The 139947-nt window shown below is 42.9% G+C and overlaps 2 protein-coding genes across 2 annotated transcripts; one reads left to right on the top strand and one right to left on the bottom strand.

Moving 5' to 3' along the window:
* Positions 1-34338: 34338 nt before the first annotated feature.
* On the top strand, positions 34339-58431 carry Got1 (glutamic-oxaloacetic transaminase 1). The gene is made up of 9 exons (XM_042689484.1): positions 34339-34539; positions 43063-43244; positions 49270-49393; positions 49717-49829; positions 50103-50207; positions 52218-52368; positions 52452-52617; positions 53543-53685; positions 57620-58431. The coding sequence occupies exons 1-9, from the start codon at positions 34422-34424 to the stop codon at positions 57757-57759; spliced, it is 1242 nt and encodes a 413-aa protein (XP_042545418.1). The 5' UTR covers positions 34339-34421; the 3' UTR covers positions 57760-58431.
* A 5236-nt stretch (positions 58432-63667) lies between these two features.
* Positions 63668-109734, bottom strand: Cnnm1 (cyclin and CBS domain divalent metal cation transport mediator 1). The gene is made up of 12 exons (XM_042689422.1): positions 108162-109734; positions 87563-87706; positions 85841-85981; positions 83981-84150; positions 82107-82206; positions 81656-81703; positions 78201-78263; positions 70663-70826; positions 66649-66832; positions 66350-66499; positions 64915-65016; positions 63668-63943 (listed from the first exon to the last, which is right to left on the bottom strand). The coding sequence occupies exons 1-12, from the start codon at positions 109732-109734 to the stop codon at positions 63864-63866; spliced, it is 2919 nt and encodes a 972-aa protein (XP_042545356.1). The 3' UTR covers positions 63668-63863.
* Positions 109735-139947: the final 30213 nt, after the last annotated feature.

Below are 139947 nucleotides of genomic sequence, written 5' to 3' on the forward strand. Positions count from 1 at the left end.
ACTTCTTTGAGAAGGTAGAATCGTAGTTGATCTTTGAAGCATAGAAAAAGAAATCTCAAAATGATGAAAATCCTTGGGCATTATGGGTATAAGAAATAGAATGAAACAAGTCCAAAGAAAAAAGTTTGAGGTATGCATTGCATAAAAAAGTAGGTTGTGCCCGACACCGGTGGCTCATGCCTATAATCTTAGCTTCCCAGGAGGCTGAGATCTGAGGATCAAGGTTCAAAGCCAGTCTGGGCAACAAAGTCCATGAGACTCTTATCTCCAATTAGCCACGACAAAACCAGAAGTGGTGTTGTGGCTCAAGCAGTAGAGCGCTTGCCTTGAGTTGAAGAGCCCAGAGCACCCAGGCCGAGTTCAAGGCCCATGACTGACCAAAAAAACCCCAAAAAACTAGGTCATCTAACTGGAGTATATTATGTTACTGAGAAATAGAAAGTGCTAAGACTAGAAGAGAAAACTTTACAGTATTAGGCAATCTTTTTTGTATGTGTCCCAGTACTGGGGCTTGAACTCAGGATATGAGCACTGTCCCTTAGTTTCTTCACTCAAGGCTGGTGCTCTACTACTTGAGCCACAGCTCCACTTCCAACTTTTTGGTGGTTAATTGGAGAAAAGAGTCTCATGGACTTCTCTACCTTTTCTGGCTTCAAACTGCGATCTTCAGATCTCAGTCTCCTGAGTAGTTAGGATTACAAGTGTGAGTCACCAGCATCCAGCTCAGAGTTAGACGATATTTTGATATAGCAAATGAGGAAATAGGAGGTTATTGTACAGAATCTAAATACCCACATATAAGCTGGCCAAACACATGGCTCAGTTCCAATGATGAACTACAAAAATAGTCTAACAAGTGAAAGTATTTTTGATCTAGTTCAAAATGTTACTTTCCATTCTTCAAGAAAATTAAAGAACATATGATTCATAAGCATTAGAAACAATTCTTCTTTTTTTCCCTCTGTGTATGTGGTGCTGAGGAATTGAACCCAGGGCCTCATGCATGCGAGGCAAGCACTCTACCACTGAGCCACCTTCCCAGCCTGAAACAATTCTTCTTTAGCCTCACTTTCCTCTCCTCAGCAGCTCTTAGCTTTCATCAGCTCTGGAGCTTGTCACTCTCCTAACCTTTCACTTCCACTTCTATGCTGAAACTCAGAAGCTTGGGTTCCCAAGGCCTTTTGTTTTCTGTCCTCCTTTTCTTCTGCCTCCTCCTCAGTCTCCTCTTTTCTAATGCAGTTTCCTGATTTTAAGGTCTGAAGCCTAGGGACTCTCCTGAAACAGAAACTTTCCTAAGAGGGAAGTCTCAGCCAGTGGGTCAAAGGCAATATTCTTTTTATGGATGGAGACTTAGGGAGGTTGGGAACATTGTCATATTAATAATCATCCCAAAAGAACACAAAGGCTTTGAGTACTGGCAAAAAAGATAATGAAAAGCATATCCTTTATTGTAGAAAAGCCAAGAAATAGAAGAGGTTTAGGGGCAAGGTGTTGAATTTGGGATCAAACATGAATTGGAACTAGAACATCATTCTAGGTATTGATGGACAAATGGAAGATGGCCACATGAGTCATTATCTCCAATGAGGCGATAGTGATGCAGGCATGTGTGATAAGATAAGAAAACATGGGCATTATAGACAGAACTTTAGAAAACCCTGGATCCATAAAAGGAAAGAGCAATCTTGGTGGGCAGGCCTCCTTCAGACCCATTCCACCAATCTCTGGTGGGTGAGACTCATGCACCGATATTGTTTAGACATCCATAAGTGACTCCATGAGCATCCCAGATTGAATACCATTGTTTCAGAGGTTTATGTGGTGTTTAATGGTTTTTTAGGTTGTCTGACAAAGAAGTTGTCAGAGAATAAAGTCCTAGTTTATTGAATTTAAAGCCCAGAAACTCCTTTACTCTCATTTTGCTGAATAACTTGACAGAGTGGTTCATTAATTTTGGACCTTAGACAAGACATTGAGTGAATTTCCCATCTTTTTTTAACTCTTCTGTCTTAGTCTGGTTTCTATTGGTCTTGATATAATGCCATAGAGTGGATGAGTTATAATAAAGAAAAGAGATCAAGTTTGGTTTACCATTCCGGTTCAGGATGGAAGGGTCACCTCTGATGGTGGTCTTGCTGACAGAATCCGAAGGCCAGGCAGGACATCCCATGACAAGTGGGCAGGGAGTATGTGCATGTGTGTACTGTACCATCTGATCGCTCTTCCTGTTAGTATAAACACACAATATTCAATATGGAGGCTCCACCCTGATAGCCTTCTCTAACCCTAATTACCCCCCAAAGGCCTACTTGTAAATACCAAAATCAGTGGACATTTTCAACCGTTTAATACTTCACAGTGGGGATTAAACTCCAATGGAAGTTTCAGAGAACCATGTTCAAACCATAGCCCTTTCTCCTCTCTTCTCTCTTCAGTCTTCTTTACACTCACTATTTGAGGCGAAGTGTAGCAGCAGCAGACAGACAGACACACAGACAGACATATCTTGGCCAGGCAAGAAGAAAGGATGGCCTCTAGAAGCAAAAGGGAGGGGGGGTATTCTGTATTTTGAGGCTGGAGGTGGCCATGTCTGCCTTCTAGCACAGCACCCCCACCCCATCCCCCCTATGCTGTTTACAAAGTGGCGTCGAAGTCTGGGCTGTGGTGGTGAGTCCTGCCAGAGCTGAGGAAGACATAGCATTTGTGGGAATTCTGTGACTCAAGAGGCGAAAGGTCAGTTTCTTTTCATTGACAGTGTTCTTGCTGCCTGAGGGTTTATCTCTGGGAATCTTGACCGGTTTCCAGGGCTAGCCTTTACCTCCATTGTTATCTGGGAGCACAGGAACAGAGCTTTTGTCGTGCCAGACGGGTTAGATATTGGACCCCACTGCTCCACACCCTTCCCCCACAAGGAAAGTTCTACACTCTTCCAAAGAAGCTGAGAAAGGATTTTAAACACACGGATCTGCTTGGGTTTGTCCGGTGAGTATGCATTTGTGCCTGATTTATTCTTTCTTCTGCATTTCAGTTTCTTTTGGATGCCACAAAATTACCCGTGAATGGGATCTAACATAAAAAAGCACCCTTGAAGTGGGCGCTGGTGGCTCATGCCTGTAATCCTAGCTACACAGGAGGCTGAGATCTGAGAATTGCGGTTTGAAGCCAGCCTAGGCAGGAAAGTCTGTGAATATCCTATCTCTAATTAAGCAACAACAACAAAAAGCAGAAAGTAAACCTGTGGCTGAAGTGGTGGAGCGCTAGCCTTGAACAACAAAACTCAGGAACAGTGCTCAAGCCCAGATTTCAAGCCCCAGGACCTACACACACACACACACACACACACACACACACAGAAATGCACCTTGGAACTTAATGCACCTTGGAGTATAGAGACACACATGGAATCCCCTGAAAAGCTTTGTCTTCTATCCACTGTCATAAAGAACATACACATGTAAGCAGTTCACCCACACATCACCCCACCAACCCTCAATGACACTTCATGATCTATCTGAAGGTTTATGTGCACAGGACAGGGCCTGTTCACCCCCAACTGAACCAGCTCCTGTATTCACAATCCATCTTTCGAGTCCTAAAAATCAAATGGCAATGGTGAAGGTAACCAGGGAAGCTGAGAGGAGGAATTTGTTTCTTCCCTCTCTTCTAAAGCAAAGCAACCAAGATCTTCTGAGCTAACTCAGTGTGCTGAGTTCTAGTGTATTCTTGAAACAGACTCTAATTTGACTCCATGGCCAAGAGCGGCAATCTTTTCTTCAGCAATGTCTGCTGGGTTTCTCCAGCTGTCTCCAGGGTACTTCTCCCTAAATGCAAACTATTAGCATTTCCTGTTAAAACATTCCTAATAAATAAATGAATACATCATCTTCCCAACTCCAAGCAGGTCTGCAAACAGCCTAGGAGCTACTCGGAGCTAAGGACGGACATGGACCACCCACACCAGCCCACTGGCCCAGGGCCAAAGCTGCTTTTGTTTGAATTCCTGAATGACTAACTGCTCGAGCTGACGCCAGCCACTCAGTGAAATATTATTTTTAATATTAAATAAATAGATGGTGCGGTGGGTTGATCTCCTCCTCCACCCAACTCAATAATGTTCTCAGCCCTTCCTCGTGGAGCTTGTAGCCCTGAAGAGACAGAGAAGTCCCAGTTGGTGTCGACAGGGCCCTATTTGGAGTAAACTGGGACTTCAAATGGTAACAAAGCTTTTAAAGGATCATCTGCCATTTTTAAAATTTTTCTAACTGCTTCCTTTCAATATACAAAAAACACATGCTCTTTATGTAAAAATCAGAAGGCACAGATAAACAAGAAGTTGAATTACCCAGCCAGAGATAGTTACTGCCAAATTTTGGTGAATAGTCTTTCCAGATTTCACATTTTGCAGGGATATTTCATATTTGGCGTAAGGTGATTTGATAAAAATGGACTCACATTGCACAAATGCGTATTTTTATAAAGACTTAATTTGGGAGAGCTATGTTATGCCAGTAAATGCTCTTCTAAAAGTCCAGTCTTAGGGGCCATATAATACTATGTCATATGAATGTGTCATAGTGTGCTCCATCAATCTCCCTTGGTTAGATATTAAGGTTATTTTCAAGTTTTTGCTATTATAATCAGGAGTCAAGTTTTTTAAAAATCTGGGTAGCTAAATCGTGCTTACCTCCTTAAGTTTTCTCTGGAAAAAGTGTCAAGGCAGACTGTTAAGGCTTTGGTTAAACTGTCTTCTGGAATGGTTTAAATCAACTTAAACCAGCACTGACAGGAATTTTTTAAAAAAATTCCCATGTTCTACCTCTACCACACTGCATATTATTCTTCAAAACCATCTTTGGGGCTAAGAATGTGGCTTAGTGGTAGAGTGCTTGCCTAGCATGCATGAAGCCCTGGGTTTGATTCCTCAGTACCACATATACAGAAAAAGCTGAAAGTGATGCTTTGGCTCAAGTGGTAGAGCACTAGCCTTAAGCAAAAGAGGTTCAGGGACAGTGCCCAGGCCCTGAGCTCAAGCCCCAGGACTGGCAAAAACAAACAAACATCTTTGGTAAAGTGTTGGGGGGAAGAAACAAAAGAGCTCCCAGCCTCAGATATTTTACCAGAGAGATGAGCAATATAGATTGTGCAAATGACAGGCAGGGAAGGGAACAGCATCAAAGGAAGATGGTGGTGCTCTGACTTCAGAAAGCCTCAGGAGGTTATAAGACTCTTGGACATCAGGCTTCGGTGGATGAAATAAATGTGCAGAAACTCCCAAATGAGATGAGACTTCCTCAAGATCTGACTTCCCCAAAATGTGACCTCAATGACATCAATTTAGGTGTGGAAGAAGACATGGAGGTGAAGGAGGTTTGGGAACACTGGACCATGTTCTTCACAGCAGAATCTCTCAACACCTGTGGCATGCAGATGGGCATGCTCAGCCTTCCAGAGAGGAATGGGCTCTTCAATGTTCCCTGAGTTTATTTAACCATAAGTCTAACTCCTCTTCCTCAATGTTTTTTTTTTTTTTTTTAATTTTCCATAGAACACTTCATGGATTTGGAGCTTGATGGAACCCTTTGGGGTGTCATGGGAGACATTTTTTTCTGCATTGAAGAACAAAAGAAAATGAAAGATTGGACAGGAAAGAAGAGAGAGAAATGAAGGGAGGAGAGAGAAGCAGAGGAATGGAAGGGAAATTAGAAAAATGCACGGGAGAAAAACACAGAAGTACAAAGAGAGGGAGGAAAAGGAAAGGAAAGGAAATGAAAGGGGGAACAAATAAGAAGACACCCCTTTTAGATAGACCTATGATTTCTCCATGCTTATCTTGCCCCAAAGGCTGCAAGCATCCTCAAATTTTGAATGACTAGGTGTTTCATTATTGTGCATAGCTTTATGTTGAGGCACCATGGGACACCATGAAAATGAAGCAGACTCTCCTCTCAGCCTGGAAGTTCCATTGCCTGCAGACGGGGTCTCTGCAGCTTTTAATGCCAGCTGTGCCATTCACCCCAGGGCTGGCATTCTGACTAACAGAATGCTCTAAACCGGCAAAATAAACTCCTAAAAGCTTAAATGCAGAGAGTGTACGCTTTAGAATTGCACAACAATGCAGAAAGCCTTTAGAATTTCACAGCAACAAACAAACAAAAACACATAAAACATTTGATTATTCAATAGAAACGATTGGTTATATTTTTAAAGTCTCAAGTCACTCGTGCTGAAATAGAAATAGGCATTTTTGAAATGAACTCTTGGCAGCTTCATCCAGACCTGAAACCTTTAGAATGTTCAGAAATGTGGGCTAGGATTTGAGGCAGTTAGTTCCATTAAGATTGACACAGTATTTTAGTAAAGCAGTGATTTCCAACCGAAAAGATTCTTTGTTGGTTTTTTTTTTTAGTGTTGCTGCCTGAAACCAGTCACTTTAATATTAGGTCACCACTATGCTTTCATGCCCACACATGCTCATGGATGCAGCTGGTATGCTAGACTGGCAGGTCAACCAATAACATTCCAGAAATTTCTGTGAATTTCAACAAATGTAAATCATAGTGACTAGCATGATACACCCAGGGTCAGTGAATGGAGATGACATTCTATCGAAAAAAAAAAGAAGGAGGCCTGACATTTAGTTAACCTCGTCAACCCCATCACCCATAAGGAGTTGGGGCTTCATATTCTCAAGAAGTAAGATAACTGGCCTGACTTTGTAAATGTTCCAGGGCTCCCAGTCCCCAAAGATGGAAATTCCTTTATTTTGCGATTTCTCTGGAAATCTTCCCGCTTTCAATTTGCTGCATTAAAAAAAAAATAGTTGATTTGTCTTGGGCATCTAAAGTAGACTAGCCATTGGTAGCACAAGTGCTTCTGTTCTTATTTCTGTGCCTCAAGAAGACATCACTAGTAGATCACTATACTCTTTCCATTGAACTTTTTTTTTTGCTGGACCTGGGCTTGAACTTAGCCTGGGTGCTGTTCCTGAGCCTCTCTGTGCTCAAGGCTAGCACTCTACTACTTGAGCCACAGCATCATTTCTGTTTATATGGTGTTGAGGAATCGAACCCAGGGCCTCATGCATGCGAGGCAAGCACTCTACCACTAAGCCACCTTCCCAGCCCCCATTAAGCATTTTTTTTTTTAGCTCTTAAAACAGTGTTTACTGCAATCAGCAAATTAGATGCTGAAGATGAAATTAACTTCCCTTTCATGATCTGTCCTAATCTTACATGAGTTGTTGATAAGGTAAGCAGGCTTGTCTTCCTCTGAGTAGATAAGCCTGAGATCCCTTAATGAAGACAGTATATGGAGAAATGAGAGCAACCAAGAAACACCTTGAGAATCTGACTTGTCTCCCATTCCCCCACTGACAACAGATTGTCTGTGTAAATCTCCATTCTTTTTGCCTCCTGGGAGGCACTATGAGCAGTCTGCTGCCTGCCTGTGTGTTAGGAGCTACAGTGAGCATTGTGGGAAGGAGTGGCACTGGGATGGGGCCTATAGAAAACATACATGGATATGCTTTCATCCCAAGGTCAGCTGAACTCCTCTGAACTCTTGTTGTGGCAACACAAAGGAACTCAAGAGCAAGGAAGAAATAACCCAACTCCAAAAGCTGCATTTGGGTTTTTGTTGGGGATACAATCCATCTGGTACCTACCACTCCTCTTCCAAATCTGGGGAAAAGCACTTTCCTAGGACATGGGGGCGTGCCATCCTGGTAGTCTCTGAATTATGACTCTAAACATTTCTTATGACTTTGAAAATGACTTTAGAGTATAAAATGAACAAAATAAAAAGCTGGGAGCTCACTATGCTGAGTGAGATAAGCCTGCTACAAAAAAACCAAATATGACCAATTATATGGAGTACCTGGAGTGGTGAAATTCATAGAGAAAGAGAATGGCATGGTGGATGGCAGGGGCTGAAGGAAGGGGAAAATGGGAAATTGGTGTTTAATGAGCACAGAGTTTTGATTTTGCCAAATGAGAAGAGGTCTGGAGGTGGACAGTGGTGATGGTCATGACAATGTGAATGTATTCAGTGCTACTGAACTGTGCTCTTAAAATGGTATAAGCAAGGTGGTAAGTTTTAGCTGGGCACTGGTGACTGATGCCTATAATCCTAGCTACTCAGAGTACTGAGGTTCAAAACCAGCCCACTCAGACAAGGCCATGAGACTCTTATCACCAATTAACCAGCAAAAAGGCAGGAGTAGAGGTATGGCTCAAGTGGTAGAACACTAGTCTTGAATAAAGAAGCTAAAGAACAGCACCCAGGCCCAGAGTTCAAGCCCCAGTGCTGGCACAAAAAAATGACAAATTTTATATTATGTGTATTTTTACCATAGTTATAAAAGAACAAGAGTCATATACGTAGGGTATCATTTGTTAAAACCTAATTTTACCATTGTGTGTTAAAAGCTATTTCTATCCCCATTCATTTTCTTTTACTTGTTTATTTTTTTTGTCGTAATGGGGCTTGAACTCTGGGCTTGTGCACTGTCCCTGCACTTTTCAGCTCAAGGTGAGCGCTCTACCACTTGACCCACTTTCCTAGTGAGTTATTGGAGATAAGAGTGTCACGGACTTTGCTGTCCGGGCTGGCTTTGAACTATGGTCCTCAGATCTCAGCCTCCTGAGTAGGATTACAGGTGTGAGCCACCAGTGCCCAGCAAGCATTTTATTTTGGATAGCAAATTACATGAGTTTTTTTTCCTGCCCCAGACAATAGGGGCGGAGTACAGGAAAATCCAACCTCTCTCATTAAATGGGGCTGCAGCCTGAGTAGCATCCTTCCCCAGGTGCTCAAGTCACTTACACTGGCTTGCTCTAGGAACCTGACTTCATTGGAGGACAGGCCTCGGGTCTCTGTGGTTTGTTTAGCATCACTATCACACATGGGTCCAGGTTAAGTCATGTGCTTAGATCTAAGTGTTGGCATCCTTGGCTCCAAACTTGGGAATATCTCCTACATGATCCTATCTCCATTCAGTCTTTGCCCTGAGAGTATCCCACCGCTGACCTCCTGGGGCATCGACTGCTTTCATGGGAGACGGATGAAGTCTGCTGGAAGAAGTTGCTGGGGGCTCCGTTGTGGTAAGGGCTGAATCCCAGCCTGTGAACCTGCCTCCACCATCTCCCCTCTGCACCTGCTGGTCTTTCTGGTTCTTCTGTGGCCCCCAGTTCTCTAGCTAGTATCAGCGTGCCCAACTTTGACATTTTGATGCATGTTTTGAACCAACCTGGGTAGAGACAAATCCCTCCTTTTTTCCCTTTGTTCAGCAGAAATAAGAACGACACTTTTCCAAAGTAAAGGAATTTTTTTTTCTTTTTTCCAGTCGTAGGGCTGGAACTCAGGGCCTGGGCACTGTCCCTGAGCTTCATTTGCTCAAGGCTAGCATTCTACCACTTGAGCCACAGTTACACTTCTGGCTTTTTCTGTGTATGTGGTACTGAGGAATCAAACCCAGAGCTTCATGCATGCTAGGCAAGCACTCTACCACTAGCCACATACCCAGCCCCAAGTAAAGGAATATTTATAAGAACAGCAAGATGAAATTAAGCCAAACCAAACCAACTTGCAACCTCAAAAAAACAAAAAGCCAGAAGGAGGACTCTCTTCTCCATTAACTGCAGCCCCTCTAGGGTGGTTAAGGATCTGGCTTCACTCTGGTTTTACTCCACATCTGCTGTCCCAAGTCCCTTCCTGGGGTGGAAGAAAGCAGAATATCTCCATTCCTTCATCCTTTCTGGGGCCTTAGTAGGTCTGAGGGGTCAGATTGACCATTGCTTTCAGGGGGCACTAATTCTCCAGGATGACATATAACATGACCTATTCCCATACCTGTCCCGGTCTCCTGTGGAGAGGTCAGAGTAAATGCATACAGAGCACTTAGCGTGGGAGAAATCTGACAGACCCTCAAGGCCACTCCCACAGACAAGCCATTGGAAAGAAGAGTGGTGAGTGCGTTCACATTCCAGCTATAGGACCTCAGGCAGAACCAACTGCTGTGCCCCATGCTATGTAGGGGAGTAAGGAGGATTGGGGAAGTCAGTGTGCACAGTACTCTACCAGCTCCTCATGTGTCCAGTGATTGATGTCTCTCTGAGTTAGGTGCAATACGCCCATTTTAAGAGCGAGGCAGCCTTTGGATCCAGGTCTGCAAAGGTTGAGAACCCTGTGTTTTCCATTCCCCTCTTGCTACAGCCCTCACTGAAGGAAGCACTTGTTCTCTTGCAGTCTTGCACCCGTTACTAGGCTATGCATTTGTGGAGGCCCAATCAACCTTAAGCAAACAACTGTTTGAAGTGAACGCATGAATGCCTGTGTCAGTAAAGGGAAAGGAAATTATCTTTATTTGAGAGACAGCAAAAGCACTATACTAGAGGCTATGAGATTAATTCATCTAAACAGTCAGTTAATATTTACTGAGTATTCACAAAGTATTTGGCTCTATTCATATAGATGCTACCATTTTGAATGCCTGGAGGGAGTGGGGAAGGCAGGAAGGGGCCACTGGAGGAATGGGTAAGTTCTAAAAAGAAGTCTGAATTGTAATTCTTACTATTCGTTTATTATGTTCTTTTTTTTCAGAGTTTGGATTTTTATTGAAATCTTGTTAGGTATCAAAAGTTTATTATGTTCTTATACGTACAATCTTTTTTTTTTTTTTTTTTTGGTCTGTCATGGGCTTGAAGTCTGGCCTGGGTGCTGTCCCTCAGCTCTTCAGCTCAAGGCTAACACTCTACCACTTGAGTCATAGCACCATTTCTGGCTTTTTCCTGCTTATGTGGTGCTGAGGAATCAAGCGCCGGGCATCATGCATGCAAGGCAAGCATTCTACCATTGAGCCACCTTCCCGGCCCCTACACGTACAATCTTTAGGCTAAAAAGTATTGCTAGATTAAGTAAAAATGATAACACAATGCAATTTTAAATAAGAATATCAATTATTACCAGAAAAGATTTCTATCCTGGTTACATGAATATTTTGCATTATCTCACAAAGCTAATGCTTTTCGATTCTAAGTTAGTGAGGAGTTGAAGTGAAGGTTTATATTGCATTGTTGCTAAGGGCAAAAGAAGAAATGTAGTTGAGAAGATGCCAAGCCTGGGATTGGAGGACTTCCTGTCCCAAGGCGGGACTTCCTGTCCCAAGCATGGTTTATGCCCTTGGAGTCATTCATTTGACTCAACAGGACAGGCAGCATAGGTAGGAATCCCAAAGGTCAGGTGATACCACCATTGCTAGGAAAGCCTGGTGCAGCAGAGCTGTAGATAGATTGGTGGAGAGGGAGATGAGAGGGAGGATCCCAGGGCAAGAATTCCTGGGGGGAGGGGGATGGCATCTGCCAGTTGGGACAGGTAACAGAACAGACAGGTTAATGCAGGTTGGATCCCAGATGACATGGTGAGGAATGGCTCACTGGAGCAGCTCCTCAGCAAGATCCTGGAAACTAGTATTAAAACAGGAGTGAGACGAATCTGGAGACCTCAGTCCTCTTGCAGTCGATCTTGAGTCATTAATGATCCTGCTGGAGGCAGAGCAGGGAGTTTGCAAAGGCAGGTGTAAAGGGGCCTCGGAGTGTGGTTGAATCCCAGTCTGTCACAGGCTGACTGATTTTGAGAAAGCAGTTAATCTTGACTTCCACTACCTTATCTGTTAAGTGAGGATGGCAACGGGACCTGCCTAATTGCAAGGTGAAAAGGATTAAATAACTTGACGAATATCCAAGTCTCACATTCTATCTAGCACCTGGAAGGTGCTCAGGATCAGTCAGTGACTATTATTATTATTGCCACATCTGGTATGTGAACTCAAGGACAGGTTCCGGGGTTTTAAGTACTCATCAAATTACTTAGTCTATCATCACTGTTGTTCTTAGTGAAATCACGCAGCTCTTCTGAAATCTAGCTTCTGCTCCCAGTGGTAGTGACTAATACTTGATTTCATGCAGCCTCTCTCTGATCTACGAGGAACATTTCTAGACTTTATTCACCAGCAAGGAGATACTTGTCCCTACACTGACTACATAGGAACACGATTCCCTGAACCTCTCCCAGTAATGGGACAGCCTAGAAAGGGTGAGAAAAAGAAACATGAAAGCACAAGTAGAGTATTATCAATTTGCTCAGGGTCTTGGAAGGGTCTTCCTGACCAATCATCTCACATAACCAAGGACAGTGATGTCAAGGACACAGAGCTGGGCATGGTGATACAAGCCTGTAATACCAGTACTCAGGAGGCAGAGGCAGGAATATTGAGAGTTTTAGGGCTTCCTTCCCTACAAAGTAAGGCCTAATCCAAAGCGGGGTGGGAGGGAGGGGGGCCCACATGGAAAGGAATGAAAGCAACTGGAAGGAGCTGGTCAAAGGCAACGAGGCCATCTGTAAAGGTCCCATCATATTTCAACAGAAGCTTTGCTTCTGATTCCAGTGTTGTTGTCTATTTTCCTTTCATTTGGATGGAGAGCCCAGGGGAATAGAGGGAGTCTCTTCCCAAGATACTGAGGTCTCTGGCTAAGAATCTTTTTTAGCAAAGATTCAAACAACTCTCATGAATGTGATCTCATGAGATGACTTTGGTTAACTTACAATAGACTTTCCTTCCCACAGATTTCTCTTTTCCTTGTATCTTTCTCAGCACTTGATGAATATTACCAACCTTACTTTTTTGTAATCCCTTCCTTTTGTTTAATATCAAGTCCCTCTCTATCTCTATTGTTTTCAGCATGTTAAACAATCCTTCGACAGGCACTGGTGGCTTAAGCCTATAATCCTAGCTATTCAGGAGGCCAAGGTCTGAAGATCAGTGTTCAAAGCCAGAAGAACAGAAAAGCCTGAGAGACTCATCTCCAATTAACCACCAGAAGTAGAGCTGTGGCTCAAGTGGTAAAGCGTTAGCCTTGAGCAAAAATAAAGTTCAGGGACAGCTTCCAGGCCCTGAGTTCAAGCTCCAGGACACACACACACACACACACACACACACACACACACACACACACACACACACACACACACACTTCCTTTTTCTCCTATCACTTCTATCTTCTGCCCCATCAAATCTCAGTTTCTTCTGCTCCTCTTCTTTTCCTCCCCCTCCCCCCCCTTCCCCCCCCCCCCTTCTTTGCTCAAGGCTAGCTCTCTACCACTTGAGCCACAGCACTGCTTGTGGCTTTTTTTGAGTAGTTTATTAGAGACAAGAGTCTCATGAGAAATTTTCTGCCTTGAACCATGACCCTCAGATCTTACTTGGTTACTTACTTTTCTGTCTTGCTCACTGCTCATCCTACACTGCATATGAGTTTCTGGTCACATTCAGGCCTCCATCTTCAGACCAATGTAACTCCATCACTTTATAGGGAGGAAAAGTCAGAGATTCAGACTTGGACTAGAAACTAGAGTTCCTGGATTTTGGTCCTCCTCATCTTTGTGTGGCTCTTACTGCCTTCATGTTTTCAATTTTTAGGTTTCAGAATTGAAGAGGAACTATCACTCAGCAATGCATTGCATGAATACCTTTTAGCTGAAGACGTAGAACACATAGCTTCACCATTTATGTTACAAGATGTTACCGATCAAAAGGATGCCGCTGATATTACAGCAGGTCGATACAATTCTCTCACAGGTGTGTGTGTTCTGGCTGTGTCCTTCTCTCCAAGCCCCTCTAGCCATCCGATGCTCAAAGCTCCAAATCTAGGAAAGAGAAACGGCACTATTTGCTGAAGCAGTTCAATCTATTCCATGACCAAACAATAAGTTGGATTTTCAAAGGAATATGTTTGATCATGGAGATAGTCTGTCTAGTTAACTTCTTCCATGAGTGATCATTATTCTTATCAGTAGCCACAGCTCATTCTCTTTCTACTGGGGCCTTTAAGAGGAAAGGTCTTCAAATTCTCTGAATACTAGATTCATTCTTGCTTAAAATTCCAGATGCGGTAGAAGTGTTCCTGTAGAGCAGGGTTCTAGTGGGTTCCTCATCACGATGATAATAATAGCTTGTATTTCTCTATGTGGTAGGCATTATTCGGAACAATCTGCAGATGTTAAATCAAGAAAATGTCATATTTCTAAACAGCTTTCTCTCATCTCATCATTATAGAGTCACAGAATATGATGGCATATCATAAAAGAAGAGTCCAGATGTCACCTAGGCCAACGTCCTGGTGTCCAGGGAAGATATTTGCCTGACTGAGAGCCACATGGCTATTAGTCAAATGTACTAGCTCCTGCCCCCCACCCCAAACACCCTGAATACTTCAAACATTGTAACAAGAGCAAGCTAGGATTAAGCCAGATATTTTAGGAACCCTAAATTCACTTTGCTCTAAGTATGTGTAATAGTCTACCCCCAAATACCAAAATATATCCTATTTCTATATTTTCTACTTTCTTATCTGAAAAAAATCGAATAAAAGCCCCTTTTGAATCACCTTTGGGGTACTTATAGCATCTCCCTTTTCACTTCAATTTTTCTTTGTGGTATTGGGGATTGAATTCAGATCATCTACTTAAGCCACATCTCTAGCCTGTTTTGGTTTTCGTTTGCTGTTGATGGGGTCTCTCCATTTTGCCCAGGGCTGTGGGAGATCTGGCTTCAGTCCTCCATCTCTGCCTCCCAAGTATCTGGAGTCACAGCTAACTACCACACCTGCCTCCCAGACTCTAAATGTCTTTTTAATGCGTTGGAGTGAACTGGGACAGAGTTTCTGGATTGGTAACAAGATAGTCATTAGAACTTATCTGCTGTTAATTTTTTTTTTAAGTACTTAGGTTTGAACTGAGGGATTTGTACTTGTTGGCTGCCCTACTGCTTGGACCATGCCTTTTGCCTTTTTTTTTTGTTCTAATTATTGTTGAGACAGGGTTTTGCTTTTCTTGTTTGGGCTGGCCTAGGACAATGATCATCCAGATCTCCTGAGTAGCTGGGATGGCAGGTGCCACCAGGCTCAAGTACTGCTTGACTCTCTCTCCCCTGCACCCCCCTCCCCACAAAGTCCTGGAACCATGATCTTCCTAATTGCCCTCCCAAATAGACAGGATTACAGGCATGGGCCACTAGCTTCTGAACCACCGACTTTCTTATTAGAACAATGGGTAAATAGGGTTCCATTAATCTATTTGAGATCTGCCTGCTCTTGCTCCTGTGTGACTTGGGTAAGGCAGGTAAGAAGCAAAAGGGGGACAGCTGGAAAGAACAGGGATAGCTCCTTGGCTAGCTATTGGCTAAAGAGAACATCTCTTGCCCCAAGAAGAGCTAGCTTTGTGGTCATTGGCTTCCACGAAAATCCTTCTGAATTCTCCTTCCAGGAGAGTTCAGGAGCATCATATGGAAATGCTTTGTCACGTTATGGTTCTGAACTTCTCTTTTCAAGGAACTTTGTGCCTTACCCACATTTGGAATTCAGTCTGTCAACATGAGTAGAGAGAAAAGATCTTCTCAGAACACGTGAACATCCCTTTTCTGTCCCTTCCCTCCCCTCTCCCCTTTTCTCCCCTCCCCTTGGTCAGCAGCAACTTTTCAACAAGGGTTTGCTGAGTCCACGTATGAACTCCATAGACTCTGAAAAATCTTATTTGCCTTCTAGCAACGATGGATTTATGAACAGCATAAGCATGAGCAAATGAGTCAAATTCTATTAGAACACACTGCTAACACAACATCATTTTAACACATTATTTTTATTGCCTAAATTATTGTTCAAAATTTGTTTATTGGGTTTGAACTTCTAAATTTTTTTTTTTTTGTCAGTCATGGGCCTGAACTCTGGGCCTGAGCTCTTCAGCTCAAGGTAAGTCTATACCACTTAAGCCACAGCACCACTTCTGGTTTTCTGGTTGTTAATTAGAGATAAGAGTCTCATAGACTTTCCTGCCTGGGCTGGCTTTGAACTGCGATCCTCAAATCTCAGCCTCCTGAGTAGCTGGGATTACAGGTGTGAGCCACCGGTGCCCAGCTAAACCTTTAAAACTTTTTGCCAAGACATTATTATAGTTGCTATTTGCTTAGGAAAAATACTAAAAAGAGATATGGTACTCAAGAATTGGTCTTGCCTCGCTACTCATTCGTACAGGTGACATCGATTGATTTGTAAGTAAAATTAAAATGCCGAGGCCTCAGTACTGTTTTGGTTGGGAGGACCAAGCAGTATGGATGGATTGTGTCTTTGGAGACAAGACAGGAATGCAGAGGTGCTGTAGTAGGAGCTGAGACCAACAAAACATCTGGAAGTAGAAAGAGCCCTCCCTCCATCTGAGCCTGATGACCAAGGTTTGTTAACGTCCACACAGGGTAGACTGCTGCAGGCTTTGTTTAGAACAGCCTTGGTGAAAAATCACCTTCACATTCTCAGAAACCACAGAAAATCCCCAGAAAAACTAAATGGGGCTGAGTAGCCTCAGGGGGCAGCTGCCTGGGGAGAGGGGTGGGCACCAGGGTTGAAGTGGAGCTGTGCATATTCCCAGTGTCCTTGGGCCTGAAAGCTAACAATAAATATCCTTGTGGAGTTACTTACCTAGATCTATCATATAGCTCTCTCTCTCTCTCTCTCCCCTCAGTAGATCCTGAGAGAGATGACCTTTCCACCTCCTCTTTCTGTTGACTGCCCATCGGTCCCAGCATCGGCCTCCATTGGATAGCTGGATTTACTTAGGAGACTATATTAAGCAGGCCTCTAAAGGGTGGCAGAAAGAATGGTAGCCAAATGAAGAGACATGACAGCTCCTCCCAGAGGTATTCTCATGACAAAGCCGGTGGCCATCCCACACAGGGTTAATATCACCACCACCCCCCATGCTGTTCCCCAACTTGCTGCCAGAGATCAGCTAATCTGATAATTACGGCAACAAACACAGTTTAGACAAACAAGACCTGACCCCGAGGGTTTGGAATGAAAACATTTACTCTCTCCTTCCCCAGAGAGCTGGTGCCTGGAGCCTACACACAGAGACACTGGGAAAATAACGCTTATGCTGGAGCAACAGGGCGCAAACATCTGTGTCCCTGCACTGTGCAGCAAGATGAAGTTAATGGGAGAAGGCATGGTGGGGGAGGGCGCGGGGATGGCGCAGGCCCAGTGTGTGCAGGCTTGGAGCAGATGGAGATATAAGCAGATTGTAATTGATTTGAGCCAGAGACAGAGTAAGAGGAATGGACCACAGGAGATGGATGCAGTAGTTGAGTAAAAAGACAGGCCAAAGGATGAGCGTAAAGAACCTGCGTTGGGCCTGTTCTGATATAAAAGGAATCCATGGTTGGATAAGAATTGACTATCTGCCTGCATGGAAGAGACCAGGGTTTTTTTGTTGTTGTTTTGGAGGGGGGAGAGGCTTTGAACTCAGGACCTCATTCTCTCTTTTGATGTTTTTTGCTAAAGGGTGATGATGCTATTCCATATGAACCACAGCTCCACTTCTAGCTTATTTTTCCCCTGGTTGTGGGGCTTGAACTCAGGGCCTGAGCGCTGTCCCTGGAGTCTCTTTGTGCTCAGGGCTCAGTGCTCTACCACTTGAGCCACAGCACATTTCCCGTTTTTGAGTGGTTCATTGGAGATAAGATTCTCAGGGGGACTTTTCTGCCTGGGTTGGCTTCAAACTGGGATCCTCGACCTTAGCCTCCTGAGTAGCTAGGATTACAGGCATGAGCCATGGGTGCCAGGCTTGAGACTCAAGTTGATGTTAGTTGCACATCCTTTTTCCACTCCCTGCTTTACTTATAAACTGAGCAGCATACCCTGTCCCTCAAAAGTTGCTGAGCTGTTTTCTTTAACCCTTTTTTACTTTTCTTTCTTTCTTTTTTGTTTTTTTGGCCAGTGCTGGGGCTTGAACTCAGGGTCTGGGCACTGTACCTGAGTTTCTTTTGCTCAAAGGTAGCATTCAATCACTTGAGCCACAGCACCACTTCTGGCCTTTTCTGTTTATGTGGTACTGAGGAATCGAACCCAGGGCTTCATGCATGCTAGGCAAGCACTCTACCACTAAGCCACATTCCCAGCCCCTACCCCCTTTTACTTTTAAAATGTAGCTTCCTAGATACATCCTTTGGTTACTTACATGGGTAGTTCTGACTTTGGCCTGCATCAAGCTGGAATCTCCAGTTATTCCATCCCCAACAAGACCCTCAAGTTTTGCCCCATAGATCAGTGATCTGGTGTCTTTTTCACATGTGGCTGATGGTATAAGCTGGTAAACACTCCATGTCCCTTAGAATGCACACCATTTCCTGCAGGCATCTGAATCCCTGGGGGCTTTGCAGATCATCTGCGTGGATGGCACCAGGTGGAGCAGAGTAACTGCTCCTATGGATGACAGGAGTGAGCTTTAAAATGAACTCCACAAGCTGAAATCAATAGGAGAGGATGCAGCGTGCATTAATGTAAAGTACTGCATTAGGGTCTGCTAATCAATTCCAGGAGTGTAGGATGGAGAAATTTGCAAAACGAAACAGTTCAGGGCTCACAACGGCTTCAAGATGAGACAGCAGTAAATCTATCCGCTTACGGAGAAAGACATCAGTATTTCAAAAAAAAAAAAAAAGTATCATGGTGTTAATTTCCCTTTTCTTTCTTTCTTTCTTGAGTTTGAACTCAGGACTTTGTGCTTGTTACCACCGGAGCCATGCCTCCAACCCCCTTTTAAACTCGGCTTATTTTTTTAGATAGGGTGTCTCTTTTCTTCCCAGGACAGTTTGAACTATCATTCTCCTATTTACACTTGCCATCTTATCTGGGATGACAGGTATGTGCCTCTGTACCCAGCCATTTTTCTGTTTTAGAAGGGGGTTATAGGAACTTTATGCCTAAGTTGACCTGGAACCTTGATTTTTCTGATCCTTGCCTCAGGGAGCTAGGATTACAGGTGTGAGCCATCCCCATCCAGTGCAAGTCTCCTGTTGGATTTATACACAGCCACCCTGACAAGGGGCAGCTCCTGTATCCTGCTCAGCTGGCTCCCCCCTCCCACCATGTTTTTAATCTCATTTGGTCTCCTTAGCTATACCTTCTTTGGTATGTGGAAGATTCCCCCCACTAACAAAAAAGACACCTCTTTCCAAACAGGCCAGTCTTCTCACTACTCACACACATTGGTCATTCATTCAGCTATCAAAATACACTGTGAGACAAGCATTCAATAGTCAACCAGATACTATCTTTTCCCTTATCATGCTTATTTTTTCCATGGTGGCAGGCAGACACTAACCAAAAACTTTTAATAAGAAGGCATGAGGCTCATAATTTAGTACCGGGTGCCTGTAAAAACTCCTACCTTTTGCCTATTCTCAGAACATTGTGACCTCCTGCTTCTTTACCCTGTTCAAGTTCCACTTTCCCCTTGGAGGCAGAGAGCTAGGTCCTAGCTCACTGCTGCCCAGAGGCTAGTAGCACATAAATGAGCACTCAACCACTCTCTAATTGCTTCCCTAATGCTAATTTCACCTCCCTAACAGACTCCTGGAGACTGTTAGCCCTTTGAGGCTATAGGATATGCTTTCAGTTTAAATATGTTCCGCATGCCCTAACCAGGACACTCTTTAAAGGGAAACAAAGCACAATTCCAATCTGACTTGAGGTTTTTTAAGCTGATTCCTAGATAACAAGAGAACTTCTTCCAGTTCCTCCCAAATCCTCTGGAATAAGAATGTGAAGCTAGGACAATAGTTTGTTTATTTGTTGAACCTACATCCTCCAGAGTCCCAGACTCTGTAAGAAGATCTTTAAAACAACAAATACCCCTTAAACTGAGAAGTAGAAAGACTAGAGAGTGAAGCAGGCGGCAAACACCCCACAGGCAGAGAGTGGGAGGAAAGGTAAGGACAAATACTGGCATAGGCAGGAAAATGCTTAGTCCAAACAGCTTAGTCTAAAAAATCACATTCTTCTGAGCCCATCACACTTAGCAGAATAAAAGCAGGCCACCCCCTCTCCCCCAACTATAATGGTTTCTCCATACTGTGGTTTGGTATGCAGCACCAGTAGAGTACATACATGAACAGAAAAAGATGGACCACCTGAGTAGTTTAAGAGGCAAGTCTTAGGCTAGAGATGTAGTCTAGCGGTAGTGTTCTAAATTTCAGAACAATATGGATAATGTGATCCTTTTCGTTTAAAAGTTGTATAGGATATTTATATGTGTGTACAACACATATGCATATAAATGTACATTCCAAATTGTTAACAATGATAGTCTGGGAATGAGGTTATAGGTAATGAATTGGATGGAGGAGACAGATTTAGGGGAGTAGTTTGGTAAGTTATTGCTAATAATACAATTCTACATACACTTATGTACATATATGTATATAATTTTTTTTTCAGAGCTGAGGATCAAACTTAGGGCATTGCATTTGCCAGGCAAGTGCTCTTCCACTGATCTAAATCCCCAACCCCACAGAATAGCATTTATCTATCTATTTATTTATTTAGCCAGTGCTGAGGCTTGAACTCAGGATCTTGAGTTCTTTTTTTTTTTGGGGGGGGGGCCGGTCGTGGGGCCTGAACTCTGGGCCTCAGCTATTCAGCTCAAGGCTAGCGCTCTACCACTTGAGCCACAGCACCACTTCTGGCTTTTTTTCTTTTTGCTTATGTGGTGCTGAGGAATTGAACCCAGGGCCTCATGCATGCAAGGCAAGCGCTTTACCACTGAGCCACCTTCCCAGCCCCAGGCCTTGAGTTATTAACTTGGCTTTTTCACTCAAGATTAGCACTTCAGGGCTGGGAAAGTGGCTCAGTGGTAGAGTGCTTACCTTGCATGCATGAGGCCCTGGGTTCAATTCCTCAGCACCACATAAACAGAAAAAGCAGAAGTGGCGCTGTGGCTCAAGTGGTAGAGCACTTGCCTTGAGCTGAAGAGCTGAGGGACAGTGCCCATGTCCAGAGTTTAAACTTCACGACCTGATTCCCCTCTTCCCCCCTCCCCCCCAAAAAAGACTAGCACTTCAGCTACACTTCCATTTCTGGGTTTTTCCTGGTTAGTTGGAGATAAGATTTCCATAGACTTCCCTGTTCAGTCTGGCTTGGAATCGTGCTCCTCAGATCTCTACCTCCTGAGTAGGTATAATTACACTTGTGAGCCACAGGTACCTCACTTGCATTTATTATTTTAATAAAGTAATGCATATTAATAGAAGCATCGAAGTATTTATTAGTCTGTCTCTTGGAGATAGCACATATGTAGGGAAGAAGATAATTTCTATGTTTTTTTTTTTCCTTTGCAGAATTATGAATACACAGTGTGGCTCTTGGATTTGCATAGGTGCCCTTCAGCTGCACAGGAGGACTTAAGCATCTGTCAATGGACTATATATTTTCTTGAGGGCTCTCTTAGGCTCAAAAGAAGCAGGGCAGCCAAGGAGAGAGACAAAAAGGCTCCCATATGCATCGTCTATGAATTTGCTTCTTTAATGCAACTCAGAGGATGCATTGAAGATATTCCTAGACCGATTTTTTTGGTTGTTGTATAAATGTACTTTTGGAAATATACGTAGAAGTGTATTTTTATAAGCTATAAATTTAGATACTATGGGAAAATAGTTTAAGAGATACGAAGGTCATGAGTCTGACTTTGGAATACGAGAGACAGTTTGAATTCTGTTTGTCACTTACCAGCTATGTGATCTTAGGGAGCTTTTGTCACATGTCATTGCTTCCCTGCTGTCTCCTCTGGTCTCTTTGGGGGGGGGGAGGGGACAGGTGTTCCTGCTTCTCTAGGCTGCTGACTCAGGCTTTCTTCTCTTGTGTCTGGGGGATGAGGTCCTCCAGCGGCCTCCTCACCATGCCATGCCCATGATCCCCAGTCAGTTCTTTTCTCAGCTACTTGCTTTGCCTAATACCTCAGAGGCTTCCCACTGCCTTCCCCCTAAAGCCCTTTAGTATGCTTCCTAGGGCCCTTCAAAAGCTGCTTCCAGTGTGCCTGGCCAATCTCACCTCTTGGTCCTCACCCTTTCCTCTGCCCTCCAGTCATACCGAAGGCTTGTTCCATTCTTTCCACTCTGGGCTTTTGCAACTACTATACCTTCCTCCCATCCCCTCCTCCTCCTGCTCTCAGCGTAGCTTTCACTTTGCTGAGATGCCGCCCTTGGTCCTCCTTGTCTAGGTGAATGTATTAACTCACAGCCCAGCAATGTCCCGGGACCACTCTTGGTGTTGCCAGTCCCGTGAAGGCAGGGACACTATTGTCTTGTCTTGCATATTTAGAGTACAATCCCAATGCAGACATAAAGTCTCATCACAGATATTTGTTGAGTAAAGTCCTGTTTTATTACTAGTGTGAGGTAATGTAATAGGATTTGGGCTCTGAGTTCAACTGTTAACTCTGCTGTTTAACAGCAAGTGCTCCACCACTTAGGCCATTTCCTCAATTCCATTTCTCTTAAGTCACCCCCCTCTTCCCTCCATAGGATCTCCTATTAATTTTTACCAGGGCTGGACTGGAGCTATGATCATCCTCTCTCTGCCTCTGGATGGCTGGGATTACAGGCATGTAACACCATGCCCAGATAGAATCTGTATCTTAAACTGGTTTTCCCATTCTGACCCCCCCCCCCACACACACAGGTATATTAAAATCAGAGAACAAGAAAAGCTGAGTGGAGAGGATTTTGAGATACAGGTGTATGCTTCTTTCTGTTCCTGTCTGTGGACAGGTGTGTGTATTTGACTATACTGTCAGGTCACCTGGCAGATTCTGAGCCCCAGACCCTCTTCGGTGAACCACAGTGTGACTTCTCAGGTTTTAAATGGTCGCCAACCTTTGAAGACCAGCTTGACGGTAGAACCCCCAAAAAGATTTCCCCAAATCAGAGTCTCACTCTGAGTTATTTGCCGTGGTAGGCACTTTTCTGAGGCCTGGCCTGGGCCCTGGGTTTTGGGGCACTGTCTGATTAGAATGATTTTCTCCTGTGAGGAATTTCAATTGTGATGGACGCCGTGGTGTGGCTTCTTCCTGTTGGGTCCTTGATTGGTGACAGGGCGGGCCTGGCACCCGTGGCTCAGAGATCTCACTCTCCTCATCTTTCAAACAAAGACAGATGAGCTGGGAGTGCACTGCCTTGGGGGGCAGCACTGCCTTCATTTTCTGTCAGACTGTTGTCAGGTGCTCTAACTTGAAAGGTGAGCTAGAGAGGGAGAAGGACAGGTTCTAATGAGCTGAGTGGTTGGTGGGGGGCCCCACCAGGGGCTGGATGCCTCCCTCTTTGCCCTCCTGCCTCACCTCCAACTTTGTTCCAGTGTTATTCAGGTAAAACTCTCGAATTTCTCTCTGAATAACCAGTGGCCTGAGGTGCGCAGGCGCAGACTCATGAGAGCCATTTCTCTCATCCTACACTTCCAGGGCTTCATCACAGGCCCACAGAGGAAAAGCCAGGTAGCAGAGGACTCAAATTTTGCCCCAGACAAGATTAAGAGCCTTCACACTGCAGCTTAATCCTCGCCTGCCTGAGTGGGAGAGCTGACTCTGTCAGGCTGAATGGTAGAAGGCTTTCTATCCCTGGAGAATTTCCAAAGTACTAATGCTGAGATCCTTCTAGAAGTAGTGTCTGCTTGCATGGGTGAGTTTTCTGGGGGAACCAGAGAGGTTGTCAGAGGCAATGCCAAGCCCACAAGCCAGAGCAACACAATTTCTCCATCTTAGTTTGAGAAGTTACAGGTTTAATAACAAAAGCCCTGGGAACTCTGGCAGCTTTTGTTTTGAGATAGTATAGGCTTATCTTAAAAAAAAAAAAAATCAGCCTTCTATACTATTCACTGTACTGTTATGCATTCAAGATTATCATAATATTAAAATAACAATTAGTTTAGATAGTCTATTCCCCATGGCATGACAGCCAAAAGTCCTGGAGTGTGTTCTAAATAGTTATATGACTAGCACATGAATACTTCTTGTAAGATATTTAGAAATGTACACAGCAAAATGTCCCCTTTCTTCCCATTCCTATTCCCAGAGATAACCACTGTCAACAGTTGCTCCGGATCGTTCAGTGATCTTTCTAAACATTTACATATCCATGCATGCGTGTATACACACGTCTTTTCCATAAATCAGAGCATAGATCACATATTGTTATGTAACTGCATTTTGTTTTGCCTACTAGGATATATCTCAGAGCAATTTCCCTGGCAGTACATAGAGTTCTGCCTCAATCATTCTAACAGTAGCACCATGTGGAATTATATGGACGGGGTTTGCTTGTGTCATCACTCACTAATGGGTTGAGATGACAGTTGTTTTCAGTGTTTGCCATTACAAATGTTGTTACGATGAGCCTTCATGCCCATATATTTCTGGATTGAATATTTTGGCAGGATAAACAACTAGAAATAGAATGCAGGGCCAATGGTGGCACTCAAAGCATCTCTTGGTTCATTGTTGTTTCTACCTTTATTTTACAAGGTGTTGAACTCTGCTCATTTCCTAATTCATCTCTGCCAGTGGTTCTCAATCCTGGCAGTATGTTCGAGTCACCTGAGGAACCTAAATATTACATATGTCCAAAATACACCCAGACTTGCTGAATAAGAATAGAGTATGGGGTTGGGGATATGGTTCAAAGGATGAGTGCCTGGCTAATAAGTGTGCACAGCACACAACCCACAGCTGCCCCTCACATCTTTAAATAACTTTGCCACTCATCATTCTCGGTAAGCCTTTATGCTCCTTCAATTTTAGAGCAAGTTCTGTTCGGAATTTGGGGCTGTTGTTGCAGAAGTTAATATGATGTCAGAAAGAGAAAAGTGACCTCATCATATGAACAGAACCTACACTTTCTTTTAAAACACAGTCGCTTAATAATATACTAAAGAAACTCAAATATACTCTGTCTCAAAGGGAGATTGTGGAAATGATTTTCAGGCATGGCTTAAATATAAAATATCCTAAGCTTACTGGGACAAAGACACTACAATTTCAAAAAACCAGTAAAATCTTATATCTTCTTTTACTCATAACCTGTTAGCACATGGCACATGGTGTCTGTCTTTATATTCCTGTCATTTTCTAGCTGGGTCTTCTTAAGCACATTGTTAATTGTCTTTTTTTTTTTTTCAATTGTCTTATCTGTCAAATGGGATAAAAAGCCACCTGTTTCAGTTGTTATACAATTCAAAGATAGTGTTTATAAAGTATTTAGTACAGTATCTGGAAAACAGTAAGCACAATGTAAATGTTTTGAAATAAACAAAGAGTGTAATGTATGAAGTAGTTATTAAGCCCCAATAGGGTCCTGGAAATTAGTAAACTATTAGCTACCCTTGTTATACATACGGCAGGAACTAGGCTTGAGGCAGTTTTGCATCAACTCTCAAAACAGCTCTGATGAGGCATCATCCTTGTTCCTTCAGCCAATATTTCTTGAGTGGCTACTAGATGTCAGGAGCTACACCAGACCCAAGAGTCTCTTGTGATCTATACTTTTAAAATTCACTGTTATTGGGCTGGGAAGGTGGCTCAGTGGTAGAGTGCTTACCTTGCATGCATGAGGCCCTGGGTTTGATTCCTCAGCACCATGTAAGCAGAAAAAGCCAGAAGTGACACTGTAGCTCAAATGGTAAAGCGTTAGCCTTGAGCTGAGGAGCTGAGGGACAGCGCCCAGGCCCAGAGTTCAGGCCCCACGACTGACCAAAAAAAAAAAAAAAAATCACTGTTATTAACATGTGGGTTTAGGACTTCCCAGATTTCCATATAACTTCTAAACTGCAGCAGACACTATTCTTTATTTTAAAAGTTTCTTGGTTGGAGTGTGGCTCAAGTGATAAAGACCAAATCCTAAATTCAAATTCCAGGTCCTGAGTTCAAACCCCAATACAGCAAAAATAAGAAATAGGTTACTTTAGCTGGGCATGCTAGGACATACCTGAAATCCCAACTACTTGGGAGGTAGAAGAAAGAGGACTGGTAAGGTGAGCCCAGCCAGGGCAAATGTAACCAGATCTGATCTCAAAAACAGAATACAAACCACAGGACTGGGATTTGCTTCAAGGGGTAGAGTCCTTGTTCGTGAGGCTCTGGTTATAACCCCCCAAAAGTGACTCATGATTTCTGAAATTTCAAATGACTATACGTATATTACTCTGCAGAACTAGTTTCCTTTCTCCATTGTCAGTTTTCCCTTGTCACTTTTATTAGAAGTGATCTTAATTTTGCATTCTTACCAGGTCTTTTTCCAATCTGTTACTTTTTCTATTTTTCCGATTCTAATATGCTATAGGTTAATTCAAGTTTAATATTATTACTATTCTAATAATTTAATATTACTATTAATTTAATCTTTATACTATTGTGTACTATTCATAATTGGAAGCCTCTGTTCCTACCCATTTTTGAAAACTTGAACAAATTTTCTTTAGGATTAGGTCCTTAGAGTACCAAATCTTTGGTTAAGTGGTATGAGCATTTAAAAAAAATTTTGATCAATATTGACAAAATACACTATATGTAAAGGCTTTATAAATTGACTCTCTCCCCAAAAGGGGATATCAATGCTTTGTCCTCCAAACACTATTGTATCAACTTTGTAAACTCCTATCAATGTGGTGGGTAAAAATGGACAAATTGGTATAGTTTCAATATGATAATGAGGATGATTTTTGATAGTTTATTTGTCATTTTTATGATTGATTTTTTTATATCCTAAATTCTCTCAATACAATGAACCCTGAGTAGACAATAAGTGTGATTGATAGATGTTGCAAATAATATTTTTTCTAAGTCATCATACTTTTTATTTATAATGTCTACCCTCATGCAAATTCAACTATTTTCTTTACAGTTCCTGCAGCTGAATCAGAATTAGGCATTTGTAATTTGTAATTTGTTTCCAAAATCTCCCATTCTGTTCTGTATTTTGTTTGCCATCTGAAATGTAAATTTTATATTCATCTTGAGTTTATTTTTGTGCTTGGTGCCAAGGGGAAAATCACTTTTTAAATGCCAAATGAATTTGACATAATCACTGACAGGTACAATATTAGATAAAGATCTGTGCTTGAAAAGGGGCCATGTTTCCAAAAACACATGTTGAGAGTCTAATAGTCATGTCATGCTGAGAGAGTTCTAGACACACATCCATCTACAGCCAGTGCACGGTTCTTTTCTGGAACAGTTTCTTTTTGTCATCCAGCCCTCACACATACCAGCTAAATACAAATTCTGCTGTGATAGCAATGACTTTTTAAAAAAAACTTATTTTTATTTTTATTTTTGTCAGTTGTAGGGCTTGAACTCTGGGTCTGGGCGCTGTCCCTCAGTTCTTCAGCTCAAGGTGAGCGCTCTACCACTTGAGCCACAGCACCACTTCTGGCTTTTCTTGTTTATGTAGTGCTGAAGAATCAAACCCAGGGCCTCATGCATGTGAGGCAAGCACTCTACCACTAAGCCACCTTCCCAGCCCCAGCAATAACTTTTTTTTAAAGCATAGCTTTCAGTCATTAATAAAAGTCATATAACTTCAAGATCAAATAATTGGCAGGCGAATTTACTATGTTTAACCTGATAGTTCCCTTCTCTTTAATTATATACTAGGCAAATGATTCATGAAAACACTTTACTAAGGCACCTCTTTGGCATCACTTTCCAGATTTATAGGAAATGGCTAATTTGCAGATTAGATGTTCTAAAACATCCCTCAGCACACAGTAAAAGTCCTATAGTCCTTTCTTGTCTTGCTCAATCAGTAAGGAAGCTCTTTGGAAACTAGGTACTAGTGATGTGGAAGACAGTTATTAAGAGGGTGGCTGAGTGCCAATGACTCATGCCTGTAATCTTCTAGCTACTCAGGAGGTGGAGATCTGAGGATCATGGTTAGAAACCAGCCCAGGCAGAAAAGTCCATGAGACTTTTATCTCCAATTAACCACAAAAAAGCCAGTAGTGGAGGTGTGGCTCAAGTGGTACAGCACCAGACTTTCCCCAGTACTGGCACAGAAAAAAGTAATTCTGTGTGAAAAACAATGAGCATATCATTGACACTACTATTCTTACAAATTGTTAAGATGGCAAACATTGTTATATGCTTTCCAGCACAATTCTAAAAAGCTAATTTTGTACAGTTTATTTTTAATCAATCAATAAATGTTTGAGTTTTTATTATGTAACAAATGCCTTGTTGCTGTGAAAGATTCAAAGAACTATGTCTGATGGTTTTGGGTCTTAAGAAACCAGCAATCAAGTTGAGGAAAAAGTTTAGTACACACCACAACTGACTAACAACCTTAGGCAACATAATGATGCCAAATGAGAAGAGATAGAATGTCTTATAGGACATTAGAGGAGGTGGGAATTTCTTTGGGATTCAGGGATAGAAATATTTGTTAGGAACTTAGTTTTCAGAGAGTGTGTGTGTGTGTGTGTGTGTGTGTGTGTGTGTGTGTGTGTGTGTGTGTGTGTGTGTGTGTGTGTGTGTGTGTGTGTGTGTGTGTGTGTATGCTGGCAGTAGGGCTTTAACTCAGGGCCTGGGTGCTATCCCTTAGCTTTTTCACTCTAGGCTGGTACTCTCATTTGAGCCATAGCTCCACTTCGGGCTTTTTATGACTTAACTGAAGTCTCATGGACATTCCTGCCTGGGCTGGTTTCAACCCCCAATCCTCAGATCTCAGCCTCCTAAATAGCTCAGTAGGATTACAGGTGTGAGCCACTGCAACCTTCAGAGCATTTTAATGTATGTTTTCTCAATGTACTCTTTGAATAAATTGAGGAGGGAATCTCCATTTAACAACAGAAGGAACTAAGGCTCAGAGGTTATAATTTGCCCAGATTCACACGCTAGAGCCAGCAAAAAATGCTGAAGATATGGTTCAGCATTTTTTTCCTGATATTTGTTTAAATTGGTATTGAAGATTTGCTGCCAATTTTTTTTCAGGGTTAGAGTATAGGCCAAATGTGTTAGGAATATTGTGGTTATGCTATTTGCTAACATAAGAATTATTCCTTCCTCTCTTGTCCTTTTGTCAAAGAGTACCAGGTAACTTTTGGTACAAAATTGGACTTTTTTTTCTTGCTAATTACTGGTAAGGAAACTCAAATGATACTGCTATTGACATATAGCCATTCAGCCAACTGCAGCACCATGGAAAACATTCCCTACCCATCATGTCTACCATCATTCTTTAAAGTCATACACATGCTATGTTTGAGACTGTCCCCATGTGACCCAGGTAGAACAGGAAGGAACACTAATGCAGCAGAAGAAAGGCAGTGAATAAGGATTTTGAAGCAGTCATCAGGGCTAAGACCACATGACTCATACACACTTAAAAAACTACATTGTTATTTTATAGATTGACTTCTACCCAGAAAGTACAGGGGCATTAGGTCTGTTCATCAGATAATGCTCTTTGATTACTCAGGGACAAGCTACTGTTTACCTTTTCCACACACAACTTGAAATTCTGGGGTGGTGGGGAGGAGGAGGAGGAGGAGGAAGAGGAGGAGGAAGAAGAGGAAGAAGAGGAAGATGAAGAAGAGGAAGAGGAAGAAGAAGAAGAAGAAGAAGAAGAAGAAGAAGAAGAAGAAGAAGAAGAAGAAGAAGAAGAAGAAGAAGAAGAGGAAGAAGAGGAAGAAGAGGAAGAAGAGGAAGAAGAGGAAGAAGAGGAAGAAGAAGAAGAAGAAGAAGAAGAAGAAGAAGAAGAAGAAGAAGAAGAAGAAGAAGAAGAAGAAGAAGAAGAAGAAGAAGAAGAAGAAGAGAAAGAAAAAAGAAAAAGAAAAAAAGAATGTATATTGTAAAGTGATTGTCAGAAGCTTTGCTTTTACTTTCCTTCACGAGTTTCCAAAAAGAAGTGGAGTGCTGCCCTCTAGTGCTGGATATTGAAATGGCCCAACTATAACCGTGCTGGCTTTGGGCAATAGATAAGGACAATGTTACACTGTTTTAAACTATTCTTTTTGGAACTGTTCAAATGACACTGTTCCTGGAAACCACATTAAGCCTACTTCCTTAGTTATCTTTTCATTTACAAGCATTTTATACCAAATCACAGAATTTTAGGACAGATGACCCCCTAAAAAACACATCATAATGTGGTCAGATAAAGCTCCAGACATTGCTTTAGAATCAAGACACTGTATTTGCGGTGCATTTAGGGAGAAACAGGGCTAGGAGAGGAACATGTCTTCTGATTTTAAGGTCTCTACCTTTCCCATTGTTTTTGGTCATTTAGAGTGTCTTCATCTGTTTCCTTTGAAGCTAAATCCACTTCTGAGTTTTTTGGAGTGGGGATAATACATGCGCCTAGATGTTGAGAGAATAGTAGAATTGTCTTCCTAAGATACCTTAAAAAAAGACAACACAGACATAGAAAGGCCTCTTAACATTTACATTTCAACAAGTACGTATTTTATCTTGCTTCCTTTTAAATTGCTTTGAAAATCTGCAGATTATCATAGAGAGCTCTAGGTACTTTTAAAAATCATGTTTTCTGCTTTCTTTTCCATTTTAAAAACACTTCAGAGTACAAGCTTGCAAGAAGCCAAGTGGACAGACTTCAAAGAGACTTAGCTTACAGCAGGACCAAATCTTCCACAGTTCTCAGTTGTGCTGACATTTTGTTAGACAAAAGTCTCATCAGCTTTAAGTAAGGTCCATACACATGGGTGCCCAAGGGCCAAGATTAACTTCAGAGGCAGTCTGCTCCAGGCCTCACCTTGCATGCCCTTTTATGAGACAGGAAGTGGCAAGATCCCTTTGGTCCAATCCGTGTGTGTGTGTGTGTGTGTGTGTGTGTGTGTGTGTGTGTGTAGTGGGGAGGGCTGAGAGAGGAGTCACACATCATAAAGGAGGTAAACACAGAGGGAAGACCAGTAGGAAGATGGGACTCCACCAAAGTTGACTCAGGACACAAGTTAATTTAGGATTTAGGGTGAAAAGTTGGTGAATGTAAGAGAATCACCATTAGAGAGGAAGAACAGCATCAGCCTCTCCTACTTCCCCCACTCCTTACTGCCTCCTTTGGGGAATCTGTGCTTATTTTATTATTCAACTTTCAACCCCATCTTTAATTTTCTTTGTGTGTGCTGGTACTGGGACTACAGTTCAGGCCGAGGCTATGCCCTTAGCTTTCTGGCTCAAGGCTGGCACTCTTACCACTTGAGCCATAGTTCCACTTCAGGGCTTTCTGGTGGTTTACTGGAGATAAGAGTCTTGTGGACTTTCCTGCCTGGGCTGGCTTTGAAGCATGATCCTCAGATCTCAGCCTCTGAGTGGCTAGGATTACAGGCATGAGGGGCTGGCACCTGGCAACAGCTTTGTTGGTTTGTTTTTAAACATATGTGCAACACACAACACAGCTTATAATTAGTACCCTACCCTTAGTGACAGCATTTTCTTAAACAGAACCACCCTAAAGCATTTTGTGTTTGAGTGCATTGGGGGATACTCTTCCCTTTCCTGACTTGTTCCTAAGTTTAGACTTGGGTACTCAGAGGGCAAGACTGAGTAAAATAAGCTTAGAAGTCCCAGCAATCCTCACTTTGGCACTGGGCATTACTGCCTAGCCTTGGATGTTCCAGCATTTCAAGAGAGCATATTTTAAATTTATTCCAGATAGAGCTGTTGCTGTAGGAACTTCCTGTTCCTGTTTTCAAGTTCTTCTGAATAAAAAAGAGGGGAAAGATTCAGGAGGAAGATGCATGCATGGTCACAATGCAGTCAGGAGTGAGAGAATTCCAGCCCATTTCTCTTCTGACCCTGCCTGCCCTTTCCTGACTCTTTACCTGGCAGCCTCCTCGTCTTCAGTGTTCTGCTCCTAAGAATCTTTTGCTGGAATTATCTCCTCAGCAAGGAGCCAGCATTGAGTCAATTCAAAGTGTTAAAATTAGCAATGACCTGGAAGGCATTTTGTTTATTTCAAGACTGGTATTTCGCTGAGGAGGGGGGCAGCCTACAGGCTCAAGCAGAATGTACTGAACTAACGTAATCTTCAAGAACCTCACATCCTCCCCCCAAAAAAAGGAAGAAAGAAAAAATGAAATAAAAGAAAAAATGGAAATGATAGGTTTCCTTCCCTATCCTCAGTAACTGCTTTTCCTATATTCAAAGCAGATATTATGGCACTATGAAGGAAAACTGCTTATGACATTTTCTTTGTCCCTATCAGCCTTTGGCTTGATTATGGAACTGCTTAGGTTGGTCCATAAATATTTATTTGTTCTTAGACAAGTTGATAGTGTTTAGGTAACCTAGGCTTGTTTTTCTCCCTGGGAATGACGCAGGAAGTGACCATGATTTTGTTGGCCAACACTGTGAATCAAATATTGGGAAGGCTGGGCTGTGGAACACCCATCTCAACAGTGGCCCCTGCCACTGCTTTGCGAAGCACTGAGAGTTCCTTGTGATTTGACCTTCAGTGTTAACTTGCAATTTTTGGAGAAGACTGTTGTCAGTGAAACATTTTTTAAGCAGTATGTCTGAACAGAAGTAGATGATACAGAAGGTCCACAGGTGTTACACCAAATTCCTTGGGTTTTTATTACTTTGGACTGAAAATGACTTTTAAGCTTTGTTGTATAACCCAAAGGAGGCCATGATACTGTTTTCTTAGGAGACAACTGAAGAAGGAAGTGCCTCTTTTCTGCATATCTTGAGTATTTAGTAAGTGCAAGACACTGAGGAAGGAATATAAAGGGGTGGATCTCTGCGGTCAAGAAGCCAGGCCCTGGTGGCTCACACCTGTAATCCCAGCTTCTCAGGAGACTGAGATCAGAGGATTGAGATTCAATGCCAGGAGAGGCAGAAAAGTCCAAGGGACTCTTGACTTAACCAGCAAATAGCCAGGAGTGGAGTTATGGCTGAAATGAGTACCAGCTGTGAGTGAAGAAGCCAAGTGGGATTGAGAAACCCTGATTTCAAGTCCAGTACTGGTGGTATACATGTGTGAGCACACACAGACACAGACACACACACAAGCATGGCATCTACCAGGGGTGTGGTGGCATGGAGGAGGGGAGACAATAGCCAACCTATAGGGAACATTTAATATAGGCAACTACACAGTTACATAACCCCACAACAACCCTGAGGAAAATACTATTTCTTCACGGTAGAGCAGGATCAGACCTGCCCTTCATAGTGAGTGGCAGCCAGAATCTAAACCTAGGTAGTGTGGCTCCGAAGCCAGGCTCCTCCACACAAAGACACTTTCTAAAACTGTAATAGGACCAACAGGTACAGAAGCAACAGGAGAGTGATTTCAACTAGAGTGAGGGTTAAGGGAAAGCCTTAAAGAGGATTGTCGTTTGCTTGCTTTAGATCTTCAAGGTCAACAGATGGAGGGAAGTCAGGGGGAGGGAGGGTAGACAGATGAAGAGAGGAGGGGGGTGGAGCATGTAGTCATAATATTCTATGTGTGTGTGGAAAATGAAACTAAGGAAAATTGAGGGGTTGGAATGAGGGAGAACGATGGAAGGGGTGACACTGATCAAGATGCATTGCGCTAAAAAACTGAGGTTGGATTGTAAACCCTTTGTACAGCTACTGAAAGACTACAATTATTATTATTATTATTAAATCAACAGGTGGAGACGGGGTCTGGGGAGGAAGGAGTATCAGGGGAAGGAACGGCCTGACAAAAAGAAGAGGCAGTTTGGATTGCAGCCAAGGTATGACAGACAAGCCTACGGTCTCGGTCTCGCCGGGTACATGCGTGGGAGGAAGCTGCGGCAGCCGTAGGCCGGGCCCAGGATCTGCAGGTCCAGGAGGGTGCGGTCTCCTCCCTGCAGGAGCCTGGGGTGCAAGATCTTCGGACCCGAAGCAGGCTGGAGTTCGCGGTGCAGCTCTCACATTTACGTAGGATCTCCCCGGCCTGGGACCCAGGCAGGCATCGCCCCCACATCTCCTGGGGAAACGCTCGGCCTAAGGGGCCCGAGGGGCCCGCACAGCCCGCGCACGAACGCCGGGAGTTCGGCGGCCGGCCTCCGGTTCGCAGCGTGCGCGCGTGCCGGGCCTTGGCAGCGGGAACACCGGCGTGGCTGGCACGGCAACGCTCAGCTCCCAAATTCACGAGATCCACGTCCCTGGAGCCCCGCGACCTTTCCCAGAGGTCAAGGAGGCTGCCCTCTAGAGAGGGCGGCTGCTTGGATCTCCCTCTCAGCCCCCAAGGAATAAAAGTCTCGGCGATTGGGGCACGCTCTGCCCATCAATCTTAGTTCCCGCCCACATCACGGCCGGCGCAAATCCTATTGGTTCCATCATTACCAGCTCGGATAAGATTCTGTTCTTTGATTGGCTCATAGGACCTCATCGTTTAGGTCCCTTCTTGTCAGAAGCTGGTGATTGGCGGGCCGCGTTGCCAAGCTCTGGACGCGGGCCGACCATTGGAGGCCGCGGGCCTGCCTCCGCCCGCTAGGTGAAGGTGAGCGTCTCCTCCGGATAGGCGAGCCCAGATCCCACTGCACCGGCAGCCTCAGGTTTCGGCAGGTTTCTGCTCTGTCGTAATGGCTCCTCCATCAGTCTTTGCTGAGGTTCCTCAGGCCCAGCCAGTCTTGGTTTTTAAACTCACTGCCGACTTCCGGGAGGATCCAGACCCCCGCAAGGTCAACTTGGGAGTGGGAGGTAAGGATGCCCAGCGCTGGAATGCGAGCGCGCGGGGCAGACCTAGTCCTGGCTTGGGGGGGGGGGGGGAGGTGGGCTCTGGGCTGCCTGGCTCGGGGGGGCGGGGGGACAGGACCCCCTCATTCACAGCCTGGCATATGGACCCCATGAGGAGGAAGATGCGTCCAAGGTCACGAGGAAAGGGGTAGCAGACACAGGACTCGCAGCCCTCCTTTATGCCACATCCTCCTGAGCCATGCGGAGGCCTGGGATTAGATGGAGGGAAACTGGAAACCTGGGAGGCTTGGAGTCGTATTAGGTGGGAAGCGGGAAAGGAGACCAGTTAGCCCTCGGGAGGGCGCTCTGGTGTGGGTCGGTCAGTATTTGAATGACCACTAGCTATCAACGCTCTGGGGAAGACTGAAGCTTGGTTTTGTCCTCAAGGATTTAAATATCAGCAGGTACAGCGATTAGAAATGCTTCCGTGTCCCCCCCCCCCCCCCCTCAAATCTGGGAAGATGCTTCTGGCAGGAACGGGCAGGTATCGTAGAATGGAGGTCACTGCCCACACATCTTTTGTCTTCATTTCTTATTTGTATTTCTTCAGCCTTGGGACAAGCTCAGAGCATGGGCTGCCCAGTTTACTTCTCTGCCAAGAGGAACATTTGAATTAAGAAGTCTTCGAAATTCCTTTTCATTCTAACTTCCTCTGGTGGATTTGTTATTTCTATTACAGCAACCACGAGGAGGTTTGAAGTCCCACAGACACTTTCTTGCCACATACACAGGCCGCCTTGGGAGATGAAAATGAATAGATGATGTCCTGTGCTAAGGGAACAGGATTAGAATAAAAAGACTAGAAATTTTAGAAAGAAGAAATGGAATTATTTTGTAGCACAGATGACATGCAGAGGATTCAGAATCAGCATTCCTGTAGAAAATGTTTGTCTCTGTCTATAGTGCTTGACACACACACACACACACACACACACACACACACACACACACACACACACACACATACAGACAGACAAAAATCTTTACCATTTGACATCTAGGGTAAGGGAAAGAACAGAAAAATGATTAAAAAGTGGTAGTTTATAAGAGCTTGGTAATGCTTGGACATAAATGATAATATTTACCCAACTTTTGTGATTGTTTGAAATTCTTAATAATGAAGTATTTTAAAAACAAAAAAAAACAAGTCATTGCTGTATTGTGTTGCCCCTGGAAGGAATATGATGTTTTGGCAGGCAGCAGAGTGGGAGAAATATTGAAAGATTGTCTTGAATTGGGATGGACACCATTTAGGGTCTGAATTTAAGGTCAATCCATAATCTCCAAGAATTTAATTATGGCCAGTTTATACTGAAGAACTAATATCAATCTGAATATATATCTTTATAAGACCTCTGATTTTAGCCAGGTACTGGTGGCTCATGCCTAATGCTAGCTACGAAGGAGGGGAGGGTGAGATCTGAGGATTGCGGTTCAAAGCCAGCCTTGGAAGGAAAGTCCATGACACTTACCTCCAACAAACCACCAGAAAATGGGAAGTGGTGCTGTGACTCAAGCTGTAGAATGGAGTGCTCACCTTGAGCTAAAGTGCTGAGGGACAGCGCCCAGGCCCAGAGTTCAAGCCCCATGACCAGCAAAAAACAAAAAACAAAACAAAACAAAAAACCTCTGATTTTATTGGCTCCCCCACCTTCCAGTCATCTGCTATGGTTTTGATGAGGATTCAGAGGCATTTACAGTAGTCTGGCACATAAGTAGTGTTAACTTTCTGTGGCTATGTTGACATTTCTTTGAGTGGTTGATTCTGAGAGATCGTGAATAAAAATTTTCAGCTCAAGAACTGAGAAATGACACTGGCTCAGAAGTAGACTGTTCACGCAGAGGAAAAGTTCCCTGCCAGACCAGAAGTGACTGATCCAGAATCATACTGTTTAAAGTTCAGATGGCATCTCAACTGTGAGGTGCCTTTATCATGCCTTCCTAGAACCCAAGAACACAAGAAAATGAATAGTGCATGTAATCTTGTGATTTTTCTCACAGCAACTCTGGAAGGTTCTTAACTGTTTCCATGTAGAAATAAGGAAGCTGAAGCCTAGACAGAAGGATACAGTTTGCCCCAGAACATAAGACCAGTATGTGGGAGAGCTGAGATCCTAGATAGGTCTCTTAGGCCACTCTATTTTAGTTACTTTTCGAGGGTCTGGGGCAGCCAGTGCATCGCAGTGGGGCAGAGAGGAGACCTTAGTATAGGCCCAGCACAGTAGTTATTTAACATCTTTGAGACTTAAGTCTGTAAAATGAGCTAGGACTGAAGGATGACCTTCAGAATCTTGCAAGATTCTATGCTACCAAAAGTAGTCTCTGAGATTTGCTAGCACCTTCCATGACTAGTCTAGGATAATAATTTCATTGGCCCTATTAGTTGAATAAGAAATAAAGTTATATGTGATATGTAAATCAAAAGTGTTATATGTATTAGTTGTTGTGATACTGGAAATGTTTTTTAAAAAACGTTTTATTTTGGTTGTGAAGGTCATGTACAGAGGGGTTATAGTTACATAGAGCAGATATTGAGTACATTTCTTTTTGAACAGTGTTCACCGTTTGTCCCACCATTTCTGTGCTTCCCCTCACCATCCCCCAAACAGATAAACTTACATACAGGACAAAAAGGACAGAAGTCAAAAAGGGGAAAAACAAAACAGAAAAAAACCCACAAAAGGAAAATCAAAAAACCTCTTTCCATTTCTTGGCATTCATTTTGATAAACATTTTATATGATGATAAGCACATGGCTAGTGAGCCTTTATAAGCCTCGCCTAAGAATAGCCTCTTTTGAAGCCAGGGCTGTGAACAGGATGCTAGTCAAGTGCTCTACCATTTGAGCCACACCACAGCTCTTTTTTTTCTTTCTGTTTTGAGAGAGAATCAACTTTGTTCTGCTAGTCTAGAACTGGCAATCTTCCTGCTTCCACAGTAGTTGGAATTACAAGTATGCACCACCACACTGGGTGTTTTGGGTTGTTTTTTTGTGCTAGAACTGGGGCTTGAACTCAGTTTTTGTGCTCACGGTTGGTGCTGTTTTGTTTGAATCAGCCTCCAGACTGACTGGCATTTTACTGATTAATTAGAGATAAAGTGTTGAGAAATTTCCCCAGGTTTGGCCTCGCATGGAGATTCTCAGATCTCAGCCTTCTGATAGTTTGGATTAGAGACATGAGGTAACCTGTACCCAGTTTGTGTAAATGTTTTTGCTCATTATAGTGACCCACCGTTTTGTGGATGGTAGGTGCTTAAATAAGATCTAGTTAATGTACAGTAGAATAAAAGGTCTCTTCCCTGCTTTTGAATGTCCCAGCCTTAGTTATACACAATCCAAAGTATAATGTTTGTGAAGGAAATGTCATTGATTACTAACTTTGGGTAGAATGCTTTCCTCCTCCTCTCTAATTCCAAGTTAAGCTCACACTTAATGGAGATTTTTCCAGCTCAGTTTATAGTGATGTTGGACATTTTAGAATGAACTACATCTGTAATCTCATTAGCCAGTTCCTTTTTATAGACAGTTTTCCTAGAGACTTTGTTCCTGTGGTGAGTTTACGAGTTTCGCTATAGTTAGATAGAGCAAGCTGTCACTCTGTACAAGCATGACCCTTTCCTAGCTGATGGTTTTCGTGTTTTTCAAAGCATCAGACTGAAAGAAGATCTAAGAGGAATGAGTCCAATCTGATGCAGGCTGCCACAGAAATTTCTTTTCTTTTCTTTTTTTTTTTTGGGTCCGGTCGTGGGCCTGAACTCTGGGCCTGGGCGCTGTCCCTCAGCTCTTCAGCTCAAGACTAGTGCTCTACCACTTGAGCCACAGTGCCACTTCCGGCTTTTTTTTTCTGCTTATATGGTGCTGAGGAATCGAACCCAGGGCCTCAGGCATGCAAGGCAAACGCTCTACCACTGAGCCACCTTCCCAGCCCCTAGAAATTTCTTCAATACTACAGTCCATTTTTCCCCCCATGTTCATCCAGCCTTTTGGTCTAGATAACTGTACTTGCATTAATTGTTGCTTTCAATGTAATTTGTTAGCATCTTCAAATGAAGTCATTGGGAAGGTATACTATATTAGGTGTTTTTGAGACCCTGACTTTCCCCGTCTTAGCTGAAGGATCTTAGAGGCATACCCTCAGTGGGATTGGGTAAGAGAAGTGTAAATTTTAGGAGGAAGATGAGGGAGGTTGGTGGATCATTGAGTCTCTGTGTGTTTTTTCTTTCCTTCTATAAAACAAGACTGTAGGACCTACCTGTAACCTATGTGATTCCTTAAAAAGGACTCCTCTAGAAAGGGCGGTGGCCCATGGAACTGGGGAGCATGCTGCTAAGAAGGCCCTTGTTATAGCCCCTTAGGGCTTGCTTCAGGTTTTCCCTCTCTAACCATTTCTTGCTTTAGTGCTTTTTGTGGTTCCCTATTACTATGGGAGATTATTAGAAGAGACTCCAAGGGCTGGGTATGTGGCTTAGTTGTAGAGTGCTTGCCAAGCATGCATGAAGCCTTGAGTTCGATTCCTCAGTACTACATACACAGAAAAAGCCAGAAGTAGCACTGGGGCTCAAGTGGTAGAATGCTAGCCTTGAGCAAAAGAAGCTCAGGTACAGTGCCCAGGCCCTGAGTTCAAGCCCCAGGACTGGCAAAAAAAAAGAGAGAGAGAGAAGGAGAGAGAGAGTGAGGGAGAGAGAAAGAGAGAGAGAGAGAGACTCCAAGACTCTGAGCCACTATGAGAAATAGATACTCAGACTTGTAATACTAGCTACTCAGAGGCTAAGAGCTGAGAATCATAGTTTAAAGCCAGCCCGGACAAGAAAGCCCATGAGACTCTGATCTCCAATTTACCATCAGAAGACCAGAAGTAGAGCTGTGGCTCAAAGTGGTAGTAAAGCACAAGCCTTGAGCAGAAAAAGCTCAGAGACAGTGCCCAGGTCTTGAGTTCAAGCCCCAACCAGCAAAAACAAACAAACAAAAAGAAATGGATCCTCAAAACCCTTGTCCTTCCAGCCTGGGGAACTTGTGCAGGTGTTCTTTTGTTTTGAATACATTCTTCCCCTGTCTCCTGTTTTGGTTTGAATCCAAGGTGTTCCCTCATAGTCCTGGTTGGGGCCCAGTTACCAGCTAATGGGCCTTTGGGAAGTAATTGGATCCTGAAGGCTGTGAGCCAAGCAATCCATTCATGGAGTTATATGACAGCGTTATTGAGAGGTGGTGGAAAGAGGTGTGGAGCCTAGTTGGACAGATTGGTCATTGTGATGTACGCTGGAAAGACATTTTCCCCTGCTCCTCTCTCTGCTTCTTGGTCAGCATGAGGTGAGCAGCTTCCTCTATGATGCTTTGATTACTGTATTCTTACTTCTGGCCCCAAGCAATGGAGCCACACAGGTGACCATTCTTTTGTAATCATTCTTCATGAATATCATCCAATTTTTTTACCCACTGTCACCACTGAAGATGATACAAGTACCATTTTCCAAAATTAAATTGATTTTTTTTTTCCCCCCCGGTTGTGGGGCTTGAACTCTGGGCTTGGTCCCTCAGCTCTTCAGCTCAAGGCTAGCACTCTACCACTTGAGCCACAGCGCCACTTCCTGCTTTTTCTGCTCGTGTGGTGCTGAGGAATCAAACCCAGGGTCTCATGCATGCAAAGCAAACACTCTATCACTGAGTCACCCTCCCAGCCCCTAAATTGACTTTTAAAGGGCAAAGATTTGGTGTTATTGGGGATTTAGAGATGTTTTCTCTAAAAAACAATCTTTCCACCCTACAAGAGTTCCCAAGAATACACTTAGCAATGTTAGTTAGCATTTTGATCAGTTAGGGTGATGTCCCTGAGGGATAGCTCTTGTTTTGAAATTGTTATTTTGGTATGTGATAAAGAAAGATCAAATCCTACCACCTTTGAGTTGGAGTTAATTTGGTGGGACAGGGTGGGGGTGGGGGCGCCAGTAAAATGGGACTGGGAATGAAAGATTCTTGAGGTAGATTCACCAGCTCAGAGTCTGGGTGGGTTAGTGGCTGTGTCAGTCTGGAGCTTTGCCTATGTTTTTATTATTAGCTTGATACATTTCTCAGATTTGCAGAGGTCACATTCTTGGAGTGTAAAGTTGGCTGATAGAATAGAAGACAGATAGGAAATTTAAAATAGTCCTAAAGTCTTCAATTTGCTGCATACCTTTTGGCGTAGTCATTTCACATTTAGGTGTATTTTCTATGTGAATAACTCATGTAGAGATGTAAAAGCAGTTGTCACAGTATTTACAATTGCAAGTAATTCAAAACAACATTATTAATAAACTATACATACAAAAAGATATTATATGGCTAGTCAAGTGCAGTTGGAAATAGATCTATCTATCTATCTATCTATATGAAAATGCTAATTTCATTAATACAAAGAGAAGCAAATCAAAACTAGCTTGAGATACCATTTTGACCTTCATACTAGTAAACACACCTTCAGTGGGCAGGGCGAGGAGAAGTAGGCACCCTTTATGGTGTTAATCAGAAATATAATCCCTATGGTAAATTATGATCTATCCAAACTACAGTTGACATCTTAGCCAGTTCTTAGCCTGTGTCTTTGCTGTGTTTGCATCCATGGGAGATATACCAAGTGGCTCACTGAGGTATTGCTTTAATAGCCAACAATCATAAGCCACACAGATGTCCAGTAAGTGATTGACAAAATAAAATATGCTTCATACTTTAAGCAACTGTGAAAAAGAACAGAGACTATCTATGCACGATATGAAAAGATCTTCAAATGGAAAAAAGCAAGGAACAAGACAGGTGCCAGTGGCCCATCCCATGCTGTAACCTTATCTACTCAGGAGGTTTGAGATCTGAGGATTGTGGTTCGAAGCCAGCCTAGGCAAGGAAAGTCTATGAGACTCTTACCTCCAGTTAACCACTAAAAAGCTGGAAGTAGCTCAAGTGGTAGAGTACCAGCTTTGAATGAAAAAGCTAAGGGACTGTGCCCAGGCCCTACATTCAAGCACTGTACATACACACACACACACACACACACACACGCACACATGCACGCACACACGCACGCACACACGCACGCACACACACACACATGCAAGCAAGGAACAAAACATCACAATGTGTTATGCACTATCAAATATCAGAAGCTGTATTTGCTTATGTATGCACACAGAAACTCTGGTAAGATATATTAGAAACTAGCAACAGTTGTTATTTGTGAAGTGAAGGACTTGAAAAGTAGTAAGAAAAGGATGTCAGGAATATAGTATTCATAATAAATCTGTAAGTGGAAAAAGGATGTTGAAAACCCTATGTACAGCATGATCCATATTTTATAAATAAATGTCTATATAAAGCTTGGCAGGTTATACATTTACATTTTTATATCCCTTGTATCAGAGTGCTGATTGTATGTTAATTATAATGTTTGTTATTTCCTTTTGGGGCTTTTCTAAACTTTCTATGATTAATATGTATTGCTTATGCAGCAATAAATACTACCCTAAAACATGATTTTCTTTGTAAATTAGGGATATAGGTTGGGTAGAGATGAGTAAAGTTGAAAGTGACTATAAAATCTTGTGTCTGTTTCAGAGTCACCTGCATAGGTATAGGATTGTTGGCGGCTTACACATTTGAGCCTCCGGGCAACATGACCAGTCAGGAATCCTACTAGAGAGATTATTGACCTGGGTGCAAGGCCAGAGCAGCTGTTTTTCGAATGTTACCAATGAGTAGTATAGGGGGCAAAAAAAATCTGTGCCAGGTTAAGGTAGAGTAGTCTAAAAATACATTTAATGTGGAAGAGATGCTTAAACTATTTTTTTCTATAAAGCAAGATTAAGTATTATGAAATGGAAATTTTGATCCATGAAAGGGTGAGGTGGAGGAAGTGAGTGAACCATTTCACAGGTAAACACTGGCCTGTGTCAAAATCCAAAGGAAGGACAAAGATGTGTTTGAAGTGGGCCATATGTGACAGCAACCAGGGACTGGACTCCAGCCCCAGGACATCAGCACACTGTCCTGTTCTGCTTTTTGTAGGACAGGAGGTAGAGGTGGATCTTCTCCCACTCCCCTTTCTCCATGTTTATATTTGAAGGTACAGTGTTCTTGTGAAGTAGAACCTAGGCCTTTCTGGAACTCTCTTGGAGACAAAAGGGGGAAGATGACTAGCATTCATTCACAGATGCTTTCCCTTCCACTCTCCCACTTGATCAGGCTCTGGGATATCTCAGTTGTACTTTTGCATTGCTATTTGGAGGTCACACAGTTAAGAGCAGTAAGTCCCATAAGGAGAGAAACCGTGTCCGTCCAGTTTGCTCAGCACCTAGCCCTGACCTGTACCCAGACCTCTACTGAAAGGTACTCAGCTCTCCTTTGATTTCCATCACTGTTCTGTTTTGACCGGAACATGCTGGGATTCTCCCTGTTCCCAGTTCTAGACTTTTGACTTGGAAGAAGCCTGAGACTCTTCTGTCTCTCTTTTCTGTGCTCAGCGTATCGCACAGATGATTGCCAGCCCTGGGTTTTGCCGGTAGTGAGGAAGGTGGAACAGAAGATTGCTAATGACAATACCCTCAACCACGAGTATCTGCCCATCCTGGGCTTGGCAGAGTTCCGGACCTGTGCCTCTCGTCTTGCCCTTGGAGATGACAGCCCAGCTCTTAAGGAGAAGCGGGTGAGTTTGGGATGAGATGTTTTCTTTTCAGAAACTGTAAAAGTATTGGAAGGTTGAGGTAGCAGGATCACAAATTTGAAGCAAGCTTCAACAGACAAACCAAACCAAACAACAATTGAATAAACAGAAACAACAGCATTAAGGAATCAAGAAAGTAAAAAAAAAAGGTTGAAATTGTTTTGATATGTAGTAGAAAGACCACTGCCATATTCAAAGCATAACTTTTTCACTGGGTAAGTTCTGTCCAAATCTGAGATCATCAGATTTCAGCTGCAGAGTTTAAAATGTCAAGCGAAGAGAAGTGAATGCAATCATAAGTGAGTAGGGCCTACACCTGTCTCTGGTCTTTTGACCATAGGCAGGTGATTTGTCCAGCTCCCCCACTCCCTTTATCTATATGTTAGAAAAAGACTCATTTGTGGGCTGGGAAGGTGGCTCAGTGGTAGAGTGCTTGCCTTGCATGCTCGAGGCCCTGGGTTCGATTCCTCAGCACCACATAAGCAAAAAGAAAAAAGCCGGAAGTGGCGCTGTGGCTTAAGTGGTAGAGCGCTAGCCTTGAGCTGAAGAGCTGAGGGACAGCGCCCAGGCCCAGAGTTCAGGCCCCACGACCGGGCCCAAAAATAAATAAATAAATAAAATAAGACTCATTTGTACTCCTGGTTCTATAAGAAGTGCTTGCATAGGTGACCATTTAGGGAATCTTTCCTGAAATTACATGAAGAATTTTATGTGTACCTATTTCTGGGGAAAAGTTTTCATAGGTCTTACTAGATTTTCAAAAGGTGTTTGTGGTTCCCAGAGTTAAAAGAGTCCCTAGTCTGGATGCTCTCTGAAATCCCAGCCACGTCTAATATTCTGTAATACTTCTGGCCTTGATCTCAGCACCTTTCATTGACATGCTTGTGTGGTAACTAGAGACACATGGGAGAACATGTTTGAAAGTAGACAGTGGCCAGGCGCCGGTGGCTTATGCCTGTAACCTAGCTACTCAGAAGGCTGAGATCTGAGGATTGAGGTTCAGAGCCAGCCCACACAGGAAAGACTGTGAGACTCTTATCTCCAATAAACCACCAGAAAACCGGAAGTGGCGCTGTGGCTCAAGTGATAGAGTGATAGCCTTGAGCGGAAAAGCTGAGGGACAGCGCCCAGGCCCAGAGTTCAAGCCCCATAACCGACCAAAAAAAAAAGAGAGAAAGTAGACAGCTAGGAGACTGTATGTGGCAGGAAGTGGTATGGACAGATAAATCCTTGGTGTGGTGGGAATTCAGAGGCTGGGGAAACCCACCAAGGCCACAGGTGAAACTTGAGCTGAACCCTAAAGAATGCAATGGACACAGGACACTGGATCTCAATTCCGGTTGTACATGAGGGCCACCTGGGGAGTTGGTTAAGTGGACCACATGGTGTCCCATGCAAACCCAGTGTAATTAGAATCTTGGAAATAGAACTGGCCCTATTCCCTTTCCACTTCTGTTCTCCCCTCCACCCTATGGGATTTTTTTTTTTTTTTGCCAGTCCTGGGGCTTGAACTCAGCGCCCAGTCACTGTCCCTGAGCTTTTGCTCAAGGCTAGCACTCTACCACTTGAGCCACAGTGCCACTTCTGGCTTTTTCTGTGTGTGTGGCACTGAGGAATCGAACCCAGGGCTTCATGCATGTTAGGCAAGCACTGTACCATTAAGGCACTTTCCCAGCCTGATGGGCATATTTTTTAAAAATGTTCCCCAGGTGATTCCAAACTAGAGCCAGTTTTGTGAACCACGAACGTGATGAAGGCAGAGGGGTGTTTCTCTTGAGTCAGGGGAGTCTAGGCACAGAGGCAGACATTAAGCACGTCTAGGTTATAAGGAGACCTAGAATGGAGTTGGGCATCTATTGCATAGGCTGCTTTTGGGAGCTCAGGCAAGAGAAGCTCACTGAGAGTTTGAGCCAGGGAATTACCCAACTGAAGTGTTGTTTCAGGAAGATAAACCTGGCTGGATGGGTAGGAAAGGGAAGAGCAGTAGTCCAGTAAGGTGTTGTATAATTGAAACCAGCTGCCCTCTTTGCAGTGAGCCTGTGGCTCCTGAGTTGAGGACCTCGAGTCATCTGAGGTGCCCTTCACATTCTGCTTACAACAGGTTTTCCTCTTGTGTATTATGTTACCCAGATGCCCTGATAAGCAGAGTGGGCAGGGTAAGGTAAAGGTTGGGATCCTGTGATCAGAAGCAGGTCTTGGCACTCAAGTCAATGGTTATATAATTGATTAATCAGTGTGTGAGTTGGTTTGCTAATACAAGACTGTGGCTTGCCTCTAGGAACAGAAGGCATGTGAAAGAATTGTTAGAGAGGGGGGATCAGATGGGAAAGTTGCTGCAAAAAATCAGTGCTGAGAGAAGTGGGAGGCAGGGGCAGAAAGGGAGGGAGAGAGGAAAGAGAAAGGGAAGGAGTGAAGGAGAGAAAGAGAGGTGGAGAGGAGAAGTGAGGGGAGAAGGAGAAAGAGAGGAAGACAATCTTAATGAATTTTTAAAGTGGAGAACTTTGTTGGATGCTGGTAGCTCATGCCTGTAATCTTAGCTACTCAGGAGGCTGTGGTCTGAGGATGGAGGTTTGAAGCCAGCCTGGGCAGAAAAGTCCATGAGACTCTTTATTTCTAATTAACCATCAAAAAAAAGCCAGAAGTGGACAGATGGCCCAAGTGGTAGAGAGCTAGCCTTGAGTAAAAAAGCCAAATAGGAGGGAAAAAAAAAAGCCCTGAGTTCAAACCCTAGTACTGTCACACACACACACAAAGGAAAAACAAAAAGGCAAAGGCAAAGGGAGAACTTTGGCAACTGCCTATCTTCCCATTCTGTTGACAAGTGAAGACAGATTCTATGTTGGACTGCTGCTTCCTCAAGACTATTTCTTACACAGTTACAATGTTGACAGACGCTATCCCTCTAACCCAGGGATCCCTGTTTTGACCTCTTCACACTGTAAGGCTGTTTCTTTTGGCCTTGACCTGGTAACACAACCATCTCTCTTAAACTACCTTTCATTCATTAGAAAGGGGAGGATTTCCTTGTTACATTTTCACACTTGTACATTTCAGTCTCATCCCCTCAATTGCCCATGCTTTCATACTTTTCCCTTTCCCAAAACAATTTCAACAGGTTTCAGTGTTCTGTCTGTGATGCATTTTTCGGTCACAGAAGAAACTTACCATCTTTGGGTGGTTATGCAAAGGGATTTCAATTCAGCATGTCAGTTTATAAGTACAATGCCTCTCAATCCATGTCACCCCTGTCATCATTGTTCCCATCTCTCCCAGCCTCAGCCATCCCCTCAATTTTCCTCAGTTCATTTTCAGTTATGTACATTCAATATGAAGACTGTATTCTCCCACCCTTCCTCTCTTCCCTCACCTGTCCCCCTCCTCTTGACCTAATCTGACACCCTAAGTTCTAGCTTCCTGGTATTAATTTTGTTAGATTGTAAGTTAGCTGTCCAGAGGAGTTATACCATAGGAACAGTACTTTAGCTTATGTGTTTGTGTGTATATGTATATGACCCTGGATATGTTTACATATATATTTATAAACTAGCTTCCACATATGAGAGAAAACATATGTCCTTTGTGTCTCTGGGCCTGCACAGAAAAAATTTAAATGTAGTCTTCGTGGCAGCAAATTATTTGAAGATCTTTTTTTGGGCTGGTTGGGGATACTCTTGGTATTTGCATCATCCTAGGTACCAGCTCCTCCTGAGCTCTGAGTCCTGTTCCCACAAATGTCCTCACCAGCCTCAGGCTACCGGCTTGGTTCAGCCCCTATTATCTTATGTAAATTCTTATAACATCTTCTTTGACCTTCTTACCTCGAGTCTCCTCCTCCTAGTACATTCTGTACTCTGCAGCTAGAAAGATCTTCCCTTAGGAAAAAAGCTAATTATGTCATCCCCACCTTACCTCTACAAGTAGCTCTCCCATGGCCTACAGGACAAACTCAGCCTTTGTGCTTAGTGTGGAGCTGCTGATCCCCACTCAGGGGTCCTGCCATTCTATGTGCCTTGTTTTCCAGGCTTACTAGATCCTAACTTAGGCCAGGTCACAGCCTTTGCCCAGCTCCTCCCTTTGCTTGGAATGTCCTCCCTTCCTCTGTAACTCCCCAGTCCATGGGTCCTTCTACACCTGATCAAAGGTCACTGCGGTTTAGATTCCTTAGTGCTGGCAGTGCTGGCCCTGGGCCTCTGAGTTATCACAGGACTTTGATCACAGCTTGGGAACAGCACTTACTGTGCTTACTCTGATCTCTAATTTTATAAGACTTTCTCTCCCACAAGTCTGTCATTCCCTTCAGCCTCCCCAGGGCAGGGGTCATGGCTTATTTACCTTGTAGTTGTTTAGCATTTAGCTCCTAACTTGGAACTTCCCAGATTCCTGGATGTTTGAGTTCATCATTCATTTACTTAGCAGATTTTGCCTGGAGAGTCAGATAACCAGCTAGATGCCAGAGCTCAGCACTTGTAGAAATCCTTACTCTATATCTTATGGAGACAGGTCAAACATAATCAATGGAAAAATGATATATATTTAATAATAAGTGGCAGATAAGGCAGGAAGGAGGCTATGTTAGAAGTGCTGGGAGTGGGAGTAATTTTACTTTTGCTTAAATTTTTTTTTTCACTTAACATTTTTATTTTGGGCCCATATTTGAACTTGAACTCAGAGCCTAGGCTCTGTCCCTTCACTCTTTTGTTGAAAGCTGGTGCTCACTTGAGCCACACCTCGCTCTGGCTTTTTGGAAGTTAATTGGAGATGAGTCTCATGGACTTTCCCATCTGGGCTGGCTTCAAGCAGTGATCCTCAGAGCTCAGCTCCTGAGTAGCTAGGATTACAGGCATGGGCCACTGGCATCTACCTTTGTGTTAAATGTTAAGTATAGTAGTCAGGACAGAAATAGAAATGGTAATTGAGCCAAAACTTGTAAATGAGGCATGCATAAAAGAATCAACGAACCAGAAAACAAACAGTAATTGTTTTTCCTTAGATTGTCTTGGTAAGATTTAACAGTACCAGATCCATTAAGCCATCTGGAGGAAACCTATTTTCTAGGCTCATTACTGCTTCTTATTTTCCATCCTCAGACTTTAGGATCTAGACAAAATGTTCACTCTTCATCTCCCAGATGGTAATGTTTCAGATTCTGAAATTACTGAGCCATTGTTGGGTATCCTGGCCATAGCTCCTCATCAGTAATGGCGTCCCAGTCTCTTGTTTTGGTCATTACTCCAGAAGACTGGAGCTTTTACCATGGGCTTCAGGTCTTTGTCACACCATGTTCTTTCTTCAGCCAGTTTAGCACGTTTGTGTGGGACTGAATGACAGATACTGTGAGAGTTGCTATGATACCCAGGCGAATGCAGTGTGGCCTTGACCCTGAGCAGTTCCTGGTCACCTCTCCTGCTCCTCCATGAAGTCGTGACACTGATGAATTCTGATCCCAGCTAAGGTTTTAGAGTCCATGTTAGCAATTCCACATTAACATGTAGTACTTAAAGAGATGCCCTGACCAGCTTTATACCAATGCTGACTGGTTCTCCCTTTTTTAGCCATCCAAGGTCCAGTTGACTGGCTGGGACTGAACTAGGGATTGAATTCAGGCTTGTGCTTGCTAGGTAGGGCCTCTTCCATTTGAGCCATACCTTCAAACCAAACATAGATCTTTTATTTATTTTTTATTATTAAAGTGAACAAAGATGAGAAGCAGCTAAGGAAAGTAGTATCTTTATATATTTATCATCTTATATATGAGGTATATATATATATAAAACACATTTCTGAAGATTCATAAACTGATTACCATGGACTGATGTCCAAGCATGCTAGAAACACTTGTATTCCAGGCCTCTGATGAGGGAAGTGTCCTGATCTTGAGATGAGTGGAAGGGTTTACCTTCCACATCATGCATTGACATGGCCTAGGTTAGAAGGAGGATGTGTGATGTTTGTTAATTTTATCTGATCTCACCATTTTCAGCCTGAGATTCTCCTTCTTCTCTTTCAGGTAGGAGGTGTGCAGTGTTTGGGGGGAACAGGTGCACTTCGAATTGGAGCGGAATTCTTAGCACGATGGTACAATGGATTGGATAACAAAGACACACCAGTCTACGTATCCTCTCCAACTTGGGGTGAGTCTTTTAGTTATGCAGAGAAGTGAGAAGGCAGACAGGATATCCTCATGGCACTCACTGCTTACCTAAAAAAACGTAATCCAGACCTGGGAGGACCGGCTTTGGGAGGGCCTTGAGAAGTGGTGGTAGGATATGTTTGGCATGAATGTAATTGGTTGAACTTGTTCTTGGTACCATTGTTCATTCATATCTTACCTATAGCCTCCATAACACCCTGTGGACGTGGAGCCTCAGGGTCCTGAAAGCTGGCTGTGTTCCTTTTAATTATTCCTACAAGTGTCTAAAAACACTTACTAGCATTTTGCCCCTTTTGCTTTCAGAGAACCATAACGCTGTATTTGCTGCTGCTGGTTTTCAAGACATTCGGACCTACCACTACTGGGACGCAGAGAAGCGAGGACTTGACCTTCAGGGTTTTCTTAATGATCTGGAGGTAGGTGAGTTAGAAGAAGTTGTAAAGAAAATTGTGCTGTCGGGAACAGCAGGGAATGTGTTTGGATCTCTGGAAAGTGAGCGTCTGAGACATCTTCCCCAAACCACATAATAGATTCTGAAATAGCTTGTGAGAGAGCGGCTGTACGAAAGAGATGTGAAAAGGTTAAGAACATGGTTTTCCTTTGCCCTTCATTGCTGATCTATGTGCTGCTCACTGTGTCTCTTGCTGTCACCCACGGGGACAGAGTTGACGTAGCCTCATTCTTTGTAGAGTGCTCCCGAGTTCTCCATCTTTGTCCTCCATGCCTGTGCACACAACCCAACTGGGACTGACCCCACCAAGGAGCAGTGGAAGCAGATTGCCTCCGTCATGAAGGTAACTCCACTTCTAGAGCATCTCTCGCACATAGCATGAAGTTGTTTCTTCATTTGTTTGTTTTTTTGGTGCCAGTCCTGGGGCTTGAAGTCAGGGCCTGGGCGCTGTCTCTGAGCTTTTGTGCTCAAGGCTAGTGATCTGCCATTTGAGCCATAATTTCATTTCTGGCTTTCCTGCTCGGGCTATCTTTGAACCTTGATCCTTAGATCTCAGCCTCCTTGAGTAGCTAGGTTATAGGCATGAGTCACTGGTAGCTGCATTCAAAAGCAAAACCTGCTTATTGAAGGATTTGGAAAATGGAGAAAAGCCTGAAGAAGAAAATAAATATGGATGTAAATCCTACCATCCAAACAAAGACATTGTTAGTGCTTTGGTGGATCGTGTTCAGCTGATGAGTGTGTACATATGTTTGTATGTGCAAATTTTTAAATACATATTTATGTATTTTGCAAAGATGAGATGAATTTGTTCATATTGTTTTGAACATCTTAGTTTTTTGTTTGAATGTCTTTATATATTTGCTGTCTGACGCTTTACAGTATTGCTTTTCATATTCTTTTCATGGATATGTCATCTTATGGATTGGGTAAGTCAGTTGATGGACATTTCAATTGATTTTGTATTTCTTGATCTTATAAATAACTATATAATACAACTTTTTATTTCTTCAGGAAACCTTCCAAATTGAAATTTCCACTGAATATATTTGCCATTAACATGTTCATGTAATACCTATTAAAGAATAGTTATGTATTGGGTATGGTGGGCATGCCATAGTGAATTAAGCAGGATATGGTCCCTGCACCAGTGCCCAAGCAAAGACATTGCCATGTTTGGTGGATCAGCTGTCCAGCTTAGGGTGTTCACATGTGTGCATGTGTGTAGATGTGTGTACAGCTAAAGACCGGGACAGTTATGATACTGGGGTGGGATGATACTGTGAAATGCTGTGTTGGTGGGTTATAAGGCTCCAGAGCCCAGACTCGGTGCAGGGTGTGTGAGTTATAGGTGGTAACAGAAGAAGAAATTTCCATGGTGAGTCTTGCAGGAAGGGGAGGAGTTCAGAAGACCTAGGAAGGTAGAGGCTGGCAGGGCCAGCATGATCAGAAGCTTTCAGCAGCGATCACGGTCCATTTAATGAAATTCTTTCTTGTCATGGCCTAGAGTTCTGGAGTTGAGGGGTGTGAGTGGAGTGAGCTGTGTTGAAGCATTGGACTTCATTCGCAGGGTAGCTATCAGCAATGTCTGATGTCAGTGAGTATTATGAGTAGCTATGCATTGTTTGAAGGTCACCTTGACTGCAGCAGAGAATAGACAGAGGGAGGTGAGAGTAGACAAGCTGGGAGAGCAGCTGGTATCCCAGGAGCTGGTGGTGACTTGAATGAGGTAGGTGGTAGTGGGGAAGGTGAGACAGGGGTGTATCCTGGAGCTCTCAGGAGATGGGACCTGGGCTGTGATGGGCTGTGAGGGATAAGGCAGGAGTCAAAGTACTACCTGGATCTCTGGGCCTAGAGAGAACCAAGGGAGAAAGTGCTGTCTACTCAGAAAGAGCACACCTACCATCCAGAACAGGCTTGCACTGGGGAACTCGTAAGGATGTGAGCATGATGAGAATAGCGCTCTCTGCCGGGTTCATCCTGAATGCCCAGTAGGGTAGCTCTGAGGTGGAATGCTAAGCCTCATTATCACACCAGTAATCCACCGGAAAGACTGCTAACACAGTCCCTCGAGGCCTCAAAAGTAAGCTCCAGTGATAAAATTACCTCTTAACACTTTAGGGCAAAATACAGTTAAAGTAAAGTACTGAAATTGTTCTGCTTGTTGGTTGGTATTTAGCTGAACAAAAAATCAGATATGTAATTGGTAGGTGGTTTGAGTGTACCTAGATAAGAAATAGGAGAAAGGTACAGGGATGAGATTCCTCCCAAGTGCCAACTGAGGAAGAAGAGCCTGTTGGTGAGGTTGCTTCTACAAGGATTTCCTGCCCTGACACTCTTTCCTTCCTTACAGCGCCGCTTTCTGTTCCCCTTCTTTGACTCAGCCTATCAGGGCTTTGCATCTGGAGACCTAGAGAAAGATGCCTGGGCCATCCGCTATTTTGTGTCCGAAGGCTTCGAGCTCTTCTGTGCCCAGTCCTTCTCCAAGAACTTCGGGCTCTACAGTGAGTGCCCTTAGGTATTGCAGCCCTGGCTCCCCCAAACTCTGCCATCAGCAGCTAAGACCAGTTTCTTATCATCTCTTTAGATGAGCGTGTAGGGAATCTGACTGTGGTTGGAAAAGAATCTGAGGGCATCCTGCGGGTCCTTTCCCAAATGGAGAAGATTGTGCGAGTTACTTGGTCCAATCCCCCTGCCCAGGGAGCACGAATTGTCGCCACCACCCTCTCTAACCCTGAGCTCTTTGAGGAGTGGTAAGGAGCTCAAAGCCTGATTGATGGGTGATGGGTAATGGATGAGGAGGCGGGTGGGGGGGGCAGGGGGACCCCCAGTGCGGGTGGTGGAGTGGAAATGCACTCTTCCCCTAAAGTTGGAAAACACAGGATACAGTAGACTGATAGAGTAGACTATCTAACTTCAAATCAGTGTGACAAAATTTGGGCTCTTCTTATTTCTAGTTTGCATATACATGTACAAGGGGTATACCCACCCTGCCACCCCGCATTGTCAGGGGGTTCCTAAAACCACAGATTGCACCAAACCCTAACCATTACTGTGTCTTCCTTTTTATAACACTTACAATAAAGGTTAATTTATAAATTAGGTATAGTAAGAGATTAACAATACTAATATCAATAATAAATCAAAATATTAATAATGGAATAATCTATCAGTATACTGTAATGGCAGTTACTTAAGACATATGAATTGTTTACTTCTGGGATTTTCCATTTAATTTTTTCCAACTGGGGTTGAAGCCATAGGAAGTGAAACCATAGATTAGGAGGGAGGAGACAATTATATTTTAGCTGATTTGGGGACAGAGCCATTTTCATGTGGTAGCTAAATCTCTAATTTCTACTTAAGTAGTCCTGATAGACTATGTTACCCGTGTATATCAGCCCCTCAGTGAACCGTGAGTGGAACCTTTAGTGGTATTCCAGCCAGCATATAATAAGACAAGCACTAGACTCTGGCAGTATGCACAGCCTTCCCTTTCTCCCCACTAAGTCTGTCTCTGCTCTGCTCATTCACTTATCCACGTATCCATGTACTGTATTAGCCAGGTTGTGATCCCATGTTCAGCTTGCAGTTTAAATTAGTGTTTTTCAACCTACATGTTTTCATGAACCATCTTTCCTGTCCAGACTAGAATTGATACCACTGTCTATGCTTCAGGACAGGTAATGTGAAGACAATGGCTGACCGAATTCTGACTATGCGGTCTGAACTCAGGGCACGATTAGAAGCCCTCAAGACCCCTGGAACCTGGTCTCACATCACTGAGCAGATTGGCATGTTCAGCTTCACTGGGTTGAACCGTAAGTGGCCCCCACTTCCTCAAGCCTGTGGGCAAGTAGACACAATGCCTCTCCAGCACTGGTCAGGAGCTCACCTTTATAGCTGCTGCCTAATTAGTTTAGTGTTACTTTTTGGGCCCAGACAAATTAGGTTTTTCTGTACCATTGTCTTGTGAACCCCTTGGGTCTCAAGAGCATTGTGGTCTGTCCTATAGCCCTACTGATTTTTGTGGATTTGAAGTTGCTCAGAGCTAGCTGAGCAGTAAAAGGATCTGTAACTTGTTCCAAGCTCCTTGTAAGTTGTCATATGCCTTTTGGCATTACCTTAGTATTAAGGATATAGATTATATATGATTATGATTATTACTCAGGTGCTGAGGGTGTGTGTGTGTGTGTGTGTGTGTGTGTGTGTGTGTGTGTGTGTGTGTGTGTGTGTGTGTGTGTGTGTGTGTGTTCTCGTCCTGGGGGCTTGAATTCAGGACCTGGGTCCTGTCTTTGAGCTTTTGTGCTCAAAGCTATAGCCACACTTCTGGGATTTTGTTGGTTAATTGGAGATGAGTCTTAGAACTTTCTTGCTAAGGTTTGGTTTTGAACTGTGATCCTCAGATCTCAACCTGCTGAGTAGCTAGGATTATAGGTGTGAGTCTCTGGCACCCAGTGGGTACTGATTTCTTAACAGGTTTTTCCTAGTCTCCAACTATTGCCTATAGAAAGATGTTATAAAGTTATCTCTCCATTTGATTTATTTGTTTATGTCTTTTGGAAGTACTGGAGATTGAACTCAGGGCCTTGTTCTTGGTCAGGCACTCTGCCACTTGAGTCATGTTTCTAGCCCCATTTTGCATTGATGAGTTTTGAAGCAGTCTTGTTTTATGCTAGGGCTGGCTGGGCTGTGATCCTTCTACTTGTGCTTGCCCGAGTCTCTGGGTGACTGGTACCTGCCCCTGCACCCAGCAGTGTGCTTTCTGTAAATGAGCATCAGTGACTACCATTGGTCAGAATAGAATCTCTTCAACTTGGCCGGGTACTGGTAGCTCAGGCTGTAATCCTAGCTGCTCAGGAGGCTGAGATATGAGGATCATGGTTCAAAGCCAGTCCAGGCAAGAAAGTCCTTGAGACTCTTTTTTTTTTTTTTGGTTGGTTGTGGGGCTTGAACTCTGGGCTTGGGCGCTGTCCCTGTGCTCTTCAGCTCAAGGCGAGTGCTCTACCACTTCAGCCACAGCACCACTTCTGGTTTTCTAGTGGTTTATTGGAGATAAGAGTCTTATGGACTTTCCTACCCTGGCTGGCTTTGAACTGTGATCCTCAGATCTCAGCCTCCTGGGTAACTAGGATTACAGGCGTGAGCCACCGGCACCTGGCTCCTTGAGACTCTTATCTCCAATTAACCACCAGAAAACCGGAAATGGCACCTTGAGCTGAAGAGCTCAGGGACAGCGAGTAGGCCTAGAGTTCAAGACCCATGATCTACCAATAAAAAAAAGAATCTCTCTAACTTTTAGTCTGAGCTGACCTGGAGCCTTGAACCTTAATCCTCTAATCTTTACCTCCCACATGGCTAGAATTACAGACTTGAGCCACAATAACTGATTGCCTCTCCATTTTGTAAATAAGAATTCAGATAGGTAATTAGAATTAAAAGCTGTTTGAACTGGGCGCTGGTGGCTCATGCTTATAATCCTAGCTACTCAGGAGGCTGAGATCTGAGGATCACCACTCAAAGCCAGCCCTAGTCAGGAAAGTTGGTGAGACTCTTCTCTCCAATTAACTACCAGAAAACTCGAAGTGGTGCTGAGGCTCAAAGTGGTAGAGTGTTAGCCTTGAGTGTAAAAGCTCAGGGACACTCTCAGGCCCTGAGTTCAAGCCCCATGACTGACAAAAAGAGGGGGGTAAAAGCTGTTTGAAAATCTAGTGGGCAGAAGTAGGGTTTTGGTTAGTTGTCAGTGATGAGAAAAATCCCTTCTAATGATAAATGGTCTTTTATTTAATCATTCCTGAGGATAACTGATCATACCACTGTTAGCATGGTGCAGATTAGAACTCATCTACTTGCCTCAATACTGGCTCTAGAGCTGATGAACAGTAGTTTGGGTTGGACGTAGAACTTTGGAGGCTCAAGGAGGGATGTATTATGCCTGGGGCTGTCAAACGGCTAGTTTTAAATAGGCTCAGGAAACACTCAAGGAAGTAAAGAGATGGTAAGATGTTGTAGACTCCTCAAAATACCTTGGGTGTATTTTGTGAGGCCACTCAAGAAAAGGAAGTAAAGAAGGTCTGGAAGCGTGGCTCGAGTGGAAGGCTTGGAGGTCAACCCCAGTACCAAAAACAAAAAACAAAAAGAAAAAAGGGAAGAGGAGCTTAGTTAACTATAGTGTCCTCATTACTATGGAATGGAGAATTAGTTCACTTGAATAAGCAAAGTCATCCTTATACAATTAGGAAAATAATACGTATAGTGGAAATTGATCTTCAGTAATCACACTCTGAAAATAGCTGAAGAGGTAGGAGTGTCTCCCCACTAACTAGCTTTATCTTCCTATGATCCACAGTAGGAAATCACTTTTATTATGAATTGAAAAATGATGAAAATAGATCTGTACTTATAATATTAAACATCATGTGATGTTCTTTATCTTCTAAAAAAATAGTAGTTTTTTTGTTTTTGTTAGTCATGGGGCTTGAACTCAAGGCTTGGATGCTTCCCTGAGCTCTTTTTGCTCAAGACTAGTGCTCTCCCACTTTGAGCCACAGCCTCCATTTCTAGTTTTCTGGTGGTTAATTGGAGATAAGAATAGTATGTACTTTCCTGCCCAGGCTGGGCATTGAACCGTGATCCTCAGATCTCAGCCTCCCGAGTGGCTAGGATTATAGGTGTGAGCCATTAGCGCCTGTCTAAAAATAGAATTTAAAAACTATCATTTTGTTAGGAAAACATACAGATAGAAAAGCTGTATATAACTTGTCTAATTCCAAAGAGTTGTGTAGTGAACCCCCATATTCTTACCACTAATTTCTCTAATTCTTATAATTCTTTTATTACTGTTTACTCATGAGAAAGGGGGTTTTTAACCTCGAGACCTGTGAAGCTGCAGCTACAGTACAAACATTGCTTATGTGGATATTGGTCTTTCTTGGGGAAGAGTCCATGACCTTTACTAGTGGCTCCTCCAAAGTAGAGAAGTCTTCTTTTTATTAAATCCCCAAGCCAGAGATTGAGGTCTGGAACTACAGTGGCTGCCTGTGAGGCCTAGTGGGCCTTTAGAGACAGTGGTATATTGTGCTTATGTTGACCAGGAGTTTGGCTCTATCTCCTGGGGTGACGGTCACTCACACAGCTAAGCCTGGGCAAGTTGGGGCTTTGCAAACTGTGTTTAGTAGGGCACATGGCAGGTAGTGCGGGACCCTAAGCCAAGTTTGCCACCTTATGGATATGCTATAGGCACAGGAGGTTGTAGGCAGGCTCTACCTAGCTTCATCTATAGTTCATTTCTGCAGACGTGGGACCCCTCCTGCACTTGGGGGGGTGCTGAAAGGCAATCGAGGATTGGATGGATATGTGTATTCAATATCACGTGCACAAGGCCTTGTCCAAAGTACTATCAAGACCAAATGTTAAAGGGAGAGTGCCACGAGGTCCACAGGGACAAGGAAGCAGGGTAATGTTCCCTATTAGTGGAATATTCTTGAGTCTAATGGTTATTTTTAGTTGATGGAGCATCTTATTTGGTTGGGAGGTAGTCTCAGGTTAAAATGAACTTCATGTGAATTAGAAAGTGAATTAGTATAAGATCTTTCCAGAATCTATAGGTAACCATGGTGACAAATCAGTTCCCTTTGCTTTATTTCTCTGGGTGAAGGGGAAAGAAAGAGAATTTAATAATTGTCCTTTAGGCACTGAACCACTATAGAAAGGATTCCTGCTCCTCTAATACTGTCTTCTTTGGGTTTTCAACAGCTAAACAGGTGGAGTATCTGATCAACGAAAAGCATATCTATCTGCTGCCAAGTGGTCGCATCAATATGTGTGGCTTAACTACCAAAAACCTCGATTATGTGGCTACCTCCATCAACGAAGCCATCACCAGAATCCAGTGAAGATGCGCTGTCCTGTCCACACCACCAAAGCAGTTCTCTGTCATGTGTGTGCACGAGTGTTCCCTGCCTACACGAACCTACTTGTATAAACTATGCATTAGAGACAGCTGAAGGACTAGATACTGCTTTGCTGAGACCTCTCTTGAAGCTGGCCTCTGGTGAAGTGACATCCCTTGAAATGAATTGGGGGCCTAGGTGTTGAGCATTTTGGAGGCCAGAATAAATTAAGAGTTCTTATTTAAGAGTAAGAAAATATTTTGATCATGAGATATAGATACCTTGTATATCCCCCCCACCCCCAACTAGGCACAAGAGTGCTGCCCTTGTTGCTCATGTTTTTTGTGTATTGTTTGACTCTACAGTGTCTAATCCCAAAGACCAAGGAGCTGAGTGTGGCTGTGGGTGTTAGCTGTGGCATTAAACTCATCCTCCGCACCCAGTGTCTTGTCTTCCTGCTCTGTCTGCATGGTTGTGTCCTCTGAAACTTTGGTTCTTCCAGGTGACTGCAATAGGAAATAGTTGTATCATGATACCTACACACACACAATATTTAACTGAAACAAAAGTCTCCAAACAGTATCTACCCTTGTGATGTGTAATGAGTTCTGCTATTTTTCTAGTCTAATATACTATGTATCATTTCACGTAGAAAATAAAAATGCTGATTGTGAAGCTTGGAATTGATTTTGTGATCCATTAAAATGGGGCTGTGAACTTAAGTTTAACAGAAAGATTTCAAAGGAATTTAATAATAGTTAAAAGAAAGACTAAAATGTATTATCCAAACACAGCTTTCTAGTGAAATTACTGTATGTTACATCTGTATAGGTTTTATGTGCTTATTAGTCTTTTTTTTTTGTTATGGGACTTGAACTCTGGGCCTGGGTGCTGTCCTTGAGCTCTTCAGCTCAAGACAAGCACTCTACCTCTTGAGCCACAGCTCTACTTCCATTCTTCTGAGTGGATACTTGGAGATAAGAGTCTCATGGACTTTCCTGCCTGGGCTGGCTTTGAACTGTGATCCTCAGATCTCAGCCTCCTGAGTAGCTAGGATTACAGGTATAAGCCATGGGGCTTGTCTTACATTTCTTAAAAAAATGACTTCATGAACTCATGAAGTTATGAGTTGGAGGGCCTCCTAGTCTGTTGGAGCAATCATAGCCATTTAAACATAGATCACAATTTCCAAACATCCCAGAGATTCTCCAAGTGGTAGGTTTTAGTGGGGTTGCTTAAAACAAAAGGGTGATTACTTGGGAGTTGCACAATATTTACAAGTTTATTCTTGGTATCTTAACAGCATCTTCCCTTCTAAAGGACTCTTTTGAGTTATTAAATCCTCTAGTCTTATAAGATGAATGAATCTTAGACATCACCAAGGCCAGCCTCTCCCCTACTGAGATAGTTTCTCCAGATTGTCTCCAACTCCTCCTTCTCAACTGGGGTGGTTGTGACAAATGCTTTCTATCCTTGGTGAGGTATTCCATTCTATTGGTAGGGTTCCTTCATTAAAAAAGATCTTTTACCTTGAGCTACAATGCGATCTACATGTGTCTGATTCCCCTTACTCTTCCCATTTCACTTCTAACCAGACAGGAAATACAGGGACTAAATGCAGATGACCTGTGTACTATATGAAAGTATGTGCTGCAATCTTTGTTTATGCTTGCTCATGTGAACCCGCTCCACTGTCTTCAGTTACCACATATCCTTTACCTCTCTGGCCTTCCCTGTGCAGGTGTGTGGCTGGGCTGGTGGGTGGGGGTGGAGTCCTGCCATCTCATTTCCTCCATATTGTTACTCTCCTTCTGACTTAAAGATGCTTGTCAGTAAAGATGGCAGTCAACAGAGAAGCCATGGGAGTCCCGCTTCTGTCATTTCCCAAATATATCTTTAAACTATTGTTCTCCACAGGGACAAGGGTACCTCTGCTGGGCAAAGCTTGGTTCTTAGGGGAAAAACCAATCTTGATACAGTAAATCACCTGTAGCCTGGTAAGGTCTAATCTTACCTGACAAAATCTTAGTTTTTAAATTTCTCGTTAGAATTTCATTTTTCTCTAGGAAAAAAAACCCCATTAAACATTAGGAAAGAATGGGTTTTGTTGTTTTTTGTTTTCCAGTACTGGGGATTGAACTCTGGGCCTTGGTGCTTTTTAGGCAGGTACTGTACCACTTGATCTAGGACATAAGCACCTTTCTACATTGGCTAATTTCAAGATAAGAGGCTCATTTTATGCCCAGGCTAGCCTAGACTGCGGTCCTCCTCCTTGTGCTGCTCTGACACTGGGGATGACAGGAGTCCACCACTGTGTCCAGCTATTGGTTGAGATGAAGACTTGAGAACTTTCCTGTCTGGGCTGGTCTTGAACTGTGATTCCCTGATCTTTACTTCCCAAGTAGCTAGGATTAGACTTGAGCTACTGCATTGGGTTGAAATGAATGATTTTAGCATTAAAGCAGTGGACTAGGTTTTTTGCTTTCTTGTGTCCTTAGCTAATTTTGGTCAGTGTGTCTCTGCTTATGTCTGTGACTCTGGAAGTCTGAGGAGGGCTGGACTTTTAGGGCTTGTCATGTGCCATTGCATGTGGATTTCTGAGGCAGGACACTCAAAGCTCCAGGTTCTGGCAGTTCCTGGTTGGGAAACTGAGCAAGTTGGCCATCCTCTCAAGTAACACCTTCATGGTGGTTTTCAGAAAGAAATGACCTAATAGAGTTTTAGCATAATAGTTGCTGCAATTACCTATAATGAAAAGAATACTTCCGCTGAGCCTCCTGGGAAGAATGTGAAGTTGTTCTGGCCTTGGCCACTCATCATCCTGTTTGCTGGTTTTATTCTTTTTTTTTTTTTTAATTTTTTTGGGGGTCTGGTCGTGGGGCCTGAACTCTGGGCCTGGGCGCTGTCCCTCAGCTCTTTTAGCTCAAGGCTAGCGCTCTACCACTTGAGCCACAGCGCCACTTGCGGCTTTTTTCTTTTTGCTTATGTGGTGCTGGGGAATCGAACCCAGGGCCTCATGCATGCAAGGCAAGCACTCTACCACTGAGCCACCTCCCCAGCCTGTTTGCTGGTTTTAAAAGTGAATAGTATCAGATTCCAACTTTCCTTCCACAAAGACATTCAGTGCCCCACATACCTTGCCACCTCCTGCATTGCTTTACAGCTCATCATCCTTAGGCCTGGCCCCCTCTCCTCCTGGTTTTCCCCAAGACTTTGGTTTAAACTGCTAGAGTCCTGCTACCCCGATTTCCTTCCAAAGAGTCTCCAGAAGGGAGCCATGTGACCAGCTCATAGACTCTGGGTTTGTCTGGGTCTGGTCCTCAAGATCTTGAACTTGGAAGGCTCCCAACATAGTCCTGCACCTGTCACATGACCTCCGCGAATGCCAACCTTCTCACTATCCTCAGTACCCTCTCTCCTTGTCTCTTATTTGCCCTTGGGTTCTTCCTTCCTCTGCTGGCATTCACTCTTACAAAAGCAGAACCTTCTGGGCCCCAAAGTCACCTGTCACCTGACTTCAGTCTCACACCTGGAGAGGCAGGCCCTCTAGGCAGGTGCACTCCAGGTAAAGTATTTACAAAGGTGTGTAGTCCAACTTGCTTCTCAAATACTAACACTTTGGAACCCCAACATTTCCAAGGAAAACAGCCACATTCCAGGAAAGGAATTTTTCATTTTATTTCAAAAGTACTTATAATTTATTGAGCTTTTCATAAATGCTTTATTTTAAAATTAGTTTTAAACATTTTTTTTTTAACCTGAAGAAAATCAGAGTCAGGGACAGGGCAAGGGAGGTGTGGTGACAGGCTCATTGGGGTTTTGCAGGGGGATGGATGGAATGGGACAGCAGTGGCCTGAACCTGGCAGCCTAAGGGGGAAATGACAAGGAGCTTAGCCAGGCAAGCTGTCTTGGGCCAGTGACTAGCTGGCAAGAAGCCTGCAGGATGGCAGTTCTTGCTCAGAACTCACCACCTACTGGTCTGAGTCTGAGGCACCTAGCACTGAGGTGGTAACTATTTCTACCAGGCAAGAGCAGGGTGTGTGTGTGTGTGTGTGTGTGTGTGTGTGTGTGTGTGTGTGGAGGGGAGGATGGTGGCTGAGGAGGTAGCTAGGAGAACACATGCATGACAGCTGAGCCTCAGATTGGCCAGGCCAGGGGGTTGTGGGAGCCAGTGACACATTGCTGGCAGAGGTCTCTCTAGCTCCAGTCCTTCCTCCCACGGTGTGCCAGGGTTCTCCTGACCACAACACCTGCTCTGGGTTGGTGGGGATGAGGCCAACATTGCATGGGGTATAGGTTGTAGAATACTCTAGGTGTGCCAAGAATTTGAGGACTCACTTCTTGGTACCAGCCTTCCCCATTCAAGAGGGGCATTTGGCCACTTAAGACTAACTTACTTCATAATGCTCAGAATTCACTCTGCATTGCAGAAACACTGGGCTAAAAGTTCCACTATTTTAAATAGTGTTTTGCTTCTTTTTTTTTTTAAACCCTTTGTGGGTCTGAGGATTTTGAGAATCGTAGGAAAGTTTAACTCTGGAAAATATACAAGAACACATATACTAAATTGTGACACTTTTAAGGGTTTCACAGACTCATAGACCCGCTGAAGTCTGACTATGACCTCCTGGGGTACTGGACCCCAGGTTCATAACCCCTGAGTTAAAAGTTCCAGTGGGCAAGCATTTTTCTTTGTAGTGCAAATAACCCAGAGGAAAGATCAATCACCTACCTACCTTGTGGTTGACTGGGTGTAGAAGGACAGTGATGGTTTTGGAAGAAATGGAGGGAAGCCTACATGATATTTGCCTCAGGGAGAAATTTGGAAGTAGTTTGCAGATTCAGCAGGCACCACTGGATCACTGGGTATGGGATAGGGGGAGGAATATCTAAGGGGTAAGAAAAAAAAAACAAACCCAAAGACCAACTTAGTTTTACATTTTCCTTTAGACTGGCTGCAATCTGAACATTTCATTCTTGGAAGTCAGCATGTGCAGCCATTTTGCCATCTTGTGGTTGTGCCTGGGATTGCACCTGCCCTAACCTCCAGGAGAGGGCTAGTAGATTCTTAGCTGACCCCCTGGGGGGCGGTGGTGGTAGTAAGTGGTGGAGGTGGGGAAGGGGCGTGGTCAATGAAAAGAGTGATTCTTCAATGTTCCTGTAGAACACACAATGACGTTCCTTGAGAATACATGTCTTTCCTGACTGCGCTGGGCACTCTTTGGTTTGTCATGGCTAAATCCACTTTAACAGCTTAAGACTTTTCCTTATATTTTTTTTTTTTGTCTTTTCAGAAACTTTTGCTTTGCTTTGCTTTTCACTTAAAACTTGACGTTCCACTTCTGGCTCCTGACTAGGTTCTCTGACTCCTACTCCTCTTCTTGCAGAACAGATTTATTGATTACTTCATGACTGCTAGCTGGGAGCCAAAACCAATACATCCCTGGGGAAAAAGAACACCAGTGACTTGAGGCTCCATCCCACATTCTTTCCAGTGCCGAATCTCACTTCCCCAGGCTCCCAAAGCCCTTAGTAACAGGGAACCAGTCACCAATGGCTTCTGTGCTGTGATGCCAATCACGGGCCAGCTCAACTGCACCCGACACTGTAAAGTTCTGGACGAGTTCTTGGTCCATCTCTCAGAACCCATCTTCATACCTACTATACCAGCCTCTCCTGTGCCTGTCTACCATGCTATCTTCGGAGCCAGGCTAAGCATGAACTATGACAGAAAGGTTATCACATTGTTCTCGAGGGCAGAATGATGAGTTCCAGGACATGAGTCTCTAGGGCGCTGGGGACCCTAAAGAACAAAAATGAGTCTCATGTGTCCCAGAGTGGCAATGTCAGCTTGGGCTTCTCTCTTTTCCAGCCCCAGATTGTGCTGTGGACATGACCAGGAGATGGCCACGGCAAGACTCTGAGTTGAACTGGAGGCGACGAGGGGGAAAACAATCTGCCAAACTGACAGCTAGGGATGAAGAGGTGGAAAGGAAGGCAGAGTGCTCTGTCACCTGTGGGAGGCCTTGGGGAGGAAAGCAGATGATGAGAGGGTGGGACCTCCCCCAAAGCCCTGGACTCTCACACACCCAGCCAGTTCGCCCGGTCATGTGATCAGAGGCCTTAAATTGGAGTTTTCCTCCGAGGTTCTCTCTCCATCTGCTGACCTTTTCCGTTTTCGACCACCTGCAAAACATGAGTTTGTATCAGCCCGTAGGACTGAGAGGACATGGACACCCTCTCAGCAAGCTGATTTCTCTTCAAAACAGCAGCAGAAATGGAGGCAAAGACCTGGGCTGCTGGGCTCAGCGGCCGTCTGCTGTTCATGTAGTAGATTTACATCCTGAAGCATGAGGTAGAATCTTCCACAGAAGATGACACCTTGAGAAGCCACAAACTCAGGCTAATGCCTACATAGAAACTTCTTTGAGGGAATTGAGTAAAACCTGTGGAATGCCTTAGCAATAGGCTGTCTCCTTAGGGCCCCAGGCCCACCGGCTTCCTGATACCCCAAGTAATGACCAGATTTGTAGTCATTAGCATGCCAGGGTAGGTGGGCAGAGCTGGGTGCCATTCCTGGGGATTCTGAAATAACCTCCCTTCTCCACTGGGACAGATGACAGTAGTTACATCATTTTTCTAAGGAAATGGAGCCATCTGTTTCCCTCTCTCCTGTTTCTAGGAAGGAATATTTTCACCTTTGCTTTCTGCCGTACTACACCTAAGGAGGATTTTGTTTTCCCTTTTATGGAGTCCCTTGGATACAATTTTTTTTCAAAAGGTCAAATGGTAAAGATTATAAAAGGTTTTGTAGGCTACAAGGTCTCTCTGTCAAACTGCTCATCAATATCTTTGAGGTCACAAATCACAAATGGATCTACAGCCTGTTAAATCTTTACTTATAGTAATAGGTAGAGGAGGGAGGTCAAAATCTGACCCTAGGGCCAGGACAAATTTGCAGACTCCTTCCCTAGAGGATCACCCACTGAGCGACACAAATCCAAGGGTGCAGTACTGGCTGAATCCCTACTGTGCAACTGAACCTCATTAAGTTTCCCCAAAGGAACCAGCAGCTCTTTTCCTGGAGAAAGATCCCGGTGTGTTGCCATTCCTAGTAACTGGGGGAGGGACTGAGGACTGGGGGAGGAGCTACTCACTCAAGGTTCTCAGCAGCTTCTTGCCCATGGTTTCCTCAAAGTCACTACTGCAAGGGCTGGTCTCTGGATCCAGGCTGATAGGACAACACTCAGGGTCTGATGCTGAGAGAAAGGGGAAGGAGAGCAAACACAGGCTTTTCAACCCACACACCCAGGGATCCAGGCAGGGAGCTGGATTCTGCGTGAGGTCTCTCAGCTAGTGAAAGTCAAGTAGAGAACTGAGTCAGGACAGGAAAGATAAAGGAGAAATCCCCAGGAAGGGGTCATTTTGATCCTATGAGTAAGTAAGAAACATTGTTTTGTGTGTGTTCCAAAGAACAGGAGTAGGAATCCAACAGTCCATGCAAAGGCAGAAACAATTTCCTTTTAGATTTTTTTTTAGGATGAAAGAACTATGCTCTCCATTCATATCTCTGCCTGGAACTGGCGGGGATGTCTCCTTGCTCTGCATTGAAAACCACAGGGCTCAGTAACAATTGGGCAGATTCCAGGAGGAATATACCAAGCCTCAATATACCAATGCCTTAAGAATTTTACATGGGGAGGCTGAGTGTTCATAACAGTGTTTGGCTAGGGGTGCTATGTGAGGCGGGTGGACTGGACGCTCTGTAAGCTACCTTTGTCCTTTACTGCATTTTCCTAGCCACATACTTTAGTTACTACATGGGCTTTTTGAGGGAGAAAAAGAGCATATCAGTTCTAAGTGTAAGCCCTAGACTGGTGACTATGTATGTCCCAGATTTTCTGGGCTAGCTAACACATCCAAACCTCTCTCCTTGACTTTACAAACCTACAAGCCTTTCTAGTTCTTTACCGGGGAGGCACACCTCAATGAGGCAAGGCTCTGGAAGGCCTCAGCACTGCGGGGACACCAGGAACTTGGAGCAGCCCCATTGCCAATGCAGAAGTACTCAGACTGCCTTGTTTTGCCAGCACCCACAGGAATGGAAGAGCCCAGCCAGAAGGGTAATGGCTGACACCATTAAACCTTCCTTATCTGCAGGGTAGGTTTAATGTCTGCACAGCACAGTGTCCAACTCTGTGCTGTGCCCTTTATATAAATTACCTTGTTCATACTTGAAAGCCAATTTTATGAGACACATCATTTTTTACAAGCAAATGTAAGGAAACTTATCTATTAAGATAAGAAAATGGAGTTTTAGGTTAAATAACTTGCTTAAAATGGCAGAGCTGCTAAATGAAGGAGCCAGAGTCAACTCCAGGCAGAAACGTAGCCAATCCTGCATTACACAGACGTCTGGGGGAATGAAGTAGACTGGGACTGATGCATGGTAGGTGCTCAGTAAAGGCTGGAGGTCCTTGCCTAGTTGTGTAAGCAAGTAAGACTCAGAACCCAGGCCTCCCCACACCCAGCTTGTTCGGGTTATCCCATCACCTGATGGTAGTGCCTTGCACCTCTGGGCCCCTCCCTAACCTGCTGTTGTGGGAACAGCTGCAGGGGACAGCGAGAGTGGCTGAGCCTTGTGCTCCTGGAAGTCTGTCATCTCTTCCTGGGTGAAGGCCAGCTCCTCCATTCTCAGGTACACCACCTCGCCTGGGCTTCTCAGCCCATCCGAGCGGCTGCCTGGGGAGGACAGTGAATGCGTCACCCTTCTGCCTTAGAGAAGACCTGGGGTTCCATGAAGCACAAGATGGTAGCCCCAGACAGGGCTAGGAGAAGGCCGAGCTGTTCTCACCTCACCACAGCCCCACCCATCTGCCCAACTGACTCACCCGGCAGGCTGGTCCTGTTGCTCAGGAGCGTGAGGGCAGGGTCATCCTTGGGGGTCTGGGGTGTGCCCCGGGTTGTGGGGGCCTTGGTAGAGTCTCCATCAGTGAAGGCCTCCATGTCTGGAGACTGGGGTGAGCTGTCCATGTGGCAGGCGGTGAGTGCGTTCTGGTATTGCTGTCGGGTGATCTAGAAAGAAGCGGGAAAAGCTCAAGAGAGCTGTGTGGAATCCTCTCAAGATGGAGACACTTTTTCTAAGTTCACAAGCGGCCCTACCATGTTGCTGTGGGACCCCCTGGTCACAGAGGCCTGAGATCTGTAAACCTTAACCTATCTAAGCTGGACCAGCCCAGAAACTAAGGGGCCAGGAGGGGGCCTTATTCATCAGCCACCAGTTTCTTCTATTCCTTTTTATTGCTGTTTGACATCATAGTACACAGGAGGAGCCTATCTGAATCCATTTTGTTTTGCTATGACAAATGTACCTAAGACTGGGGACTTGAAAAAGAAAGGAGGTTTATTTGGTTCACATCTGGTGGTTGAAAAGTCCAACAACCATGGCACCAGTACCAAGTGGACAGCCTCTGCCTTCCCCTCTCCCCAGGCTATATCACAACATAGTAGAGAAGCAGAAAGGGAAATGACTGGGTGTAGAAGGGGCTGAGAACTTGGGGCTGGCAGCTTTTCTTTCTAACAATCTGCTTTCCCCAGAATTAACCCAACCCTGGAAGAACTACACAAATTCTTTCAAGGGTGGTGATCTCAGAACCTAACCACTCCTCAATATCATTATTTTGAAGATATTGGCTGTAGCATGGAAATCTGTGGGGAGCACACTAATACCATAGCTAAATCACAGGACAGGGGTTATAAACTGTCCTAGATCAGCAATTCTCAAACCCCAGCACTAGAATTACCCAAAGGGCTTACTTAAGGGCTTGTTTGAAGTAAGATATCTGGGTTCAGCTTTCAAAGTTACACTTTTTCTTCTTTTTTTTATGGCACTGGAGTTTGAACTAGAGCCTTGCACTCTACCACCTGAACCTTGTCCCCAGCCCTTTTTGGCTTTAGTTATTTTTCCAATAGCATTTTGTGCACGAACTGGACAGAAATCTTCCTACTGATGTTTCCTTAATAGTTGGTATGACCGGTATGGAACTACCATGTCCAGCTTTTTATTGGTTGAGAGGGTCTCATGAACTTTTTTTTTTTTTTGCTTGGGCTGGCCTTAAACTGAGATCTTCCCAATCTCTGCTTCCCAAGTAGATAGGATTACAGACAAAAATCACTTGAGCCTGGTTTAAAGTTTCTAATTCACTATGTAATTTGCATTTCTAGCAATTTGCTGCTGGTCTGGATGTTGCACTTTGAGAACCACTGACCTGAGACCTAGTTAAAATCAGACACAGGTCCCACTCAGATTCTTGTTCTTTCCTTATAAAAGATTTAAAAAAATTAATAAAACAGCAGCATGTGGGCAACTGGCTTTGATATTTTCGAGGTCAAAACCATATGTCTGTGCTTCAACACATAGAACCATGCGTCTCAACCATCTTTTGTCCAGTCTTCAATAGGTTGAATGTTTGTGTTGAGAGCATCTGAATTTTCAGCCCTTGTCTGTTACTGAGTGAGAAGTCAGTATCGAGCATTTCCCCCAAAGATAGGAAAGTGTGGCCCTAATACTAAGGGACAGAAAAATTTCCTACACAACAGTTGGTAAGCTCAACAAAGCAGCTGGTTTTATTGTAGTTGTGTTCGTTAAAGCATTAGTTTAGATTTCTCTTCTAGCTTAGTCAAAGAAGGCAATGGGACACTCTACCTAGAAAATACAACAGGAAACACATTGCCTGCTTGAACAGCACCCAGGTCCTAGTTAGTACTGGGTTTGCCACTTTCTGGCTGGTGACCTGGGCCAAATCACTAACCTCTCTAATCTTGTCAGAGGGGCCCAGCGAAATGAGTTAAAGTGAATGCACGTGTTACCCTCTATTAGGAATGATTACTAATTGTGTGTCCACACAGTAGACTTAGAATCTTACTTTACAGCAGACATCCATTTTCAAGACAGAGGCCAAACTTTGCACTCATGAAGTGTGTAAGTTGTTCCTGGCTTTCTGTGGGTTGGGGGTGGGAAGGAGCAGTGTCCCTCCGTCCCCAGAGACAATGTGACAGGTGGTGCTGTGAAGGCAAGACTAGATCTTGGAAAGGTCAATCTTTAACCAAGAAAACAGGAAAAGAGAACACAGGGGAAAGAAATAGAGTCCAACAGGGACAGTGGGCCAGGGAAGAGGGAGAGAAAAGCCGCCAGAGTGAGGAAGAGAGAAGGAAAGGGGTATGTGTCAGTTTGACTTTGAAACGGATCTGCTGGCTTAAAGCTCCCATTAGTTGCTAGATTGGCTGTGTCCCCCAAGATAGATGGCTCTTGGTTGTGGCAGCCACAGCAGAAGTTCCATCTTAATGAACAAAGTGATTGGAAAGGTTCTATCCAGGCTGGACCTGCAGTAACCTATGCCACTCAGAAAAAAAGTGCTGTGTCTCCTCCAGGTGCCTGGGACCAGAGGAACTCAAACCCTCCGTTTATGCCTTGTTATGGAGGGAAGAATGAGCTGGGAATGAAGAATTCTGGTAACACTATTGAACCAATAGGACAGGATTTCTAATGAGGTACCGAGTTCCCTGGCATTGGGGGAGTTAGCATAGTTGTTAAACCAGACAGCTGCAGTCAGGATATAACATCAGGGGAAAGAGCACAGGTGGGCTGGGGAGGTTGAGTGGCAGGTGGCTGGCCAAGGACAGGTAGGACAGAGGTTGGGAGAAGGTCTGAACTGGTGGATGGTTTTAGAAAAGCAAAGGCACTCCCTATTTTCTTTATCGTCTCTATGTCTTACAGCTTTGTTTTCACACACTGCTTTAAACACTACTGTTGATAGGGCACCATTCTGGAAAATGTGTTCAGAAAAGCAATCTCTGTCCTGATTCTCCAAGTTGTTTTTCTAGATTCAAGCACCACACCACTTGTCCTTAGTTCCCTTCTCTTGTCTAGCAACTGTGACATTTTTGGGGGGTGGTGGTGGTGCTGGAGGTTGCCTCAAGGCCTTGTGAATGCTGGGCAAGGACTGTACCAACAAGTTACATCCCCCGTCCCCTCACAACTTCTTTTTATCTAGCATGATACTACAGTGAAATAGCACCAAGAAATATGAGTTATACTGGCAATCAAAAAAATTTTTCATAATAGCTAGAAAAAAGAAACAGGTAAAATAATTTTAATGATATTTTTTTCTTTTACCCAATAAATACATTCAACATACTTATGAAAACTCTAACATGAAAACAATATAAAGTTGGAATATGACATTAATTTTTGTATGAAGTCTTTGGAATCCATATGTGGCCACTGGGTTACTGTATTAGGACAACCAAGGTCCAACAGGTCTTGTGCTAAACTACTCTGCCTAGTTTTAAGTTTCAAGGTCAGCTTGAGCTACCTACAGAGACCTTTATCTCAAAACAAAATGAAGGCTTGGGGATGTAGCTCCGGGGAAGAGGACCAAACTTAGATTAATACCCAGCACTGCCTTTTCACCATAAAGCTGGCTTTGAACCTCGATTCTCAGATCTCAGTCTCCCTAGTAGCTAGGATTATAGGCACAAGCCACCGGCACCTGGCAAAGGTTGTCCTGTTTATCTTGAAACTTAACATGACTTAGCAGATTGCCATTTTGACTTAGCAGACCAGGTACCTGGAAGATAACCTTTACGTTAGGATGTCTTTTGTCATTCTGCTTGGATACTCTCAATTTTCCTATGGTTTATAACACCTCTCAAAATGCACCCCTACAACTTAGACTCTATGCCGCTGACAAGCTTTCTGAAACCAGGCCTTTATAAAGCCGGCAGCAATTGCTGCCTAGTATTGGAGCACCTGAATGGGATGCTTGTGGTGTGCAGGGAGTGTAGACTCCTTATCTGGGAGATGGGGGTGGGGTGGGGAGGAGGTCGCCCTCCTGGAGAGTTACCTTCACGAACTGCACATCGCTGAGGATGTGGACTGAGTAGTCGGGTGTGTAGAGGTTGTTGCTGCTACTGTAGAGCTGGGTGTTGCTCCCACCAAAGTCACTGCGCTCTCGGTTTGGAGACTCAGAGCGGTTCAACCCGCTGCAGCGAGAAGGGGACCGGTTTACTGCAGATGGTGAGGAAGGGGGAGAGGAAGGAAAGACAAGGAGTGATGGGTGGGGAGAAAAGAGAAGGGATGGAAGGATGAGAGAGAGAGAGAGAGAGAGAGAGAAGAGAGAGGGAGGGAGGGAGAGGGAGAGAGAGAGAGAGAGAGATACTTTTGACTGAGGTGTTCCAGGAGCAGCCACACCAGCACTGGGGGATGGAGGGGAGCCTGCCCTTTCCCACCAGAGGCTAGGAATATGCTGAGTGCTGGTGTTGAGTCCTGCAAGGAGCAAATACTAAACCCTGTGACTTCTCCAAGGGAGGAGTTGGGGTGCTTGTTCCCAGACCCCCCAGACAGTGGGCAGAGGTAGTGGGATGCATTTCTTGGTCCTCATCTTCCGGTTACAAGCAGGGGGCTCCCGAATACATGAGGCCAGTGCCATTTGCATGGCAAACCACTCAGACAGTGAGACTCCACTGCAGTGGGCTATTGAACACAATCTCACATCAAACCTTATTTTAGAGGTTTGCCCTCAAGACCACCCACCCGTCCCAGTCAGCACAGAAAGGGTCTGAGACCCACCAGTCATAATCACATTATAAATCACAGGAATAAATTGTTAACAATGTGACTGGTTGTAGCAACGTGGAAGTTCAGGTTCAATTCCCTGGTGTTTTGTGTGCCAGACAATAGGCTATGGACCTGGACCTAGGACCAGGACTCTGCACCATTATCTTCAGAGCTGTTTGGGTGGGAAATCCCAAGATTTTGGGGATCTGAAATGTGGTCCAGAAGGAAGAACAAGGGCTCTGGGTACACACAGCCCTCTGGTCCTGTAAACTGCCTGTCTCGCCGCTAGGGGAAGGACTCAGGGCCCCATTGGGTCCTTCAAATGTGGGGAAAGATGGAGTTTGCTCTTACATAGGCCTATGGAGGGACCAGAGTAATAGACACGTTTTCTGTCCAAGACCCAAATATCCAGTCTCATTCTTTTTACATTTTAATTTGGGAGCGGGGAGAAAGAACATTCTGGAAGGCCTGTTATTTGATTTCAAAATGGACTCTGTGAACTATCTTCCCCAGGATCAATAGAAGAGAGGGCACTGAAGGTGATCCTACTGTTATTTCAACATGGAACCACACTAATGACAATGCAAATGCAAAGTCCCATCCCCCCCTGCCCCGTCCCATCCCCAGTGCTTTTATTTCCCAACTGTCACCACTAAGCAGTTCTTCCAGAAAAGGGGGCCAGAAGGATGCCAGCTTCTCAGAACCCAGATTTAGTTGAGGGGGCTCAAATGAAGAATAAAACTCTTCATAGATTCTGGTCCTTGCTCTCTGAGGATAGGATGATTTAATTTTGTCTCTTGAGATAGTGGTGCTGTCAATCAAAATATTATATTAGCCCCTCTTTGGAGTGAGTCATGCCAGTTGCTGATCTGTTGTTTCCATGCCAAGATCTTACTGTCTTCCACACCAGTGAGCAGAAAGACTGTGATATTTTCTCATTAGAACAGTAATAATCATGGCTTTGGTATGATTATAGAATTAAGGGTTCTAATTCCATCTTCCCATTCTCAGTAAGTGTCATTATTTACATGTTGTTACATTACTTCAGAAATCAGAGAGTCCCTCCACCGAGAGACTCCTGCCACACTCTCAACACCACATTAGTCCTTTGTCTCCACCTTCAGCACAATGAGCTCCTCTATCTTATCTCCTTCTAACAAAGATCAGTAACCATCACATTACCTGGGCCACATCTGGTCTCCCCACAATAATCTTATGCAGCAATTCTCTCACCTCCCCCTCTCTCTGTCTCTCTCTCTGTATACACATTTCCAGACTTAGACTAGAGGCCTGAAATTACCAACAGTACCAAACCCTATTCATGTTACATTTTTCCCCTATGATAATTTAATTTATAAATTGCATACACTAAGTGATTAGCATTTATTCCTATTTACTAACCAATTCCATAGAATAACTACAGCAAAACACCATAATAAAAATTATTTAAGGGGCTGGGAAGGTGGCTCAATGGTAGAGCGCTTGCCTTGCATGCCTGAGGCCCTGGGTTCGATTCCTCAGCACCACATAAGCAAAAAGAAAAAAGCCGGAAATGGTGCTATGGCTCAAGTGGTAGAGCACTAGCCTTGAGCTGAAGAGCTGAGGGACAGTGCCCAGGCCCAGAGTTCAGGCCCCACAACTGGACCCAAAGTACTGATGGCCTCCATTATAAAAAAAATTATTTAAAACTTATGAATTGCTTAGTTCTGGTGTTCTTCATCACTAATTTATGGACCTCAGTTGATAATGGGTAACTAGACCCTGGAAGGGGAAAATGTGCATAGAGAGGACCACTGTAGTCTATTTTCATCCAGCTGCCAGAATCAAAAACTTAAAAACGCAAATTAGTTTTCTATAGTACTGGAGTAAACCCAAGATAACAGTATTAAAAAGAAAACGTTACATTTCAATGCTGGTCTTGCTCCCTTGAATAATTGATGAGTTCTGGCTTGGTTAGACTCATTTGTGGCTAGGCAAGGTGGTAGGCAGCTGGGAAGGTCAGCACTCTTTCTTCCAGGCTAATTGTTGGGGAAATAAGCAGGCAGTCTTGCAGGAAAGCAGCTCCTCTGGCATACAAACAGGCCTGGAAAATCACACCTTGTCCCAGTGGGTGTTGGCCTCTATTCGGTTTGCACATTACCCAGGGACAGGATGTGAGCAAGGCCTGTGGCTTCAGTTGCCTGGAGAAGGCACTGCCATATCTTGACCGTCCTCCAGTCTGCCTGGCTGGACATAGGCGTCATCTACTCCACACCCACGATTCCACATTCATCTCTGAGGTCCCAATCCAAGAGGTATGTGCGAAGAGGACAGGGAAACAGAGCTAGATCACATTACTAAATTCCTCCCATGCACATAGCAAATCACCTCCATGACTTGTTGGAAACAGAGGCAATAACTACACCCCAGTTGCTCATACAGCTCTCCACAGGCACCAGAAACAGTCACCCTGCTGCTACTCAGAGATTCACAGGTCAACCACAAGCTATACTACAGTTGGGTTGGAAGGAGAAAAACAGGTTTTTTGTTTTTGTTTTGTTTTTAAAGTAGATACACTGTTGAAGATTTTTTTCAAAATCCCAAAGGATTTTCAGCACCAAAAGATCCATTTGTCTTATGAAGGTCAGGACTAGAAAAGCAATTTTTCAAAGAAAAAGGAAACCTTATTTTGTGACAGGCTCATCTGAGTGTTGGTTAAGATGAATCTTGTGCCCCAGAGCCTGACATTTCTCAATAGGTAGGATGCTGATGAATCGGCATTTTGATAATTGTGCACATGCATTCAGAGTTTCTGAGCAAGGGGACTGGAAATGGAAATGCTTTTAATAAAAAAAATAAAGAAGAAGAAGAAATCAGTAACAGACGAGTGTCCTAACAGCAGGCAAAGTAGTTCAAGTTGTATAAATCCCTCTGCAATTTCCTAAGCGTACAGAGGCACTGCTTGCGGGGGAGTGAAGCATCAAGGAATGTCCTAAGTACAATGCAAGGAAAAGAGACAGATTAAAGAGTGATGCATAAAACTGACCACAGGACTGTTAACGGGAGGTAAGCCAAGGGGTCCACACATCCTTGGCCCACTCCTGCTCTTGCCTTCTACCTTTAAGTTGGCTCTGGTTGTGACTGAGTGTTAGGAAGGAGGATTTCCTTCTCTGGACCCAAGTAATATGGAAAAGCATTCCTATGGCCATGGTGTGGTCAGTCTCTCAGAGATGTGTCCTGGCAGCTTGGTTATTAAGCTTAGATGAAGAAGACACTGTGGTGAAATTTGGAGGAGAAAGAGTGTGTGGGAAAGGACTTCACACTGCAATGGTGACTGAAAGGAATTCTTCTCTCTGTACTAATAGGCAGCAACCCCCACATTTTCATACAGATATGGACTCTTGCTTTACTTGTGACACTTTCATCAAGGGAGCCTTTACACCCCATCCAGGAACCATTACCCAAGATATCCAAGATGAATAATGCCATGCTACTCTTTGGGAGCTGGGGATGTGTGGAAAAGGAAGGCCCAATGGCTTGTCTGTCTACATCTTTTTGAGCATCAGTTAAGAATGAGGGATATGGCTACATTTTTCCAAATTAGATGGAGAGTTCAATTACACAGGCCTGTAGGAGTACAAAGTAGAATTATTAAAATTCATCTGTCTTTGATAGTATTCATCCTCACATAACCAAATACCAAAGGGCAGCCCTGTGTCAAAATTCAATGTGAACTCTGCAAGCTAGCCATCCGTTAGGATCCCAGATGAACTCGCTCCAAGTTTTAATGGGTCCCAAATTTTTATCATACAAGAGACAACCCAAAGGAATATTTCTATTTTCCACATTTCATAGACATTAGCAGTAGAAAGGTTATTTTTAGGGACTCCTAGTATGTTCTTTGAGAAAATACCATCTTTCTTTTCTTTTTAAAAAAATCTCAACGCATATTTTGGTTGGACAACTGAGTACTGAAAAAGAGCCCTTGGTTCTCCTGCCTCCGTGTTTTTGTGGATATGGAAGGATCATCCTGGAGAACACAACATTATCTCTGGTATTTGGAGAAGAAAACAGGAATGCATGCAGAAGAGAGAATACTAATGGCAGGGGGGGCTAATCAGTGGGGCTAAGTTTTCTCCCTTCCTTCCTCCTCCCCTCCTTCCCTCCCTTTTTTTCTGTACTGATACTAGGAACTCAAGGCCTGGACACTTTCCTTTAGCTTTTTTGCTCAAGGCTAGTGCTCTATTACTTGAGCCACAGATACACTTCCAGCTTTTGTTGATTGGTTTTTTGGAGATAAGAATCTCCTGGACTTTCTTGCTTGGTCTGGCTTTGAACTGCAACTCTCAGATCTCAGCCTTCGGAGTAGCCAAGATTATAGAGGTGTGAGCTAAAAGAAGTTTCATTTGTAAATTAAAGCAGCCCCAAAGCTGGCTAATTTTACCACCCTTCGAGGTAATCCACAAACCACTTAGCAACCTTGACTTCAAGCAAATGCTCCAATGGAAAGAAATGCCTATTAGGTAATGATTTGTAATCAGATGCTCAATATTTTTGCAATATTTGATGCATGGACCTCTGGTTTTTGCAGTCTTAATCCAGTATGAGCAACATATTCATTAGTATTCATTAGCAACATATTAGCAACATTAGCACCCCCTCAAGGTGGTGCAAAATGCATACATGTAGAGGAACAGCAAGGTCCCCAGCAATAGAAGGAAGTCAGGACCTAACAGACTTGGATTCCAGTCCTCATTCTTCTACCTACTTATTACATACCCAACACTGACCCCTTACTTGTTATTTCCCAACAGGATTTCTGCCCATTTCCGAAAGTGGCTGTAAGGATCAAATAAAATTAACATCAGATTAAAAAAAAAAACTTAAAACTCTTATTACTTTCTATGGCTTTTCTTTTTCCCCTTTGTTAAGATGAAGTCAAGATTTTATATGTTCATAAGCTTATGGATCAGAAATTAAACAGGGGTCCAGAGGTGCCTATAGTTTTCTGCTGCAGAATTCCAGGCCTCTAATACTTTTTCTATGGTAAAATGGGACAGAGAGGGAGGAACAATACCATAATGTAGGTCCTATGGATGTCACCTACCCACTAGGATCAGCATCCTAGTGGGTGTTTGTCTGTAAATAGAGGCCAGACAAATAGAAGAGGAGGAAAGAGGCAAAGGAGAAGAAAGGCTCTCTACCTCCCATTTCCCCTGCTGTACCCATCTCTGCTACACCCTGCAGGGCAGGAAAAGGCTGGCTTTGTTCTTGCTTCTTTATTGTTGGGCTTGCTATTGGGCTGAACACCCACAGTCATGGAAAATGGGGGGAAGGTTGAAAGAGCTCTCAGGGGCACTGGTAACAGCCAGAGACGGAATAGAAATCTCAGCCTCTCTTGGGTTGAGGGATTACACAGCAAGAATGAGTCACTTCAATCTCTGTCTGACACTGAGCTGCCATGAAGTTTCCCATAATTACTAGTGAACTAAAATTAACTTTCTTTAAGTGGGAAAGTGACAATTAACTGGGTTATCTGGTTAATTCAACTTTGATCCTTTTGGTTGAAAAAAAATTAAAAAAGGTATATTTCCTTCCTATGGAACATTCAGAGCACACTTTGGGCCTTCTCCAAGACTTCTTCAGGATTTACTGAAAGGTCCATGCTGTTATTTCTAAATTTTTGCTGGCATGCAGGAACAGACCATTGAGCTGGTGAGGGTACCCACCTGTCACTTTACATGCTTTGCCTGTTCTGTAGCCAGCAGGAGCTCTTACAAGGCAAGGGAAGCTTTGTTTGTTGGTGGAAAATGACCATCAAGTTGAGAGAGAAAACTGGTGAAATTTGAGAAGGTGGCTAACTTGTCTTATGCAAATAAACATGGGAGTGAGACTGTTTTTTTAGTGAAAAAAATGTGATTGGGAGGAGACAAGTCAACATAAATACTTGTGAAGCTGCAGATCTGAGTGCTTCCAGGTCTCTAGACAGAGCCTTTCTAATACTGAGGGTCTGCTCTCCAGACAGTGAGACCGAATTTGATTCTTGGTGTCTGAGGGTATAGTGGGACTCGCAGGAATAAGGGACACTGTGTAGGTGTTTTAGAAAATTGAAGCATGTTCTAACTGTAGGGCAATTGCACAAACACATTCCTGCATTGGTCATTACTTGCTCAACATACCTAAGAGACCTACCTCTAGAGATGAAAATAATATAAACGGCTATTTAATTACTCAGTTGCAATGCATGGGTGCAGTTGCTGTGTAGCCCTATGATGTTACTTGATTAAAAAGAAAATTAGCAATTTTTCTTTAACTAACGTGAGAGGTTAAACCTAATGAAAAGTTGCTCTGATATTTTTACCTAGTGTCCTTTGTATGACCAGTGACAAGGGAATATGACCATCACACAGTATATTACCGAGAAAAGACGGTACTTAGCTAAAGGCAGAGATCAGAGAGGGAAAGGGAGAAGAGAAAGGTAGGAATAAAATACAGTGTTCCATTATTCTTCCTAGTCCTTATCCCTCCACTCTTCAGTCAAATAGTGAGAAAAGACATACAATCTCTGACCACCCCCTCCCCACCACACCATGTGTCCATTCACAACCCAGATCCATCCTAACAACAAAGTCATAATGGGGCTGAAGCAGCCAGCAATGCCAACTGCAACCAGCTGGCAATTGCAGTGTGTGCAAACGAGTGTCATTTGTGCAATGCACTCTGTCTAAGTGATGATGTAAGTGGCTGTTGGGAGAGACTAGTTCTTATACAGGACCGTGAAAGGCCAGAGACTTCTAGAAAACCCCAGTGGATCTATAGAGACCTGAGACAGCCATGCATGTTTACCTGGGGAGCCTGCCAGAGAGTCCCCTCTGCTGAAGGCGAAGGTACGAGACACAGAGATGGGCACTAGAGAGTCAAGGACCAAAGGTATATGAGTAGTGAAGGAAGATACACACCAAAGGGGAAAGAGAGAGAGAGAGAGAGAGAGAGAGAGAGCAAAGTAGCGAGACAGTCTGTTCCTGGATCTTCACACACAGCTTCACATTTTTCTGCAAAAAAAAAAAAAAAAAAAAGAACCTTGCCTTTGAAAATGTGAGAGTCATATCTGCTTATAATGTCACTCTCTGGAAAGACAAAAAAAAAAACAAGCAAATGGATCTTGCTGAAGGTATTCTACAATAATCAGTGAGTAGCAGAGGCAGCACCCCAGTGGAGAGCAGGGAAGCAGCCTTCTCTGACATGCTCCACCTTGAGCTAGCAAACCTGTTCTAGCACGGCACCGGCACCGTGTTCACACCGGGCTCTCCCAGCTGCCTGTGACTCCTACTTAATGGCAGGTCCTCAGAGGCTCAACAGCCAAGTGCATGCTCCTGCCAGGCCTATCCTCAAGGAAGCTGGATCCTGCTCAGGACTCCTAAGTGCTCTTCCTGTGGTCCCAGTGCTGGTGAGAAAGTGCGTTGCCAGAGGATGCGAACAAAGCTACAGCAGCAAGCCCATAGCTTTAATGTGAATTAATTGGATGAGTTAAATCACAGTCACTTTGTAGGAAGTAGAAATACTTGGAGGCATCTCTCCTTATTCCCTTTGCTCTCTTTTCCTTTCCCTACAGAGTTGAATATGGTGCTGGTTATCACTTGGGAATGGTGTGTGTGTGTGTGTGTGTGTGTGTGTGTGTGTGTGTGTGTGTGTGTGTAGGAGTGTCTTGCAACTACACAGGCCTCTTCCTGTCTTGATCTTGACCAGTGGGAATCTGTATCCACCCAATCTGGTTATTCCCAGCTCTCCCACGGAGCTGAACGGAGGTAAAGGCATGCTAAATTAGGAGCTCCTGTGTGTTTCTCTTCTGTACTACAGGACTTGTCTCTGAAATTACCTGTCTATGCTGGGAAGCGCAAGAGGGGAGCTTTAGAAGCATTGATTCTGACATGAAAAGTTAATGAATATTTGAGTAGGCCTATCTTATTAGATACCCCACAGTGTCGAGAAGAATCTAGTTGTTCTTCAACTAAATGTGTGCATCATCAAACAGGGGAGATTTGTTCTCTCCTCACTGCATAACCCTTAGGCACCTGCTCCTCCTGGACATTTGTTAATGCTCAGAACTGTGGAGAAGGAAAGACAGTTGAATGTTTACCTTTAGTTAACCAGTTTTAAAGGAGAGATGAGTATTGAAAGTTCACTCCTGTCTTTTTGATAAAACTGAAGGCGTGTGTGTGTGTGTGTGTGTGTGTGTGTGTGTGGTCAAAACAGACTTTGAAGTTATGGCTTCATTTGCTGGGCTAGAGCTGTACCACTGAGCTGTGCCTCTAGCCCTTTTTTGCCCTGGTTATTTTTGAGATAGAGTTTTGTCTGTCATGGACTACTTATTTATGGATCCCATGAAGCTAGGATAATAGGCTTTTATGACTTTATCCAGCTTTCAGTTGGGAAGGGATTTACAATCATTTTTGCCTATGTTGGCCTCCTCCCAAGGAACTAGGCTTATAGGTGTGAACTACTGGCTTCAGCTTTAAGTGAAGGAGTGTGTCAGAAAGAACTAGAAGTAGCAAGAAAGGAAAAGAGGAATCTATAAAACATTTTCCTCCTCCTCCTTCTCCTCCTCTTCCTCGTTATTATTATTATTTTAAAGAAAGAAGGACCTCTAACATGGGTGGGCTAGGGAGCCTGATAAAGCCCTTTCTTTCTCAGAGTTCCACCTCTTTTTTCCTTCTCCAAGAGCTAAGTTGGGACCAGCACATCCAAGAGCAGATCCTAACATGATGGGTGGTAGAAATCTCTTTTTGGAAGTAAGGTTTACTCTGCCCTGGAGCCTGGCCCTCACTCATCCAGTGTTCTCATACAGAAAATCGGTGCTTTGCGCAGCAACCTTGCTAAGCGTTGTTGGCCTATATATGTGTCCCTGAGTACCATGGTTGTTTGTTTGTTTGTTTAATTTTACAAGATCTCGGGCTGGGAAGGTGGCTCAGTGGTAGAGTGCTTGCCTTGCATGCATGAGGCCCTGGGTTCGATTCCTCAGCACCACATAAGCAAAAAGAAAAAAGCCAGAAGTGGCGCTGTGGCTCAAGTGGTAGAGCGCTAGCCTTGAGCTGAAGAGCTGAGGGATAGTGCCCAGTCCCAGAGTTCAGGCCCCACGACTGGACCCAAAAAAAAAAAAGAAAGAAAAAAAAAAAGATCTCCTTCAACTTAAGTTCTATAATCCTGTGGATGTGGCAGGTACTTAGCCTTCATCTCAGTCACCTACTGGGTTAGGAAGGGAATTCACGCAGTAACTGTTTCACTATTTCCAAATAACAATTGCATTCCATCTAAAATATATATTCCCTGCGTTGTGTGCACACAGGGATGTCCCTAGGTAAGTCCTTGGCTTGCTGGATGGCTTGGTGCAAATAATGTACTTGTTCTCATTCTAAAATGGCATCTAGGTTGTTATATCCTAGGAACTCTGACATCCTGTTCTGGAATCCACTGACAAATCCCAATCTAAAGCCTTGTGTAAGAGCACTTTATGAGGAGAGGAAATACCTAGCCTGCATGGTATTAAAGTGGCTACTTGTCAACACTAACTGCTGCAAGCAATGCAAAATTCAGGCCAGTGAATCAAAAAGAAGATGTAGAGAAATAATTCTCTGTGTATCACACTTAGATCACCATGAATGTCATGCCCTCTAAAAAACAAGCACAATAACTGTACACAGAGAACAGCAAGAAGGAATAGCACAGAGGGCCAGAGCAAGCCAGCCATTATCCCTGCGCCAGTCCGCACCAGCAGCATGCATGGGCAGCTGACACACATCCCATCCCCAGCTGAGAGGTAGCAAGCAAGGGCCGTGCCACAGATTGCAGCAACCTCCCACTTCATCCCCAACCTCCTCATCATCACGGCTACCTGAGGACACCACCACAGGTACAGTAATGGCACAGCAGAGTTTTTAGGTAAAGGCCAATGATGAATTACTACTGCTGAGAAGGAAAGAGCGCACACATCGCTTGCCTGCATTCCCTGGAAGGTGGCAATTAATGGCGCCGCACTCACACCTCGATGCCCTCCCTCCCTCCACATTCATCACCTGTGCAGAAGCAAAGCAGACACAGCAAACATTCCAGACGCACAGAACCTAAGCCCCCAAGGTCTGTGGGTACCTGGGAGGAGGCAGTGTTCCTGGCAGGGCATTACAGAGAGGCTGCCAGTATTTGAGTTAGCCCAGCCCAGGTTCAAAGTGCGTGGGTTCAGACCCCCAGACAGGGCTGAGGCAGGACCATGGTGGGGAGGACGAGGAAGGGGTTTGAAAGATACATACGAAAGACGGAGGATCCAGCCAGACTTCCGACCTTCCGTACATCATTATCTAAAGACAGAGGGATGCAGTGGGTTGGTTTCAGAGACAGTTCAAAAATCTCTCTACTTCCACTCTACACTCCCTCCCGCCCCCCCTTCCCACTAGCACCAGTGATCCCTATAAAATGCAGGAAGTCAAAGGGGAAAGCTAAGTAACTTGTCCCTTCAGACTGGAAAATACATTCATTACCCCTAACAATGGACAATGTGATTTGCTTTTCCCAACTTACACTTTCCTCATCTAAAGCCACTGTTATAGACATTTAACAGAGGCAGAAACTAAAGCCAAGGAAGTTTAATGGCTTGTCCAGGGTCCGTAACAGAGGTTAAAAGAAGAGTTACGATTTGAGCCCATATGCTTTTCCTGAGATCCTCTGCTCCCCCGATAAGCGATGGCTTGGGAACAGGAATACCTGAGCAAGCGGTGGTCATGATGGCTGGTACTCCATAGTAGGTAAAGGCTCCATTCTCAAAGCGAAGGCCTTCCTTACCGACCTCTACCTCCACTTTACCCTGCAGATAGACGCAGCATACCAGGGCTACGTGAGCACTTCCAGGTCTATTATTAACTAGTACCAAGCACTTTTACTTGTGTAACACATAGATTCACATTTTGATCACAGAGCAAACAATGTGAGTCCTGTTTTAGATATGTATTTCACAAGGAGTATTTTCAACTTTATTTTTTGAGACAGGATCTTGTTATGTAGCCCAAGCTGGGCTACAACTTTTCATCCTCTTACCTCGGCTTCCTGAGTGCTGGGGTTATATGCATGCACTATTACACTTGGCTAAGAAGTAAGACTTTTTTGTTTTTGTTTTGTACTGAGATTGAATTCAGAGCCTAACAGATATTAGTAGAGTGCTCTATCATTTCAACTAAATCCCCAGCCCTGTAGCAAATTCATTTTTTCATTTTCCTAAAGCACCATTTAGTTATAAACAAGCAACCTTTCCTTGAACACAGTAATGATTCTTCTAGAACATACAGGGCTTCATACACTACTCCACCATCACAGTCGGAGATTAGTCCATTTCCAAATGTTGTTGAGACAGAATCCAATCTCTGATGGAGCTTGCTGAATTCCTATAGTAACAGCTAATGTGAGCACATTAGCTGCATGTAATGTACAGTGTGAGCAGATGGCTCTGACACTATCAGATGCACTGTGTTGACTTGCATTCGGTCAGCCCTAGGAGCCCATGGGATCTGTAATGTTTACCACCAGTTTACCAGTTTACAGATGTATCAACTTTGAGGCTCAGAAGAATCATTTGGTCAAGGTGAGTTGGGAAATAGCAACATTGGGATTTTTAAAGACAAATCTTTACAATTTCTGAGACTATGCATTTCAACTATACTTTATTCCTTTCAGATTTTATTTGAAAACTAAGGTATTTCCCCCCCAAATTTTATTAAGCATAAGATAAAGGATTGCATGGGTTCATTACATTATATCGAGAGTAGAACAGGACCCATCTCAATTTCTAGCAGTGAGGAAGGTGACTTCGTTTTTGGAGAGGCTGAGCATTTCACTGAGGCTATTTGGAAGGAGGTATGTGGTGTCGGACAGGAGAGGCTGGGGTGGAATTCAACAAAGAGGCATTTCTAAGTTAATATGAGCCTTATCAAGTTCTCAGAAACATCAGTGCATTTAGGCGCTAGAAGATTCTGCTGAGAAGAGACAAGGAGTCAGGGATGGATCTTATTCATGATGGTATGCCAGTGTGCATCTGACACTTAGGGTCTTGAGGAAGTCCTTACAGGGAACTCTTTCTTGCAACCACTGTCTCTCTTCCTAGTCTCTGGAAGCAGGGAGATATAGTGAAACAGATAATGAATATACTTCACCTGTCTCCAAGGACCAGTGAAGATGACTGAGAAGGTGAGAGTTCAGCTCCACAGAGGAGGCCTTGAGCAAGAAGGATCTAAAGTTTAGGTGGTGGTGGACAGGCCTACTTCAGGGAATAAACAGCTGAGCTATCAGGTATCCACAGGACAGTGCTTTTGGGAGTTCAGAAAAAGAATTGCTTTGCTAGGGAGTTAGTCTCTCACCCTAACCCAAATGGCTGAATGGTCAGACTCTCAGCCATCAGAGAGGCTCTCAGGACACCAGCCTTCCATGCCCAGGCTCTTCCTGTGAGCCACACAACTGGCCTTGTTCCCTTCTCCCCCCACTGCCAAGGAAGCCAGAATCTTGGCACCAGGCACCGAGGGAAGCAACCACTTCCCCTTTATGTGGGAGATGCCCTCTTGGTGCCCAGGTTCTCTGACTCCACCACTCACCTGCAGAAGCAGCACAAAGTAGTCCACAGGGCGGTTGCGCTGGTAGAGGTAGTGTTCCGGGGCCTTCTTGTTCCTCTCATCAAACTTCAGCTCCTGGATCACATTGGGATGTTTCAGAAGCCGGAGCAGGATCTTCTCCGAAAGGTACAGGGATTTAAAGGGCTCCACTTCTAGAGGACAGAGGGAGGCAGCAGGAATCAGCACCTCTCAGACCTGTTCATCCCACAGCGGCAGCTGGGAAGGGTGAGAGGGGGAGCAGCTGAGGACATCTAGAATGTACCTTTGCATGCTCCTTGGCACCAGGCTGGGAGGGGCTTCTGCCTCCCCCTGGGATGAGGGAATTTTAAACCCAAATAGGCATCTCAGGGCTTTTCCCTGCCCTCTGAGGATGTGTCCACTTTCATTCATGTCTCAGGAGAACTGGCCACCATTTTGGAACTCTCCCTTTTTATACTAATTTTCTCTCTGATTATATTTAAAGTTGGGCATAGATAACTAAGCCATGTAGACAGCAAAGATTTTAACAGTACAACAGACTGAAATACAGAGAATTGGATCCAGCTTATTTGCACGGGATATGTCTAAAATCCAAGGTTAGTGGAGGCAGTTAATTAGCGAAATGGTAAGTTTCAATAATGTGAAGTCTCACTGTATCAACATTTATGAATTAATAGGTATTCATATAATAATGCTTACATAATTATATTAAACAGATATAGGTGCTTTGCTCTGGAAATTAGCCATTGGTTCGCAGAAACCTGAGCCTGGCATGGTGGCTTTAATTCCAGTATATGGGAGGCTGAGGCAGACTAGCCTGGGCTACTAAATGAGATCCTAGCTCCACAAAACGAAAACATCAATTGAAAATAAAAAAGAAATCTACATTCATAATTAAATCACATGTTGACAACTCTAAGGAGGTCCTACCTTCAAATGTCTTACATTTTTATTAGCTCCTGGAAAAGAACTAATTAGTACCCATTACACACTCAATAAATATGTTGCATTTTATTAACTATTGGACATGTGATAAATAAGATCACTCTGGGTCAACATATTAATTGGGCATGGACAAGTGGGTCAGAGAGTTGAAAGACAAACTCTACTTTTTTCTTAAAGAATGTAAGGTCTCTCATCTTTTCTAAGTCCTTAAGACTTACAATCTCTCTCTCTCTCTTTTTTTTTTTTTTTGCTGCCAGTTCCAGGGCTTGAACTCAGGGCCTGGGTGCTGTCCCTGAGCTTTTTTGCTTAAGGCTAAGGCTCTACCACTTAAGCCAAAGCTTCATCTCTGTCTTTTTTTTGGTAATTTATTAGAGACAGGAGTCTCATGAACTTTCCTGCCAGGGCTAAGCTTTCAATCATGATCCTCAGATCTCAGCCTCCTGAGTATCTATGATTATAGGCATGAGCCACTGGTGCCACACTTTCATAGACCACTTTTTTATTTGAAGAACATGTGGTTCACAGGCCTCTACCTCAGGGTCTTGTCAGTGCATAGGACGATGCTTTGGGACCTGAACTTGAACTGTAGGTCCAGAGAATGATCTTGGACTCCAGCAGGGAAGCAGGTAGGGGTAAATTACAGCAGTGGTTTCTTTAGCTTTTTCCTCAAGCAGTAGAAAGAGTGGAGTTGTACTCACTTCTAGTGAAGACAATAAACCTGAGGCTCATTATGGTAGTATGTGGTATGCTGTCATCCTGTTACCCAATAGAAGGTTCTGCTTGGAACAGTGATTCTCAGTGCCAGCCAGATGTTAGAATGGGGTTGGAAGATATAATATGTATGGGGCCTGGTGCCACCCTAGATCCTGCTAGAATCCCTCTAGGGTGGAGACTGGAGGGGGGTGAGGGAGACCTTACCTGTGGCCATGAAGCGGTGTGTGGCCAACAGAAGCTGCGGGGAGATCTTTACTCTCATCTCCGAGTCGGAAAGCTTGAACAGGGAGAAGTCATGCCGCTTCCTCTCCCGGTGTGGGACCCTCTGTTTCTTCCGATTGTCAGCTGCAGTGTCACAGGAGACAGATTGCAAGCCATCTCAGAATCATTTTTGCTGGGCTTGGATGTTTTCCCATGGAAAATGGCTCACTTCAGTACATGTGTAACAAAGAGAGGGCTAGGAACCATGTCTTCTACTCTCACCAGTGAGTAATCTTTTGACTTGTATGACGTTTGCCTACATGTCCCCTTCCTTTCCCCCATAAGACTGTCACTTAACATCTTTATCATTCCAGAGGCATTCCTTCCACTTCCTCCCTTCATTCCACTGATGTGTGTGTGTGTGTGTGTGTGTGTGTGTCTGTCTGTCTGTCTGTGTATGTGTGCACGCGTGCGCGCCAGTCCTGGAGCTCAAAGCATGAGTGCTGTCCCTGAGCATTTTTGCTCAAAGCTAGTGCTCTACCACTTGAGCCAGAGCTCCACTTCTGGCTTGATGGTGCTTAATTGGAGATAAGAGTCTCACAGACTTTCCTTTCCTGTGAACTGAGATTTTTTTTCAGCCTTCTAAGCAGCTAGGATTACATGCATGAGCTACCATTGCCTGGCATTCCTTTGATTTTAACAGTGGATGTTTGGAACATTAAGGTTGTTCAAAGGCCTGCTAGTTTTTGTCAAGGCCTCGCCTACCTTTAAGTTTGGTTCCTTCTTGGTGCAAAGGGAAGGTGGAGTTTTTTCTGTTTATTTTTTCTGCCTTAGGATATCAAAGCTTTTGGCTACCAGGAGCCAATTTCTGAAAGGTTGCTTCTAGTAAACTAGTAAACTAAGGACTTTTAACTGAAAGGAATGGCTGTGCCAGAAGATGAAATTCAGATGAAATACTTCCTGGTCTTGGAATCTCCTTCCAGGCAGACAACATGCATTTGTAAATTTGGAAAACAATGCTTTGAAAAGGCTCAGTAGCCCAAGCACCCCTGTCTGCAGAGAGAAGTTCAGGTTGCTCCTGAGAGGCAATGGAGATGAGGGGAAAGAGCAGGAAACAATGATAGGAGCCAGGCAAGGGCTTGGCCCAGGGATTTGGGTTGAAATTTGAAATTTGAAAATTTGAGAAACTCGGAGGGTTTGCTGAAAGGCGGGAGGGAAAAGAGCTATATGCAGGATGGCACATTGATGGTTTTGGCTTGGGTGGGGTGAGGGCAATGTCCGGCCATCTCCCTTGTTCAAGGACCCCTCAGTGTGAGTAGTTTTAAGGGGAGCTGAAGTCTGTATCCAGCGGAGATGACACAGGAGAAACATGGGGCAGAAATAAGGGTAGAAAAGCCTCTGCTCCCTGCCCCGCCCCCCACTTGGGGAACCCAGTGTTTTATTTAGTCCCCTTTCCATCCAAAAGCCAGTAGATCTCCTTTTCCTGGTCTTGGCTCTGTTTCTGGAAGATTCCTTCTGAGAACACTTGGCTAGTATGTTCCCAGTGACTCAGGGTGATTTGATGTAGGACATCATGCTGTGGCATCACAGGGCAGAGGTGGCTGGTACACATCAGCATGTGGGGCTTTCTCTGGCAGCCTTTCACACTGTGTGCCAAACCAAGTCATGCTGAGACTCTAAGGGGGAAGTCAGATGGCTGTGGAACAGCCAAGGCCTCGCACTTACTGTAGAGGTCAGTTTCATCCAGGATCTCCGACTTGATGATCTCCTCTATGATGTCTTCCAGTGTGACAATGCCCATCACCTCATAGAAGGGGTCCCCTTCTCCTTCATTATTCACACGCTGCACAATGGCCAGGTGAGATTTTCCTGGAAAAGCAAATGAAACCATTGTGATCCATCTGGGATCATTAAAAGGTTTTCCCTTGTGACAAGATGATAAAAGCTTCTGTTTGGCTGGTACAACGACTAAACTCATTCTAGGACCACCTAAAACTCTGAAATTCATATGCAAGCCTGAATAAATGCAAACCTTACACTTTATATGATTGTGTATTGCTTAATGATACAGCAGGTTCTCAGACATTGTTGTTCACAAGGCTATTTGAACACCCTAGACTGTAACTATGTAAACTAAGATGGCTGCCACAACCCTAGGCAGAATAATCATATGGTATTATTATGATATATGCAGTCTACTGTTGACTGCAGCATCATGATGTGGTGCTTGTATTTCATAACATTAATGGACACCTAAAGTGTGCTATTTACATAGTACAGTGTGAGATTTCAGTCCATTTGAAACAGGTGGCAGGAAATCTACCTATACTGGGCCACCCGGGGCATTGCTCAGGTTAATGATAAGCTTTTATTGGAAGCACCTGTTGGAAGTTTATTTTTTCCTTCATGCTGACATGTTGGGGGCTGTGGAGAGTTCATTCTCTAAATGCCAACTGCTTGGCTCTTTCCTAGGCCCTGCCCACTTTGAGTGAAGGACTGACAGTCCCAGTAGGCAGGTGAACAGTCCTCAGCTGGACTGCCAGCATCTAAAAACACTCTGAACCCAAAGCATGACTCTGGCTCCAGAAGGCACTGCCCTGACAAACAGGGCTTTTGCCACCATGAGCCTGGATGAACTCTAAAAGACTGCAGCCCCTTCTGCCCAAGCCAGTAGGGGAGCACTTCCTTCCCTTGGTGGCCTAGTAGTAGGCCTGAAACTGGTCAAACACAAGCCTTCATTTACATAAGGGACTGCTATGAGTGGTTTTAAGGACTCTGCAGTGATTGGTGCCAACACAATCCTTCATTTGCATGAGGGGCCGGACTTGATTGACGCAGACAGCTTATGACACCTGCTTTCTGGGGACTGCGTGGCTTACTTTGTGAACAGCCAGAAGACCCTTTCCTGTGCTGCCTCCTAGTGTACAACACTAGGTCCAAATGAAGACTTTTCTTGAGTGGTCTTTCTTGCAGCACTGGGAAGAGAGGACATTGTACTGCCTAACAACCTAATAATAACAGTTCACATTGACCGAGCTCTATGTACCAGGCACTATCTGGAGCACTTTACATGTGTTGACTTATTTACTTCTTATGCAGCAACTCTATTTACAGATTGAAAGAACCGAGGCATGGCTTGGTGAAGATACACACCCAAAGTTGCACAGCCTACAACAGACATAGCTGGATGGTGGGTGAAACCTGGTGACTGTTGTTAGTCCTAACCTATGACCTGAAGGCTAATATAATGGCCTTACTTCATGTCAGTGTGTTTTCTCTGCAGTATAGATAAATTTCCCAGCCCTATCTCTGAAATGCAAATCTTTTTCTTGGTTATGAGGCATTTCAGGAGAAATCTGGAGTACTGACTCAGATGCTTTTCTTGCCAAAAGAAGAAAACAAAGGAAGTCCATGCTTCATCAGCTTTTCTTGGCCATTGTTAAAAGTAGCCCACACAAGGGACAGTCAATCTGCCAGATGCATAATTAACTATTAAAAATTCACCATGTAGCTACCCTTTGGGAGTTTGAACTGAACTTGGAAAGATGACTTAAAAAAAATCACATAGCATTTCTTCACACTTTCAGCTGTGTCTTTGTCCTGTTTCTATACTCATCCGGTCATGTCATGGCCTTGTCCCCAAACCCTCTACCCCAGCTCCCTAATGCCTGCAGAACTGAGTCCCAACTCAATCATTCGTTAGACTCAAGGTTGCACAACATCTCTCTTCCTTGTCTGTATAACTGCATGCCCTGCTACATCCCCTCAGAGGTCTATACTCTACGTTCCTGCCACTGCCTCAGTTTTCCCCAAATGCCATTCTGAGTCTTAGCTTGCACTGTGGCCCACCTTCAGTATTAGTTCAGGTATCAGTTCCTCCAAAAAAACTCTCCTTAGATTGGCCCCATTCAGAACTGGAATCAACTCCCACCCCCTTTGCCTGGTGGTCCTAAGCCTTTGATAACTCCCTAAGAGCATTTATCACAATTTACCACCTACTCCTTATAGGTACTCTATACTGGACAGGTTGGTTTCTTCCTTAGATCATGAGATCCCAAGGACAAAGGATTACATACTAAAATGGGCTCCTTCATATAGCAGACAGCTAATTAGGACCTGATAAACTAAACTTAGCAGAAAATAAAAACTCATAGTTGGTATGATTGATGATATTAAAAGGGGTATTAGAAGTGTTTTTTTTAAATTATAAGTGTGTGGAGGTACACACCTGTAAGTCCAGCTACATAGAAGATAAAGGTAGGAGGATTGTAGTCTGAGGCACACCCAGGCAAAAACATAAAAATATGAAAAAAAAACCTTATTAAAATCTAAAAGGGCTAGGGGCACGACTCAAATGACATCATAGCAAGCATGAGGTCCTGACTTCAACTCCTCCCTCCCCCAAACCTTGTATTTTGGTTGAATACTATTGTTTTAAATTAAATTTTAAGCCCTGCACCAGTGGTTCTAAAATTATCCTTAAAAAATGATCACATCCTCCCCAATTGGACTGAAGTCCTAGCTTAAATTAGATTATGTTAATTGTTACAATGTGTACAATTTAACGGTTTTTTTGGTTTTGTTTTAAATTTCCAACACATTTTTCTTAAGCTTATGCCACCTGTTCTCAGTTTTCTGGTAACATGTGCTAGCAGATGATAAAACAAATGACTAATACAACGGAAGAACTTGGGAAAGGGGAGTTCTTCAATAAGAACTTGGGAAAAGGAGTTCTTCAATGTTTTGTATTCAATAGTTGGATGTTTCTTTTTGTAATATGGAGTCCAGAAAACACATACCATAGTCACATTCTCCCTCCATTAATGATTAGTACATACGATAAGACTAAAGTAACAGGTTTTGCTGTTATGCAGAGTACTGTAACTTCCACATGAAAAAGCACAACTATTTAATACTTTATATAGTCAGTCTGAGGCTATATGAAGCAACAGCTTTAAGGTCTTCATATAATATTCAATATAAGACAATGTTCTGTGTAATTCATCTAGAAATATTCCATAATCAGTGCACTTTTGTGTGTGTGTGTGTGTGTGTGTGTGTGTGTGTGTGCCAGTACTAGGGCTTGAACTCAGAGCTTTGCACTCTTACTTTTTACAATTGAAGTTAGCAGGCTACTTGACCCACACCTACACTTGTGGCTTTTTGCTGGTTAATTGGAGACAAGAATCTTCAGATTTGTCTGCCTGTGACAGCTTCCAATCTCAATCACAGAATGGTAAAATCAAGGCACTGGTGACTCACGCCTATAATACCCTAGCTACTCAGAAGGCTGAGATCTGAGGATTGTGGTTCAAAGCCAGTGTGGGCTGACAAATTCAAGAGACTCTTCTTATCTCTGACCAGGAAAAATCTGAAAGGAGAGATGTAGCTGAAGTGGTAGAGTGCCCACCTTTAGTGAAAAAGCTAAGGGACAGCTCCTAGGCCTTGAATTCAATCCCCAGTGTTAGCGCGTATGCACACACGCACGTGCACGCGCATACACGTAATATACAACTCATTCAATGTACATATAAAATTCTTAACTTTATGAACTCAATAACTCCTGGGTGCTAGAGAGACAGCTAGATGCAGAAGGATGAAGTTGGATTACATCATATAAAAAAAGATTTAAAAATGGACCTAAAAATCTAAATGCAAGCATAGAGTGATTAAAAAAAAACTTGTAGAAGAAAACACAGAAATAAAATTTTTGACCTTAGAATAGGCAACGGTTTTTTAGCTAAGACAGCATAGATACAACCAATCAAAGAAAAAACCCCAGATAAATTGAATGTCATGAAAATTAGAAACATCTATACATCAAAGGATGTCATCAACAAAGTGAAGACAACTCACAGAAAGAAAGAAAATTGTTGAAAATCACCAGATAAAGGACTTGTATCCAGAATATATAAAGAAATATTACAACTCATGAAAAAAACACTCAAAGGTAGACAAAGGATTTAAGGAGATATTTCTCTAAGAGAGACACATAATTGGTCAACAAACACATGAAACACCTTTTAATCTCAAGCATCCTCATCATTAGGGAAATTCATATAAAATGTGACTGAGAAACCACATTGGGGTGGCTATAATAAAAATGAAAACAATAAAAGTTGGGGATTATGTGGAAAAAATTAGGATCCTCAGTCACTGTTGGTAATTTCTGGATATCTTTTAAAATGTTAAACATAAAATGATCATATGATCCAACAATTCCACTCCTAGAGAAATTAAAACACATGGCCAGCATTATTCATGATAGCAAAAATGTAGAAATAACCCACATTTCCAAACAAATAAAATGTGGTATATTTGTACAATGGAATATTAGATGGTCATAAAATTAGACAAATGTTGAAACCATTATTATGAAGTGAAATAAGGCAGACACAAAAGGCCACATGTTGTACGATTCCATTTATGTGAGATTTCCAGAACAGACAAATCTACAGAGGAATAAAGGAGACTGGTGCTTGTGGAGAACTGAGAAAGAGAATGGGAGTGATAGCTGCATACCTCCATGAATATAGTAAATGCATTTTAAGCATTTTTGATTTGTGAATTATACTTCTATGAAGTTACTACTGGTACTGGATTTGGACTTAGGTGTGTTGCATTTTCACTTGGCTTTTTCAGCCAAGGCGGGTGCTTTACCACTTGAGCCATACCTCTACTTAATCGGAGATAAGAGTCTCATGGACTTCTCTGCTTGGGCTGGCTTTGAATTACGATCCTCAAATCTCAGCCTCCCTAGCAGCTAGGATTACAGGTATCCCACCAATGCCTGGCAAAGTAATTAATTTATTTTTTTAAAAAAAGCCACCTGAGCTGAATGCTGGTGGCTCATGTCTGTAATCTTTAGCTACTCAGGAGGCTGAGACCTGAGGACTGCAGTTCTAAATCAAGCCCAGCAGGAAAGACTGTGAGATTCTTTATCTCCAATTAACCACCAGAAAACTGGAAGTGGCACTGTTGTTCAAAGTGGTAGAGAATTAACCTTGAGCTAAAACAACGGAGCTCAGGGACAGTGCCCAGGCCCAGAGTTCAAGGGGAAAAAAAAGCCAACCAAGAAAAAAAAAACAAAACAAATGCCTGAATAGGAAATTGGCAAGGTTCAATGTCACAAGCCACAAGCTACAAGCCACAGATGTAAAGGGTACCTTATCCGCATAATAGGTTGAAATCAAAATGGACATGGGTGATGGTGCTAATAACTGTTAGATGAGATCATATATTGTCATTTTGTGCTCTAGGATGGAGGGTCCAAAAGTAGACCCAAGTGAGGCCATTGGGGGACCAAGAGACAGGGAACCATTTGCGGTGGAAATGGTAAATGGCAGAAGGGGTGAGGAGGTCTGGGTCACAGACGGGAAGGGAAGAATTTGGGAGCGAACACCACTGAGAGGCTGGGCAAAGTGATTTCATCCAATTGGAGGGATGGCTTAGGAATATTTAAAACTCACAACTAGGGCGAACGTGGAGCAGTGGGAGCTCTAACTTCCCAAGTCACTATATATGTTTCTGGGAAAGTGTCGGCTCATGACCTTTACTATATCTCTTCCCATGGCCAAGTGCTGTGTTTGCTTCCTAATGGCCTCCTGGAAGGAGTGACTTTAGAGTTTGGTTATTTCCTTCTTCTACCTCCTAGTAAATGAGAACTGTGGCCTCTTCTGTTGCATCATCCCTCCACAGACTAGCTGACATTTTCAAATGCCTTCACAAAGTCTATTAATTTCAGTTTTCTTCCAACTTTCTAGAAAAGTGAAATGCCTGTAAAAATAACGTAGGCTAATAATGATGATTATCTTATTTACAGATAATTTCCCAGTGCGTCAAGAGGCCTAATATAGAGTACAGAAGGGCCTGGCCTTTGGTGAGATATTTGTAGAACTTCCCAACTCCTTTACTGTTTGAATCCCAAGTGATTCAGTTGGGCCCCAGCTTGCTACAGAGGCACACGTGTCTTAAGCATAGTCCTAAACAAGCCAATTTCTTTTTGACATTCATTGAATAATCCTCACTCATGTGGCGGCCATATTCCTTGTGAGTGGGGGTAGTATTCTTTTTGGATCATCAATGCAACCAAGATGACACGTGCAGACCAGCAAAGCCATGCTGTGCTGCAGATGTGGAGGGGTTGACTAAGCTAAGTGACTTGCAATGTGCACCCTTAGTCACGTCCAAAGCAATGGGGCCTGGCAGAATCACCCTCCCAGTTTCTAAAAAGAGTCAATGGGACAAATTTTAGGGCTGGCAAGACTAAGAACAAACTGCATAGCATTAAGACATAGCAGAGGCAAGAGATAATTCTTTTTTTTTTTTTTTTGGCCAGTCCTGGGGCTTGAACTCAGGGCCTGGGCACCATCCCCGAGCTTCTTTTTGCTCAAAGCTAGCACTCTACCACTTGAGCCACAAAGCCACTTCTAGCTTTTTTCTGTGTATGTGGTACTGAGGAATCGAACCCAGGGCTTCATGCATGCTAGGCAAGGACTCTACCAACTAAACCACAGTCCCAGCCCCAAGAGATAAGTCTTTAGATAGGAAAAGTCTCAAGCATTCCTACTTCATGAGGCATTCTCAAGTATCTCTTGACCTACTTCTGTGGCATTGAGCACCAACAGATGGAAAAAACTCAGGGTTGATATAAAAAGTAAAGAAACAGCCAGATTCATGGCCATACACTTCCTGAAAGTGAAGGCTACATTTGCCTCTGAGTTGTGGAAAGCATGTTTTATTCTGGACTAAACTGGTCCATGGTTTGAATCTCTGACGTATTCCTGTGTCTAGCCTCTACAGCAGCCCTGTCCTGTCCTGGTGGCGTGGTGGCTGCACTTGGCTTTTCTTAACTTCTTGTAGCTGGGGCTCCTTAACTTTCCTTGATGTTTGCTTCCCTCAAGTCTCCTCCCATTCTTGGAGCTCCCATTTCTAGCTTCAATACTACCCATACCCCAATGAGACACAAAGTAGAGACTATGCCTCTGTGGCTTGAACCTTGTTTGGAAGACACTATTAAGATAGTTTAGTTGAATCTGGATCAGGACTTCTCAGTGATGCTTTGGGAGTTTGAGTCACATCTCTCTAGGATTAAGTGATACTAATGGCGATCCATCTTTCCTCGATGGTACAGTTCCAACAGTAAGAGCCTTCACGGTTGTTGTTGTAATGCATTGTACCCAGTTCAATGCTGGCTATACATTAGTATCACTCAAGAAGGTCTTTAATAATAGCTTCACCTGCTCTATATGGTTTAGGCTTATCCTACAGAGAGTGCACTCTCAAAAACCTTGTTAGTGTATTTCCTATGCTTTGGGGGAGAAAAAGAAAGCAAATCATTGATTCCTCTCTCTTCTAAAAATAGCTATGACACTTTAGTAAGGTAATTGTAAGGTTAAAAAAAAATAGAAGCTAAGTGGAAGGACTATTGCTTGGAAATGGAGACCTAAGGAAAGCAGAAATCATTTTATGGTTTCTATCTCATGTGTGACCTTCACCTTGTTAAATGCAGTGGCTTTTGCTCTGGTCTTTCTGGTGCTCCTGTAGCATCTTCATATTCATTTTGTGGACAGTAAAGACGGTCTCTTCTTACTTCTTTCTTACCTTTGATTTTGTGACTTGCTACCACTCTGTGTTCCTTGGAGCAGCAGCATGAGCGTTATCAGGGCACATGCTCTGAGACCCTTCTTCTGACCTTTGTAATTAGGATCTTGGGGTGGGATGGAGACCAGGCAACGTACAATAGTGAGTTCTCCAGGGGATTCTTCTACACAGTCAACTTTGAGAGGCACAGCCCTTGACACCTGCTATTCAAAGTGTGGTTCTTGGGTCAGACAATGGGTGTTATTTGGGAACTTGTGAAAGCAGTTCAAGCCTCATCTCAGCTGAGTTGGAATCTGAGTTCAGCATTGACAGGTGATTCTTATGCATATCCGAGGATGAGACAAACTGGCCAAAACTTCTTGGTTTTCCTCCCATCCTTGGGACTGCTATTTTCTGTTTCCACTGTAGATTCTTTTATACTTTACACTCACCTATAGATAACCATATCTTAAAGCATATCTTAAAGGCTAGCTTAGTAATTCTCAATACTAGCTGCATGTGGATTCACCCAAGGATTTTTTTTTTTTGTCAGTTGTGGGGCTTGAACTCTGGGCTTGGACTCTGTCCTTGCACTCTTCAGCTCAAGGCGAGTGCTCTACCACTTGAGCCACAGAGCCACTTCCAATTTTCTAGTGGCTTATTGGAGATAAGTCTCACGTACTTTCCTGCCCCGGCTGGCTTTGAACCCCGATCCTCAGATCTCAGCCTCCTAAGTAGGTAGGATTACAGGCATGAGCCACCGGTGCCTGGCTCACCCAAGGATTTTTAAACTATGTCCCACCTTTATTATTTACAACTATGTCCCAGGTACAGAAATGCTGGTTTCATGGAGCTGGGTGTGGTCAGGGCATTGGGATGGGACGTGTAAACCTTCAGGTGATTCTAATAGACTGTTACAGAAAGAACTGCTGCCCCATTGGCTCTTTTCTCCAACTCTCAATGAAAGCTCCCAGAAGAGCTCATCATGAAAAATAATTATTGCTTCTTTCCTGAGAACACGCTTTCTATCTCAACATCACTGCCTATTTGAAACTCACATCCTGTTTTAGACATTTTGCTGAGCTGCCCGCTTGCCTTGTCTAAAGCACAAACCCAGCTAAGACTTCCTGGTCTTCGAGACCCACTACCCCTATTTTTCTTTCTCTTCACCACAGTAAATGGCACTATCCATCTTCTACTTACCCAGAGTCAAATCACCTTATAGATTGTGAGTTTTAGTGGGGTGAAGGACTTTGAGCTGGGAGGGAGAGAGTCACAATCCCCCCTCCTCATAAAAGTTCCCTTCCCACGTTTAGAGTGAACTGATCATTTATTCTAGTGGACTGCTTGGAGAAGTTTTATTTTATGATATTGTATGATATTTTAGATATTTGCTTATATGGACATTAAAATTTTTTTTTTGCCTGAGAGATCTGAGGAAGGATAGCAAGGAAAGATAGGAAATCTAATTCTAACTTGTAATAGGGTAAAAGAAATATAAGGTTCTGATTCTAAGACTATGGGAAACAGTCCTAGGCAACAATAGTTTGACTTTTCAGATGTCGTAGCACACAGCTATAATCCCAGCATGTGGGAGGCTGAGGTGGGACAATTGGGAATTTATGGCTAGCTTGTGCTACACAGCAAGATATTTGTCTCAAAATAACAAAAAACTTTGACTTTACAAGGTACTTTTTTTTTTTTTTGGAGTTAGCATTAGAACTGAAGTTAGGGACTGGGCACTGTGTTTTAGCTTTTTCCACTCAAGGATGGAGCTCCACCACTTGAGCCACAGCTCCACTTCTGGCTTTTTGGTCATTACTTGGGATTACTCGTCATGACTGTAAGCGCGTTAAAGACTTCCATGCCCATGCTGGCTTCAAACTGTGTCCTAAATAGCTGGGATTACAGGAGTAAGGAGTCAGGTACTAGTCCTGGGCCTACAGAGTGGTTTTGTTTTTTTTTTTTGTCAGTAGTGGGGCTTGAACTTGGGGCCTGGGCTCTTTTGCTCAAGGCTAACATTCTACTTTGAGCCATAGTTCCACGTCTGGTTTTCCGGTAGTTAAATGGAGATACGAGTCTTATGGACTTTCCTGCCCAGGTTGGCTTTGAACCATGATCCTCAGATCTTAGCCTCCTGAGTAGCTAGGATTACAGGTATGAGCCACCAGCATCTAGCTATTTTTTTTTTGTGATGATATATGACACGCTGAAATTTTGATGTTGCCAACAATTACAACCTCTTATGTTTACAAAAGCTGTGAGCTCCTGTTTTTGTCCAATATTAAGACAAGTTCTTCAATATTGAAGAACTCCACTAGAATGAGATGAAAGATACTCAGCCACTTGCCAGGTGGTTTTTGAATCTATACAATCAACCATTATCTACCAAATCAGGAAGAGAAACATAAAAATATCACCATTCCAATCCGCTATCAAAAACAAAGCTCTCTCTTTTTCTGGTTAAAAATAGAAGAAAAAAAAAAACCCCTAAACTTTGTCGCCATTATCTGGCTCTATTTGATCAGAAATAAAAAGAAAACCAACATCTTTATCACCAAAATTTTCTCAAGCCACTAAAAGGCAATTATAAAAAAAGCCAACCCTGTCATCCAGAATGCCATGGTAACCAGCATCTCTAGGGCAGGAAAAAAAAAGTCATTAGTCACTAGCATCTAAGCCAGTTGGCAGTTTGACTTGCTAAGCAACACTGCAAAAATAGCTATGTTAACAAGCCATTATCTGGAGGTCTGATTCTATGCAGCTTTGACTTTGGTTCCAGAAGGAACTGTCCTAGGTTCTACCATCGACCCCATTCCTTATGCTCCTACTCAAAGCCTGATTAATTATTCAACCAATGTTGGTAGAAGCGTGCTATAAACTAGGCTCCCAGTTCTCAACATGCATAGCCACACTTGGTTTCTAGTTAAACAGAAGCTGTGAGACAGACAAGAGATGGAATGGTTTCGTAAACTACACCGGGGCAGACCTGAAGAGGACCAACAGTGGAGAGCCAGGGGACAGACAAAAATGCAAAAGGAGGAGAGAACTGATTTATACTGAAGCATAAAATAACTACATTCTCGTGTCCATGATCCTGCGTCATCCAGAAAAGATTATGTTATATTTAGGATCCTTTGTTAAGGAAGGCAGGATGTGTTATAAAACATTTTAGGAATATCACCATCAAAAAATGGCGGAAACACGCTATTTGGGCATTTGAAAGGAATGACAATTATGTCTAACAAATCCTTTCTTCTTCCTAGTTCCTCATTTTGCTGAAGAGTGTCCGCTCCTCTCTGCCTTTGTCTACTCAGCTTCCTGCCTTGGTGGCAGTGCGCTTTCCATCCATCACCGCTGGGCATGGGGCTACTCCTTCTTCCAAGGCTGAGCTGAGCTTGTACTTCCTCAGAGAAGTTTTCCCAGATCACCCGGGGAAGTAGTTCTCCTTGCCCTTTTGGCCCACAGATGTTTTCTGCATGCCCTTTGCCAGTACCCCAGGCTGCTATGGATTGGCTTTCCCTCCAGGGTACTTCCTCCCTTCACATCCCCACCTTTACATCAGTGTGGGCCTGCCAGAGCCCCAGTGCTCCCTGAATGTTACTGACCTAAGCTGCCTACACGTCCATAGTCACAGGGGACAGAGGGAAGGCTGGCTGGAGGATGGATATAACAGCCCAGGAATCCTGCATGGTACCCATGTTGCCCTCTGTCCACACATCCTTTGCATGTATGCTCCCTTCTCCTGGACAGCTTTGGCTCAGATGCACTCCTTAAACCCTTCAGAATTCAGCTCAAATACCACCTGCAGGGGGCACCTTCTACCCTTACCCACAGGACCGAGGGGACTGTCACCGTCTGCTCTCACAACTCCCTTAACAAGTCACTTAACATCATATGCACCTATTTGTTGGTGTCTCTCTATTTGACTGCAAGCTCCAGGAGGCCAGGTATAATGCCCATCTGATCTCTGTATCCCCAGTGCCTCAGCATAAGCTTGATACAGATTAATGCCCCATTGATACATAGAAGGAAGGGAGGTATGGAGAGAGGAAAGAACAAAAAAGAATCTCAATTTAGAAAGGACTAGACAGGATTGAGAGGTTTTATAGAAGGTTCAGGGGTCCCCAAACATAGGCCTAGAGGTAGATCAGCTTAGGAAAGGAATAGGAAATCCTATAGGCCCTCATCTTAGAAACAGAAATATTTCACAGAAGTGTTCTGGAGCCTAAAACACAGAATTGAGGTAAGCTACAGTAATCTTCAGATAAAAGAGAATTCAGGAAATAAGACAGAAAGAAGAAATCAAATTTAACTGCAGCCTGTGGGATTTAAAGATAATCTGACAACAAAGACTGGCCTGGAAAGGAAAGCTAAATCTAAAAAAAAGAACTATGAATTAGATTCTCCCTCAGATTTTTAAATGCCCCTTCCAGCTCAAATTCTGTGATGACCTGGCATTTCTTTTTGCCAGGATGAAAAAAAGGGATATTGCAGAGCATTATAATATCAATAGTGAAGAAATTTCAAGAAAAAAACCCGAATTGTTCCATCTTGCATAATTATCTTCATGTATCCCTTGTTTTATTTTCTCATTCTAATTCTTTGGTTATTTGGTAATGCTACCACATTTAAAGCATATTATTACATCTATTTTTCCCAGTGAAATGGAGAATAACTCTCTCCCTACCCGCTCCAGAAACCAAGAATAGAGTACTGATACTTGACCAGTTGGTTGAAGGCACTTTAAGAAAAAGACTTCTTGCAGGAAGCCCCACATGGAATACCTTTTAGCAGCTGGTCAGTGTTTATTCTCTCCACAGGATTCCAAGGCCCTTGGGCAGTGCCCAGCCCAAGGTGAAGCTCAAAAAATACTTGAATGAATCAATAAATGAGCAAAGACTGCGTAAGTCAACTACAACAAGCCACTTGATAGGCAGGCTAGTTTCCAGGAAGAATAAATAGCTCCTGTGCTGGTTTTATTTTTGTTGTTGTTATTATTTGTTGTTTTTTTTTTTTTGGAAGATGGTGTTTCTAACTCCACAGAGCTCTGTTGTTTAGCTCTTACCTATCAACATTGTATTGCTGAGAGCCCTCTGAATTCAGAAGAGGTCTTTATTCTTTTCCCTTGTCTACAGAAAGCTTTCTCTCTCTCTCTCTCTCTCTCTCTATCTACCTATCTATCTATCCCATCTATTTTTCTTTTGTGCTGGTACTAGGGCTTGAACTCAGGACCTTTGTGTTCTCCCTTGGCTTTTCCTGTTCAAGGATGGCATTGTACCACTTGAACCACAGCTCCACTTTTGGCTTTCTGCTGGTTACTTGGAAGTAAGAGTCTCACAAGTCTTTTCTGCCTAGGTTGGTGATTCTCAGATTTCATCTTCCTGAATAGCTAGGTGACATGGGCCACCTATATATATTAAAAGTTATTATTTCATGATAGTGAGATAACTATCTTCCATATTTTCTATTGTTATATGTTAGAATATTTATATGTAAGGGATGGGAATTTATAAACTTCCTCAAAAAAATTTTATAAACCAGGTGCCAGTGGTTCACACCTGTAATCTTAGCTATCTAAGAGGCTGAGATTTGAGGATTGTGGTTCAAAGCCAGCCCAGGCAGGAAAGTTTGTGAGACATTATCTCCAATAAACCTCCAAAAAGTCAGAAATGGATCTGTGGCTCAGGTGGTAGAGCTCTAGCCTTGAGCAAAAACAAGCTTAAGGACAGCACGGTGGACCTGAGCTCAAGCACCAGAATGGTACACACACATAGAAATTATAAAAGCAAAATATACTACCCAGTCATAGTTATCTGTTCTCCAAGTTGCAATTGCATCTTTATAATTCTATAACAGCATTTTTGTTTTAATGGTTTATGGACAGGGCCATCAATTTGCATTTTGAGACAAGAGATTTATAAATTGCAGTGGCACTGGGAGTCTTGGGAGGAAGGTAAATCTAGCCTGCCTTTGTAAAGAGGAATATTATTCCTGTGCTAGGCTCTAGGCTTTTTTGGAGCAGATTTTGTATCTCATATAGCAGCTCATGTACTTTATCTACCTCTTTTCATGCTTAAAGTGGATGAACATGGAAAAGAATTGTAACAAATAGATAAACCCGAAGAAGCAGAAAAACAAGCTGACCCTGCCCCCTCCCACCACCGTGGCTCACGCCTTTAATCCTAGCTACTCAGGAGGCTTAGATCTGAGGATCGTGGTTCGAAGCCAGCCTGGGTAGGAAAGTCCATGAGACTTTTATCTCCAATTAACCACCAGAAAACCAGAAGTGGTGCTGTGGCTCAAAGTGGTACAGTACTAGTCTTGAGTGAAAATGTTCAGGGACAGTGCCCAGGCTCTGAGTTCAAGCCCCACAACTGACCAAAAAAAAAAGCAGAAATAATATGTACCACACTTTTCTTAAGTCATTTAAAGTTTGATAATACTTGATGCACCACTGAAAATGACTGGCCTGGAATAATTAATAATTCACTTACTAGACCTCTGTAGATCCCAACCATGATATTAGAGTTTAGCTCCTCCAGTCATCCATTCAGTTTTACAAAAAACATTGATTGAAAATTTACCAAGATGGCATGGTGCATGTACAAATAATCCCAGCACTCAGGAGGGTGAGGCTAGAAGATTGTAAGTTCAAGGCCAGCCGGAGTTACATAGGAAGACTCTGTTTCAAAAAGCCAAAAGGAAATAAAGAAAAATTTTAAGTGCTTCTATTATTGTAGGTGCTAAATCTACAAAGATAACATAGTCTGACCCTGTAAATACTCATTAAAAGGTGTGCGATGGGACTTCTAAGCAGAGCCTGATAGTGTAGCCTGTTAGTTCAATACTAGCCCTCAGCTGAATGGATGAAGGAGGAGCCGAAGCTGGATGAGTGAGACCACACATATTCCTGACGGGGGTACAGCATGAGTAAAGGGACAGCAACAGGAGGCAGCTGTGGAGCTCAGGGCTGCAGGTGTCCAGAGCTGTGGTAGGGACTGGGGAGCACTGGGGCTGGAGGTCATGAGGATGCCTCCAGCTCCATTCCCAGCCTCGACTTTATCCTGTGGACAGTGGGAGCTGCAGAAGGGTTTTAAAGTGGGATAACATTACTGGAGATTATTTTTGTGGCAGTGGAAACATTTTCACAAATGAGGAATAGATTTATGCTTACATTGAATAATCATGGCTAACAGCACTTACAATATGATAGGCACTAAATAAGCATTGTCAGGTAATAGTCTTAATATTTTGAAACAATCTTATGAGTAAATAATATCTTTATTTTGCAGCTAATGAGATTAAATATACCCAGTTAAGTAATTAACTTGAGACCAGTATCAACCTAGGTAATATAGAACCTGGGCCAGAGCTCTTAATCACCTTCCCACTTTTTTTTGTTTTTATTTTTTTTGTTGTTGTTATTGGTCATGGGGCTTGAACTCTAGGCCTGGGTACTGTCCTTCAGTTCTTTAGCTCAGGGATAGCGCTCTACCACTTGAGCCACAGCGCCACTTCTGGTTTTCTGGTACTTTATTAGAGATAAGAGTCTCACAGAGATTCCTGCCCAGGCTGGCTCTGAACCTTTATCCTCAGATCTCAGCTTCCTAAGTAGCCAGGATTACAGGAGTGCGCCACTGGCACCCAGCTCACCTTCCCACTTTTATTTCCTGGTACTAGGAATTGAACTCAGGGCCTACCACTATTACAGAGTGAAGTTTTGCATTCCTATGTTGAAGCTCTATTTCCCCAAGGAGCCTTTCAGGAAGTAGTTAGGGTTCCATGAGGCAAGAAGGGCAGGCCTCATTCAAGAGGACTGTTGTCCTTCTAAGAAGAGGAGAAATCTGCGCTCTCTTGCTTTCTCTGAATATGCCTGAGAAATATGCGGCAATCTGCAAGCCAGGAAGAGAACTGGCACTAGAAACTGTGTTAGCCAAAACCTTGATCTAGAGCTGTGAGAAAATAAATTTCTGTTCTGAAGCTACTTTGTCTACTCTGTTTTGTTATGGTAGCTTGAGTAGACTAAAAGGGAACGATTGTAGGATAAGGGTGGGTGATGAGGAATATTGGTGTCACTGGTTGGTGGTAGACACCTAGGAAAAAGGACAGGTATTTGTTTTGGCCAATGAAACAAAATTATTCTATATTTAAAGTTCACCTCATTCAAACAGAAATGTGGAAGTTAACTAGTTAAAAACCACTTACTCAATGAATGTCTACTTTTAATTACATCCCCTAGTTATGGCAGTCCTGGTTTTACCCTGAGAATACAAAGTAAGTAAGATGAATTATCTGCCATTAAGGAACTCAAAATCCAGTGGGAGGAACACTGCTCCCATTTGTGAAGCTAGAATGCCAACTGGAAAGCTGGATTTCCTTTTCCACACTCCTGAAGACTTGTCATTTATAAGGACTATAGAGATAAATTCCCATGTGGAGCTGGAAAACGAATGGAACTGCAGATCATCATATTAAGTGAAATATCAGTCCCCTGAAGACAGAATCACATGTTTTCTCTCAGCTGTGGAAGTTGGAGGGAGAAGGGGAGAAAAATCACAATGTTATGAAAATCCAGGGGGTCTGCTAGGGAGGTAGAAGGGAAATGGAAACATGAAACTGAGGAGTGAATACGATCAAAGTCTGTTATAATGAGATCCCTTACTACATACAATCAACATACATCAATACAAAAATCCCTTGTAGATAAAGAGCTCTGGAGTCCTGTGAACTGGATTTGAACCCAGATCATCTGTGTGAATGATGATCTTCGGCAGGCAAACCACCTTTCTGGGCCTTAAGCTCATCTCCTGTAACTGCAAAGTTGTTTTATGGGTCAGGCCAAAAGAAAAAAAGTGATAAATGAAACATTTTGCAAAGTATAATGTTCACATTTGCAATTATTATAGGTATGTTTGTAACCTGCAAAAACTGGAAGTGACCAAGGGCAGCAAGTTAGAGGTGCAAATCCAGCCTTGACATCTGTAGGTGGCAAGAATTCCAGGTTGGAGGAAACAGGATGAGGTAGCAGGGGTGTACAGGGTTTGGGGATTCATTTATATCTGAGTCAGTTATTAGCTGAGGAAAGTTGAGCAGGCTGTGTTATGGGTCTGAGTTTTAGTTTCTTCATCTGTCAAATAGCTAGTAATACCTATGCAGGAGGGTGGATCTCAGTATGCAAAGGTTTGGTGTGCTGCCAGCAGGCCTGTCGCTCAATTAATGGTAACTTTTGCTCTTATTAATACAATCATTTGGTTATTTGAGATGTAAGGACGTGAGGATAATGGAAAAGCTATTAAAGACTCACTTCCAAAGTTACCTTAAAAAGATAAAGATTGCTTTATTTTTCAAGAGTTACAGAAACATAAATTTGTAGAAACTAACCACTGTATCATATGGCTTTGGAGTCTGATATAACTTCCTTATTAATTCTTCCTTCTTTTCTTTTTTTTCTTGCCAGTCCTGGGGCTTGAACTCAGGGCCTAGGCACTGTCCCTGAGATTCTTTTGCTCAAAGATAGCACTTTACCACTTGAGCCACAGCACCACTTCCAGCTTTTTCTGCGTATGTGGTACTAAGGAATTGAACCCAGGGCTTTATGCATGCTAGGTTAGCACTCTACCAAGGCACATTCCCAGGCCTCTTCCTTACTTTCTATCCCAGGTAGATTTCCAAAGTTCTGTTAATAAAGGCTTGTTGAAATGCAAATTTCCATCAGCAAAGTGGTGAGTGATTATAAATCCCACTACCTTAGAGGCTGAGGCAGGAAGATTGTAGTCCAGGCCAGCATGGACTACAACATGGGACATAGTCTCAAAAACAAAATGAGGCAAAATCCCACCAGACAGAAAGGTTTTTGTTCAGTGGATTTAGGGTGGGACAGGAAACTGCATCTGCAGCAAGCTCTCAGGTAAGACTTGTGCTTCTGGTTCATGGAGCACAGTTGGAGGAAGTGGGGTCCATGAGTGGCTGTGGAAATTCCTTCCTTGGCTTGGAGTCCACAGGATGGGCCTACTTCCCTTTAGTGATCTACCTAATGACAGACTATGGAAAGAATTCAAACAAGCTTGTTTCAGACCAGACTTAGAAATTCTGCACAGGGACTCACTGCAGACCAACATCACTTTTGTGGAACAAAAGTGCAGGGCACTGTACAAGCTGCCCAGCATTAATTCCTGCTTCTAAAGACTACTCTTATATACCTCTATCCTACCTGGAATAGTTAACTTCCTGAAGACGGTCCTGTCTCCATGTTGCCTAAAACCATAGAGATGCTCATAAATACTAAGTGAACGTGTTCACAGGTGTTTCACTAAAATGTATTCTGACCACATATGACAATAAGATACTTTTTTAACAACTCTCTATGTTAACTATCACAGGTGAGAGATGAATACGTTAAAACTAGGCCTTTAGATTCGTCCCTATTTCGATCTGACTAGTGTCCTAGTAAGAAGAGGAAGTTTGGACCCCTAAAGACAATAAAGATGCAGTGCACAGGAAAAAACCATGGCAAGCCATGGTAAGAATGTGCCTGTCTACAAGCCAAGCTACATGGATGAACCCCTGAGAGCAATGGGAATTAGTAATGCAAGGATTCAGAAGAGGGAAAGGCAGAGCCCCAGATCGGGTTAAAAGAGCTGCCATATTAACATTTCTCTCCCCTTCTCCTAATAGCAACACAATTTCTAAGGCTTTTCTCTCCCTGAATCTGAAACAAGGTAATTTTCAAACTTTTTTTCCCTTTCTGAGCTATGCTTTGATAAATAAGAAGTCTTTGAATGCCGGGTGCTGGTGGCTCACGCCTGTAATCTTAGCTACTCAGGAGGCTGAGATCTGAGGATTGAGGTTCAAAGCCAGCCTGGACAGGAGAGACCGTGAGACTCCTATCTCCAATAAACCACCAGAAAACCGGAAGTGGTGCTGTAGCTCAAGTGGTAGAAAGCTAGCCTTGAGCTGAAGAGCTGACGGACAGTGCCCAGCCCAGAGTTCAAGCCTCATGACCGACCAAAAAAAAAAAATAAAAAAAAGAAAAGAAGTCTTTGAAATATTGCTTCAAGTGGAAAATCCTGTTATCTTAGCTACTCAAGAGGCTGAGATCTGAGGATCATGGTTCAAAAGCTGCACAAGTTGGTAGGTCTGTAACACTCCTATCTCCAATTAACCACCAAAAAAGCCCCTAGTGGTGCTGTGGTTCAAGTGGTAGAGTGCTAGTTTTAAGCAAAAATGCTTAGGACAGTTCCAAGGCCCTGAGTTCAATCCCCAAAGCCAACACACACACACACACACACACACACACACACACACACACACACACACACACACACACACACACACACACACACACAACACACATATTATATTTCTCTCTGTATTTCATATCCTAAAGAGTATCTATGCTGATAAGGCAGTAAAATTGAGTTTTTAGCAAAAACTGTATAAAAGATACAGTCAACTAATAGTTCTGTACCACAGAATCACATTTAAAGCCTGATTCTAAAGTCCAAGGACTGGATTTTTTTCTCCACCATAAATATGTCAACTCATATGTATAGAGGGGTGCTTCCTTCAAAATAGCCATTCTGGAAAGTTCTACACTCTAACCACATTTCTGTACTCAAACTATGTCTGGAGTTGCTTTCAGGGACTGTCTTTTGAATGCTCTCAATGGTGGCGCTTAGAAGTAAGTATGATTTTCAAAAACAACCAGCTACTGTTCTGAGCCAGACCTGGTGAATTAAAGGAAGAGTCAAACTTAAGGCCAAGAAGGCTGACTCAAGCTGATTTTTCTTGAGTGTGTTTGTACTCAGCCACAGAAGGCAGTTTCCAAAGACAAACCCCAGTCATAAAGTCACCATGTCATATAGCCTGATATGAAATCAAGGTTGAGGTTGGATAGGGCATGGTAACTTCACAGAAGGAAACTCCACTTGTTCTGGATATCCAAGCTTTCAAGGGTCTCTGCTCTGCAGAAATAGTTCTTCAGTTCCACATATACACTAATTCATGGGGCCAGAGTTCCAGGAAGTACAAGAACTCCACTGCCTTCACCCAATTTTTAATCCTTCAACACGGGTATTTTGTTGTTGTTGTCTATGAAAGTTAAGCCTAGGGAAGAATGTCCAATAAGTCTGAGGTTTATTCTCCCTGACTCAAGTTGCAGAAATGAGAGCCTCTGAAGCTATCATTCTGTCTGGGTAAGGAAGAGCTTGTCAGCAGTGGGATCTGTCCAGCAACAGTGTTAGTTCACTCTGGAGATGGTGAGCTTCCAGGACTGGGAGGAGTTTCAAGCAAAAACTGGTTGTTGTGGGAAGCTGTAGGCAGAAGTGGCCTGTAATGTGTGAAATGCTTGGGAGCTAGAACAGTGACCTTTCAGGGCTAACTCTAGCCCTGTCTACACAATACCTGGCACTTGGTAGGCCCCAGAAAGTTACTGGTGAGAGGGAAATTAAGAGAGCATGGTGCATCTTGTTAGTGGAAGAAGCTTGGGGCTCAGCCAGATGTAAGAAGTGAGAGAAACATTGGGAACCAACAGATAGGACTTTCCTCTAGCTTTTTTAGGCGGGGGTGGGGGGAGAGGGGCAAGCCTAGATCGGAGACATGGCTCCGTGCATCTGAAACCTCATACCACCACCAAGAAAGCGCAAAACGTCTGAAAGGGGTAGGAATTGTGAGGGACATGGGGGGAAGGAAGCGGGGAGGGGGGGGGGGGGAGAAAGGAAGGCCCAAGACCACTACGCACCCTTTTTAAACTCCTCCAGCACCGTGTCCAGCCGTGTATCATTGAAGACGCAGTGCAAAGGCCGGTTGTAGAAGCGGGTGACGGTGAGAAGCGGAGTGCAGTCATCGGGGTCCACGAAGGCCAAGTCTTTGACAAACAGAATGTCCACGATGTTGTGCCTCTGGTCGCCCTCGTACACGGGGATGCGCGTGTAGCCGCTGCGCAGGATCTCGGAGACGGTGGCGAAGTCCAGCACGGCGTCGGAGCGCAGCATGAAGCAGTCTCCCAGCGGGGTCAGCACCTCCTCCACCACCTTGGTGCGCAGCTCCAGGGCGCCCTGGATGATGTTGAGTTCCTCCTTTACCAGGTCGCTGTAAGGGTCCGCGGCCCGCAGCGTCTCCAGCAGTTTCTCCCGCGTGTAGAAGGTGCTGATCTCCTGGCGCAGCGCCCAGTCCAGCAAGCGGCCCAGCGGGTAGCACACGGGGAAGGCGGCCGCCATCAGCAGCCGGGTCAGGCACACGCTGTGCGAGGCTATGGCCAGCCCGTGGCGGGAACACACCGAGTAAGGACAGATCTCGGCTCCCAGGAACACGGCGCCGGTGCACACGAGCGCGGGCAGCCACGGGAAGTGAACCCCGGCATCGCCGTCGTCTTCCCCGGTGTCCCCAACGCCCGGCGGCAGCGAGGCGTAGAGCCAGCCGGCCAGGACCGCGTTGGCTCCGGCTTGGCCCAGGAGCAGAGTGCAGAGCAGATGGGTCCCCCTGCCGCGCACGGCCTGCACGCGGCGCGCCTGCTCCTGCTCGGCGGCCGAGCCACTGTTCCGCAGCACCCGTAACTCCACCGGGTCCAGCGAGAGCAGGCTCAGGCGCAGGCCGCTGAACAGGGCGGACAGGGCCAGCAGCAGGAGCGCTCCGAGCGCCCGCAGCCACGCGGGCGGCAGCAGGTCCCCACCGGGGCCGGAGAGCCGCGGGCGGACGCGCAGCAGGAAGCCGCCGGCGGCGCCGTGGTGGTGCCAAGCGCGCCCGTCCCAGGCGCACAGCGAGAAGAGCTTCCCGCCGCGGCCCGCGCCGCCGCGCTCCGCCTCGCCCTTGCGCAGCTCTCGCACCCGCACCTGGACCAGGGCCGAGCCCGCCACGCCCCCGGGACGCAGGGGCCCCAGGACCTCCACGTCGGACGCCCAGTCGCTCTGCTCGCGGCAGCGCTGCGGGCCCGGGGAGCGCGTGGGGAGCGCGCTGGGCGTCCCGCCGCTCCCTCCGGGGGGTTCCTCGATGAACACGAGCCGGGGGGCCCAGTCGCCCGTGCTGTTCTCCGCCGGGGCCACGGTGGGCGCGGGCGCGGCGGACGCGCCGGGGCCCGGCTGGAAATAGACGCGCAGGAGGAAGCTGGTGCCTTCGGCCGCGCGCAGGGTGCCCCCCTCCAGGGACACGCGGCCTCCCGCCGTGTCTTCAGGCCGCAGACCCAACAGCCAAGCGGCGGCGGCCGGGGGCCGAGGAGACAGAGAGAAGAAGAGCAGGAGCACCGCGCCCCGGCTGCAGGAAGCGCGGGGCCTGACGCCCACCGCGGCCGCCGCCGCCGCCGCCGCCGCTGCCGCCATCCTGCACCCGGCGCGGCTGCACGTGATACTGCAGAAGCCGAGCGAGAGCCGGAGGGAGGAGGAGGAGGAGCCGCAGCTCGGGATCCGGCCCCAGGCAGGTCACCACGCGTGCCCCCTCCCCCCCTGCGCGCGTGGGGGGTTCAGATCCCGCCTGGGAGAGGGGGGACCCTGCGGGGCGCCGGGAGCGGCCGCGCACTCGCCTGGACACACTTCAGTGGATGGGAGCTGCAGCCTGGGGGACGCTGAGCTTTGCGCAGGGGCCTCCGATTCCAGCACGGAAACCCCCGCCGTCCCCCATTGGCTCAGGAAATTTCCCAGCGTCTCTTTTGCCTCCGGCCTTCGCATTCTCCCATCTAGTTAAAAGATATTCTAGAGCTTAGTCTTGAATCTCTGGAAATTAGCGTTTGGTCTCAAATCCTACTGACTTTGCATTTTTTTAAAAGAAAAAAAGTCCAAAAATTCTGAAGTTCAGTTCGTGGTGGAGATCCAAATGTCCGTAAGTAATTTGAAGCAAATTATGGTATCATTATGCAATAGAATACTATGCAGCAGGAAAAAAAAAAGGAGATCGGTGTCCTGTGTTTGTGAAATGGACAGGTCTCTCAAGTAACAGTTGAAAAATAACAAGGTGCAGAACAACGTTATCATTTAGAAGCATTTATGAATAAACTGATCACGGGCACGTGCACATATATGCAAGAAACGTAGCAGTGTGTACTTCTAGGGAGGCAGGTGAGATACTGGAAATATGGTGGAGAGAGCCATTCAAAACTATGGATAAGGAGGAAGCTGCAGAAACAATGCACAGAGATCTTTCTGCCTCTACTCGTTCTGGTTACAGCTTAAGTATAGTACAGTATCAAAGCTGGAGACTGATATTGGTATAGTTCTATATCATTTCATCACTTGTAACCTCACCACAATAAAAATACAAGTCTATTATCACAAAGATCTGGGAGAGTTTTTTTTTTTTTTTTCCAGTACTGGGGATTGAACTCAGGTCCTTTACCTACTGCTGGGTCCACACTTCCAGCCCCTTGTTGCATTAGTTATTTTCGAGGTAAGGTCTTGCTTTATGCCTAGGCTGCCCTCTAGCTGGGATAACAGCACAGTAACCCTGCTCAGCCTTTGAGATGGGATCTGATGAGCTTTTCTACCTCAGCAGGCTCATACTCACATCTCTGCCTCCACATCCCTAGGATGGCAGTTTTGATCCATTGCTCCCTCAGCTAGCCAAGATCGGAGAGACTTTTTAACTGAATTTCTTGTTTCATTGTTTGTTCTCACCATGGGTTAGGATTACTTGATTATTTTATGCATTTATTTAAAATTTTTATCGAGGGAGGGGGGAAGGAAGAAAAAAATAAAGTTTTATCTAATAAGATTCACTTTTTGGTTACATTGGTCTATGAGTTTTGGTGGATATGTAATTGTGTAACTATAAAAAAACAAACAGTTTCAGCAGGTGCTGGGGGCTCACACCTGTAATCCTAGCTACTCAGGAGGCTGAGATCTGAGGATCGAGGTTCAAAGCCAGCCCGGGCCTGAATGTCCGTGAGACTCTTTATCTCCAATTAACCACCAGAAAACTGGAAGTGGTTCTGTGGCTCAAGTGGTAGAGCGCTCACCTTGAGCTGAAGAGCTCAGGGACTGTGCCCAGGCCCAGAGTTCAAGCCCCACCACTAACAAAAAAAAAATACAAAAAGTTCCACCAGGGATCCCTGGGGTGTAGCTTTTGAGCATACAGAGGGGCTCATGGGTCAGTCTCTAGCACCAAAAGGAAAAAAGAAGCTCCACTTTCCATCTCTCTTGCATCACTTCACAGAATGCTATATAAATAGTGTGACAGCTGTGTCATGTTTTTGGATCTGGCAGTCCCTTACTAAACTAGCAAAACACATTTAGGATTTTCCCATTTTGTCATCTTTAGTAGTTCATTCCGTTGTATGGCTCACTAGTATTCCATTATTGTGTGAATATGCCACAATTTATGTAGTTAAAGGAGGTTAAGTTATTTTCTGCTTTTTTACAATTATAAATAAAGAGCTATATACAACTGGGTGTAGGTTTTTCTGCGAACATGATTTATTTCCCTTGAGTGACTTTACCCAGGTCTGTATAATAATTTATTACTTGTATAGACTGAAGTCACAGATTTTTTTTTTAAGTTTTAATTTAAAAAAATGGTGCTTGGGATCAAACTGGTTCTCACATAGTAAGCACACACATGACCATTGAGGTACACCCCATAATTTACACATTAACAATTGTATATAGGATACAATATGATGTTTTCATAGCTGTATACTACATTATGGAATGATCAGATCAGTGTAATTAACATATATCTCCAAATACCTTTGTGGTGGTAAACATTTAAAATCCTCGGTTTTAGATACTTTGAAATACACATTATTATTGGCTGTGATGAATTTGGGACATTGGGACATGGGCAGCAATTCCTCTTATCCAGCTGTAACTTCGTAGCCACTGACCACCCTCTCACCTTTCCCCATCTGTCCTGGTCCCAGACTCTGATAAACAACATTCTACACTCAACTTCCATGAGTTCAGCTTTCTTAGATTCCACACAATGCCTTCTACATTTATCACCATTATCACAGATGACAGAATTTCCTGTTGTTTTAAGGCTGAATAGTATTCTATTGTGTATATATACCACATTTAAGAAACCCCTTGTCTGTTGATGGACGTTGGTTGTTTCCCTGTCTTGATCATGGTGAGCTGCAGCAAACATGGGTGTGCAGACATCTCTTCGGAATTCTGGTTTCAATTCCTCTGGGAATTTCCCCTGGGGTGAAGATTGATGGATCCAATGGTGAATCTATGCTTAGTTCTTCAAGGAATCTCCATACTATTTTTTTTTTTTTTTGTCAAAATGGCTGTTTTGTTTTTTTTTAACGTGTTGCTTAAAAAAAATCCTAATATATCACTAAATTTCATCTAGTACCTTTGGCATCTCAGAGTAATGTAAAAAACCAAACCAAACCAAACCACGAGATTCCTTTCTGTGGCATTTGTCAGACCTCAAAGATTTTGGCCCAAAAGGTCTAGCAATAATAAAGTCACTATCTCTGATCCCAGCTGCAAGTGAGCTTTTTCCATTATCTCTTGTAACAGAGTGGAAGCAACTTCTTTCTGGTTTGGGATGACATGGGCTTTAACAAGTTATTGGTGACATTCCTATGTAGGTTGTCCTTCATGTTCTGCAGGTAATGTGAAACAAGGCTGCCAGGGCCTCAAAATAAAGAGGGTTCTGTTCACCACCAACTGACTCTTGCCTGAGCAGTTTACAGCAGAGGAAGGTTTAACTTGAAGAAAGGATGTAGATGCATTTATGGGAAGGAAAAGGAAAAGAGCAGCAGGATCAAGCACGTGATTAAGTATTCTCCCTTCTAATTGGCCTCCATTACCCATTAATCAGGTGACTCTTACAGTCACCCAATCAGAACCTCAAGGTTTTCAGCTATTGTGACCATTACAGGTGATAATGTAATACTTGTTAACATGTTATACTAGGGATGGTATTCATGCATTATCATAGTTTTAGAAGTAATATATACAATTTTTCATCTCCTTCTTCCATCCCACAGAGCTGAGCAGTACCAAAATAAATCCTTTCAAAAACAGTAGGTCAGGAATTTAGAAGCCTAAATTTATTTTCTCTTATTTATTTATTTATTTATTTATTTATTACTAGGGCTTGAACTCAGAGCCTGGTGCTTTTGCTTGGCCTTTTTTTTTTTTTTTGCTCAAGGCTGACCCTACCACTTGAGTTATCCATCCAGTCTAAGCTTAAATTTCTGATTATAAAGCATTACATGCTCATTAATAAAAATAAGTTTTTAATAGAAGCATAAATAAACTATGACACTACTAACCAGAGATAAATGCACATTTTGGCACATTTATTTATTTGTTTATTTATTGTTGGTCACGGGGCTTCAATTCAGGGCTGAATTTTTGTGCTCAAGGCTAGCACTCTACCACTTTGAACCACAGTTCCATTTTTAGGTTGTTAATTGAAGATAAGAGTCTCATGGACTTTTCTACCTGAGCTGGCTTCCAACAAGAATCCTCAGGTCTCAGCTCCTGAGTAGCTAGATTACAAACATGAGCCAATAGTACCTGCCTTTCCTTTCAATTGTTTTACATAGAAAAAAATAAATACATACACATGTTCTCCACATATTTATATATTTAAAATAGAACATAACTACATACACACACACATTTATATAATGCTAGTTGATTCTGGAACATGTCAAGAACTTTTCCCCTAATGTGGTAGGCAAAGTTCTATTTCTCTCTCTCTCCCTTCTCCCTCCCCCTTCTCTCCAGGGCTAGAGATTGAACTCAGTGCTCTGAGCATGAAAAACACAAGCTCTGCCACTGAATCTTGCCCCCAAATATAATTTGATAGTGAAAACTGGAAGAAGAACAAGAGAGGGAAAGAAATGAGGGCCAGAAAGAGAGAGAAAAAGAGAGGGAGGGGGAGAGTGATTCTATTTTCAATTTCATCAACTCTTTTATTAACCAATGTTAGGCTTAGGAAAACCAGCTCACTTTTCTAAACCCAGTTCCTTTTTGTGACTCTATCCCTTTATGAGTCAGAGAGTAAGGACCAATGTACCCTGCTGAAGATAACCGAGATAAACCAAGTACTTTTCCTTTAACAGAACAGGAAGTGCTGGAAAACTACTGGGTTTCCAGAGCTGTTCTGGAACTGCAAGGATTCCTGTGGACAGGTTCAGCTGGTGTGATTCTCCTAAGAAAGAGCTGCCAAAAATAGCTCTCTACAATCTGACGCCTCACTATTGTCCTACTATAGAAGATGGCCAACTCCTCACTTCTCAGAGGGAGACAGAGGAAAGAATATTTTCCTCTAATGTAGTAACTATATCTCTTCATAATGTGAATGTTAAAGTGCTTTCTTTTTTGCTATTACTTGTTTATCCATCTAATATTCATTAATGGACCAATGCCAGGCCTTGTGTTAGATAGCACACCTGTCACCATCTTTTGCCATCCTGTAGCTTGCCTTCTATTGAGGAGGACAGATGTGAATCAGAAATTGATTACCTACCTGATTAATTCCTCCTATGAAGGAGATGTTCCAAGTGCATGAGGGTATCTATCTATCTATCTATCTATCTTGGCATCTATTTAGAAAGGAGATGGAAGACTATCTTCCCCTCACCCCATTGAGATGTACTGAAAATAGAAGGGTTTATACTTTAGGAAAAACATGTAATATATCATCTTTTGGGCCTTGTATTCCTTTTTTGTACTACTTTTAAAACAATGACAGTGGATTCCTGTCTGTTTTTCATGCACCGAGTGCACACTCTGTGCCAAGTACATTGTCCCTTGTTATCTTCACAAGTGTAAATAAAACCAAGGCTGTGATTGGGTGATTTTGTGAGTTGCATGATTAGTAGTGATCCCAATAGGTGCATATCTGAGCCTATAATGTTTTATAAATTAAAATATGGGCTGGGGGTTTGGCTCAAGTATTAAAGTGAAAGTAGGAGGCTCCAGATTTAATTCTGAAACACTGTGACAAAGAAATAAATGAACAAATGAATAATTCAAGTTAGCAGAATAATAATACCAGGTAACTTCTACAGAAGACTTACTGTGGATGAGGCATAAGTTAACTCATTTAATTCTCAGGGAAACACTTTAGAGTTGTGTATTATAATTTCCAATTTACACAAGGAAGTTTAGCTACAGAGAGATTAAAGACCTTTGGTGGCCAAGATTTACATACCTAATAGCAAGGGTGCTGTCACTATCTATTTTATCCTACACTATGATGCAGCTATCTGTTGAGCTTTTGTTCATTTACATGTATTGTTTTGCATAATTGAACTTAAAATGTTCCTACAATAGTATTATTTCCCTGCTTTCCCACCTCTCCCTCCCTGCCTCTCTCTATGCTGGATTTAGTCAAAGACCTCATGGGAGGGCAAATATTGTACCATTAAGCTACACCCTCAGTCCTACTTCTTTTTATTCATTGTGTGTAGCGTAAGTATTTCTGCCTCATCAAAACAATTTGTAGGTCTTGGGATTTAGCTCAGTGGTAGAGTGCTTACCTACTGTATTGAAGGCCCCGAATTCTAAAAACATACAAAACCCCCAAGAAATCAAAGACAAAAAAGAATAAAAATGCCCTTATCTTTTCCTCAGTCCCCTTGGGTTCATTGACACAGAAGACTGAGTTTATCACCTTTGTCCATTGAGAACTGAAAATAAGTACGATGTCACTTGGTTGTGAGAGGCCAGAATAACCATAATCCTCAGTTCTTCCTTTCCTCCTCTAGGCAGGGACTTCAATATTAAGATATGTTCTTCCATATGTGTGGATGTATCCTTGTAAAGTACATACCATTGAGGTGTCTCTTTGTTTTATTTTATTTTTTATTTTAGGGTTTGAACTCAGCATGCTGACCATTGCTTTAGTAATTTTTTCAAATAGAACCTTGCTTTCATGTGTAGTTTTGTTGGCTTGAACCAAGAATCTTCTATTCTGCATCTGACATAGTTGGGATGGCAGGTGCACATACTACTCAGCTTTTTATTGGTTGAGATGGGATCTAGAGAGCTTTTTCTCAAGCTGGTCTTGAATTGTGATCCTCTTGATCTCTTTTTTGACCCTCACCCCCCTTCTTCAGATACTTAGGATTACTGGCATAAGTCATCAGGCCAGGCAATGTGTATGTGTTTAGTAAGATGTAATTTACGAACAATAAGATCAACTCTTTGAAAGTACACAGTTCTCAATGTTGTCATTTATTCACGAAATCATGCAATCATCTTCACTATCCAATTCTAGAACATTTTCAACACCTCTAAAGGAAATCCTGTACTCATGAATAGTCATTTCCCATCATCTTCCCTAGTCTCTAGCAACAACTAATCTACTTTCTGGTTGCATATGTTTTATATTTGCATACAACATGCCATAGAGCCTGCCCTACTTCTTTTCTTTTTGGCATTTGCAAACTATTCTTTAGTAAATGTGCAAAGGAGTTTTAATTCAACGTGTGAGTTTGTGAGTACAATGCATCTTGATCACACCAATCTCCCCCGTTTCTTACAACCCTGCCCATTCCCTCACTTTACCTAGTTCCATTTTCACATATGATCATTGGATGCCTGTCCTGTTTCTTATACATTTACTGAACACATTGGGATGCCTGTCCTGTTTCTTATACATTTACTGAACACCACGTTTGTAAGATCTCTGTTGCTCAATGTACTGAGTGTGATATTTCTAACTGTTGTATGGTAAACCATTATTTTTATCCATTCCCTCAGAAATGGACATTAGAGTACCATCAGTGTCTCATTACTTCAGGCAGAGCCATAGCGAATTCCTTTTTTCTTCTGAGACCAGCACTTGAACTCAGTACCTGATGCGTTCATTCATAGGATGGTGCTCTACCACCTCACTTGAGCCATACTTCCATCCTCATCATAGTGAAATTCTTGATGGTGATCCTACTGGTTTTGTGGAAGAATTCCTCTAGGAACCACTCACCGTGGGACTGAGTCTGAGTGAACAACTTTCCCGCAGGGCCACCAGATTCACCATCATCAGGAGTCTCAAGGCAAGAGCTTTCCTGTCTCCCAGCCTCTACTTGCAATCATTCATTCCCCACATCTGGCTAAGCTGATGAATGTTTCTGATTCCTAGGAAATTTGCATCATCTCTCTTCAGATTTGTTAGCCTTTCAGACATGAAATGGAAAGCTAAGGTTTGGGGGTCAGCATTTGGTCTCTGTGGGACCTTCTGCATCTGACCGTGTTTTGTATTTAAAGACAAAAATCCATGCTTTACTCCATTCGAATCTCTAGATTCAAATCAGAAGATGAGAGATAAAGCTGGAATCCCATGGTTTAATGGGATCTTCTGTATTTGCCAGTAGAGCAGGCAAAAACATTCTGCTCCTGATAATGTCTACAAAAACTGGTTGTGTGCATTATGTTTCGGAGACCTAGCTATTTCTATCAGTTCATAAGAAATGCTGCCTGAGGGAGAGGAGACTTTGTTTTTCATCATAAAGGTCAAGTGATTTTAGGGGGGGAATGATGAATCCCTCGCATCTTTGTAGTCAGGTCAGTTCCCACTACAGATGCCATCTAATCAGTTTATTCAACACCTGAGTCAGATAACTCTGTGTGAGTCCGGACTGAGCCCCCGAGAGCACGAAGCAGAGCTTATGACCTCTAACCAAACAGAAAAATAAATACGTAAGAGGTTTTCCTTCCCTGAGAAAAGACGGAAACTTGAATGTTGTTCCAAGGAGATTTGCCTGGATGTTGAAATTTTTTAGACGAATCGGTTTCTCAGATGAACAGGTGAAAAAAGTCACTTGAGGCAGCCTTTAATACAGGTAAATATCTCAGTTTCTTTCTCTGTAGAACAGCTGTTCTCAATTTCTTTCTTTACACATTGTAGAAAAAAACACAGAAAATGGGCATCAGTGGTTTGTTTATTCTCAGAAGGAAAAACTGGTGGCTGGGGACCAGAGATAGGAGAGACCCTTCACCTTTTCGACTATTTAAATTTTGCACAATTTGAGTGCATTTCCTATCAAAAGCAAATGTCATTTAATTTTAAAATATATATTCCTGTCTACATTTGTGTATTCTGTGTGTCTGTACTGGCCCCCAAGAATTTGCCTTTTAATAAGCATCTTATGTGTTTCCAAAAGAGCTGATTATTGGATCATTCCTGGAGAACTATGATATAAAACTGATCTCCCCCCACCCTCTCTCTATTGGGCTGGGAATAAGGCCTAGTGGTAGAGTGCTTGCCTTGCATGCACGAAGCCCTGAGTTTGATTTCTCAATACCACATAAACAGAAAAAAGCTGGAAATGGCTCTGTGGCTCAAGTGGTAGAGTACTAGCCTTGAGCAAAAGAAGCTCAGGGATAGTGCCCAGGCCCTGAGTTCAAGGCTCAGGACAGGCAAAAAAATTTTTTTTTCCAGGGGCGGTGGTTGCCTGTACACTCCCTAAAGATTCTAATGGAATCTGTGGGACTTTTGCCTACAAAGGAAATCTACTCAAGGACATCATAATATGAATATATTGTGAATACAATGACATGAGTTTCCAGGGAACACAGAGGTATATTTGCATCCCTCATGGTAGGGACTTTTGATCTAGCGGTTCTATTTATGACATGGATTTTTTTTTGTTTTGTTTTTAGAGTGGCTCAGGGAATTGAGAACAGTTTTGTGTGTGTGTGTGTGTGTGTGTGTGTGTGTGTGTGTGTGTATGTGTGTTGAATTTCATAAAGAGATTCTTCATTTCTCAAATCAGCCCCTAACTAATAAACAAACAGAAAATGTATCCCCAACAAATTCTAGTTACATCCTGTCCACAAACATGTTAATGAGATTTTCAGATGACTCTAAAAGAAGACATATTTTAACACCAGGAAAACCAAAGAAATGATAGAAAACATTTAGCAATATAGCAAACTTGGAAACATTTCAAGTACAGTTACCTGGGGAAAAGTAATTGGAAAGAATTTTTTTCATGGGGAAGGCAACACCTGGAAAATAGTCCTGTCGGTAAGAGCCCAAGGGTGATCCTAAATGGCAAATTAGAACACATGTCTGCTGAATAATACTGCAAGAAAAATATGACCCTGGGAGATAATGGCCCTTGCTGTTTGGCCTTGGTGACAGATAGCACCTGGGATGCTGGTTTTAGTTTTGGACACTTCATTAAGGGAAGACTGTTGATTAGCAATAGGGAATTTGGAGGCATGAAGCACGAACAATTAAGAGCATTTATTTGACATGACTCACCATTCAAAACCAGTGGTGCAGAGGGATAAAGGAATAATGGAGCTCTGTTCTTAGATTGTGTTTCTGAGAATGAAGTTTCTTCATGTCAGTTTAGGATAGAATCACTGACTGTTAATGTGGCGGGGAGCAGGGGGGAGTCTTTGGAGGTGATTTTTCATGAACTTTTAAGTATCTAGGCAATGTTAAATTTTTGTTAGTTGAGCAGGTAACTCTGGCGAGGCATTGACTAAAGATCTTCACCTGTTTAAAACCTTCAGCGGTTGGAAGTGGTGCTGTAGCTCAAGTGGTAGAGTACTCGCCTTGAGCTGAAGAGCTCAGGGACAGCGCCCAGGCCCAGAGTTCAAGCCTCATGACTGACAAACAACAAACAACAAAAAACAACAAAACATCATTGGTTTCTCATGGCATGTAGAACAAATGCAGCCTCATATCCGGGAATCTGTTGGGTCCTGCTTAAGCCAAAAATAAATCTGGCAAAAGCCAGATTTGGCCACATTGGCCTCAATAGTCACTTTTCTGTTTGTTGTTTAATTCTAGCCTCATTGGTCTTTGCATATACACTTTATCCCCCCACCCCCAGCTCCTTGCTCTGCTGATTCTTGTCTCTCCTGTTTCTGATCAATTTGTCTAAAGGTTTCCATCCTCTTGCTATCATCCTATCTGTAGCATTATCATAATCTGTAATTGTCTTCCTTTATTGTCCTTTCTTCCATTAGGTTATAGAATCTGACAATGCAAAATCCTTTTTCTTCCCTATTCCCTTTCTCTCCCTCCCTCTCTCCCTCCCTCTCTCCCTCCCTCCCTCCCTCCCTCCCTCCCTCCCTCCCTCCCTCCCTCCCTTCCTTCCTTCCTTCCTTCCTTCCTTCCTTCCTTCCTTCCTTCCTTCCTTCCTTCCTTCCTTCCTGAAAAGGTCATGCTATGTAGCTTAGTTTGGCTTTAAATTTTAAGATCCTCCTGCCTCAACCTCCTGATTGCTGGGATTACAGATGCATCCAGCTTTTGACAATGATCTTTCTGATACCAGGAATTCCTGGGCTTCAAGGGTTTAGCATATAGTAATAGCTAACACACAGTGAGTTCTTATTATATTTTGACCCTCTCTGGTATTTTACATGCAGGAAATTATTATCCTATGTGATAAAACTGTTACAAGTTCTGCTGTACAGGAGACTGTGTGGGAAGGTTGGAGTATAAAGAGGCTTAGTATAATTAGCTTAATGATATACAATTAGAAAGTAGCCAGAATTTAATCTCAGCAGATACTTTGAATTGACCAGGGTCTCAAGAACAGCAATGGAGCACTTCCTGGAGTAGCTATGTGATATATTGTCCTCAATGAGGAATTCTAGCATTAAGAGTTTGCTTCCATATTTGAGAATGTATGATCTCAGGTCCTTTCTTCTGGGGATAATGAAGAACAGGAGACAGTGTTGGTAGAGGGATAGAAACAAAAGCAAGAAGTAGCACATATGCAGAAACAAGATTGGCATTTCTTGGGATACAGACTTGGGAGAGAGAGGCCATGCAAGCAAAGAAAATAAAACATTTATTTTCTGGTCTGTTAGCAGGTAGACAATGGGATGATGTAAAAATTGGTAAGAGTATGTGCCTTGGTATGAACTTAATTATCAGGGGTTGAAACATGACTTTAACTCTGTATTTTGGAGGAAGGTTTGAGAAATATTTGTTTAATTAGGCAAAAGAGATGAAAATATTTGTTGTTGTTCGGGGGATTGAACCCAAAGTTTTAAGCCTGTGCTCTACCACTCATCTATAACCTAAGCCCCCTAAATAAGTCTTTCTTAATTGATTATCCAAGTGACTCTGTGTCTATGAATCAATGGATATAAGGATAGCCTTATACCTGTGGATATAAGGATACATGGAAGATCTAAAGATATAAAGAAACCATTGACAACCCTCTGTTAAGTCAGAGAGATTTATTTGAAGAAGCCGATAAGGTGAACCATATTGGTTTGCATCTTATCTGTAAACAAGCAAAATGAATTTTCAAGTACTTGGTCAAAACTCCAAGGTATTTATTATTTATATTTTTTTGGAAGAAAGGGATGACAACTTGAGATTATTAGTATATAGCACAAGATCTGCTTTCTTCTTTCAATTCACAACAGTGAAGTCATATCTATAATGGTGGAAAGCTCCACTGGTGAGCAAGAAGGACCCAAGAGGGAGCAAAAGTGGTCTCCCAGCTCTCTGCTGTACAGCTGCCCAAATTCTCCTGGTATCTCTCTTCCCTGGGAGTGGCCTTCTGGAGTCTCAGCCTCTAACCGTGCCCGGTGCCCATGTTAGCAAAAATCACAAAGGAAAATTCTGGAGTAAATACCAATACTGATCTGCAGGGTTTTTACTCTCACGCTGTTCAAGGCTCAGTTTGTCTCTTACATAACTTTAGATTTTAGAAACTTCTACTCTGCTTTAACAGAATTTCAGCTTACATTCAGACTTCAGAAAATTCATGGAGGAGGAAACTTGTGTTTTAGGCTACTCTGGTCTCTGATTTTGTCACTCCAACCAGGTAATTGTCTAGTTTGCTTTTTTCAGTAGCTTCTTGTGCATGTGACTTCAGCCATCTGCTCATGTTCAGAAATGGCAAATGCTCCCAGAACACCTCTGAAGGGTTCTCTGGAATTGTGTTCTTCATTCAGTCTGGCTTTTGCAGGCACTTTGCTCCCCTATCATTTATCCAGTGCCAGTGGCAAACCTGACCCTGGTTTGGAAATCAAGGTGTTAGTCTTGTCTGTTAGCCCTAAACCAGAACAGCATTTTCCAGGTGTTTGCACAAGCACTGTGGTTGGTGGCCTTGGAAGATTTATCAGGATTGGATTGAGAGAGTAAGACATCTATAGCAGTATCTGCAGGTCCTGCTATATACCCATTCCCCACTCCTTTCCATGTTACATAATTAGCTCTCATCTGGAATTGAGGATTTGAAAGAGCATAATGATTACCTTATTTTTGACTTTATAAAGAAGGCTATTTATCTTATGTTTGGAAGCTTATATTATTTACTTGGCTTATATTCAGAGGCATGACACCAGCATTAGTTTGACTATGGTGAGCACCTTGTCATACTTTGTAGAGGGCAGGAGACATATGTTGGAGGAAGAAATCATATCTTTTCAGAAAAAAAAACAGCAGAAAACAGGTTTTCTGTGGGAGTTTGTAGACATACCTGTCACATTATTGATTAGAGTATGCTGTTTTGCTTTTTCAGTAACTCTTTTGTGGCTATATGCCATTTAAAATTGTTTTAAGATTTAAAAATATCACACATTTTCAGTGTGCATGTTTTCTTTTTTAAAACTGGCAGCTATAAAAAAAAACAAAGTTGTTTTTTGCTTGAGTGTGACCCGTAGTTGACGATTTTCCATTTTTATAAAATACACCAAGTGTTCCCATCCCTTTCCCAAAGATTTATTCTAGGACTAGGTATGTAATCTCAAAAAGCTTTTAGCAATTTTTCTTTTCTTCTCTTTTTTTTTTCAGTGCTGGGGATTGAATCAACTGAGTCATATTTCCAGACACAACCTCAGAAAAACTTTGAAATATGTTTTAAGCTGTGACTTAAGTTTTCAAATATGAGGGAGGCAAAGTATTTTAAGTTTTTCTTTTTGATGTGAATTATTTATCCTTCAAGATGCAGCTGCAGCTGGGAGCGAGGATCTCTAGCTTGTAATCCTAGCTACTCAGGAGGCTGAGATCTGAGGATGGTGATCTGAAGCCAGCCCACCCAGTAAATGAAACTCCTATCTCCAATTAACCACCATAAGGCTGGAAGTGGGGCTGTGACTCAGGTGGTAGAGCACCATCCTGGAGTATAAAAGCTAAGGCTCTCCCCAAGTTTAGCTCCACTACTGGCACGCACACATGTGCATACACGAGACCCAGTTGAAGTCCTGTTGTCTCAATAAAGGTTTACCAGACTGTTCTTCCCTATTCAGAATTTCATAGTCCTAACAGCTATCACTGCTTTGTGAACACCTTCTAGAGAGGAACGTTATTATTTGCTTCCTATGCTCCTACTTAGATTAAATGTTGATTCTCAAATAGGTATTTTATTGAGATAACAATGGGACCCAAAACCTGCATATCAGACTACAGGAAAAGGGAGTCACATGGACGTTGGAGAAGTTACCTCAGGGGCCATAGAAAGGAGAAACTAAAACAAGCAGGGAATTCCTATTGAACCAGGGTCAAAAGGTAACAGGAGCAGGGAAGGGCTGTGTAGTAAGTATTTGGGCTTATTGAAAAAAGGTTAGAACATGTTAGATCTGTATGCTTCAATAAAGTAGGCACTAGTCACATGGCCTCTGAACACTTAACATGTACTGAGAGTAACTTGAAATGTACATACAAAGGTTGGAGGCATGGCTCAGGTGGTAGAGTATGTGAATATATTGGGTTCAGAAAAACATATTACTACAAGCTGGTACTGGTGACTCACACCTGTAAGTCTAGCCACTCTGGAGACTGATATCTAAGGTTCTTGGTTTGAAGTCATGCTGGACAGACAAATCTGAGAGATTTTTATCTTCAATTAACTAGAAAAGGCCAGAAGGTCCAAGTGGTAGAGCACCAGCCTTGAGCAAAAGAAAAAAACAAGAAAGAGTATGTAAGTATCTGAATTCACCCCCACCACACTACTAAAATTAATTTCCCTCTTTAACCTTGTTAACAATGGAGAATTTCACACTATACATGGCTCCTCTGAGTAGTTCCCGTTGGTCTACACTACTCTAGGGCATCAGTTTCCTGGGTGCAGGGACTGTTTTCATCATACAGCACCATGGCTGTGTAGTAAGTCCTTCCTAAAGGCTTGTTTAGTCCAATGTGTTTCCCTTCCCTAGATTACAGGCTTCTGATGACTTGGACTGCATTTAATGATGAACACATAGTAGGCAGTCAGAACATATTTATGAAATGAATGAATAAAAGAAAAGTGCTTTCTCATGGAAATTCCCAGCCAACTTCTCAACTGTTTACTTCCTCTGTTATTAGCCAGTTCCCAGCTGGTTTTTAGGCATTTCTAATGTGATATGTCTGGCTATTTGCCCCTGTCCTTTCTCTTTCTCTTTCATTTGGCTTGTCTTTTCCTCCCCTGCACCCCTTTGCCAAACTTTTTTGGGACATCTTCAAACCAACATGGCAGGTAGGCCCTGACAATCTTTTATTTATTTCTTCAAATGCCATTAAATGAACACCTTCTGGCTGCTAGAGTTTTTGTTCATTCTTACAAATCTCAGTTACATTTTCATTGGAGAAATGGAGCTTGCCAATAGCCCAGTGGAAGAGTCTAGCTTTTCTCTGTCTGCTTGGACACCTGCATAGGCCTCACTGAGTGGGGCTCTCTACAGTGTGATTTACTTGACAGATTGGAACCCTCCAAAGGCTATTATCTCTTATAACTAAATAACTAAATAGGATGGGAACAAGAGAGAGAACATGAGCCAAGGACGGAAAAAGTACACAGATCTACAGATGATCTGAAGATCCGAAGGCTGGTCTCCATCCTGACACTTATCATGTGTGTGATTTGGTGGGGGGAGAATTTCTATCTTCTTTTGAGGCTTCTGGAGGAACAAAGGAGTAGAACACCAGATGATTCTGTGGTCCTTTCTGTCACAAATGCTCAGTGGTTCTCCAACTATTAACTGGAGAAGGTAGAAATGAGAAACAAATGACTTTCAAACTTGTGAACTCAGATGGGGACACTATTGATTTTGATCGATGACCTAGTGTGCTGATGTGCATTAATTGAGTACCAACCTTGCAAACTCTAATTCTCTCCCTGTCAGTATTCCTTCTAGGAGCAGAATGTTTATAAGCAAGGGGAGACTTCAGGGTTCATATAGTTCTAGTTGGTTTTGGTTGTTCAACAATTACTTTTAGCCTTTCCATTTACATCAGGCCAGAAAAACTCTTTCTGAATGATTGCGCAAATTAAGTATCCTCAGGGCTTAATTTCCTTGAGTAAGGAATATTGAATAAATATTTAACTCATAAATCTTCCTGTCCTTTGATCGAACAGCTCAAGACAGTTCTAGAACAAGAGGACATACGTGCTACATCCAACAGTGACTAATCTGGGCCATTTAGGATCACAGAAGGTTAGAGGTGAATGAGACCTGTGAGATTATTTGGTTGTAAACTCTTTCCTCTACCCTAAGGCTTGGAGTAGTTACTTTTCTTTGCATATCTGGTTGGTGGGAGATCCATAACTAGAGATCTGTTGTTCTTTTTCTTGTCTAGACCACTAAGCTAAAGGTAACCAAGACAGAAATGACCAGAGAGAAACCTGAGGTCTGAGATAGGAAATTAGCCATGCTGGTTGCTCCCCTGATAGGTGTTCTTTAGGAAATCATTGTCTTTGGGGGACAGATGGATCCAGCAATCGTTTGTTGCTCTATTGTCAATGATTATGGAAGTTCTACCTATGGGATTTGAACAGTTTCATGAATAATCTAATCTAATGACGTGTCAATCCAATGGCAAAGCAGTATGATACAAAATTTCTGTCTCCCCCCGCCCAGGGGGTTTAGATTTAGGATTTTCTCCTAAGAGCCAGTTTTACTATGAAGTAATACACTGTTTAGCATTCATTTACTATTCAGCAACTATGTTGCTTACTAGTTGTTAAAGATGACAAACTGAGCAAAAGAAGGGGTCATAACTGAGCTTAAGAAATTAGAAGTAGCAATTTTGACTTTGCAATATTAATGATACTAACTCATTTAAGAAGAGTTTATCACTTGCCTATTTTCTTTTCCTTTTTTGGATCCGGTCATGGGGCCTGAACTCTGGGCCTGGGCGCTGTCCCTCAGCTCTTCAGCTCAAGGCTAGCGCTCTACCACTTGAGCCACAGCGCCACTTCCAGCTTTTTTCTTTTTGCTTATGTGGTGCTGAGGAATCGAACCCAGGGCCTCAGGCATGCAAGGCAAGCGCTCTACCACTGAGCCACCTTCCCAGCCCCATCACTTGCCTATTTTCTTATGGGAAATGTTTGAAGCTTATGTTATCACCCTGGAGGTGCACTACTCGGGTCTGAGTATAGTATACCTAATATTCTAAGCCTTGTAATATTCCATTGTGGGTCATACTTCTATATGGTTATGCCAAGACCCCATTGCTCTCATTACATTGTTACTTCTGGCCAATATTGAGCTTAGCTAGGTTAATAGATTGGGCCATTTCTGCCCAATATGGGGTCCTATGTTGGCTTGACTAAGATTTTTCTGGGGATTGTGATGTAATTTGAGTCCTTTCTAACCAATCCTCCTTTACAGGTACCATACTTGTGCTGTAATCTGAAGGTTAGCCCTATGTATTCTTGGCTTAGTTCCTCTTAATTTTGCACAGGCTTTGTCTCAGAATACGTTTTGGATATTTGATTCCATCTTGATAGCTGAATGCACACATAAGAACTTCATTCTGGGTAAGGCTCTGTACTACATGTTGGAGTGACAAAGACAAGTGAAATATGTCTCTGCCTTTGTGTTGTTTTTGAGAGGCAGCCAGAGTATCTAGCTGGATAATGATTAAAGGATGAGTATCAAGTCCATGGACTACTGCCTATTTCAAACTGTGTGTCTTTGCTCTCATCTGAAGAAATAGAAGATAAGCATATCTATTTTAAAGAGTTATAGTGAGAATTTCATAAGATCCTCCTGAAAGTAATTTATACAGCTTCAAGCATTTAATAGTGCTCAAGGTATGCTGGGTAATATTTTTAACCCATTGAATTGTTTGCATTTATAGGGATTTTTATTGTGGTAAGTAAATACATATAGCTTTGCTATTTTACACATGTAATTCAGCATTATTTATTACAGTCATGACATGGTGAATCCATCAACAATATTCCCTGAACTTTTCCATCATTCTAAAGGAAACTGTACCCATAAATCAGTAATCCCTCATACTCCCTTTTCCCAGCCTTGATCTGGTCCTAGTTTGTTAATATTCTTTTAAATTATAGATGGGTTAGATTTTGGCGAAAGCTTTTTCAGCATCTCATTAGATGATAATGTGAATTTCTTTTCAGTTTGTTGAGATGGTGTTGATTGGCTTGTATATTGGGCCATCCTTGCATTCCAGGAAAAATCTCACTCGTGGATTGTGAACAATCTTTTTGATAAGCTATTAAATTCATCTTTCCAATATGTTATTGAGTTCATCTTTGTAGTAGCTTATCATCATAAGGGATATTAATTAATCTGCCAATTTTTAAATTTATCTGATTTTGGCAAATACTGGCCATATACAGCAAGTTAATAAAATATCCCTTTCTCTTCCATTTCTTATATTTGCTTGGGAAGAATTAGTATGAATGCTTCTTTAAGTGGTACAATTGGAAGATCTTACTAGTGGGGTTATCTGGCTGTAGAGTTTCTTTGATGATTACGCTGGAGTTCTATTGGTTGATAGATCTTTGGTGATTACTGGTCAAGTCTCTGTGTTTCAGGATTAGTTGGATGTTCCATTTCTTATTGAGCTAGCTTGGTAGTTTATGTGTTTCTAGAAATGATCCATTTAATCTTACTTTCATTCTTTAGTTTCTACACAGGCCTCAAATTGTACAGGAAATAAACAAAACCATGGTTTTAATATTGAACACACCATGAACTTTTGGAATACACAAATATTATATGATTCAATACCAACACAGAAGAGTAAGTTATAAAATGTTAGTCTCCAAGAGAAGTAGAACATCTTTTTTTTAATAAAAAAATGAAGTTTTTCAGAGCTTACCTCTCAAAAACAATATTTATGAGACACTTAGTATTTATGAAGAACATTTCTTGGCTCTAAAGAGACATAAAACAAAATAATAATAATGAAAGTCACTATTGAGCAAGAGTAAATGTTAAGCCATTTCAAATGTCAGACAATTTAACTATTACAAAACCCTACCATGGCCAGCATTTCATTATTCTCTTATTCTCTCATTCCATCAACCTGTCTTCTTGGCTCAATATCCAAAATGAAATCTCTTCTCAGATCAGTTCTTGATGTTGTTGCTGCTGATACTCTTGTCTGAACCCAGTAATTTCTCCTGTGGTATGTTGGTTGTCCTACCTACTTTCTTTTCTCTCTGGGATCCACTCTCTACACCAGCACAAACTTTTCAAAGTGTCAAAAAGATCATGCTATTCTTTTGAAACACCTAAATAGCATGCTGGCACATTTAGAACAAACCCAGACTCTTGATCATGTTGTTCAGGATCTTTATCCAATCTCTTCCTTGTTTATCATTCTTAATTTAAATGAGACAAACTTTTGTTTTTTGATCATGGGGCTTGAACCCTGGGCCTGGGTTCTTCAGCTCAAGGTGAGTGCTCTACCACTTGAGCCACAGTTTATTGAAGATAAGAGTCTCACGGACTTTCCTGCCCAGGCTGGCTTTGAACCATGATCCTCAGATCTCAGCCTCCTTAGTAGCTAGGATTACAGGTGTGAGCCACAGGCGCCTGGCCTGAGATGAACTCTTTTAATAAAGGACCCAGCAGAGTCACAGGATTTATTGAAAACTTAACAATAAAGAGAAGGAAAAAAATTCAAAGCTTTTTTTTAATGTAACAAAAAAACTTACCAAGTATGATGCTTGTCAGAAAGTAGACAGCAAGATAAATAAATTATTAATGAATTGGAAAATCCAGATGTTTTCTTTTTTAGTTGGCCCTGAAATTTGAACTCAGAATTTCATGGTTACTAGCAAGTGCTCTACAACACAAGCCACTATGCCAGGCATTTTTGTATTAGTTATTTTCTAAGATAGCTTTTTGTTTTATGCCTGGGCTGGCCTCGGCTGCCATTCTCCTATTTGTGTTCCTGATCTTTGCTTACCATGTAACTATAATTACAGGGCTGCTCTACTGCACCTGGCTTAGCATTTATAGGTTACTTTTATGGGACAAAAGAACTATTAATGTTATATTGTGCTTTTCAAATGATGCTTCTAATTGCAGATGCTTTTAATGACATAAAACAGAACACTATTGTGTATTTTTAAGCATCTCTACAGTAGATAGCAGAGTAAATTAGGTATTTTGTAAATTTTCACTACAACACTTCATTAAATCTAGCAATTGTGCAAATAACAAAAATAATATATTATTTATATAGTGTGGCACCATTCTAAGTTACTTATATTTATTAACTTGCAATCATTCTGATAATTCACATGGTAGGTACTATTATCATTTTTATAGATGCACAGAAAAGCTTAGTAACTTGCTCCAAATTCAGTAAGTGGCACAGCCAGGATTTAAACTCAATCAGCCTGGCTTCAAGGAGTACTATATTACTGTTCAAATCTTGTATACTGTGTAACTTTTTATTATAGAAAAGAGCTTTGTTTTCTTGTAGCTGTATGGCAAAATGTAACCTTTTACTTTTCTCTCTGAAACTTTTTTTTTGGTGTCAGTACTGGGGCTTGAACTCACAGCCTTCCACACTCGCTTTTTTTTTTTTTTTTCCTGCTCATTGCTAGAACTCTACCATTTAAGCCACACTTCTATTTCCTGAAACTTCTTTCTTGAGTATTCTTTTAGGGACCATGGCTTTAAAGTGAAGCACAGTAGTTGATTAGAATTGGGAGAAATGGACAGATCTGAGAATTTTTAACTTTTAGTTCAGAGAAATTCAGAATTACTGTATAAAAAATTGAATGAGAGGCATACAGTGTTTCACATTATTATTCTCTAACCTAATCTTACTATTTTTTTCCTCTGAATTCCTAAGCCTCTGGCATAATGGCCTTTAGGTTTTTCCCCCCAAGCCTTTGCACTTGCTCTGATTTTGCCTGAGATACATTTCTTCCAATCACTACATTTTGACATTTTATTCTTTAATCAGATGTCACCTATTCAAAAGATTCCAGTGGCACTATAAGCTCATCTAAATTTTCTTTTGCTCTATAATCGCTTCACTTTGTTTTATTTGCAACATTGATTATTTTTAAAAAATCTTTTTATTTTCTGTTACTTCATTTGGTAGTAAGTATTTCAAGCATGGAGACCTAGACTTTTTCATTATTCTTACTGTACCCTCAGTATATGGAATGTACAGGTACGACGTGATACTTCTTTTTTTTTTTTTTTTTTTGGGTCCGGTCATGGGGCCTGAACTCTGGGCCTGGGCGCTGTCTCTCAGCTCTTCAGCTCAAGGCTAGCGCTCTACCACTTGAGCCACAGTGCCACTTCCGGCTTTTTTTCTGTTTGCTTATGTGGTGCTGAGGAATCGAACCCAGGGCCTCATGAATGCAAGGCAAGCACTCTACCACTGAGCCACCTTCCCAGCCCCGTCGTGATACTTCTTGAATTAACCATAACCTTAGCTACTCAGGAGGCTGAAATCTGAGGATGTGGTTCAGAGAGAGCCCAGGCAAAAAAGTCTCTGGGAGTCTTAACCAGCAAAATGCAAAAAGTGGAGTTGTGGTTCAAGTAACGGTAGAGTGCCACCCTTGAGCACAAAAAGCCAAATGAGAACTCAGGTCCCTGAGTTCAAGTCCTAGTACTGGTGTGTGGGCACGCATGCACACGTGCACACACACACACATGCGCATACACATAATTATTGAATGAATAAATGAAATCCCACTTAACAAAGAAACAGAGGCTCAGGGAATATGTTTTTGTTCAAGACCACAGAGCTAGGCAACATGGACATTACCGGGCCTTACAGCCTAGCGTTCAGTATAAGGTGCGTTCACTGTGAACTTGAGCACCAGGTGGCTGCATGCACATGTCTGGGCTCCACCTGCAGGTTGGATAGTGATGGGATAAATGGTTCATGAATTGGGTCAGAGGTGGTTTGTGGTGTTGCTGTTGTTGTTTGGGTTTCTGATGGTTTCACTAAGCTCAGAGTCTGGTGGGGGGGGGCACATGGGAGAAGGTTTTCTTTGTTGAATTGCTCTGGTGGAAGGTGCAGAAGGGGATTGATATTTGGGGCTCCATGGGGTTCTCCGGTGCCTCCTCTATCCATTTCCTGTGTAACTAGGGTAGCTGAGGCTTTCCAGTGCTGCAGATGTGAAGTGAATCCAGGTATGTGCTGATAGATGAAGCAGGATTCAGAGCCTTTCCTGTTTCGGATAAGCTTTCCTTTTCAACCTTTTCTCCCATAATTCCCCAACACTGAGCCATTCGTTAGACGATCTGGCCATTCACTGCCCTTCATAACACAGCTGTTTCCCAAGCTCTTGCCTAGCCTATGGCTTATACCCTGTCATGTGATACATCTGGGGTTGTCACATCATGAATCCTTTTGGAACTGGAAAGGTCTCCAAAGAACTTCTGTTCTAGAAAGCTGAAGAGACTTGTCCAGAGTCAGCACAGTTACTATTCAAAGGTGGCTAAGAGCCTCATTTGATATTCTGTTGGGCTCATAGACCCCTCTCCCCCTCTGTGCAGAGTTTTCCACTGGGCCTCAGTTTGGGGTAGCTCAAAGCAGTCACTAAAGGACAAGCGGGGAGGGCCTCTGGGTCTTCTCTGACATCAACTTGAAAATATGTGCCAGTGTGAATTTTTGTGTACAGAGTATGGGATTTTCCAAGAAAGTCACGTCTGTTTTATTTACTCTGTGTAGTCCCTGACAGCAATATGCAAATATAGCATTTTATTTAGTCTGCCTCCCCTGGTGACTTGCCAGTCTCTGAACGGGGAGGAACCCATTTTATGCATCCCATGGGATTTGTTTGTCATAGTTTGATTTCCCATAATCAAAAGAGCCCTGGGTAGCCCTGGGTAGCAGCCTGGGACAGAGCTGGAGATTATGCTATGTTCCTGTCTCATGAACATGGCCACTCACATTTCCTTATGAAGTTTCTCCATGCATTAAATCTAGAATTTGCCAAAACTTGCCACTCCAAAAGCGATTTCTTGAATATCCTGATGAACTACAATATTTAACAGAAGAACTTTAGACTTTGTATTCGCAGTGTAAGAAACTGGAACCTGGATTTTATTTTATTTACAAATTGAGACTCCTCTTAGCTGAGTATAGTCTTTTAGGCAAAGAATAAAAGTTAGGCCTCTTACTGAGGGTTCTTTCATCTCTCATTTGCTTTATGCAATAGATGTATTTGTTATAAACAGTGGACCAGCCAAAATTTAATAAGTTAAATTACATCAAACACATCAAAATCCCTTTTTATTTTTGGCTAATATTGGATTTAGCATTTTATTTGTGTTATTTCTTTGTTGTTGTTGTTGTTGTTGCTGCTGCTGTAGGTTGTGGGGCTTGAACTCTGGGCCTGGGCACTGTCCCTGAGCTCTTCAACTCCAGGCAAGCACTTTATCATTTGAGCCTCAGCATCACTTCCGGCTTTCTGGTGGTTAATTGAAGATAAGAATCTCACAGACTTTCCTGCCTGAGCTGCCTTTGAACTGTGATCCTCAGATCTTAGCCTCCAGAGTAGCTAGGATTACAGGCGTGAGCCACCAGTGCCTGGCTACATTATCTTTTAAAACAATATTTTGGGTAGGAACAATTTGTCATCATCATCATTGTCATTGCTATTTTACCAGTGAAGAAACTGACCATCAGAGAGTTTAACTAACGTGAGCTTGTGTTCTTGAACATGTAAAGAAATTTGGTGGTGTAGGCTTTGGTAGGATCTGTCTTCATTAAAAACAAAAAACAAAAAACATTTCTGAACTTTTTCTTTAAAAAAAAGTGTGTGTGTGTGTGTGAGAGAGAGAGAGAGAGAGACAGACAGACAGAGACAGAGACAGAGAGAGACAGAGAGAGACGTACACACACACACACACACACACACACACACACACACACACACACACACACACAGAGTAATTGAGACAGGGTATTGGTATGTAGCCCAGTCTACCTTGAAAGACAGTGTAGCCCAAACTGGTTCACCAGCCTATCTCCAGCTAAAAGGGCACAGAATGTGCTTAATTTAAGTGATAAAATGAAAAACTGTGGTATGTTGAAAGGTGCCATGTCTGGCAGAAGTTAAGACGTGTTGTAGAAGAAATAAACCAAGTATCCTCAGTTCAGAACTGGACAGTTTGTCCTGAGCATGCGCAGATCTTCCTTTATCCTGAGCATGCGCAGGTTTTCTTCTGCAGTCTTTCAGCCTGGTAAAATATGACTGAGAAGTTCAGAACCATTTCTCTGTGTGGTAGTACTTCTACTTATCAGAAAGTTCTCTTATGGTACTTTTTCCAGCTACAAAAATCTCTCGGGGCGGGGGTGAGTTGGGGGAAGAGTAAAATAGATGTGAAGATTGGAAGGGCTATTTTCTTTCATAGGTTAACTTGACGGCCTTTAAAAATGTAAAGATGATCTCAAGTGGTAGAGCGCTAGCCTTGAGCTGAAGAGCTGAGGGATAGCGCCCAGGCCCAGAGTTCAGGCCCCACGACCGGACCCTCCCCCCAAAAAATAAACAAATAAAAATGTAAAGATGCCATTAATGGATGTATGCATAAAGAAAATGCAGTACCTACTCCCAAAGAAGCATCATTCACTATTCACAAAGGGAAGAAATAATATCAGGTGTGACTGTGAGGATGAATCGTTCCTTTTTTGATGATGTATATCTGAATTTTATTTATACTCATTGTTTATTAACCTTGACTATAACATCCATCATATAATCAACCTATTAATAAAAGGAATAACTATTTCTGATAAATATTTAAAGGCAAGGTATTTCTATTTCTGAATTGCATATAATTCATATAATTCTTTATATTTAAAGGTGTGTTATTGTGTACAAATGACTGTATCTGAATCTTTTATCTAAGATCAGAGATTAACATCATTTATTTATTCAATAAATGTGACATACAGGTAATATGTTAAAGGGAATTAATGGAAGCTTTAATCAATTAAAAAAAAAACCCCAAACAGACTACAAATGTTGAATGGATTTTGTTTTTTTTATCTAATCCACTGGTGTGTGTTTGTGTGTGTGTGTGTGTGTGTGTGTGTGTGTGTGTGTGTGTGTGTGTGTGTGTGTGTTTCCAGTTCTGGGGATTGAACTCAGGGCCTGGGCACTGTCCCTGAGCTTCTTTGGCTCAAGACTAGCACTCTACCACTTGAGCCACAGAGCCACTTCTTGCCATTTTTTTATTTCCTGAGTTTTGTTTCTTTCCTCCTCCTGTGTTTACTAAATTAGTCTTCTAGTGATTTTCTGTTTCTTTCTTTCTTTCTGTTTTGCAGTAAAAAAAAAAAAAAAAAAGAGTTAATGGCCAGTAAATCCAGTTACTAGAGTGATAGATTCATGGGCTATTTGGGCAAGAAGTTAGTCAGACCCTCCTTTCAGTTAATAAGCTAGGCATTATTCCAGATGCATAAGTAGGAGGATTGCTGTCTAGGTCCTGGTGAGACAAAAACTCAAGAAAAAAAAAAGGTGCCTGTAGGTCTATGTGTTTTTTTCCTTTTAGCTTTCAGGCTTGAGGCCTTTTGTCTCCCTCCCTCCCCCCCCCCCCCCTTGCTAGAAAATCATTCTACTGCTAAACCACGCTTCCAGCTCTTTTTTGTGCATCCATGCTTTATAAAATGTAGACCAATAGATTCTCTGGAGAAGTACACATTTTACTGGTTTAAAGTCAGGATTTAGTTTCTCCCAGGATTCTAGCAAAAGTTGCTCCATATGCCTTGGGTTTCTTTTTGTGTATGTTTGGACTTTCTAAAGCCATAAAACTATAAAAATGCTTGTGTTTTCCCCCTGGGATAAAAACTAGCTTGGCTTATACCCCGTGAATGAAGCTAAATTAGCTGAGTGGTTCTCAAAGATTTGAAATTTTCCCTGTAATTAGATAAAGCACCACAAGATGGCAGTCACTATCCATTTTCTACTTGTTCTAGTCAGACTTGACCAGGTAATTTAAAGATTTTATGACTGGGTAATATAGCACTGTAACCTAATACTTCTATGATAAATGGGTGCTAGAAGTGTACATGGTTGTAGTCAGAAATGTTTAATTTACACATACTTCCTATTATTATAAGTATAACAATATTTCTGTGTTACAGTGTTCTTTCATTCCTGGTATCCACAGAACTAAATGACAAAATAAATTTGCCTGTCTTTGTACATGTGTCATTGCCACAATTTTAATAACTTTTACAGAACTTAGAATGTGATACAGTTTCTTCTCTACTGTTTTTAAGAGCAGCACATTTTTTTTTTCTCCCAGTTATGGGATTTTGAAGACTCCAAACACAGATTCTTAAAACAAACAAATATAGACTTTGTTGTTTTTTTTTGAAAGACTGTACGGTCCATCGAAGACCATTATAAATCTAGTTCAGATGAGGCTCTGTATGCTCAAGAGAACTGGAGAAAAGAAGGATTTATAGTATCATGAGGAATGCTGGGCTGGCAGCAGAACTCACCACGCACCCCAAATTAACCTTTTCCTTCCTGCTGTGAAGACCAGTGGAGATTCCTCAGGGGTTACTTTAGGGCCCTAGGTGGAACCTCTTGGCTGTGTTGGTGTTTTTCCTTCTACCAGTGTTGTCACCTGCTAGGTGCATCAGTATCTCTCTCGCCATCAACATTTCCCTTTTCAATGATCCTCCTCTTGGCATACAACAAAACAAGACAAAAAACCTCTTAGAGCTCAGTCTCCATTGTCCTTGTGGCCTCTCTGATCAAGAGGATGGCTGACATACTGGAGATTCAGAGCTATTTTAGAGAGAGCTCATTGTGCCAGGGTTCTAACTGATCTTGGGAATAATCTTTATTTTTATTTCTTTATTTTATGATTCATGGGGCTTGAACTCTGGGCCTGAGTTCTTCAGCTCAAGGCTAGTGCTCTACCTCTTGAACCACCACACCACTTCCAGCTTTTTCTGTTTATGTGATGCTGAGGAATCGAACCCAGGGCCTCATGCATGAGGAGGCAAGCACTCTACCACTGAGCAACTTGCCCAGCCCTCTAACTGATCTTGGAAGGACACAGGCTAATATATATATATATATATTATATTAATATATTCATTGTTTTCTTCACCTCCATCCCCTCCTCCCTCCTTCCCTCTCTCTTCTTCCTTGACTTTGATTTCCAAGCCCTGCTTTCCACACACCCAGAAGGAAGGTCTCACCGGTCTTGAGGTTGGAATAGTAAGTTTCAGTTTTAACTTTTGCCAAACAGTTCAGCTAAGAGAGCCCCGAAGAAATTTTTGTTTTTACATTGCCATTTTTCTAATCAATCATAGTCTCATTATTTTTAAAAATTATATACAAATTTCTCTCTCATAACTTAACAGATTACCTTTACCAATGACTAAATATCAAGTGATATAAATAGGTCCCTATTTAAATTTGTACTGATTTACAGATATATTTCTTTTTTTTTTCTTTTGTCAGTTTTGGGGCTTGAACTGTGGGCCTGGGTGCTGTCCCTCAGCACTTCAGCTCGAGGCCAGTGCTCTATCACTTGAGCCACAGCGCCACTTCCGATCTTCTGAGTGGAAATAAGAGTCTCAAGGGCTTTCCTGCTTGAGCTGGCTTTGAAGCATGATCCTCAGATCTCAGCCTTCTGAATAGCTAGGATTACAGGTGTGAGCCACCAGTGCCCGGCGAGATGTCTTTCTTATACAGTTGTATTTCTAATATCCGAGCCTCTTAATTACCAAAGTGGCAATCACAGTGCAGAGGGGATGGCGCTCAGGTATGCCTAATTATCTTTGTCCAAAAATGACAGTCTGATGCAATTAGGAGGATGCAAATATAATTCTGAAAAAAGACTAGCATTCCTAACAACTTTAATTTGGAGGACACCAGCTAGCATACAATTTTAATCAATAATTAGTGTTACCAGGATTTCAACACATATTCATACCCCTCTTGTCTCCTCTTTTAAAACTCAGCAGAAAGGTTATAAGGTCCTACAGATTCTGGTCTCAGAGAGCCTGGTGAGGGGAAAGCTTGGAACATCGTATGAGGGAGAAGGGAAGAAGACCCATCCTGGATTTCTGAATTCTTAACAATGCTTCCCGTTCAAACTTAATACTGAAGGACAGGCCTATTACCCACCCCCACTTCCCACCCCCTACCCTGGCCCTGGACCTTTTCAGTTCGATTTTTGATATGATATGTCCCTTTTTAATGCTAAGAGCTATAAGCATCACCCAAAATATTCTGACCCTTGTCAGAATATAGTGTGTAGTGTTAGTTTGATAAGTAAGTTTATAGTTAAAATTTACAATCAGTTCATGAGAATGGAGTCCATGAGTATGGAGATGTATCTCTAGTCATGTAGGGTTTGTTTCTAGTGGATTTCTTCTGGAAGGACTCATGGAAACATTCCTTGAGTTCTTACACATTCCTAATCGTTTTTCTGTGGGCTTCATAGTTGAAAATCACTTTGGCTTGCTATAAAATACTTGGTTCACATTTTTTTGGGTCTTCAATCTGCTTTATTATCTCCCAGAATAAAACTGTGCTAATAACAATAGACACATGAAGAAATGCTCAACCTCTCTAGCCATAAAAGAAATGCAAATCAAAACAACATTGAGATACCACCTCACCCCAGTTAGAATGGCTATAATCAAGAACTCTAATAACAACAGATGCTGGAGGGGATGTGGACAGAAGGGAACCTTACTGCATTGTTGGTGGGAGTGTAAACTTGTTCAACCACTTTGGAAAGTAGTATGGAGGTTCCTCAAAAGACTCCACATAGAGCTCCCCTATGACCCAGCAATCCCACTTTTGGGCATTTACCCAAATGTTCACAAACAAGACCACGCTAAAGCCACCAACACGACTATGTTTATTGCAGCCTTAGTTACCATAGCTAAGATACGGAACCAACCCAGATGCCCCTCAGTAGATGAATGGATCAAGAAAATGTGGTATATATACACAATGGAATTCTATGCCTCCATCAGAAAGAATGACATTACCCCATTTGTTAGGAAATGGAAAGGCTTGGAAAAAATTATATTAAATGAAGTAAGCCAGGCCCAAAGAAACATAGGTCCCATGGTTTCCCTTATTTGCAACAACTAGTATATGTCTGAGTCAAGTAGAAAAGGTCAGATAAGGTGATGTTAGGGAAATGAACCCTAAGATATATATTCAAATGTTTTTTTTCTTTCATGCGATTGTTTCTAACACATTTATAAGATTATTTCTTTGTTGCTTTGTATGTCCCTCCCCCACGGTATAACCCCTGCTTTCACTGTATTTGTGGAGGGGAAGGGAAAAAACAAACCATTTAAATAGGGATACAGGTGAACCCATTGCAACAATGAGATGTACAAGTTGTTATGTCGAAAACGAACTTTACAACTTTGGTGTGTGTGGGGGGAGGGTTGGGTGGGGGAGGATGGGATGGGAAGGGGAAACAAAGGAGGAGGCTACAATGCTTGATAAGAAATGTACTCATTATCTTGCCCATGTAATTGTAACCCCTCTGTACAGTATTTTCACAATTAAAAAAATAAAATAAAATAACTGTGCTAATAAAAACTGCTGATACATTTGATTTTTTTCCCCTTTAGCAGTAGCTTGGTCTTCTTGATTATTCCCAAAGGATTTTGTTTTTCTTCTTATCTAGTGGTTTATGTAGCTACTGGCTTTTTTGTGATGCAGTCAAATTTTTTTCAGGAGTTTTATTTACTTATGGGTTTTCACATCTATGCTGGTTCATTAACTGTTTTTCTGCAGAGACTCCTATTATACTTATGTTAGATCTTTTGAAAATCTACTTTTGTGTTTGTCACTTTCTATGAAATTATTTTTTTGTGTTTTTTTTTCCTCTTCATATACTTTTCTGCTTGCTTTCTTTTAAGGTAGACTTTGTTTACTCTCTCCCTCAGTTCTTTGGAATTTCTTTTTTTTTCTAGGTTCTATCTAGCCTCCAACTTAAAATTTTTTCTAGTTGTGATTTATATTTTCCAAATATTATATAATTTTTTTAATTTCCTTTACAATGTTTAAAAATATTTGAATGCTTTAAACGCATTTCTTTATTCATGAGTATGTATTTTTCTGGCATGATTTTTTATTAGTTCTATTATATTTTCATTAATACAAAATTAGATTCCATGAGCTTGTAGAAGGGAGTGGTGTGTTAGGAGACCTTTTTCAGTCTCACATGTATGTAAGTTATTAAAATATATGGAATATTTCTCTGAGATATATTGACTTCGTTTCCTTCCTCCAATGTTATCTGAGCTTTCTGTTTTCATTCCCTCGGTTGTCTATGTTCTAATATCCAGACTTTTCTTGGATGTTTCTCATTATAGGGTTTTATTTGTAGAAATTTTGACTGTTTAGGTTTGTGGGTTCACAGGGCACAGAGTGCTTCAAGCTCTTTATTTTTGAAATATGTTTTATTGTTATTGGAGAGGTGAGG

Source organism: Dipodomys spectabilis, unplaced genomic scaffold (genome assembly GCF_019054845.1).
Source record: "Dipodomys spectabilis isolate Male_0828 unplaced genomic scaffold, ASM1905484v1 ptg000125l, whole genome shotgun sequence".
Taxonomy (NCBI): domain Eukaryota; kingdom Metazoa; phylum Chordata; class Mammalia; order Rodentia; family Heteromyidae; genus Dipodomys; species Dipodomys spectabilis.

What these genes read in the sequence shown, in the direction of transcription:
- Got1 (XM_042689484.1), top strand. Translation starts at nt 34,422, where the DNA reads ATGGCTCCTCCATCAGTCTTTGCTGAGGTTCCTCAGGCCCAGCCAGTC. An exon ending in GTTTTCTTAATGATCTGGAG is followed by an intron (nt 49,830 to 50,102) that starts GTAGGTGAGTTA and finishes CATTCTTTGTAG; the next exon opens with AGTGCTCCCGAGTTCTCCAT. An exon ending in CCTGAGCTCTTTGAGGAGTG is followed by an intron (nt 52,618 to 53,542) that starts GTAAGGAGCTCA and finishes TCTATGCTTCAG; the next exon opens with GACAGGTAATGTGAAGACAA.
- Cnnm1 (XM_042689422.1), bottom strand. Translation starts at nt 109,734, where the DNA reads ATGGCGGCAGCGGCGGCGGCGGCGGCGGCGGCCGCGGTGGGCGTCAGG. An exon ending in ACACCGCTTCATGGCCACAG is followed by an intron (nt 84,151 to 85,840) that starts GTAAGGTCTCCC and finishes TCTGTCCTCTAG; the next exon opens with AAGTGGAGCCCTTTAAATCC. An exon ending in CAACAGGACCAGCCTGCCGG is followed by an intron (nt 66,500 to 66,648) that starts GTGAGTCAGTTG and finishes TGTCCTCCCCAG; the next exon opens with GCAGCCGCTCGGATGGGCTG.